We start from the raw sequence: 144,179 nt of genomic DNA, 5'->3' as shown, positions 1-144,179 counted from the left end.
CAATGAACACTAAAAGAGGAGAAACAAATGAAATGTATCTACAATTGTCCCACCTCACTGTGCAGAGAAGTTTCCAGGATGTGGAAGAGGAAGAAAAAATTAGCTGGAGCTAGCATCATCCCTGAGTTGAAGAGACAGAGCTGAGTCTGAGGAGATCAAAATGGCTAGAGTTGGCATAGGAGAGTACTGGAAAGAACAGGGCTTAATGAGAGCCCTTGAGATCTGCAGATAGTCCACCATAAGTCTTTAGTTGAGTGCTGAGCAACATTTGTATACCAGGAAATGACCTGAGGCCTGCTGAGGTCAGGGTGGTGGGGATACCCAATGAGATTAGAAGGAACAATAGCCAAAGGTCATATATTGCCAAAAAACAGTTCCTGTTTCCACAAACCAGAAAAGAAAACCTCATAGTTCAGGGCTATTAGCATATATTCAAAAGTTTTACCTTAGTAATGGGGGAAAATTAGCCCTAGACTAAGAGCTGTTCTGGTCCTGCCTAACAAAATCTAAAAGCAAGACCCAAAAGGATCGTACTGTTAGATTAGTAAGCTTAGTGATATTATAATAGAAAGTATTCAAAATGAAAAACAGAAAAGAGACTGAAGAAAAAGATGAAAAGAGCATCAGTGAGATCTAGGACAAACAACTTCAAGTGGCCTGTTATATAGGTAACTGGAGTTCCTGAAGTAGGAAGAGGAAATCATAATCGTAATAGAAATAATGGTCAGAAATTTAATGAAAACTATAAATTCGCCGTGCTAAGAAATTCAACAAAATCCCAATATAAGAAACATGAAGAAAACTAAAGTGCATCATAATGAGATTACATTAATAAAGAGATTCCAATGATAAAGAGAAAATCTTAAAAGCATGTAGGGAGGTCATTATATGGCCTATTATTAAGGTTATAATATGCAAAAAAAAAAGATAATTTACCAGATAATTATAGCATCCTCCTAGTGAAAAGAATGCAAGTTAGAAGGGACTAGAGCACATACTCCAAGTACTGAAATAGAATTCTATACCCAGCAAAAATATCTTTTTTAAAAATGTGAAATAATTGGGGTGCCTGGGTGGCTCAGTCAGCTAAGCATCTGACTTGTAATTTTGTCTCAGGTCATGATCTCATGGGTAGTGGAACTGAGCCCCTAGCTGGGCTTCTTGCTCAAAGCGGAGTATGTTTGGGATTCTTTGCCTCTCCCTTTCCCCCTCCCCCTGCTCTCGCACTCTCTCTCTCTAAAATAAATAAAATCTTTTTTAAAAAAATATGAAATAATTGTTTTTTCAGAGATATAAAAGCTGAAAGAAGACATTACCAGCAGACCATAACTATAAGAAATATCAAATAAAGTAACTCAGGCAGATAGAAAATTTTATCAGCTAGAAATCTGGATATACATATGGAGATAAAGAGCGCCAGAAAGTATAACTATGCAAATGAAAGTCAGATGTTTTTCCTTATTTTTTAAATCTCTTGGAATGATAATTGACTTTAAAGAAAAAATGTTGTGGGCCTTATAATGTATGTAAAAATAGAATGTAAATAATATAGCAGAGAGGTCAAGAGGAAGAAATAAAAGTATACCATAGTAAGGTTCTAATATTGTATTTGAAATGGTATATCACATGAGCATATATTGTGATAAGTTAAAGATGTTTACTATAAACCACAAAGCAAACACTAAAAAATACAACAGAGTTACAGCAATCCAAAAACAGAGATGAAATGGAATCATCAAAAATACTTAATCCAAACAAAGGGCATGCTATGGTCTGAATGTAGCCCTCCAAAATTCGTATGTCAAAATCCTAATATCCAAGATGATGGTTTTGGAAGTTGGGGCCTTTGAGACGTGATTAGATCATGAGGGCAGAGCCTTCATGAATGGGACTGATGCCCTTAGAAAAGAGACTTTTGAGATATCCCTATCTACTTCTATCAGGTCAGGACAGGACAAGAAGTCTGCAACTGAGAAGAGTGTTTTCACCCAATCATGCAGGTACCCTATTTCAGACTTCTAGTCTCTGGAACCATTGGAAGTAAATTTCTATTGTTTTTAACCTACCCAGTCTGTGGCATTTTATTATGGCAGACTAAGGGCACAAAAGAAGAAAAAGAGAACAAAGAACAGATGAGGCAAATAGCAAACACAAAGCAAAGGGAAGATTTAAATTCACCTTTATCAATAGTCACATTAAATATAAATAGCCTAAACACTATAATTAAAAGGATTTTAAAAGAACTTGCTTCCTACCATAAACCTACTTTAAATATAAGAAACTAACAGGTTAAAAGGAAAAGAATGGTATGGTAGGCTAAATAATGGTCCCCTGAAAGATATCCACATCCTAATCCCTAGAACCTCTGAACACGTTACCTTACATGGCAAAAGGATGTCATTAAGGATCTTGAGATGAGGAAATTATTCAAATGGACCTATTGGAACCATGAGAGTCCTTATAAGAGAGAGGCAGAAGGGTCAGAACCAGAGAAAGCCATGTGACAATAGAAACAGATAATTAAGAGGATGTAATGACACTATGCTGTTGGCTATAAAGATGGAGGAAGAAGCCAAGAGCCAAGGCATTTAGAAACTAGAAAAGGAAAGGAAACAATTGCTTTTCTAGAGCTTCCAGAAGGAACCAACCCTGATGACACCTTGACTTTAGCCCAAGGAGACCAATTTTGGACTTTTGACCTCCAGAACTATAAAATAACAAATTTTTGTTGTTTAAGGTCACTAAGTTTGTAGTCATTTGTTATAGCAGCAATAGGAAACTAATATAGATGGGGAAAGATATATCATATTAACACTAATCAAAATAAAGCTAGTGTGACTATTTTAATACCACACAGATTTTAGAATAAAGAATTTTGCCAGGGATAAAGAAGCTCATTACGTAATGATAAAGGAGTCCGTCAATTCTTCTGGAGGACATAACAATTCCAAAAATGTATATATCTAATAACAGAGCTTCAAAAATGCATGAAACAAAAATTTGACGGAACTTTAGAACAAATTTCTCAAATCTATAATTATAATTGCAGATTTCAATCTCTATCTCTCAATAATTCTACTAGGAAAAGTAGACAGAAAATCAGTTAAGATACAGACATCTTGAACAACACTATCAGCTTGACCTGATATTTCTAGAATATTCCACACAACAGAATACATATTCTTTTCAATTGCACACAGAACATAAACCACATTCTGAGCAATACAACAAATCTGTGTCAATTTAAGAGGATTCATGTCATACAAAGTATTCCTCTGACCACAATGGAATTAAATTTGAAACCAATAACAGCAAGATACCTGGAAAATCCCCAAATATTTGGAAACTAAGTAATATACATTTTTGACAGTTTTATTTAGGTATAATTGACACAAGATTATATATATTTAAGGTGTATGAGTAATAAACTTCTATATAATTTATGGGTCAAAAAAGAAATCAAAGAGAAATTAGGAAGTATTTTAAAATGAAAAAAAGAAAAACAGTATAGAAACATGTGTGATGCAGCTACAGCAGTCCTTAGAGATAAATATACAGTAGTAACTACCTATATTAGAAAGAAAAAAGTTCTCAAATCAATGACTTCAGCTTCCACTTTACGAACTTTAAAAAAGAAAAGCAAATTAAACAAGGAATTAAAAGTAAAGCAGAAGGAGGAGCGCCTGGGTGGCTCAGTTGGTTGGGCGACTGCCTTCGGCTCAGGTCATGATCCTGGAGTCCCAGGATCGAGTCCTGCATTGGGGTCCCTGCTCAGGAGGGAGTCTGCTTCTCCCTCTGACCCTTCCCCCTTTCATGTGCTCTCTCTCTCTTTCTCATTCTTTCTCTCTCAAATAAGTAAATAAAATCTTTTTTTAAAAAAGTGAAGTGGAAGGAAGGAATAAATATCAGAGCAAAAATCAATGAACAGAAACCAGAAAAACAGTAGAGAAATCAAAGAAACCGAAAGCTGTTTGTTTGAGAATATCAATAAAATTGAAGAACCTCTAAACAGAATTATCAGGGGGAAAAACCAGAGAAAACAAAAATTAATAGTATTAGAAATGACAGAGGTGACTATACCTTAAATTCTACAAATATTAAAAGAATTATAAGGAACTAGTATGATCAACTTTATGCCAATAAATTTAAGAATTTTTAAATTGACCAATTCTTTGAAAGTTACAAACTAACAAAGTTCACTCAACATAGCTCTTTTTCATGGCACCTCAGAGGTGGTCAGCTGCTTCAGGGTGAAGCTAAACTTCTCTTTCCTAGCTACTGGCTGCCAGAAACTCGTTGAAGGGAACAATAAATGCAAATTTATGAGAAGCATATGACCACAGAAGTTGCTGCTGATGCTCTGGGTGAAGAATGGAAGGGTTGTGTGGTCCCAGTCAGTAGTGGGAATGACAAAGAAGGATTCCCCGTGAAGCAGGGTGTCTTGACCTATGGCTGTGTCTGCCTGCTACACGGCATTCCTGTTACAGACCAAGGAAGACTGAAGAAAGAAAGCACAAATCTGTTCCAGGTTGCGCTGTGGATGTCAATCTTAGTGTTCTCAACTTGGTTACTGTAAAAAAAAAAAAAAAAGGGAGGTGGGAAGAATATTCCTGGACTCACTGATATTACCATGCCCTGTCGCCTGGGACCCAAAAGAGCTAGCAGAATCCGCAAACTTTTTGATCTCTCTAAAGAAGATAATGCCCGCCAGTGTGTGGTTCTCACCCCTGAACAAAGACAGTAAGAAACCTAGAACCAAAGTGCACAAGATTCAACATCTTGTTACTCACCGATCATGTGACACAAACGTCAGCATATTGCTCCGGAGAAATAACATATTAAGAAAAATAAGAGGCTGCAAAATATGCTAAACTTTTGGCAAAGAGAATGAAAAAAGCCAAAGAAAGACACCAGGAACAGACTGCCAAGAGATGGAGGCTGTCCACTCTGGGAGCTTCTACCTCTAAGTCTGAGGTCCAGTCAAAAATGAAATTTTTCTAAGAGTAACCAGTACATAAGATCAGACATAAAAAAAAAATTCGGTCAACATAGATAAATCTCAAAATCATTAGAGTAAAAGGAGCCAGACAAAAAAGAGTATACATGTGTGATTCCATTTATATAAACTTCTAGAAGATGAAGACAAATCTAGTATGAAAGAAAGCAGATCTGTGGTTGCCTAGTGTGTGGGAACGGTGTGAGTGGGGGCCAGGAAGAGAGGAGAGGGGTAGGTTACAAAGGGCAAGAGGAAACTCTTGGAGGTGATGAATATGCCCATTATCTTGATTATGCTGATGAGTTCACGGGTATATACGTATGTCTAGACTTATCAAATTGTATACTTTAAGTGTGTACAGTTTATTTTGTATCAATCAGTAAACCACTTTTATCAATCAAATGGAGGTATTTTTTTTTCAATTTGAAAGATCATCCTATAAATCTCTATTCACTCCACCTGCTTTTGAAGGTTGAATTTGAAGGACCATCCAGCTAAATTAAAAGGGACCCACTTGAGACACGGAGGTGTGTGCCTATCCTATGCACATTTATGTGCAGCACACAGAATTCTGTTCTGAAGACAGAACAAGAAGAGAAGCTGGAACGCAGGAAGAGGGAGGGTATGGGCAGCAAGCCTTGCTGGAACTACCAACTGAGCTACCAACACACACACACACACACACACACACACACACACACACACACACACACACACACAAACTGCTTCACTTGCCCACCCTCTCCGCAGGCAATACACAGGGTACAAAGCAAGTAAAATCAATTTTCCTTACTTCTGGCCTGACATAAGTATTCACTGGCCTGAAGCAAGAGAGCCTGTTCCAGCTAGCTTGCTAGTTACACCATCCTGGCAAGCCGCATGCTCAGGGAGCTCTCTTCCAAGGTACTGTGTCCTGGTCAAGCCCTCAAGGGCATTGCTTAGGACCTCACTATAGGCAGGCCAAAGATTTGCATTTTTTTGAGCTGGGGAACTCCACTGAGGGGGATCAGTTCTGGTGCCTGGAATACACAGTGAAGTTTTGTTTGATCTATTAAAGCAATTGAGATGTTGTAACTCATTTGCAACTGATTTGATTGTACTCCAAAAGTATTTCCCTCCAGCCTAGACTTGGCTTTGTGTCCTGGAAATCAGGAAAACCGTATGTGGGTAAAAAGTGAAGAGGTCTAAATGGGCAATGAGCAAAGAACTCAAGGTCTCTCTGCATATGAATATTTTAATTACTTTCGAAGCCCCGCCTCCCTCCACCCACTGGTCACCAGCGGTGTTTCCTTCCCCTGGGGGGGGGAACGGAGCTGCTGGGAATGCTGTGGGGCTCCCAGAAATGCCAACACAGTTGCCCTTGGCAATCCTTTATTGTGCAGTGCCCTTTCTCAGGAAGATGAATAAAAGCTGTACATACCGACTGTCAGTCACACACTCAGCTACCACCGGTCTCATTAGGCAGAAACTGAAAGGACCCTGAGGAAAAATAATGCGACAGAATCCGGAGTTCAGGAAAGAAGGGAGCAAGGGAAAGAAACTTCCTGCAAAAGGGAAGTCATTTCCAGGCAAACAATCTGCCGCCCAGTTCGGTACATGTCCCTCCCTCCGGAGAGAAAGGGCTATTTTAAATTCCATTCCTTTGTCAACCTGCTCATCAGTACAACCCCTCAAGTGGGTGCTACAGGCACAAAGACGTCCGATGGGTAGAGGTCTCCCAGGGTGTTTTTTTTTTTTAATCTAGCTCTGCCTTTCAGGAGAGAAAAACATCATTTTCCTTCTACCCTTCTGAGTTCTCAGCTGAGACGCCTGTGATGAAAGAGAGATTAACAGGAGAAAAACGGATTATTAGCATCTACTCCTTCTGTAGTCACCCGAGATACGCAAGGAAAATGAGTAAATCCCAGAGGTGGCTTTAGAATTCAGGATTAAATACCACCTTAATAGGGAAAGAGGAGGGAGGGATGCAGGCCTCTTAGGAGAGAGTAAATGATTTGGGGGAAAGATGAATGGGCCCTTAGAAGAATAGAAGGGAAGATAGGACAGTTTGTGACAAACTCTGGGGGTGGCATTGACTTATGCAACTCACTTTACCTCCCTAGGACTCTATTTTTCCATCTGTAAAATGAGATTACACTCTAGTTTTCCAGCTTTAGGGTTGTATTAAAAAGGAAAGCACAGGCCCAAAATGGTGTCACTTAGACCCCAAGTCAGTAAACCAAGACTTCATACCTAACCTAACTCCAGTTTCAACCTCCTAGGAAAGGATTAACCAATCAGCATGGAATTTCCAGGTGACTATTAGAAAATTTACTGATAGACCCCTTTGACTCCCCTTATGAGGGCAACCTTGCCAAAGAAATGCATTCCTTGTTAATACACTTGTTTCTTCTCTTCGCTATGTCCTCTCTCTGCCTCTAAAGACCTTTCTTTTGCTTAGTTCAATGGAGCTCCCTCTACTTGCTAGATGGGATCCTGCCTAATTCATGAATCATTTAATAAAGCCAACTAGAGCCTCAGATTTACTTGGTTGAATTTTGGTTTTTAACAGATTTGGTGGCAGCAATGGGATCCAAAGTGAACTTTTGCCAGCACTCAGGGACAATAAGAAACAAACATAATGCCTTGCAAACGCTTTTGAGTTCACTTTTGCACCATCTCTGCGGGCTGTCGGTGACTCTCTCTTGGTTTGAGCTCTGCTCTTTTTGCATTCAAGCTACCAACCTGATTGGCTTCCCAGTCCAAGGTTAATGGGTCAATGTAGACTGACAGGAGGCTCTCACAGAGCACCTGTCCCTAGCCCTTGGTTCAGTCCACAGTCCCACACTGGAATCCCTCCCCCAGTTCCCAGCTGTATTCCGCATTTCCTGGCATTTGCTGCTTTCATCCCTTCCCCATTTCCAATCCACAGTCTCTGTTTCTGGAGTCTGCTGACTTCGTCTATGCTGGGAATTGCTGGGGGTGCACACGGCTTTCTCTTGGCCAGTCCACAATGACATCTTTTGGTTACTGCTGGTGTGTGAAGGTACACGTTTGTCTGACTTGTTTTGTGTAAATAAAGGCTTAGCTAATGGCATCCTTAAATTCTCAAGAAACCTTCCGGAACACCTGCTTATCTCATGTCTAAAAACTGATGCAGGGAGCGGTGACTATCTATAAAAATGGCAAAATTTTCCTAAAAACAAGCTAAAATTACAATAACCATTATGGGAAATATTCCAATTAGATAAAATCATTCATTTGAGAATTACACTTGAAAGAAAGGGTTCCCAAATTAAACTGAAAGGGATACCTATTTTAATTGGCAAGCAAGTGCCTCCAAAAGGTTTCAAGATTCCAAAATAGTTTCATTGAAAGATTGATTGCAAAAGACTAATGAAAAATTAAAGACGTGAGAGGAACGTAAAAGACTAAGAGTGACATAACACCTACTGCTCCCCTCTTTCCTCCTCTGAGTACTTATTCTAATCTAAATTATTTATCCACTCTGAAAAGACTACACAACTGTAAACAAAATTCCTCCAAGTCAATGGCCTTACAGACAACCCCATATCTACCTTCATAGGAGGGGACCCCAGATGGGCACCCCCGCTTTTCAAATGCTAATAGTTCAGATAATATATGTCTTCCTTGTAACTCCTTTGTGAAAGAGTTAATGATTTCTTTGGAGTCTTCCAGGACAATAGATAACATCTAAGGAATGACCAGGCAGAGGCATCTTGTACCCTTTCCCAAGACCCCTGACTCCAGACACCTTGACACCAAGACCCCTGACTCCAGGGCGTAAGTGACGTATGAAGGACACCTGAGCACTTGTTCTTTTTTGACCAGTTCCTGGATGCCTGAGAGGATACATACACCAGACCACCATCCTCAATAAACCCCCAGACCCCAAGCAAAAACAAGACTCTCTCTCCTTCCCTTTGTGAGTCTCCCAGATGCTCCATCTGCTATGCTCTATCACTTACACTATTCAGTAAACTCTGCTCTCACTTCCTCTCTGCCTGAGTTTGATTTCTATCCCTCTCGAAACCAAGGACACTTTTGACTGGTCCTGCAGAACCCCTTCTGGGTCCTCAGACCCAGCCAGCCTGCATCACTTTCTCTCCCACAGATAGCCATGCTTTCTTGTCTCATTTTGCATAACTGGGCTTGGCTTTCTGCCTGCCAGGGACAACCCTGGTTGTTGGTTCTCTCTTTTGGCTGTCTTTGGGGGTGACTCTGGATTTGGGGAAGGTAATATCCTCTGCACCCTCTTTGGGGACCTGTCTTAAACCCAAAGGGGTGGAGGGGGGGTTATTCAATACGGCCAAAAATATTTAAAATTAAAACTATGTCCCCAGAGGGAAAGAAACAAATCGAGGATGATGCAGTAGGACAGGTAGATCAACCTTTGATGTCATTTAAGTTACAACCCAATTCTTTGAGGAAATGAGAGCAACTATCCGATGATCTTACAAATCTTTTGTCAAACAAAAATCAGTTCTAGAGGCAATTCAAAATTCATCTATTTCTTGCCAATCCCCAAACTTCCCTAGTTCCTCTCAAAAGGTTAGTAAATTATTGGCCTTAGGAAACCTCTCATTGTTCCTTGAAGCTAAACATCTTATCATGTCTTTGAAATGTAAACACAGCCCACAATCACCTAAGACCAAAAGAAAAAAGCGAAAGAGGCCTTCTTCAAATACAAACTGCTAAAGGGGCACTTGTTCCCAAACTTGAGCACAGTTCCCTTAAGAATCTTCTCCACAAATATTAGTAACTGTAAGATCTTTGCATCTGTGTGTTTGTATATATGTTATAAATGTGAGTTATTGCTCTACCTCTGGAGGATATTGCTAAAATTAATTTGTGAAAGAGCTCTCTATTTAGTGGGTTTAAAGACAAGCATTTGTAAGGACTGGGCAATTTAAAGTACTTGACCCCTGAAACAAATAGTACATTATATGTTAATTAAAAAAATACTTGAAAAGGGGCGCCTGGGTGGCTCAGTCAGTTGAGCATCTGCCTTAGGCTCAGGTCATGACCTCAGGGTCCTGGGATCAAGAACTAGGTTGGGCTCCCTGCTCAGTAGGGAGTCAGCTTCTTCCTCTGCCCTTACCCCCCACTTGCAGGAGCGTGCCTTGTTCTCTCTCTCTCTCTCTCTCTCTCGCAAGTAAATAAAATCTTTAAAAAAATAAAATCCTCAAAAAGATAGAAACTCACCCAAATTTTTTTCAAGTTCATGTGATCTGGGAAAATATTCAATATAAAAGCTAGTTTAAGGTTTATGGTTTAATTAAAACAGACATGTCTTTAGGGTTATCAGCATTAAATATAAAACTTGTATTCTACCTGAATTTCCTAGCCAAGTAAGTTCATGTGATCTCTTATAAGATTGACCACCGAAAAAATAATAGCTTGCAATAAGTTGTCCAATGTTTAATGAAGTTTTGTAGGTAATCTAAACATAATTACTGAAAACAAGTGAATTAAATAAAAGTAAGCAAGATAAGTTTATAAATGAACTTTTCAGCAATGTCTACTTAAGTAACTTTCCCAAATATTTTTGGGTAACCTAAGACCTTAAAGTTTTACTGAATGAGGTTAAATGATAGGTTAAATTCTTTAAATATCTAGATGATTTCCAAATAAGATAAAAATACTAAAACATTAATTAGTGAACATAGGTTTATCTACTTTTGGCTTCTTATTACAAAGAAACTAAAAGATATTTCAATGTGCTAGTGCTACACCGGAAAACTGAAAAAAGCATATGCTTCTAAAAATTTTGAAATATATTCGTAAATTTGCAAATCTAAAGAATACCCGTGTAAAGTTCACAATGGCTTACTGAAAAGCGTTCACTGGAAATTAAGGGTCTGAGAGTTACAACTTCTAATTAATATAATTAGGACTACTGGAAATAATAAGGGAAATAATTTTATATGCCAGGAAAGTAGGATGTATGTTTTGGTAAGGAAAAGCATGGAAAAAGAAAACATTTTTGTTGAGGAAAAAGAAAGTAACTTTGTCTTAAAGTAAGACTGGTTATTTAAAAAGAGAAAACTTAAGGGCGCCTGGTTGGCTCAGTTGGTTAAGCGACTGCCTTCGGCTCAGGTCATGATCCTGGAGTCCCGGGATCGAGTCCCATGTTGGGCTCACCGCTCAGCGGGGAGTCTGCTTCTCCCTCTGACCCTCCCCCCTCTCATGTGCTCTCTCTCTCTCATTCTCGCTCTCTCAAATAAATAAATAAAAATTAAAAAAAAAAAAGAAAACTTAAGGGGCGCTTGGCTGGCTCAGTCGGTGGAGCATGGGACTCATGATCTCTGGGTTGTAAGTGTGAGCCCCACATGTGGCATAGAAATTACTTATAAATAAAAATTTTTTTAATAAATAAAATAAAATAAAAAAGGAAAACTTAAGACAAAATCTAACTTTAAAAAGAAAGTTATAGGTTTGTGGAAAAGAAGTCCTTGAAAAGAACTTTTAATACGTGATCCACCTGACTTCTGCACAAGGTAGCAACAACAGATTCGATAAAGATTGTGACTCATGCAGATGAAGTCCCTTCTGCTTCTGCAAAACATGGCCCCACGTTGCCAGACTATTGCTATCCTCATGTCCTTATAACATGGCAACCGTCTGCTCTTAAGTCAGGAAAATTAAGGTGGTAAACTGGCTGTAAGTTAAATGAAGAGTCAGGGCTATGAGAAAACCGGGACAGCCGCTTTGTTCTTCCCAGTTCCCTGACAAACCCCATTTTTTGGTTTTTGCATTCCTTACCCACCACAGTGCAGTTCAGATGACTCAAATTATAAGTAGACATTAGTGGGGAAAATTCTATAAAATTGCTAAAACCGTCTACCAGCAATGTCTAATTTGTCAGGTCCATCATCCTGGAAAAACTGTTTTGGTCTCCAGAGGCCTCAGACCTTCTCCCTCTGGACCCTTTGAACACCTACAGCTGAACTGCATTCATATAGCTGCCACTTTGGATGTGTGACTCGATATGTTCTTGTTACCGTGTGTATATTTTCTGGATGGGTTGAAGGCTTTCCTTTTGCTCTCACAGTGGGGAAAAAAGAAAAAAGGAAAAAAAGAAAAGAAAACTGTTAGAAAAAATGTGTTTCCCAGGGACACCTGAGATGCTCAACTGACTGAGCCACCCAGGTCATGATCTCAGGGTCCTGGGATCAAGCCCCGAGTCAGGCTCCATGAGTCAGGGGTCTGCTTGAGGATTCTTTCTCCCTCTGTCCCTCCCCCTGCTCACACTCTTTCTCTCTTTCTCTCTCAGATAAATAATCTTTTTTTTTTAAATGCATTTCCCACTTGGGATATATCTTCTGTAATCTCCAGTGACCAAGGCACCCACTTCACTGAGCAAATCATATAAGTCTTAATGAAATCTTGCGAACTTCTTGATCCCTCGTTGTCTCATGCTGGTGTGGGCCACCTATTCCCAGTCTGTAATGCCTTCTGCTCAAGCCTGTAATCAGAAGGTGAAACAAGTCTTCCTGGGTTCCAATTCAAAGGATTCTGTGGATCAACAGTTTAGAGCCTGGTGATTAGGTATTTCAGAAACATCATCAGGGGCGCCTGGGTGGCTCAGTCGTTAAGCGTCTGCCTTCGGCTCAGGTCATGATCTCAGGGTCCTGGGATCGAGCCCCGCATCGGGCTCCTTGCTCTGCAGGGAAGTCTGCTTCTCCCTCTCCCACTCCCCCTGCTTGTGTTCACTCTCTCACTCTGTCTCTCTCTGTTAAATAAATAAATAAAATCTTTAAAAAAAAAAAAAAAAAGAAACGTCATCAGAGAAAACCAGCTCTCAAGCCCCATTGAAAAGGAACTTACCAAGTGCTGCTGACCACCGACACTGCTACAGAGCTAGAAGGTATCAAGCCCTGGCTTCACATCACCATAGCTAAAGAAGGCTCCACGTAGCACCTGGTCGTATACAGAGACCTCTGAATCAAACTGATGAGGAAGAGAAGTAGCTGAAATTGGGGCAGACTATTTCTGCTCAAGACGAGAGATCAAGATTTCATAGTTGAACTGAACATGAAACCCTTTCTCTTTCTTCTCCTTTTCTTTACTCTGGCATTGGCCTAGAAAGATAATGCCTCATCTTCATCTCCCAAGCCATTGCTAAGGGTGTGTGTGGCGGGAGGGGGGCGGGGAGAGTAACCTCTGGAATTTAAAACATTTTATTTCAGGCCAGGGGAAAAAAAAAATCTAACTGTGCCCCTAACTTTTCACAGGCAAAATAACACATCTCATTGGTTGACTCCTCTGAATTCACATCATCGAGTTAAAAAGGATGTTCCGGGAAGCCTTCATGATTCAGGATTTACTCCTTTTGGCAGGTCCCTAACTTCCCTGACTAGGGGTAAATGTAAATAAGGCTGTGATCAAGAACCTCTCCTTAATTCTTAAAGTTATTACAGAATCTGCTGCTAAAGGAATAGTTGCCCAACAGAAATAGCCTCTCTGGTCAAAGTTGTTCTTGATAACAAATAGCTCTTTATTATCTTTGAGCTGAGCAAGGAGTGGTCTGTGCTGTGGGCAAAACCACCTGCTGTACCTAGATTAACACCTGTCGGGAAATTAAAACTCAATTCCATAAAAGTGCAAAACAAGTCATTTGGCTTAAAAAGGTGACTCTTTCCACAGGATCTTTCTTTGACTTATGTGATTTTATTTGGTTTGGGTGTTGGGAACCACGGTCTCAAACTGTACTCCAAACATGGAGAGTTCTCTTCCTTACAGTAATTATAAATAATCCCCCTGGCAAAAGCTTTAAATGCATGTTCCCAGCTGCTAACCACCAAGCAAATGATCACCCTACAACTGGAACATCAGAAAAGGAGCACAGAGGATGACCAACTTAAAGAATGTGAACCTAAAGTCGTAACCTATGAATATTACAGAGGTAAGGCAAAAACCTCATGACTTGTGAATGCCATGCAAAGGATCAACGAAGACTTCCAGAACCACAGAGTGGTAGCTGAGAGTGGTGCTAAAGTCTTAAATTTTGATCACATCTCTGAGTTAAGCTAAGAGTCAGATCAAAAGGAAGGAACTGTTCTAAAAAAAAAAAAAAAAAAAGAGGGAATTGTTAAAAAGAAAACCGCACACCCAAAATGATGTCACTTAGCTTAAAGCCCACAAGTCAGTAAACCAAGACTTAATACCTAACTCATCTCCAGTTTCAATCCCCTAGGAATGTAACCTTTAACCAGTCAGCATGGAATTTTCCGGTCAATACTAGACAATGTACTGATAGACCCCTTCGGTTCCCCGTAGGAGGGCAACCTTGCGTAAACACTGCATTCCTTGCTAAGAAATTTCTTTCTTTTTGTTATGCCCCCTCTCTGCCTTTAAAAACCTCTCTTTCATTTAGCTCCCCTCTACTGGCTAGATGGGATGTTGCCCTGGTGCGTGAATCACTTAATAAAACCAATTAGATTGTCAGATTTACTTGGTTGAATTTGATTTTTTTAACAGATTTATAAGCAGAGTTAATAAAATCCACTTTTGGTTGCTCTCTGGAGCCCTGAGCTCATAGGCAGCCAGTCATTATGCCCCAGAAAGTAGAAGTTGTGCACAAAGGACAGCCATTCTACTTTGATTTGTTTTGCTGCATTTTACTTTTTGTGTGGCATACCTGGCACATACTGATAAATAAAACAATTGGTCAGAGCTACAAGGAGCCAAAATTGTAAGGGCAGAAATTATTTCACAAGAAAAACGTTTCCCTGGACCTGTGCCTGAAAACCTCCTTTCTGCATGCAGTGATCAGGCCACCTTTGAGTTTTTAGACTCTTAGTAGAAAGACACAAAATTCCTATTTTGAATGTTTCATGTAGAACTTAGTACTTGGCTCTACACTGATTATCTTAAAGTTCATAGTTGTTGTTTCAGTTTATTTGGTCTGAATTCCTTGTAATAACATTCAACCAAATATCCTACAGCAAAATGTCATTTGTCCATCATCATGGAGTTCTTTCTATTGGTCAATGTTTTTCATTCCACACCATGGAACCAACTCCAGCTTCTCTGAGCTGGAGATAAATGTCTTTCTTTCAGGATATCAGTGTGGGAGGGGTTTTTCACCTGTGACCTTGTAATCAGGGACATAATCCAAATTACAGTACCTGCTGCTGCTACCTGGGTAAACTGAGTCAGTGGAGCATCAGCTGACCTTTCCCCTCTTTTCTATGTTTTCCCAGTTTTATTGAGATGTAACTGACATATAACATTATCTCTAAGTTTAAGGTGTGTAATGTAATGATTCGATACATGTGTATGCAGTAAAATGATTATCACAATAAGCTTAGTTAAGATCTATCACCTCACATAGTTCCAATTTTTTTCTCTTGTGAGGAGAACTTTTAAGATATACTCTCTTAGCCACACACTCAAATAAACAATACAGCATTATTAACTACAGTCAGCATGTCAGCAACCTTACATCCCCAGAATTAATTAATCTTACAACGGGAAGTTTGTACCTTTTGACCACCTTTGCCCCATTCACCTACCCCCAACTCCCCACCTCTGAAAACCATCAATCTGTTCTCTGTATCTCTGAGTCCGGTTTTTTGCAGATTACACATGTAAGTGAATCTAGTATTTGTCTTTGTCTGTCTGGCTTATTTTGCTCAGCATAACACCCTCAGGGTCCATCCATGTTGTCACAAATGGCAGAATATCCTGGGATTTTTTTTATGGCTGAATAATATTTCATTGTATACATATACCACATTTTCTTTAGTCATCTTTCAGTAGACACTTAGGTTGTTTCCATGTCTTCGCTATTGTAAATAATGCTGCAATGAACATGGGGGTGCAGATATCTTTTCAGAATAGTGATTTTGTTTCCTTCAGATATATACCCAGAAGTAGGATTGCTGGATCACATTGTAGTTCTATTTTTAATTTTTTTTAGGAACCACCATACCATTTTCCATAGTGGCTATACCAACTTACATTCCCACCAACATATATGCTTGATGATGAAGCCTATTCTTCTGAATAGATTACACTGAGATGTGAAGCAAGAAGAGAGATTGAAAGTAGTGACAGGCAGGGGGCAGAAAGGAGGCATGTGTTGCAGATGGCTCTGATGTGAGAATCCCACCCTTGGCCCACCTCTGATTTCACCTGTATCTGCAGATAGCTCTGAAGGGCTCAGACTCGCCTTGCACTGGTGGTACCCCTCTCATGCCTACTACATCGTCCTCCTGCATTTGAGTCCTTCTGCATTCTGCCCAGGGCCTTCGTGGGACAGTCTGGTGCAGTCTGTGGGAGCAGCACTTTCATTCACTTTTCAGCCAATTTAGCACAAGGTACAGTGTGGTGGGTGAATGCTCCAGCTTCTCCATCTTCAGGTAGCGAGTCTGGAGGAGCAATGGTATTGATCAGGTTACTGCTATAGGTAACTGAGGCTTAATATTTTGGGACCTCCTGAGAAATCCTGTTGAATGCACCTCAGAATTGTCCCACTGAAGGAAAAGAAGACTAGGGCACTGAGGGTATCCACTGCCTCCTCACGGCAGCAGGTGAACTCTGGTGGGTCGAAGGGTTATAGGAAATGCTATTAGCAGCATCTGCCATAGTCACTCTTTGTAGTTCCCAGATCTGCTCATGCCCCCCCACCCCGATTCTACTCTCTTAATGATGCTTAAGGGTAAAAGCTAGAGTCCCTGCTGCTGCAGCTAAGACAGTTAATGGGGAAACCTGAAGTCCCTTTGGCCTCAGCTAGACCCAAAGCAACTTATTTTATTTTCTCCTTCTCCTTGCATCCATTCTAGTTGGATCTCACACTTAGTCAGAACTTTTGCCATCCTAGGTTGCTTTTCCTTGAGACAAATGCAGATCTTTGAGATGTTTGAATCCCTGGTATCCTTGACCTTGTCCAATCCTTAGTTGCTGAAACTGCCCTTCCTTCAGGCACAGAATGTTCAGAGGCTCCTTGATAGATCTACTGATTTCAGGTCATGCCCACTGTTACAACAAAAACATTAGAGTCTCATGATTGTCAGTATTGACTACCACCACCAGTATACTCTTTTTTTAGCCTTATATAGTCTATTGACATGAGAGCAACAGTCATGACTTTAGATTCAGTGGAACCCTAATTGTGTCCCCTGGTAGAAGTGTTACCTCCTTGGAGACCAGGACCTTCAACTCTGTAGACCCTAAAGTTGTAGGAATAGGAAATAAAAATTCCCTAATTGGGACAGTGATGGTGAGAGTGAGGGCAGTTGGTTCAACTTCCACCCCTCGGTTCCAACCTTGTATTTTCGCTACCGAAGACAAAGCTCCACGTGATAGTCTACTAGGGACAAAGCACCACGTAACATACCTTGACCCTTAAAAGTGTTATTCTCCAAGCTGGAGCCTTGTCTGTGTCTTTTAAGAGGACATTCCAACTTTTTATCATGCTGGCAGCTTCTAGGAGATGTAATATATGGTAGGACAAATGGCTTCCATGGTCATTGCCCACTGTCACACTTTCTTATGGTAAAGTAAATGTCTGGGTCCCTTGATCCAAGGCAACATTAGGCAGGATCTTACATCAGTAATCCAGAAATTCTATTTTCAATTAGGTGTTGGCCAAGACATTGTGGACAGAGATGGCAAACTTACCAATCTCAAGTAGAAAGAATTACTTTCCCCCTATGGTAGAAGGGGTCCGATGGAATCAACTTGCCACCAACGAGCTGGTCAGCATCCTTGAATGGTAGTATCAGATCAAGTGCTCAAAAATATTTCCTATGCTAACATGTTGAACATTGAGCAATGGCAATTACTAGATCAGCCCAAGTGAGAGAGAGTGCAACAACAGTTGGATCCATACAGAGTATCTATGCATGACACCACTGCCACACTCTTCATGGGCCCACTGTGTAAGCAGCATGGTGGCTGAGGACAGACTGGCTGATCTCTAATGGCTGAGTTATCGTGTCCACTTGTTTAGTGTATTTTCTGTGGTGGATACTCTCTGATGACCATTTATCCACTGACTCCTATCCCCTATCAGTTAAAAGTTTCCCCCAGAAGCAAAATTCCACCCACACTTCTGAAGTGTGCTTGTATACAATCAAGCAAACTCCCATATTATCAAAGAAGGCCTTCGGCAGTAAAGAGAAATGCAGGTGCTTGAGAAGGGAAGCTGTCAGCGTGCCAGGAACTGTCTGCAGCTGCAGGTATACTCAGGTGAGAGAAGGTGATATGGGGTGGGGCATTAAAAGCATCTGCTATAAAGAGAATATGTGTCAAGTCTCATGCTATAATACAGAAAATAGAGGTTTGGACAAAAGCTTCCCAGGCATAAGCAAGACTAAAAGAAATTAAATAGAAGCTGTATAGAGATACAACAAAAAGAAGATAAAGGAATATACATGCAAAAGACAAGTGAATTCCTAAAAGTGGAATAGAACTCAAGAAACAGAAGCAGATTCTCTTAGAGTGTGTACTATAGAAGAATTTAACAAGAATATCACTTCAGTAAAATAAGAGTACAAAGACAAGATGATATAACAACATGGCATGGAAAAGGGGATGCAGAATGATAAAAGCATATTAAAAATACCCCAAAACCCTCCCCATTTATATCAGATAAGTAACCAAGGTCCAGCAAAGGATGAAATAGATATGCCTGAATTTTACATTAATGGTATGAAGGAACGTCTTAAGAGAAAAAGAGTGAATATGTAAGAAAAACAAAAGAAATGAAATGAATGAAGACAATTTGCTAGACTGAGAGGACAAAGACAATTCATCCTAAATATATTTGTGTCCTTGAAGAAAAAAAACAATAGTGGGGAAAATGTATTCAGAGATGTATAATCATATAAAATTCCCCTCGAATGAAGAAAGATCAGAATCCATCAACTTGAAAGGGCACACTAAGGTAAAATTAATACATGACATCATGACATAGTTTGGTTCAACTACTAAACTTCAGGAATAAAAGTATCTCTGTGTGTACCACATTTCATAACAAACTATGTAAATTAAAAAATAAATAAAGGAAGACTTCTGGACGGGAAAAATATGTCATAAATAAGGGCAAAAATTCAGGATGACCCAAGACTTGTACCTAGAAAATTTAATTCCAGAAGACACTGGATTAATGTGTACCAAGTTCTGGAGAGTAAGTCCACAGATACAGTCAGACAAGCATAAACAAAGATAGAAATTTTCAACCATGTAAAATCTTAGCCTTCTTTAAAATGCTGAACTCTAGGAACCAAACTGAGGGTTGCTGGATGGGTGGTGGGTGGCGGGATGAGGTAACTGGGTGATGGGCATTAAGGAGGGCACTTGATGTAATGAGCACTGGGCGTTATATGCAACTGATGAATCACTAAATTCTACCCCTGAAACTAATAATACACTATATGTTAACTAAACTGAATTTAAATAATTTTTTTTAAAAAAACATATCTTCCAAAAACCTACATAATGATGAAATCTAGCCCAGTAAGCAAGGGATCAAAACAGTTCAGAGTTCAGGAATCTGAAATGGTAAAAATCAATGTAAAAAGGATTAGTGATGTGCTCCAAATCTATTTAAAAGTGCTCTAAGCAACCAGATAAATGCGTTTTTTGTTGTTTCAGATAAAAATATAAATATTGATTGAACAATTAAACAAAAGTCATTAAGGATATACCAGAGCTTAAAACACTACAAACCAACGTGACCTAATATTTATAGAACACTATACTCCACAATTTCAGAATATGTACTCTTTTCAGACCATGTGGAATGTTTATAAAGAAACACCATTTACTATGCTATACAATAAATCTCAATAAAATGAAAAGTACTAAGATCATACAGAGTAATATCTGCGACCATAAGGGAAATAATTAGAAGTCAATAAAGAAAGATATATGAAAAACACCCAAATGTTTGGAATTAACAGTACATTTCTAAACCCATGGATAAAAGAATAAATCACAAAAGAAACTAGAAAATATTTTTAACTGAATGAAAATGAAAAAATACCACAAAATTTGTTGAAGATAAAACAGTCTTACAAGATAATTTAAACAATATTAATTGTTTAAATACTTTTTTAAGAAACCTCTAAAGTCGATGAGCAAAGCTTTAACTTTAAGCCAAGAAAAAGAACAAATTCAATCCAAAGCATAAGGAAAGAAATATTAAAGTTAAAAGCAGAAATTAGTGATGCTGCCAATAGAAAAATAACAGGGAGAAATCGATAAAAACAAAGTCTGTTTCTTTATTTTTCGTTTGTTTGCTTGTTTGTTTGGGAGAGAGAAGCAGGTGGAAGGGCACAGAAAGAATCCTAAGCAGGGTCCACGCTCAGGGCAGAGTCCAAGGCAGGACTCAATCTCAAGACCCTGAGATTGTGACCTGAGCTGAAATCAAGAGTCAGACACCACTGACTGAGCCACCCAGGCAGCCCTAAAGTCTGTCTCTTTGAAAGAGTAAAATGGATAAATCTCTAGTTAGAGACATTACAACCATTAAAAAGCTAATAAGGAAATATTACAAACAATTTGGATCCCATAAATTTGACAAAACAGATGAAATGAAAAATTCATTGAAATACCCAAATTACTAAAACTTAGGACAAAGGATAGGAATATAAATAAGTGTAGCCACTTTGAAAAATAGTATGGAGTTTCCTCAAAACATTAAAAATAGAACTACCATATGGTCCAGCAATTCCACTTCTGGGTATTTATCTGAAGGAAATAAAAACATCAGCTGGAAAAGATGTCTTCACCCCCATGTTTATTGCATCATTTATAACAGCCAAGACATGGAAGCAACCTAAGTGTCCGACAGTGGATAAATAGATAAATAAAACATATAGGCATCATGGAACATTATTCAGCCATAAAAAAGAAGGGAATCTTTTCATTTGTGACAACATGGGTGTATCCTGAGGGTGTTACGCTAAGTGAAATAAGTCATAAGAGAAAAACAAATACTATATGATCTTTATACGTGGAAACAAAACAAAACAAAACAACACTACTCAGACACAGAGAATTGACAGGTGGTTGCCAGAGGCAGAGGGTAGAGGAGTAGACAAAATAGCTGAAGGTGGTCAAAAGCTACAAATTTCCAGTTACAAAATAAATAAGTCCTGAGGATATAATGTACAGCATGATGTCTACAGTTAATAGTATTATATTGTATATTTGAAATTGGCTATGTTGTACCATATATTTGAAAGAGTCAATCTTAACAGTTCTCATCACAAGAGAAAAAAACTCATAACTAGACTTATTGTGATCATTCCTCAATATACACAAATATCAAATCATCATGTTGTACACTTGAAACTAATAAAACATTATACCTCAAATATATCTCAATACTAAGTAAGTAAATACAAAGATAGATATCATACAAGGTATCTCCTCTGACCACAGAGGATGAATTTAGAAGTAAATGAATAACAGAAGGAAAACTGGCAAATTCACAAATTTCTGGAAATTAAAGAGCACTCTCGGGAGCCTGGGTGGCTCAGTTGTTAAGCGTCTGCCTTTGAATCAGGTCATGATCTCAGGGTCCCGGGAGGGAGCCCTGCATCGGGCTTCCTGCTAGGGAGGAAGCCTGCTTCTCCCTCTCCCACTCCCCCTGCTTGTGTTCCTTCTCTCACTCTCTCTCTGTCAAATAAATAAATAAAATCTTTAAAAATAAGTAAATAAATAAAAATAAAGAGCACTCTTTTAAACAACCAGTGGATCAAAGAAGACATCACAAAGGAACTGTAATTCTTTGCATCTCTGTACCCTGAGCATAGCTTCTTTTCATTGTTTTCTTCTCTCGACTTTTTCTTTTTTGTTTCTGATTGAAAGGAATTTCCAATATAGCTGCGCACAAAGACTCTATGAGTTAAAAGATTCTCCTCCTCACAAGGCTGGCCAACCTATGGCCATTGAGGAACAACCTGTCCTATATTTTGTGAAGTAGAAACAGAATAGGATACAATTATTACCCTTGTCAAAGAAAAGTGGTAGATTTTCTAAAGGATTTGAAGAAATAAAATCAGCATTCCAAAACATGCTAATACCTAAGGGGCCCAGCACCATTTGGAAATAAACTAGCTGACATAAGCAAGCTTCCCAGACAACTGAACATTGCCACTGCCAGTAAAATTATTACATTTTAGTGTAATATAGAGATGATCTCAGTGCTTGTGACATTTGTAGGGTGAGAGGCCCCTTCAATCACTAGCCTCACACTCCTCCCCGTTGCTAAAATTTGGCCTGTCTTTTATAGTCTGTTTCCTCTTTTTCTGTTAGAGTCACCTCTCTCTAGCAGTAGCTTACCTCCCTACTCCAATCTACTTCTATTCTACTAGAGCATAGAAATCAGATGACCATACTTGTTGACTTGTGTCCCAAAGAAAAGCCTAGTGAAATTCTGGGACATGTTCCTCAGTTGTCCCCTGCTATTGCTTTGGCGGGGGCGGCGGGGGGGGTCTGATGCTTCTTAAAATCTTTTCTTCCTTGGTACGGCTGCATAGGCAAAACATATCTTTTCATTCACTCATTCAACAAACAATTATCATGTGCCTCAGTGCTCCATTTACTATTCCAGCTACTGGACATACAGTAGCATATAGAGCAGACACCAGTCCTTGCATACATAAAGTTTAAAATCTAGTCAGGCAAAGGGATATTGTGAAGAGAGCTTCAAAAAGCATTGTGAGAGCCTGAAAGAGGAGAATTCATCTACACACATAACTCAGAATTCAAATTTCAAAAAGAAAAAAACCCCTGCATTTCAAAAGGACCACTTTGCAGCCAGGAAACCATAATAGTCCTATTAGAGGCATGAGTCAGAGGCTCTTGAGGGAATGAGTTATTTCTGGCAGCAGCGGCCTGTTCTGGAAGCAGGTCTGGTCCCATACATAGCCTCATTCTCTGGGGCCCTAACAAGAGACCTGCCCCCAACCCCTTCACACCCTTCCCGTCTATCACCTCAGCTGCTATTCAAACAATCTGCACAAGCCATTGAGTTACTGGGGAAGGATGTGAGTAGAGGAGGGCTTGGGATTGGCATCCACAGCTGGCAGGAGAAAGATGCCCTGGCCATGGCTTCTTCTCCAGGGAGTTGTGGGATTCAGCCTGGGAACCTTGCTTTCGAGAATAAATAACATGGGGGGATGTGGAGCCCTCTCAGAACAAGGGTCAAATTTGAAGAGACAGCTAAGAAAGAGAAAGGTGACTATTTCCAGGAGATGAGCATTATGGTCGCTGGTAGATACATCAAGTTCGCAATTTAGTTTAGGAAAATCTGAACAAGTATTTTCTATTCTTCTTTCTCTACAGTTCCAGATTTTGTGCCAGCAAAGTGAAAAGCCCTCCTCTCCCCACCCTGCACTTCCCCAAACCTCCCAGTTTGTGTTTGCTTGTGAAAAGAATATAAGCAGTTGGCTGGCTGTCTTTAATGACTCTTGACAATAAGCAGGGCAATGGGCTAAATTATTTAAGAGTGAAAAAAGAAATTTGGAAAAACATTTAACAAGCTAACTGGTGGTTTCTGATGTGTTCCAAAACGAGAGGTATTTAAAAAGAAAGGCCTCTCTGCTTCCCATTCAAGCAGGAACTTGAGATATCAAGTCCAAACCAGGGCCCCTGGAGCAGTAAGATGAGGTCACAGCTGACAACATGAGTGGATTTTATCCAAGAAAACTCTTTGAAGGTATCCCTTCTGGTGACTGAACAGATTGTCCTCTGAGGTTGAAGCAAACACAGATAAAAAACACTTGGGAAAAGCCATTGCACATGGCACAGGGATGATAAAATGCCTGCTGGTTTCAGCTACTGACTGCAGGCTTCGTGCCATTTCTCCTCAACTCATTCCTATGCTTACCAGAAACTTCCATTGTGAAGAAGAGTCTGATGGGTATCAAATGGGTCTGCTTATCATGAAAATGATATGAAGGCTCCTTCTACTTCATAAGAACCCAGGTGTTGAAAATGTACATATAATCAGAGACTCCCAGCTCTCCATCCATCCAAATAATCTCCCTAAAAGGTCTCGTTCACTACCCAATGCTCAGAAGCCTCCCCCACCCACACATCAGATATAAATACTTTATAAATAGCCTTGCTGACATGAGCCTTGTCTGGACATAGTGCGCTGTTCACTGGAGGCCAGCTTCACACGTTCCTTCAACAGGTATCTTACTGACCTCCACAGACTATCTACTCTGCTGGGTGGAACTGCTCATCCTACTTACCCCTCAGGGTGAACTTGATGCTGTCTTTTTCAGGCAGCTCTCTCTCCCACAGTTGATAAACATTTGATTTCTACCCCATTTTTCATAGATCTCTTTACTGCAGGGAGTCCCAAATGACACCAAGTTTGTGGTGTCCGATCTAACAACCTGTAGAAAACTATTTGCTTGAAACCTTCCCTTTTCTCCAAGGTAAAGAGAAAGGGGGGGGGGGTATTCTCTACCAAACTTTTCATTCACGGCCAGTCTTCTCACACCTCCTAGGATCTGTGGGCCTAAGAGAGCATTAAACAGTCTAGATCACAGGTGTCAGCAACCTAGCAAATTGCTGATTCTACCACCGAGAGCGGTGGTCTGTGAGTTCCTCCCTCACCTATTTTCCCTGGCCCTGCCTTTGAGAAGTTTCCACAAAATGGTGATAATATGTCCACCTTTCCTTGTGGGTCTCTTCCATGAGGGCTTCTACCTTTGGTAGTCCCCTTGACCCAACATATACCCACCCCCATACACTTTTCTACTTCCCAGCTTTTGCCCTTGTTCTTCTGGTACTTAGAACACCCTTGCCTTCCTTTCCAATCTGGTAGACATCTCCCCAGCCTTCTCATGTTGGCTCAAATGTAACTCCTTTCTTCACTTTCCGTTTACTGAACTTCTGGACAATATGAATTACTCTCTCTTCCCTTATTCCCAAGGTATAGGATTCTTCACTCTATTTTAGAACTTAACAGTTGTATATAGTCAACTATTTATACAGATGTAACTCCCAGCCCCTGGAGGGGAAGAATTGTCTTATTTAATTGTTATATCCCCAGTTCCTAACCTTACACCAATCACATAGATGTTCCATTAACATGTGGGATTAAATGTGAATGCCTAGAGGTTCTTGAAATGGACCCAGGTGCTACATTGTCCCCCATAGGGAGAAGCCCAGCCCAGGGCAATATTCTGCTGTTTCTGATGCTGGTTAGTGACCCCTCCAGCTCTGCCATATCAGCAAACTATTTCTTCTTATCGCAGCTCTGACACTCGTTTCTGGTTATGTTTCCTCTGCAGACCTACAGCCGGCCCACTTCTTCAGCTTTATTTTTGTGAACTCTCTCTGCACAAGCCAAGTGCTTGCCTGCCACCTCTGAGTCTCAGTTTCCTTATCTGATAAACCTGCTTGTAGCACTGCTGCATGGAGGAAAAAAAATGTATATGTAAAAAGTGTTTTGACCTCAAATATAAATAATAATGCAAACAAAAGAAACTCTTAAGTGCATATTTTACAGTAAAATGTATTTCTAATCAAAAATAGTCATGGTACAAAAATAAATCACAGAATATGAATTCAAAGGAGACTGAAATATATCTATGAGTGACTAAATAGATCAAGAAAATTGTAACAATACAACTATGATGGAAAAAATACACTGGACTGAAAAGTTACTGAATGTTACCAATTGTCAGAAGACAAAACAACAGTTCTTCTCCTTTATTCCATGTTTAGACACCTATTCTTACCTCTCCCATAGATACCTCAAAACTAGTGTGCTCAAGACCGAACTCAGAATCTCTTTTCCAAACACCCCCCAAACTAACTTGTTTCTATTTTTATATTCCTCCTCTTGGCCAGCACCACTACTCTCCATCAGTCTCTCAAGCCTGGGAGACTCATCCTAACTCCTTTCCAGCCCTATTTCATCTGCCCACCCTTCATCTAAGCCAATCCAAGTCCTATGGAATCTGTCCTAAAATAGTTTGTGTTCTTTCTCTCCTCCTATACAAATTCATTGCCCCTACTTTCGGGCCCTTACAATTTGTTGCCTGCTCTGCTTCAGTCGTGGCCCATTAGATCTTCTGTCTATAATTCATCCTCTATAATGCTACTAGAGAGAGCTTTCAAAGATATTAACCTTATGTGCCACTAAAAATATTCTATGGCTCCTCATAATTCAGATTAAAGATGGAATTCCTTAACACGTCAAATTTTTTTATGATTTAGCCCCTATTTATCTTTCAGATTATACTTCTGTGCTCTAATTTTACATATCTTCTAATGGAGAACACTTTCTCAGACCTTCTCAAGGTGAGCGTCCTCCTATATGCACCGGAACAGTGTGTGCTCACTTTAATTAGAGCACCTGTCCCCCATTAGGTACCTTCCCTGCCAGACTGTACATTCTTTGCTTGTCACCTAAAATTTTTACATGAAGGTATTAAAGTGGAAATCTCATTGCCTCCTCATCCAGGCAGGCAGCCCATGAGTGGAATGTGAAAAAGTAGAAGAGAACAGGAATGGGAAGGGAGGAATGAGGAAGAGGTTAGTCCTAACTTTGGAGGGAGAAGAGAGCCTTGGCCTCTGTTGTTGGATAAAAAAAGTAAAATACCATACCCAGCATAAGCTTGGCCACGTGACCCCAGGAAGGATCAAGGAATTTAACCCTTCATATGAGTCATCTTAAAACAAAACAGACAGCAAGTCTCCCCATCAGGACCTTTGGGAAAGGCAACTGACCAGACAAGCTTTTGCCTGATGGATATGGACTAATCCCACAACATGCATGTTTTACTGTGAATTATGTCTTGACCACATGCCAACAGGTGATTGCATTTAAAGAACTACAGCATTTTTTTGAGAGTTCTTAAAAGGTTCTCATCACTGAAATCTCCAAGGGCAGATAAACATTTCAAAATCAACACACTGGCCCGAACAGAGTAAGAACAGATCACAAAAACAATAATGCTTGGTAAACTAAACCAGTTAAATTTAGGTCTCCATGTTCCTTTCTCCACACAAACATCCTCATCATTGGTCTCAACATGTAATGAAACCCAAGTTTATACCATAAAAAATAGGACATAATAAAATTCTACTTCTTTAGGAAAGAGATTTATACAAATAAAATTAGGATTTTTATCCACTTAGTCAATGCATTCTCAACCAAACTTTCTGCCCTAAAAGCACCAATATTTACAAAGATCATAATACAAACTATAGTTCTGGCGTTACTGTTGACTCTGCTGCTTGTAGTTTTAGATGTATCTCTTTTTGTGACTGATATGTCCTTCTTTACCAAAATGGGGCATAAAAGAGGGTTGTCTTTTTTAATATTCAAATTAAATAACTGTGCATCCCACTCCTGTATTGTGAAAAAGTGTGCCTACCTCTTCACGGTGTCTCACCTCCCATGCCAAGGGAAAAAAATCCAAGGAGTCATTACTGTCTTCATGATGGAAGAAAACTGAAAACCATGAGGAGTCCATCCACTGATGGGTGCCAGGATCTGCAGCAGTTGCTGCTGACGGAGTGTCTGTGGAAAGCAGGCGGTTTGATAGTGAGATGCGATACTTGGTTATTGCTGCAACAGTGGTGACTTATAATATCTGTGTTGGCCACCAATCCTCTGAAGAAAGAGACTTTGACATCAATGAACAGCTATGCCATGAGTCTGGCAGGAATTCTGCCAAGGTGGACACTACAAAAGAGTAGAAAGATGGGTTAAGGTCAGCAGTACTCACTATACAATAAGGGTACACTTACTAGTTACCTGGCTTATTCTAAATAGTCATACACTGCTGTTTTGCAGAGGTTTGTCCACAGTGCCAAGGAGAACGTCATGTCTCTCAGCACTCCTCATCATGCATTTTGCAGACTTGTGCCAATCTGGGATATGTTTGTGGCTGAACCACCATGAGACACGTACACATTGGAGGATGCATTTAGACACCCTGATAGCAATCTGATGCAGCCATAATACTCAAGTACGTAATGGTAGATGCAGCTCATTAAACAGCAAATGGAGCAGTTCAGGGGCTGTTGATTTGGGTGAACTGCATGAGCTACATTCTGGTGATGAAATAGGCTCAGGTTGACACGTGAGATATTTTAAGGTTAAGTTTGCCAAGTGTAACCCAAATATTTATATGAGTCTTTTAAAATCTTTTAAAATTTTTATTTTCATAACTTATTGTTCTATTTCAATTGTTAATTATATATATTTTTCCTTTATTAGGTAAATTAGGGAATAATATTTGTATTACTGCTTCCATAACTGATATTGGCAAAGTAGTTTGTGTTTTCTGCAGATAATTCAGAAAAAAGTTATTTAAAAACAACCATTTGAAGGCTCTGGAGAGCAATCAAAAGCAGTAGAAACTGGATTGGAGTCAATCTTTGAAAGACAACTGAATTCAATAAAATCTGTGTTTATATAGGTTTTTGCCTGAGAGTACTCCCCAGTCCACACAAGCCTAAAGCAACCACAGCATAAGCAAAAAGTCCCAGTCTTACTGGTTTGAGGAATCAGAATATGGTATTTGAAGAAAGGGTTAATGAATTAAATAAGGGGGTTATTAGAAATTATCCAATATAAAAAGAGCAAAAAAAGATTGAAAGAAGATAAACAAAACTTCAGGGACCTAGAAGACAATGTCAACAAGACTAATGTAATTAAAGCTCCCCAGAAGAAAAGAATGAATAAGGAAGAAAAACTATTTGAAGAAATAATAGCCAAAGGTTTCCTAAATTTTTGTGAAAAACAGCATACAGACCCAAAAAGATCAGCAAACCCCTAACGATAAATACAAACACACTTAGGCATATCCTAATCAAACAAGTGAAAACCAAAGATAAAAAGAAAATCTTGAAAGCATTTAGAGAAAAGAAACATATTGCTAAAAGAAGAACAATGGTATGGATGATGGTAGACTACTCATCAGAAACAAAGGAGGTAATAACATCAGTCTTACACAGATTCAATAAAAAAAACTATGTAATCATCTGGCCACTGCAATAAGGCCAGTAAAAGGGGGCAAAAAGATTAGAAAAGAAGAAATGAAACAATCCCCAATCACAGACATCATAAATGTTAAGTTGGAAGCTGTTAGGAAGCTACAAAACTGTAAAACTAATAAGTGATTTTATCAAAATCACAAGATAAAAAGTCAATATTTAAAAATCTATTGTGTAGGATTTCTTTTTTTATTGAAATGACTTTTTATTATGTACTATTACTAGCAACAAACAATTGAAAAATAAAATTTAAGAAAATTCAATTTACAATTGCATCAAAAACTATAAAATACTTAGGAATACCTTTAGCAAAAATGTGCAAAACCTCTATACCCAAAAGCATAAAATACACTGAGATAAAAATTAAAGACCTAAATAAATGGAGAGAGATGCCATGTTCATGGATTGGAAAACTCAATATTGTTAAAATGTCAATTCTCCACAAATTGATCTATAGATTCACAGCAATCCCAGTTACAATTCCTGCAGGTATTTTTATAGATATTGACAAGATAATTCTAAATGTATATGGAAAATGAAAAAAAAAACTAGTGTGACCAAAATAATCTTAAAAAAAAAGCACAAAGTTGGAAGACTTATACTACCTCATTTTAAGACTTACTACAAAGCTACAATAATCAAGACAATAGCATAAAGATAAATAAATATCAATAGGACAAAAGAGTCCCGAACTATACTTACACAATTAATTTACTTTCAACATGGACACCAAAGCAATGCAATGAGAACAAAAGGAAAGCCTTTTCAATACATGTACTAAAACATATATATGAAGGATATATCAATACATATATATGAAGAAGTGACCCTTAACTCCTATCTTATCATTCACGAAAATTAATTTGATATAGATCATAGACCTAACAATGAAAACTAAACCTGTAAATCTTCTAGGAAGATCTAGGAGAGTATCTTCATGACCTTGCATATGAGGTTCTACAGCAGGTAAAAACTAAATTAAGGCGGTTTTTAAAATTTGGAAAGAAAAAAAAAATACCTTTGACTATGTGTATTGCAGGAGGGACTTATGTGCTGTGAAGGGGCAAGAAGAAACTCACTGGAGTGATAGAAATACTCTTTATCTTGGTAAGGATTGTGTTACACATGTATATCCATTTGAAAATCCCACCACATTGTACACTTGAGATTCAATACTTCAATATATGTAATATTTACTAATAAAATTATAAATGTATATTAAATTCTAGCTAATAAGTTGGCTTTTCACAGCACTATTGTTGAACAATTCTGCAGCTATTTTCTGTATATCCTAGGCATGAACAAATGTAATTATATATTACAGATATATAGTAATTATATATTTTATCTATAGATATAGATATATAGTAATTATATATTATAGATACAGAGAGGGAGAAGACTAGCATGTGTCCTGCGGTGTTGGATTGAATTGGAAGTATCAGCATAAATTATGGCTCTATACCCATACAGACAGAGAGAGGAATTCATATATGTACATGCTTGTATATATGTGTGTGGATGTATACGTGTGCGTGTATGTGTGTATCAGCACTACCACCGAGAGGGCTTATGAGCAATGACTCAAATGTAACAAGAAGCATACCTAGTTGTCAGATCTTGGTTTATAAATACCACTCTTTACTAAAAGGCCAGGGATACTTGGAGAAAAGGCTGATTCCAGTCTTGAAGCAGTAAGAGTACAGGATGATCCTGTAATACCTCATGCTGAAAATTAAGGAAACGCTTAAAGAGATCATACCAAAAGAATAAGGAGCCAGCTAGCTTGGAGGAGCCCCATTGGTCAAATCTAGGACCATTGATAAAATCAACTGATGTTATTTAAATACAGTGAGTAAAAATTTGATTTGTATGACTTCCAATTAATTCTTACAAAATATATCTATGCCTTCAGGGGAGAGATCTGGTGGACAGCGAATTATCCAAATGATCTAAGTCAGTATCACTAATATTGGGATAAATTGACACCATGTGCCTTCAGGTGTGATGCACTGAGAAGGACTTACCATGTTATCCCTGCCAAAAAATGCATGGCCTGAAATTAATCATACCCAAACTGAGGGACATTCTACAAAAGAGCTAGCTTGTTCTCTGAAAAAATGTCAAGGTTAAGTAAGACAAAGAAAACCTGAGGAACTATTTCAGACTGAAGGATACCAAAGAGACCTGACCACTTCTGCTCTATGTGATAACTGGATTGGATCCTGGACAGGAAGAAAATAGGGACAGAGGACATTCTTGAGACAAGAGATGGACTTTGGATATGAATTATAGCTTATAGTGTTATATATATGTTACGCTTCCTGAATTCAATAACCTTACTTTCAGAAAAACCACATGAAATGATTTTGTAGAAAAGGGGCATGGTGTCTTCAGCTTACACTCAAATGTTTCAGAAAAGAAAAGATTTCATATACATACACACATTGATATGGGAACAAGAAAGAGAAAAGGGAAATGTTAAAGTCAGTGGCGCAAAATGGAAATGTGAAGGAATACCAGAGCTCCTTGTAATATTCTTGCAACTTTTCTCTAAGTTCAAAATTGCATCCAAATAAAAACCTAAGACAAATAATTAAAATTATGTAACTATTTTGAAATATTAAGTGGCCAACAAACTAGTGTTCTTTCATTAGAGAACTTGTAAATTATTTTATTAAAAATTATTTTCAAAAATAAAATGCTTTCGGGGCACCTGGGTGGCTCAGTCATTTGAGTGGTCGGCTCTTGGTTTCGGCTCAGGTCATGATCTCAGCATCCTGGGTTGGAGCCCCAGGTCAGGCTCCCTGCTCAGAAGGGTTGAGGATTCTCTCTCCCTCTCCCTCTGCCTCTGCCTCTGCCCCTCTCCCCTTTTTGCGTGTGCGCATGCGTTCTCTCTTTCAAATAAATGAATATATCTTTTAAGAAAATAAATGAAATTCTTTCTTAAAAAGTTAAAATTAATGTATCTGAGTATATTAGGACAAACTTTAAGTCTTTATGTTAATTATCTGAACATTAAAAATAATAAAAGTGAAATAATTATCCTTAGTAGTACACATTCATATTTTTAATCAATTTTTAGCTTTATCTGCCTGTAAGACCCTGTCACTGGTATTTTTGTGAAGAATTTTTTCAAATATGCAACGATTATTTTTAATTTTCTCATAAATTTGCCTTCAGTATTATTCATAGTTGAATTTTATGATTAATAAATTTGAAATTTGTGACAGCTTCCACTGACCCCTGTCTTCTGACCATATTTTTATCCAAGACACTCCTCTCTACAGGTGCTGTTCACTCTCCAGGCAGCTCTGAGCAAAGTCTGCTAAACAGAGCCTATTCTCAGATTTTAATTTTTAAATTAAGATCTGTTCATATTTCAACCCACATTTTTTAGAGGTCCCCTTTTTTTTTTTACCCCAGAGTACCTTCTTCAACAAACATTTTTTATTAGATAAAATTCATTTTAAAAGGTGTTTTCTAATGATTTTTCTAAACAGTTCATCAAACTGAGACTGTATAAAATCACAGGTCTTCTCAATTTCAGTCCAATTCAATATACACTTACCAAATCAAAATTCAAATCTTTTCTATTCACACATTGAGCTATTCCACCATTGGAGTTCTCATTAGTTAAGGTGTTTTCTTCCTCCCTTGTTTTTGTACGGATAAATATCAATATCACCCTGTTTGCAAGCTTTGATTTTAATAATTTCAGTTTGCTATAAACTTGAAAAGCTAAAGATCTTGGTTGTTCCCTTATTGAATAATTTGATTAAATATTTCCAACTGATTTTGGATAAAATGCAATCAAAATTTAGAGAAATTCTTCCCCATGGTGGACACTTAAGTTGATTTTCCAAGTAATTCTTCAAAAACTCAAACATTTATAAGACTCAATTGATGATGCATGACTAAGAGAAAATACATACTGTTAAGCTGAAGTTTCTGTTTTTTAATGTCAGTTTCACTGCACATACAAAATTTTAATTTAGTCCCTCTGTGTACATATAAAAATATTTGTAAAATTTAACAACTGTCAATTCCTACTTCAACTGGTAAAATATTGAAATTTGTTTGAATACAATTAGGAGTTGTGTATGCACCAAAATCAATTCCCATTATATTTCTGCTCCACAGATGTCATAATGAGAACACAGTTTTTATCATGGTGCTATGCTCTACCAAAACATATATTCATAATATCACCACAGCAACAAATAATTTCATCTTCAATGTTAAATTTTTTACTAAATTTATCACAGTATTCACCATTATATCAGATGTTTTGCCTTCAACAGATAAACTTCTGAAAGCTTTACTTTGATTTCACGAGTTGTCAGATGGAAAAAGAATTGAGTCATTAACTGGAATTAACTTGTCTGATTTCCTATTTGAAGTATCTGATGACCCTGACAAAAAACTGGCGTTATTTAACTGTTCATAAAATTATTCTATTGCTAATAGAATAGAGCCAACACTTTAACATTGCTTTGTAAATACAGAAGAAATCCTGAAATTGAAAATGATTGAAATGATTGAAATTAATTTAGAAGAACAGATATTTGATCTAAACGAAAAGTCACACTTCAAAGAGTGATATGTAAACATACCTTTCCGCAACTGCACATGTTAAATTATTTTCTCTGGACACAATCCTCTTAAAACAACTTCTAACTCTGAGGTAGGTGCTATTGTTTCTTCAGCAGATGTGTGTCTCTGCTTTTCATGTGTTTAATGATATCACTGAACCCCTGATGTCAACAAACATTTTGTGCAAGTTTTATATTCATCATCAACAAACTTGAGAAATGAACATTCGGGACCTTATTTTTCATTAAATATACTCTTTCAGCCTCTTGGGTTTTGTTTGTTTTGTTGTTGCTTTTGTTTTTTAGCTTGTTGCTGCTGAAAGTACTTATTGCAAAATTTTTAAATAGAGTTACCAAGTAACAAATGTCAAAACCATGATAGCAAGAGAGTTTACACTATTTTCTGTATATCTGTCTGTCTCAGGACTGTTCAGCCTTTATTATATCCAGCACATATCTTGCATATACCTAACTTGTAATATCCTGCATTTCCCACTGATGGACAATCTCATGGCACATACCTGGCCATGGCACATACCTGAGCACACCTGGCTGGTAGACACTGACCAGCAGAGGCAGCCTCTTGTCAAAGAGTAAAATGAGGGGCGCCTGGGTGGCTCAGATGGTTAAGCATCTGCCTTCGGCTCAGGTCATGATCCTGGGGTCCTGGGATTGAGCCCCACATCAGGCTCCCTGCTAGGTGGGGAGCCTGCTTCTCCCTCTGCCTCTGCCTCTCTCTCTCATGAATAAATAAATAAACATTAAAAAAAAAAGAGTAAAAAGAGTTAGCTCATGTGTGAAAGCATTTCCTTTTAACAGCTACCCCTTTGCATGCTATTCTTGAAAAGGAGGGGTTAATTACTGGATAGAGTTGGGAAAAGAGATATGAGTTTTCATCAGTTCTCTTTCAGATTAACCACATGTTAAAACAAAACTCTGTTCACTGCACTTGCATCTTACGTGTGATCATGGCAGAAGCTAAAAGCAAGAGGTGAGGGCGGGGGGTGGGGAAGGAAGCACAAGGTGGAGAGCTACTCCATTAGTTTTCTATGCTGCATAACAAATTTTCCTCATCCATAAAACAAAAATAATAATAGATCTACTCATGAAGTTGTTGTAAGATATAAAAGAGTTAATACATATAAATATGCCTGGGTCAAGGAGACTGTTTTATCAGAATTAAGCGTTATAATTATTACTGCTCTGTAGGAAAACAAAACAAAACAAAACACCACCACTATGATTCCTTCAGTAATTCCTCGTTGTTGAAATTGTTAGAAACGAACGTATTTTCCAGATCCTTCACTGATGTGAATGCTCTCTTAGTGTTCTATTTGCCAGTTCCTGTCCCTGTATGGTTGTGTTTCTGCAGATAATACGTCTATTGCTGCACCCACAGCAATTGGCTTTTATGGGCAGCCATGTTATATATTTCTTGGTTCATATTAAACTTAAATCTAAAAATAAAAAGAAAGAAAACCCAAGCGTATTTCACACAAACTGTTATTAAGCCATAGTTTCTCCATTTCAGACTCAAACAGCTGGTTTTATGAAGTACATTTAGAATTTCCCATCTATCCCCATTTTATCTAGTCCTTTTTTTTTAAGATTTTATTTATTTATTTGACAGAGAGAGACACAGCGAGAGAGGGAACACAAGCAGGCAGAATGGGAGAGGGAGAAGCAGGCTTCCCACCGAGCAGGGAGCCCGCTGCGATGCGGGGCTCCATCCCAGGACCCTGGGATCATGACCTGAGCCAAAGGCAGACGCTTAAAGACTGAGCCACCCAGGTGCCCCCATTTTATCTAGTCTTGTTGGTTTCAGTCCATAGCTCTATGTCTTTTGAGATCTTTCTGATCATCTAAATTATTAGGTTTGGATTCTTTGTCATTAAGAATATAGGTTTGGATTCAAATAGTTCTAGGTTTAAATACCAGCTCTACCTTTCATTAACTATGTGGACTTGGGCAATTTCAAACTAAGTCTCCACTTTCTCATCTGTCAAATGGGAATAACAATAAATATTTGGTATCGCAGGATCTTGAGACGACTAAATGACATAATAGCTGGTATATCCCTTAATATTATAGAAATAAAATATTTCTGTAATATGAGTTATTATAACATTAACATTAAATATGTTTATCATTTGTTATAATAATAAAATATTCTTATGGAAAATGATTTACCAGGTTAAGAATGATCTCTGTGATATCCCAATTGAGACCTCCTTCCATGAAGGCATATGACTATTTAATAGCTGCAAACTGACCTATTAACAACCAATTTTAAATCCCTACCAATAAAAAATGAGATTACTTTGTTAAGACAGTAAGTACAAATTTTGGCTGGTTTTTTATGCTCACCATCTTTATTTTTTTGGTGCATTATTTTTTGTGCCTTATTACCATTTTATTCTTCAATTCTTTGTGTATGTCCAAATCAGTGTCTCCACCCCAGAAAATAAGTTACCAGGCAGAAAACATGTCTTCAATTGAGCACCATAAAGAAGCATAGAGGAGAGCATCATGGACACATGGGGATTCAGGAAGTATTTGATATGATGATTTTTCTGACAGCAGCAAACATTTATTGAATACCTTCTAAGCACCGGATAATTAATAATGATAGCCAATACTTCACGTTCTTAACCATGTGCCAGGCAGGTCCTCAGTGCCCCACATGTAGAAGCCCATCTAATCCCATCCATAGTTAATATTACTATTATCTCATTTTACAAATGAGGAAACTGAGTCCCAGGAAGGTTAAGTTCTTGCCCAAGTGGTAGAACTGGATCACAAAACCAGAGAGTACGGCACCACAGTCCATGTTTTTAACCGCTAGCTATGCTGTAACTCAGCTTGCACGAGATACTACATGACTCATGCAGGCATCTCCATGACCCTGGAGGGAACCTACTGGGAGAAAAATCTGCTGCCACAGAGAGTGAGCATAGGAAACACATTCTAAGATAACACAACCCAAATGCAGCAAATGAACCAAATGCTCTTCTGTTCAAAAAAGCTGCCTATTTCAACTCCACACACAGAGTGGGCATTCCACACATGGGGAGGTAACGGTCAGTGCACAGCTTTGTTTGTGATGCCCTCTCCTGTCCTGGTGCCTTGGGAAGGTGCCCTAGGGTATCCTGCATTTTCCTTCTCTCTGAGCTCACTTTCTCTCTCTTCTGTGTTGCTTTCAAAGCACCCTATACCAAAATAAATCTCCCCCCCTCTCTATTTCCCTCCCTCCCTGTCTGGGTGGACTTGGAGGGGGGGTGGCAGGATGGAGGGGTGGTGGGGAGGGTCACATTGGACCTTGCACATCATGCCTGAATTCTGAACAAAGCACAGCTCTTCTCAGGGCATTTCTCCCTCACTGCACAGCCCCAAACACTCAACCCAGCTGTCTGTTCACTATTGTCCCGGCAACCCCTGCTTGGTTTATCTTTCCCTTGCCCTACTTTTTTTTTTTTTTTAACCCTTTCATCACAGCTTTTCCCTTTGGAATACAAGGAGGGACAGAGGTGGAGGAGTGATAACCACTATTCATCACATTCTCCATGGTGCTAGATGACCAGCACTTCATGAGCAGCCACCCACCCCCAGATGCCACCCTGCCTAAGTGCCCCTTCCCTACTGGCATTTGGGCCAAGTCAGACTGAGATGTAGTCAGCTGGCCCTGTCCCCCCTTGCTTTTGCTCCATTTTTCTCTCCTGTGAGAGCTTTCGCCACTACCACGCAGCATCAGGCCCTGTTCCAACAACTGCACCCGGACGGTGCCCTTCTGCCAATGAGCACAACTCCCTGGTGAATGCCAAAATCATCCCTAAAAAGTCTACTGGATAAGTCTGTTCCTTAAGTTTCCAGTTCATATCCTTTTTACAGAACCACAGTAATACTCTGGCATGTGCCAAATGCCCCTGTACTCATTACTTCATCTATACTCCTTCAGGGAAAAATACTATTCACACCGTTAGGATGTGTAAACAAAGACTCTAAAAGATTAGTAACCAGAGGCAGGAAGAAAGGACCATCTTCTTCAGTGTCTGATATACACCCCAGATCTACATCCATTATCTCCAGGTAAGTTTTCCTGGCTCTGTTTACTGATGCTCACCACTATCAGGCAACTTGTCCTAGACCCTGGAGCTACCTGGCCACTCCAACTCCAACGCCAGCATTCTTTCCACCAAACCAGAAAGAACAGTTACCCCAGATCTCTCAGGAATAAAATCACTCCATCCATAGCTGATTTTTATTACCTGTACACTTACTTTCCATACTGATTATTTCCATGGCTGCCTTTTCTCATCACTATTTAGGAGGTAAAGACAATGCCTTGCTCATCTCTACAGTCAACTTTCTTTCTCTCATCTTGGAGTTTCTCAACAATATTTGCCTTATGGAGATGTTTTAAGACAGATAATGGTCTCATATCAGGAAAGCTTTCATTAAAACTCAGAATCAGGCTCATACATAAAGGGGATTGGAGATAGCTTGCCTGTTTTCCTAGGTGATCCACTCCTCATCTGACCCACCCAATCAGCACTATTAAAAACATAACACATATCTCCTCCTTTGTCCTTCCATGGGATTCAGTAATAGCCTCTATTATAGCAATTATCACAGTGTGTCAATATAATTTTTTCCTTGTCCTATTTCCCTACTAGGGTGGGAGTTCCTCAAGGACTGGAGACCATGTATTTCACCTCTGTGATGGATGCATGGTAGGAACTGGTTAAATCCTTCCTGAATAAATGAATGAAGATTGCACGAACTAAATTCTCCACCTGAAATAGGAAGTGGGGTAAGTTGATATTGGATATGAGGTCGTCAGAGTCTAGATCTGTAGGATGCTAGCATTTAAAGGAACTTTAGAAGTGAAGCCCAACTCCTCCATTTTACCCAAGAAGCAGCCCAGGAAAATTGAGTGATGCCCAAAGTCACATACTTGGCCAGTGAGCTGGATATAGACTTCAGGTCTCCCCAGTTCAGTGAGTCCCAACCCTCTGAGAATTTGAAACAAAAAGGAGGAAAGACAGAAATATTCCAAAGGACCTTCCTTTCTCCTTCAGCCCAGGCTCCTCTGGAAGCCATCCCCAGGTTGCTGTCCTTTCTCTGAGGCTTTATGTGAGGAGAGTGAGCTGAAATGGATGAAGGAAACTCTACCTCCACTGATGTTCTGTTTCCTTTTCCCCCAACTATTCCTCCCACTTCCAGGGATTTACCTTCACACAAATGGTAGACAGTTGTATATTCAAGGGCCTTTCATCACAAAATTATTGAAATAGCAAAAACTTGACCCAAAATAAATGTCATGATGCCGTTATACAATGACATAATACACTCATTGAAAAGTCATACTTTGATAATATAATGAATTCCTGCATGACATGAAAAAGTATTAGCTAACAGTTAATGAGTGCTTACATAAATCAAGAACTAGCTAAGAGTTTGACATATACTCTCTAATTTAGTCCTGATATCAATCTCTGAAGGAGGTACAACTGTTATCTCCATTTTACAAATGAGGATCTGAGGCTCACAGAAGTTAAGTAACTCATCCAAGCCCACACAACAAGTAAAAGCAGAGCTAGAAATTTTAGAAAAATGATTAGAATGATAGGTTTTAAAGATTGGATGTACAACTTCATGCATTATATTATTCCAACCAACTACTTTATTAAAAGGAAACACCATCTAAGGCAGTTTTCTGAGGATGCTCAGTATTTTTCAGGTGTTCTACAATGAATAAATATTTCTCTTATTTGTCTTCATTTATTTTAAGACACAGTAAAAGAGGGTTTTTTTGGTATTGCTCTCAGGGAAACGGCAATACATAATCGGAATTTGGAGGGGGGAGAGAAAGAAGGGGGATCCCTTAAAAAAAGCAAGGGGGAAAGTCAGAGAGTTTGAGCCCCCAAGGGACTTTCCCCCTTGCTGCCTACACCCTGCTCCCACCTCCCCCAAGCTCTAGCTCAGGTCCTCCCTTTATCAATGAGAGTCTTCCCAACTCAGGAAGGACCTAGAGGAGGGAGATAGCTGCTGCTTGCCTCATATTACCAACCACCAAAACACCTCCCTTAGCCAGTTCATAATTTCCCCAGAAGCACTCTGAATGAGAAATGCTGAAGTCTCCTCTTCTATGCTGCATTTTTTTAAAGATTTTATTATTTATTTGACAGAGAGAGAGACACAGTGAGAGAGGGAACACAAGCAGGGGGAGGGGGAGAGGGAGAAGCAGGCTTCCCGCTGAGCAGGGAGCCCGATGTGGGGCTCGATCCCAGGACCCTGGGACCACGATCTGAGCCGAAGGCAGATGCTTAACGGCTGAGCCACCCAGGCACCCTATGCTGCATTTTTAATTGGAGAGTAAGAAACCAGCACCCACCTCAGATCTCTTAACTCCAAGAACTCGTTCAACCCCTGTACTCAGAATTTCACATATTGCACAAGGGGTATTATGGAAGAGGCCAGGAAGGTCAGAGGTAGGCACAAGAGTCCCTTGCCTATTTTCTTCTCTGGGAAATATGTGTGAAACAACTATTTTGAGACAGTGGGAAACCAGCATCAGAGAACTGTAACCCCCGAGAGAAGGGAAACAAATGATTCTGATGATGACTTCTATGATATTTTTCTCTGAAGGCATTTACCAGATTCCAGGTCATGGAAGTGGAAAACAAGCAGAGCACAGTGTTCTTACTGAGTGAAAGAGATCTTTTCTGTGAAGTTTACGTTAAGATGAGGTGGCTGAAGTTTGCAGGACATTGAAGACAGAGATATAGCTTTAGAACTCTGCACAGGGGTCTCTTTGAGTATTTGACTGAATACTTTTTGCATGCACAGGGTAATACCAACCTTGTGCATGCTTAGGGCAATACTACATGAGACCAGTCAAAGAAAAATAGAAACTTCACTGAATAACAAGATTTTTTTTTTTTCACTGAAGACCCCATAAAAGGCAGGCCATAGAGTTAGGGCCAGACTAATCCTAAAGGCACTCTATATTTGCCTTAACAAAAGCTTAAAAACAAGCCTCAAAATGATGAAGTTGATCCACAGTAAATTAATTACATGACAGAAAAAATCTATCCACTCTTCCATTTAAAGAAGATAAAGACATCCAGACACCTAAATGCTCTGTCCAGCATCCCAACAAAAACCACTAAATATTCAGAGAAACAAGGAAATATGACCCATAATTAGGAGAAAAATTAATCATAGAAATATACCCCAAAAATGCCAGAAATTATGGAATTAGTGGATGATGGATTTAAAACAACTTTAAAATATCACAAATATGCTCAAGGATCTAAAGAAAAGCAAAAACATAATGATTAGAGAAACAGAATGTATAAGAAAAGAACCAAATGGAACTTCTAGAAATGAAAAATGCAATATCCAAAATGAAAAATTTACTGAATGAGATTAACAGCTGATGAACACTACAGAAGAAAAGGCCAGTAGGGGCCCCTGAGTGGCTCAGTCATCAAGTGTCTGCCTTCGGCTCAGGTCATGATCCCAGAGTCCTGGGATCGAGCCCCGCATCGGGCTCCCTGCTCAGCGGGAAGCCTGCTTCTCCCCACCCCCCCACTTGTGTTCCCTCTCTCGCTGTGTCTCTCTCTGTCAAATAAATAAAATAAAATAAAATAAATATTTAAAAGTGCTTCAGGCTGAAGGACAATAATATCAGATGGAAATTCAAACCTACACAAAATAATGAATAGTGCCATAAGTTGTAAATATACAGATAAATATAAAAGACATTTATTTTCACTTGCTAAAGTCTTTAAATGGTAATTAACCTTTAAGCACACAAATAAAAAAAGTACTGTGAGGATTATACCATAGAGAGAAGTAAAATCTACCACAATAATAGACCAAAGAAAGGTATGGGGGAAAGGACATATATTACCATAAACTTTTAAAAGTTTACAGGAAGTAGCATAAAATCAACTTCTTACCTAACCCTCTTACCCTTACACTTTCTTATTCCATCAAATCCTAATGACCCTAATCTTTGTCCTCATCATAACTTCCAATCCCTATTCTTTATCTGTACTAGCATTATTTCCTTGCTTTCCCACTCAGCAGGACCCTGGGGCCACACCATAGAGTCACAGGTGCTACAGTGTCAGGGGTAGAACATTATCCATTGCAAAACCCTCACCTCTTCCTTTTTTTCTAGTTGAATTACTTGTATTTTTTTATTTAAATTCAATTTAGTTAACATATAGTGTATTATTAGTTTCAGGGGTAGAATTCAGTGATCCATCAGTTGCATATAACACCCAGTGCTCATTACATCACATGCCCTCCTTAATGCCCATCACCCAGTTACCCCATACCCCCACCCATCTCCCCTCTAGCAACCCTCAGTTTGTTTCTTAGAGCTAAGTGTCTCTTATGGTTTCCCTCCTCCTCTGTTTTTATCTTATTTTTTCCTTCCTTTCCCCTATGATCATCTCTTTTGTTTCTTAAGCTCAACATATGAGTGAAATCATACAGTATTTGTCCTTCTCTGATTGATCTATTTTACTTAGCATAGTACCCTCTAGTTCCATCCACATTGCTGCAAATGGCAAGATTTCATTCTTTCTGATGGCTGAGTAATATTCCATTTTGTGTGTGTGTGTGTGTGTGTGTGTGTGTGTGTGTGTGTGTGCGCGCGCGTGCGCACATGTGTATAAAAAACACATCTTCCTTATCCATCCGTCAGTGGACATCTGGGCTCTTTCCACAGTTTGGCTATTATGGACATTGCTGCTATAAACATTGGGGTGCAGGTGCCCCTTCGAATCACTTTTTTTTTCCGAATCACTATTTTTGTATCCTTTGGATAAATCAGTAGTGCAATTGCTGAGGTATAGAGCAAAACCCTTACAGATAAGGAGAATTCAAACCTCCAGCTTATTTTCCTGCAATAGTGCTCTTACCATGATCCTCTATTTCCATGACCGATGCTGTTTGCTGTGCCGATCCTCATACTATGTGAACACCTGCATTCAATTTCTCTAGCTTCATCTTTTTTTACTCATTGCTGCAGCTAATTGCTTAAGAAATTCATTAAGAACATCAAGGGCCTCTAGTGCCATTTTCTACACCCAACTTCAGCTTGGCTTTCAACAACACTCACTCCTTTGTCCATCTGTAGTTCTTTAGTAGAATTTATAACTTCAATCACAGATGCTTACCTTTTAGTTTTCCTATGTCTTCATTTGTCCTCTTTCTTCCTGTGGTAGACATTTGTAAAGTTTTTTTTTTTTTTCCTAATATTGGAACCATCTATACACCTTCCTATGTTTGGGGAATTTCCCATTGTGGTAACAGACTTCTAAAGTAGCCTCCAAGATTCCCAGCCCCGGTGTACACATACCTCCCAGTTATTCAGACACTAATACTGCAAACTCCTAGTTACTCGAATACTGATTTCAGGTGTAATTAAGTCCTCAAATCAGTTGACCTTAAAATAGGGAGATCATCCAGGTGAGTCTGACCTAATTACACTAGCTCTTTAAATCTGGGTCTAGAGATCAGAGACAGAATGTCAGAGAGATTTGAAGCATAAAAGAGGGATTCAATGAGAGAGAAAATCTCCATTGCGGCTGGAAGACGGATGGGGAGGGGGGTTGTGTCACAACAAGGAATGCAGGCAGTCTCTTATCCCCAAGAGTGACCCCTAGCTGACAGCAAGGAACAGAGGCCTCAGTATTACAACCACAAGGAACTAGATTTTTCTACAACCTCATGAGTTTGGAGGAGTGCCCTAAGTTTTAGAGGAGAATGAAGTCTGACCAACACCTTGATTTGAGTTTTAGAAGACCCTAAGCAGAGAACCCAAGGCTTCTCGCTTACAGAAATATGAGCTAATAAATGAGTGTTGTTTTGGGTGCCTGGGTGGCTCAGTTGGTTAAGCGACTGCCTTCAGCTCGGGTCGTGATCCTGGAGTCCCGGGATCGAGTCCCACATCGGGCTCCCTGCTCAGCAGGGAGTCTGCTTCTCCCTCTGACCCTCTTCCCTCTGGTGCTCTCTATCTCTCATTCTCTCAAATAACTAAATAAAATCTTTTTTAAAAAAATGAGTGTTGTTTTAAGCTACCAAACTTGTGGTAATTTGTTATGCATCAGAAAAAAAAACTACGCCAGTAGGTGCAGGCATTTGGTTCAGGTGTTGCCTGTTAAAAACAAGACAACAGGCCCAAAGCGGAATAATTGTGCTAAGCCCCAGGTCACCAAACTAAGACTTCACTTTATTATAGTTTGGGCTCTCCCAGAAATGCAATCGAACTCAGTCAGTCAAGAATCACCTGATGAGCACTAGTTAGGTAATCTGCCTGCCAGAATCCTGCCGCTCCCTAAAGGAAAGTAATTTTGCAATAACCAACCCGCTTTTTTTGCTTCATATAACTCCCTTATTCCTGCTCCCTTCTGTCTATAAGAGCCTCTCGTTTTGTGCTGCTCCTCCAAACTCTTCTCTCTCCTGGACCTCATGCTGCCCAATTTAAATCAATTTTTGCTCAAACTCTTAAAAAGTTTAATATGCCTCGGTTTATCTTTCAACAGTTTTAGTATCAGAAGAGGGAACCGAGGAGACCCCAAGGGTCCCCAGGAGCAACAGAGCAACCAAACATAGGTACCTGTGGAGTCCCTTGAGCTGGCTGCTTCCCTGCATCTGGAGGTGGGCTGGCTGGGAAACTGGCCAGTGTCAGACTGGGTCCGACTTAGAAACTGGTCCAGGTGGAGCTGGGTCCAACTAGGAACCGGACTGGGTTTGGGGTGAGACTGGGTCTGACTTAGAAACCAGACTGGAGAAGCTTATACTATGCCCCGTGACACCAAACTGAGCGTTCTAGTTTGTGCTCTCTGAAAAGTGGAATCTTAACTCAGTCAATCAGGAATCACCTGATCGGCACCAGTTGGGTAATCCACCTGAGAGAACCCGGTCGCTCCCTAAAGGAAAGAAACTTTGCAATAACCAATCTGCTTTCTGGCTTCACAGAATTTCTTTGTTCCTGCTCCCTTTTGCCCCTAAAAGTCTTTCGTTTTGTACAGCTCCTTGGAGCTCCTTTCTGTCTGCTAGATTGGATGCTGCCCATTTGAGCAGATTTTTTCTCAAATAAACTTAAAATTTTTAATATGCCTCAGTTTATCTTTTAACCTTTCAGAGCCACTTGTGCCATACTCAGGAGCCAACGGCCCCCTAAGTATAATGCTCTCACTCCCCCAGTGGTGTTGGTGATTGCTGATGAAAATCGAGTCTCCCACATAGACATGGTGGCCATACGGCTGGCCCGCTAATAATAAACAGTAAGAGCCAACATTCCCTAGTCTTTGTCGTGAATAATCTGTGGCACTGAAACCCTTTGATTTTTCTCTTCATTCACTTGTTCAACAAACTTTCATTGACCACACCACATACTACTTTTTCCTAAGCATTGTCAATATAGTGGTTTAGAAAACTGGCAGGGTCCGGGCCCTGGCCTCACAGACTGTGGGAGCTTAAAACAAGTCCACAGATTTTTCACATTCTCCCCATCAATTCCTGGAATATGAGTGGCCTTAGTAACTCACTTCGAATTAACTGAATGCAGTAGAAATGCCCCTCAGTGACACAGTGATAAATGCAATACAACTCCTCCATGGCTTCCTCTGGGACGCATGTTCTTGGACCCCAGTCACCGTGCTGTGAGGAAACCCAGGCCACACAGAGAGGTCACATATAGATGTTCTGGCCGACAGTCCCAGCTGAGGTCTCAGCTGATAGCCACTATCAACTACCAGACCCTGGGGGTTTTGAGATGATTCCAACTCCCATCCTTGTCTGCCTATAACCGAATAAGAGACTCAGTGATAATCACCCAGCTGAGTCTAGTCAACCCTCAGAACCATGAAAGATAATAATAAATGACCTTTCTGCTAGTTTCATGCCACAAAGTTTGAGATGATTTGTTTTGCAGCTATAGTTGAGTTTACAGACTAGTGAAGGAATGAGCAGACATTAAACAATTATCAAAAAAATAAATAATTATTAGAGTACCATGAAACTCTCTTTCAGTTGCTCACAAAATCTTACCCTACCCTAGCTCTTCTCTCCCCCTCTTCCTGGCTTCCCTGTCCTTCTTAATGGCATCACTGTCCTGATGAAAACCAAAGCTGAAAATCTGGGGGCCACCCTGACCCATTTTCTTCACACCCATACTCAGTCAGTTCTCATAGCCTGTTGATTCTATTTCCAAAAGTGCCTCCCAGCTGGCTCTGTCTCCACAATCTCGCCACCACCAGAGCCCAGGGCAGGCCCTCAAAATCTTATCCCTGGTTTACTAAAATGACTTCTCGGGCCCTTCATGAGCCGCTGCTAACCTATGCTCTGGCTTGGCTTCCCACACAGTTCTGTTATTGCCTGCTACACTCCAGATAATCTAGACTTCTCAATATACTCTAAACAAATCCACTCTTTGATGTCTCTGAGCTCTCTTTCCCTCCACTGGAATTTTTTTTTTTTCCTAACCGATGTGTCCAAGGGTCTACCTCCTATGATCTTCCCAGGCTCCTACAGCAACGATTGTCACTAGCCCTATGGCCAGCTAACAAAGACAGCGGTGGCTAGGATTGTTTGCGGCCCACCATCTCACACACCCGCAGTGAAGAATTGTAGCTGAACACAAGGCTAGCTAGACACTGCAGTTCCCACCCTTCTAATGCAGCTTGACACAATCACATGACTAAGTTCTGGCAAATGCAATGTAACAAGCAACAGCATGTGCCACGTCTGGGTGGTACCTTTAAAAGGAATAAGCATGCTCTCCCCTGGCCCCCTCCTTTTCTTGCAGGCAGGGATGTGGTAAGAGCTGGAGCCACCATCCTGGCTCAGAGATGAAGCCACATGTTGAAAATGACAGAGATACCCCTACAGCCCCAGACCGCCTGACTCTAGACAGAGAAATAAACCTCTGTTTGGCTCTGCTGCTAAATTTGGGGTGGGGTTTTTTTGTCTATAGTAGCTTAGTCTATGCCCTAATAGGATAGCTAATCTTTATATTGAAAGTTTATTATGGGGCAGACCCTGTGCATTATATCATTTAATCCTCACAATGATATTATATGGAAAAATAGTATTAGAGATAAGGAAACTGAAGCTCAGAAAGGGTGTGCCAGTTGCCCAAGGCCACATGGTGAGGAGACAATGGAGTTAGAACTCAAGCCTTACGCAGTTGACTTCAGAAACTATACTTTTAATCACTACTTATCCCTTGGCTCTGATCCACAGGGGCTTAAGGGCACAGACAGACCTTACTGAGGTTTGCCAAGTGTCCCCATAAACACTTAGCAACATGCTTTGCGTGTAGTAGATAACTCAACAAATGTTTGCTGGATGAATGATTGATTGGTTTTAGGAAAACAGGCTTTTTGAAAGTTCCTAAGTACAATAATAGGATTCAGTTAACTGTTCCTGATTACCTGGCAGCCCAGCATCCCTATTTCATACAGAACACTCTCCCGGGTGCTTAACACCAGTTTCCTCCCTGAAGAATACCATATACTGCGGCACTTTTGGTCCATGTCATTACCCATCCTACATAGTCAGGGGAGAGCCTATATGAGTATAGCAGGCAGCTGGGGGAAGCATTCAGCTTGTTGCAGTCATCTGTATTTATTTACACAGCTGTACTCCCCCTCATTCAAGCAGAAGACTCTGGCCCAGAAATCAGAGATGGAAATAAAATTAGGGGGCTTTTTGAAGACTGCTGTGCAGTATCCTGCATCCTAGGCTCTCAGCAGGGATGTGGGGTCCAGGGACTTTCAAAGTCTTCCTTTGTGCTGGGTTAAGGGTACTCGTACAAAGTGAATAGTGCTGGGAGCTTCAGGCTGTGGGAGAGGTTATTATAAAGTACCGACATCCTGCTGTGAGGCCTGAATGTGTTGCCTTCTTCGAGGCTGTTATCTGGAGCCCTTCGGTAGAAAAGGAATAGAACAGAACGCCTGAACTGGCCTACGGTTGCTTCCAGCCCTCCCCTGGGAAGGCTTTGAGCAATAAACACAAGTCAAGAGGAAACTAAAGAATAATTTTTTAAAGGATCTTCAAACAACCAGTCTTTATTTTTTCAAGTGGGGGGGTACTAAAAAACGAAATTAGAGCCAACTTTCTTTCTAATTAAGTTCCATGGACTGCCCAAAATACAACACAGATGCTGTGATGAACATGAACTAGCTCTTAAGTGGAGTGTGTTTGAACTTGGTAGCACAAAGATAGAGAATAATTTTTAAAACTAAAAGGAAAGAAAGAAAGACACGGAAAGAAAACCACACACACACACAAAAGACCATAAAAGCCTGTTGTAATCATGACTTGCATTAGTTCTTTAGGAGGTTATGCAATAAAGCTGAATTCCTTTCCATCAGCACATTCAAAAATAAATTCACTCTTCTCTTTTGATTCCAGTAATGACATACAGTTAAGATTATTCTTTCTCTTCCTGTGGGCACCTGCCATATTAACAGCAATATAAAAGCGTTATTTTGTTTCAGAGCATATGTTTGGGAATAAAGCCCCCTGCCCTGGAATTCCAGAGAGTCATGTGTCACAGGGTGGAGCGCAAGAGTTGGAGGGCTAAGGGGGATCTACACCTAGAGGAACGTGTGGGTTAGGAGGAGCTCGGGGATCCTTGAAGAGATACGTTCCTCCAAAAGACAGGTCCGTTTTAGTGCAGCCAGATCTCATGGGGTAGTAGAACAGGCGTAGGGTAGATAATTAGCCCTGGATCATTCTAGCTTCAAGTTTAGCAAATCAGAAAAGGTGCTGGGTCTTCCTCTCCCAGTTTCAGATCCATAGCAATAATCCCGTAGACACCGTCAAGGTCTAGAAAACACCCCATGCAGAGGGAACTAGGCACGCAGGTTGGCATCCCCTTTGGGGTTACTTAATCGGAGGTGAGAGAGTCAGAGCCAAACCGGGTGCCAAGAAAGGTAGATGATACTGTCCTAGAATAAGTCCCGCTGGGGAAAGTTGAGCTCGGTGTAAAATGGCAGCTGGAAGCCGTTGAAGTTTGAATTGAGGATTTGTCTGTGAGATGATATTAAAGATCATTTGAAATCATTTTAATTGAATTAAAAAAGATCAAGGGAGAAATTTATCTTTATCATTTCTCTCATGTTTATGTTGGGGTGAAAGAATATTTCAAAATAAATAATGTAGGGGGTTTGTCAAAGGCAAGAAAGGCTTTGCCTATGGAATGAACCAAGCTAGAAGATGAAGATGTCTGCATCACTTCTTAACATCTCTGTGTATTATGTCTCTCATCTTAAAATGGGGGATAATAATTTACTCCTATCAGCATCAAATTATTAGAAGGGAAACTTCAGTTTCCTTTCCCATGGCAGGGGGGCGCGAAGGGTAAATTTTAAGGCGTCTTTCCAACCTTTTACTCACTCCTCCTTCTTGTCTTCTGACAAATTTGGGAGGAATAAAATCGACCTTCTTGATTCATTCCTTCTTTTTTTTTTTGGAAGTGAGCAGACTACAAGGAGCATTGGTTCCAAAGTCTTGCCTGGACAGCTCCTACCTCAAAAGGTTACCTCTGGCTCAGGGTATCTGCCTAGCTCTGAGGTTCAGCTCACAAGCCTATTTATAAGTATACTTAGCTATCCGGCTCAGCCTTGGTCTCTAATAAAGGTTGTATTTTTATTTCCCATCTGCCTCTTTACCTTTTTTCTCAATTTGTTCAAAACATAGACAGAGAAGAGAAAGGCTATATTTTGAGCTCCTGGGAAATCCCAATAAAAGAATTAGCTATTGGAATATGTAAGCTGATTTTAATGTATACATGGAAATAAGCAAGAATACCTGAGACAATTGTGAAAAACAAGAGTAGTAAAAAAAGAAAAGGGTTTTATATTATAAAGCTACAGTAATTAAAACTGTGGTATTGGCACATTGAATATGCAGACAGATCAATGGATCAGAGCAGAAAAGCAGGAAATATATGTGGAAATTTAGTAGTTATAAAGATGGCATTTTAAATCAATGGAGAAAAGAAAGATTATTTAATAAGTTGTGTTGGGGCAGCCATATGGAAAAAAAATTAAGCCGGATCCTTTATAGAAGATGATTTCAGGTAGATTAAATAAATTCAAAGAACGAAATAATAAAAATTCAAGAAGAAATCATTGCAGTTTTTTATAATCCTGCAGTGGGGAAAAATTTTCTAAGTACCATAAAAACCTCCCATAAGCCACAAAAGGAAAGATTGATCATTTCAATTTTATAAAAATCAGAATTTATGTATAGCAAAATCCATAATAACCATAATCAAAAGATAAATGACAAACTGGTCAAAATATTAGAAATTTAAATCACAGAAGAAAAGCCAAAATTTCCTAATACATGCATTCTATAAATCGGCAAGAAAAGACTAACAGCTTATTAGGTAAAAAGGAAAAAAAATATGAAATGATTCTTAAATATATGAAAAAACACCCAGTATCATTAATCAGAAGAAACATATAATAACTCTACAATGACTTGTCATTTTTTTGCCTATTAAATTGGCAAAAATAAAACTCCACATAGAACAGTACATGGAGAACCAGCACCATCAAAACAACATTGGTAGAAGTTATGAACTGATAATCCTCTACCAAGAGTACTTTGATCATATCAATTACAAATGTACATACACTTTTACCCAGAAATTCCTCTTCTAGAATTGTATTCTTTCAATATATTGCACATGTGTAAAATGACATATACAAGGTATTCACTGCAGCACTGTTTATAGGAGCAAAAGATTGAAAACCATCTAAATATTCATTATCAGGAAACTGATTATATAAATTATGATAGATCTCATTAGAATATAACCTCTATGAGGGGAAGAATTTGTTTTGTTCAGTAATATATCAGAGTTTAGAAAAGTGCTTCACATATAGTATGTTTTCAATAAATATTTGTTGAGTATATATATATATATATATATACACACACACACACAATAGAATTCTTTTTGTTTTTTAAAGATTTTATTTATTTATTCATGAGAGACAGAGGAGGAGAGAGAGAGAGGGAGGGAGAGAGAGAGAAGCAGAGGGAGAAGCAGGCTCCCAAGGAGCAGGGAGCCCGATGCGGGACTCGATCCCAGGACCCTGGGATCATGACCTGAGCCGAAGGCAGACGCTTAACCATCTGAGCCACCCAGGCGCCCCACAATAGAATTCTAAGAAGTAAAAGAGAATGAAGAATTTTTTTAAATATAGGTATGGAATGATGTCCAAAATATATTAGGGAAAAATAGGAAGGGGAGAAACAATGCGTATTATATACTATTTTGTGTGTGTATAGTATATGTATTTGCTTTTATGAGCACAAATATTTCTATTTTTGGGTAGTTGATCTTTTCCTCATTTACCATATTTTCAGCAACTTTTCTGAGGTATAATTGCTATATATATATATGTGTGTATATATATATATATACACACACACACATATATATATATATAATTGCTCAGTCAGTAAAGCAGGCATCTCTTGATCTCAGGGAGGTGAGTTCAAGCCCCATGTTGGGGGTAGGGTTTACCCAAAAAATTTATTTAATTTAATTAAAAAAATAAATATATGTATAAATAAACATCTCTATAAGGATATAAAGGAAACTAAAGACACTGATTGCCTCTAGAGAAGGAAATGAACAATCAAGGCTGGGATTGGGTATGAGTAATGAAACATTTTGTAAAAAAACATTTTATGTCTTTACATTTTCAACCATGTGAATATGTTGACTATTCAAAAGATAAATAAGTAAAATTGAAGATATTAAGAAATAAGAATAGTTCACTATCTTGGTTGTGGTAATGATTTCATGGGTGTATACATATGCCAAAATGTATCCAATTGTATCTTTTTAATATGTAGAGTTTATTGTGTATCAATTGTAATTCAGCAAAGCTTCTAAAAAATGGTACATGAGGAAAAGATTGACTATTCAATAAATGGTTTTGGAATATTCGTTATCATTTTAGGAGAACAAATTAAAGTTATTGACCTTAAAGGTAAAACAGCCAGTTATTTTACCACCAAAATGGATTTATTTGGGAAGAACAGAGAAATTGCAATCCAAGACATATAAGCCAGGGCAAACCATAGGCAAATCCGAGGTAAAAGGAGAAGAAAGTTACTTTATGAGAAAAAGCGAAGGTTGGGAGGTGCCGTTTTAAATGGAAGTCCATTAGAGAAAAGCCAAAGTCTAGGGTGGTGACAGTTTCTCATTGGCTGAGCTTGTTGCTGGGTGAAGAGAAATTTTTTTTCCTCCTGCTGGAGTTGGAAAGAACGGAGGCCTCTTCCTGTTGGGGTCTGCAACTGACAACAAGTGGTAGGGCATGAGAGCTCGCTCTCTGGGCCTCCCAACTCTGTTTTCAGTGAGGTTTCCTTTATTCTGTTTCACACATCATACCAGACATAAAAACAAATTCCAATTGGATTAAAATGCTAGATAAAAAACAAAACAAAAACCATATAAAAAATGTTGGAAGAAAACATTGGAGAATATAGAACAGTACTTTTATAACTTTGGAGTGGGGAAGATCTTTCCAAGAAATACTCATAACCTGGAAGCCGTAGAGAAAAAAGTAACAATAGTAGACTGTACTACCTAAAATTTCAAACCTCAGAGGAGAAAAGATACTGTGAACAAAGATAATGTCATTGACCAAATTCCCAAGGCATCCAGTAAAAGATGATTACACTATCTCTCAGTCATGTGACGCCAAGAAGTGAGACGTATATGGAAAGAATGCCAAGACACAGATTCAGAGACACCAGAGGTTCTCCACCTCTCTGCACCATTGTTCCCATTGGCGGTCTAATAAAGTCCCTCCTCAAAATAAAATAAAAATTGTAAGTACATAAGTAAACTGCAAAAGATTACAAAGGGAACCAATTATATTGAAATACAATTATATGTATTTGTGCTTCTTTACCAACAAGAAAAAAGACATAATGTCTGGTCTAATAACCATGCAATTTTGAAATCGTGAGGAGCATAGATAACATTTTAAGATACCTGAAATCATTGTAGGGCAATGTGATAATATCTGTGTTTCCTATTGGTATCAAAGTCAGGGTACAACTGATATGAATGTGATTTGTTGCCTCCGTTCATAATTGCAGAAACTGCTGAATTTCAACTCAAAGTTAATGAAAATAAAGATGTGATTTTTTCTTTCCCCACCCAAGTTCACAGATCCCTGGGTTCTATCCCCAGAAGACACTTTGGAAGGCTCTTCAAACCCTAGGTTCAGAATTCCAGCGAAAGACCTTGACATAACTGTAAAAGATAAAGAAATGCAGAGTGCAATCAACGCTCTCGCTCCCCTGTGGTAGCTTAAAGACTCCAGCCTGACTTGAATGTTAGATAAAGAAACTCAGCCCCTGGGAGTTGAGTTATGTGACCACCCTACCCTCTCCCCTCTAAACTCATGAGGGAGAGACTCTAAAGAGCACCTCAGCATGGCAGTCAAGGGTTGAGAAGCCACGCCATGATGTCTGCAGTTTCAATATCATACCCTGCCAAAATTTCTGGTCAGTGTGCGACACTGATTAGCTTGAAATGTATAGCTGCAAACATAATTCCAAAATAGTCCTTTGGGAAAGCAACCTTGAAATTATTTGGATGACAAATTTTTTGGACTCTATACTTGTGTTAAGTTGGTTTTTTGTTGTTGTTTTAGAGAGGGAGGGGGAGGGGCAGCAGGAGAGGGAGACAGAATCCCAAGCAGACTCCATGCCCAGCACAGAGGCTGGTTGCGGGGCTCTATCTCACCACTCTGAGATCTTGACCTGAGCTGAAATCAAGATTCACACACTTAACCGACTGAGCCACCCAGGAGCCCTGATATACCTGTGTTAAGTTTTTGTTTTTTTTAAAAGATTTTTATTTGTCAGAGAGAGAACACAAGCAGGGAGAGAGGCAGGCAGAGCAGGCAGAGGGAGAAGCAGGGAGCCCTATATGGGACTCAATCCCACCCTAGGATCATGACCTGAGCCCAGGGCAGATGCTTAAACAACTGAGCCAGTCAGGCACCCCTGCTTGTGTTAAGTTTTAAAAGAATTTGTGACTATATGATATTATAAGTATTTGTAATGTTTAAGGTAGTTTAGTATATTAGACAACACTTCTGTTTTTTCCTCCCTTACCTCACTGTCTCTCATCCAATTCCTCCATATGTTTTCCATTTCTAGACACTGGAGAGCCCACAGGGCCAGTCCTTGATTATCTTTTCTCTAGCTACATTCACACTCCTGGAGATGACATCTGTTGAAATGTACAATAGCTTTAAGCCCTATCTAGATGTTGATTATACCAAATTTAATCTCAAACCAGACCTTTCCCCTGAATTCCTTCTTTTATATCTAACAGACTATTCAACATCTCCATTTGATTATCTCAAGTTTTGATTTCTTGCCCTGACCACACCCCACAGAAATCTATTCTGGATCTTCCCCAAATCAGTCAATTACGACTAGAGTCTTCCAGTTTCTCAGGCCAAAAATCTTGGTGTCATCCTTTTTGAAGCATTAAATGCTTATAAAAATTTGGCTAACAATATGAGGCAGAATAATAGAGATTCCATTAGATATAATTCTAGCCTTTGTAATAGTGTTTGGTGTACTAGCGCGTATAATGTTAAACAAAATAACCTCAACTATTCAATTCTTAGTTATTCCATTCCATTTCAGTTATGAATCTTCTCTGTCTTCATGCACTCTCACGCACTCTCTTGGCACATTTATACAGAACTGAAGCTCTTAATTCCATGTGTGTGACAAGTTCCAAATGTGGAGTTCCATCTTTCTCTCTCTCTTTCTCTCTCAGATGCCATTGCCACCTGGACAGCTCCATTTGGAGATCTGAGAGGATCCAAAATAGGACTCTTCATTCACTTACACCTACCCTGAACCTTAGGCTATCCACCCCATTTCAGTTAAACTCTAATTACCTGCTTACTCAAGCCTAAAACCTTAGTTCCATCCTTCACTACTCTCTTTCTTTCATACCCTTTGTCCAATTTGTCATTAAACCCTGACAGTTCTTCTTTCAAGATACATCCCCAAATGGGACCACATCTCACCACCTCTCTGGTCAGTGACCTTAATCTAAGCCACCATCATCCCTCATTGGGCTCTTCCGAGAGCTTTCTAACTAGTCTCCATACTGCTAACCACTCTTCATATAGCAGCCAGAGTCAGCCTTTTTTTTTTTTTTAAAGATTTTATTTATTTATTTGACAGAGAGATAGCACAAGTAGGCAGAGTGGCAGGCAGAGGGAGAGGGAGAAGCAGGCTCTCTGCTGAGCAGGGAGCCGGACATGGGGCTCGATCCCAGGACCCTGGGATCATGACCTGAGCCGAAGGCAGCCGCTTAACCGACTGAGCCACCCAGGCGCCCCCAGAGTCAGCCTTTTTAAAGGCATTCCACTCCTCTGCATGGAGCTAAGCCCTACAATGGCTTTCTATCCCACTCAGCGTGAGGTCCAAAGCCCTTTCCAGAAGCAATGAGCAATTATTTGTACAGGGTCTGTCTCCTCCCAACCAGAACGTAAGCTCCATGAGAGCCAAAACTCTTCTCCTTTTTTCACAACTTTATAGTGCTGGGCACCGAGTAGGGACTCAATTAATGTTTGTTGCATGAAGAGTGAACAAGCATCTGAATGGGAGTGAAGGCTGAGAATGTGAGGCAGTGTAGAAAGGCAACACTAAGAACTTTATACATTTTACTCTTTTGTGAAGAGAAGATATTTTGAGGACCCAAGTCTTTAAACATTTTAAAGAGAAAAAAAATTTATTTAAATGTGTCAACAAGAGCAAGCTCAATACAAGACTGAAGGGGCACTAGAATAAGAGAAAAAATCTGCAGGGCCCATGCTAGTGGAGCTGAGGAATCTGAAAATGTTACATCAACCTCAAGAGAAAGATCAGGAAGGAGGCTTCTTCCAGTCTACATGGCCTTTGTAATGAGAAACAAAATCGCAGCTTTGGCCATAGCCTGTCTCTATCCTTTTGAAGATTATCTGTGCCCTTGTCCACTCTCTCATTTGTTCTTTTCCTTTTTCTCACCCTAATCACACAAATCACATCAGGCAGTCAATGTGCATTTTAAAATGTCTAGACAGGGGCGCCTGGGTGGCTCAGTCCTTAAGCATCTGCCTTCGGCTCAGGTCCTGATCCCAGGGTCCTGGGATCGAGCCCCAAGTCAGGCTCCCTGCTCAGCAGGAGGCCTGCTTCTCCTTCTCCCACTCCCCTTACTTGGGTTCCCTTTCTCACTGTCTCTCTCTCCGTCAAATAAATAAATAAAATCTTTAAAAAATAAAAATAACAATAAAATCTCTAGACAGCTCTCAGCAGCTCAAGACAAGCCTGTAGGAAGGCGCTTCTTCCATAAAGCCCAATATCTCAAAGACTGCAATCTCATCAAGAAGACCCAAGAAAACAGTTCTAAAAGGCCAGCAAGGAAGCAATGAATTCTCTATGATAAGAAGTTGGGAAAACCAGATATTTCTGGTGGATAAAAGGAATGTCAGAGGGTAGCTCCAGGATTGACAATAAATGCCTTCTGGAACAGGACCAGTCCCAGAAAGAGTAAGATTTGCTAGTGCTGGGCTAATGGTGATGAGTCCGAAGTAAAAAGTGCAATGGGTAGTTAACCTGGGGTAAATTTACCCTCAACATGCCTCCTTTCTCTAATCCCATCCCCATACATTTTAACCACAAGGCTGGAATTAGATTGGGACCACATTTTAATCACTAAACTACTCCAGAACAACCGGCTTCACCTGGTGGCTCCAATGTCCAGAAGAATTTGAACATAGAACCAACAGCAAAAATTCTGAGTCCTGTCGGATTTAGTGGAGGCAAGACGCAAGTATAAGCAGCCCTAGAGGAAGGGAAAACGCCAGCCACTATGTCAAGGGCATGAGGAGTGAATTCTATCTTATATATTACAACTGAAAAACATAGCAGACATCTAAAAAGGGGCTCCGACAAATTACCTGATAAAATTATTCACTCTCTTCTACATCTGGTGAAAGCTTCATTTTTCTAATCTTTTCTGTCTGCTTCGTAAATGTTAGCAATGTTTATTCCTGGGTGAATCTATTGCCACCAAGACACATCTTCCTCTAATGGAATAGAGAACCAAGATTTTGACCAGAGTGTGGATTGGGGTGAGATTGGGGAAGGAGAAGGCATTCTGTTTCTGCTGATGGAAATCCCGGAATATGGAAGAGTGTTGGCCACCAGGGGGTCACTCCCATGGTGTCTTTGTTACATACGGATATATTCCTTTTGGCTCGTGAAGGTTGGGTAGTTCTTGGAAGGTCTTAGGGGCTGATTTTGTTGGTGGTAATGGTATTGCTTGTTATACCAGATTCTAGAAAAAAAAGCCTTTAGCATTCTACAAAATGCATTAGTGTAAAACTCTCTTTGATTTTGAAAGTCACACCTAAAGACTTTTTTTCAACGTAGGAAATGCTCCAACTGCATTGTCAAGAACTCTAGGTATGCAAGTTATTTCTTCTTTCATCCCACCTTTCTGCCTGTCCAAAACATGGAATACTCTATCTCTTTGGTCTTTTCTATGTCCTTTAGCCATGTATGAGGAACCCATCTGGAGTCCTTGCTGGTCCCCTCACACCACTCTGTGTCTTTGTTCCTGCCCGTTCCTCCACCTGGAATGACTCCCCCAAGCTATTCCTAACTGTGGGAGAAACTTTCTCATCTTCAGAGTTCCTTCTGAAATGCTGTCTCTTCCATGAAACTCTTTTTCCCTACAACTGGAATTAATCCCCCTCCTGTCTAAAGAAATTCATTTTAAATCTCTCATCAGGTTTTACTTTGTCATATATTTCATTGACCATTTGCTTTCTCCTACTGTATTGTAATTTCCTTGAGGACTGCGACCATTTTGGCCCTCTCTGTGTGTCCCACCTTCCCTGCAGTGCCTTTAAACATGGTGGGAATTTGTAGAATTCTGAGGGCAGTATTTTCATTGGGAATGTTAGTTCTGGCAAAGAAGAATTGTGTGGCCTTCAAGTGCCCGAGCTTTGAATGTGAGTGGCCTGGGGTGGAAACCCAGTACAACCACTTAACCAGCTTATGACCTTGGCTGGTTGCTAATTCTCTCTGAACCTCAATTCCTTCATTGGTAAAGTGGGAATAATAGAACTTAGCGACAATAGGGTTGTTGTGACAAGTAAATGAGGCAAATGTAAAGCACTCGGCACAGTGCCTGGCACGTAGAAAAGACTCAACTAATGGTAGCTAGTTTTATTAGTAGTAGTACTACCACTAGCAGAGACCAAATAGTCTCACCTTACATTAATCTATTTAAATAAATTGGGAGATAATGGGCTAGAGAAGAGATTTTGCCATCTCTGCCAATTCCAAGGACTCCTCTATAAAGAACAAGAACTCCTCTATAAAGAATGACCATTTTATAACAGTGCTGCCCAATATAAATAGAATGTGAGTCACATATGTAACTTAAAATTTTCTACTAGTCACATTAAAAGAAACAAAAAGAACAGATAAATTGATTTTAATGTTTAATATGTTTTATTTAACACAATACCTAAAATATTATCATTACAGTGTGTAATCAATAGAATTATTAATGAGATACTTTACTATTTTTTGGATCAAGTTTTCAAAACTCAGTGTATAGTTTACCCTACAGCACATCGCAGTTTGCACTAGCTGCATTCAAGTGCTCAATAACTATATGTCACTGGTGGCTTCCATATTGGAAAACACAGATTTATAATATTGGATTTTAAGACATTGGCCTCATGAATGAATCAAATCACACAAAGCTTTCACTGAATGTAATTGGGATTATAGGACAACATGTTTCTCTGAAAATGACTGGAACTGAGAGTGAACACTGGGTTCTGGTCTTGACTCTGATTTTCACTTGGTTGATTTGGGACAAACCATTTGTTTTGCTGTGCTTCATTTCTCACATCTGTCCCAGGGCTTGGCTAGGTCATAAGGCTGTAAAAAATATGACCAGCCCCTCAGTCCAGTCTGTCTCATCACCACTCAACCCCCTAGACCTAAGCCTGAGACCTGAAACACATAAGCCCACACATCTTACCTATTGTGGAATTTACTAGAATGAGTCAGCCTCTATAAGATTTATTAATTGAGGCATCACTAAAACTTGGGTTCTTAGAGTTTACTTTATGTCTTTTGTCTTTTCCTCGGAGGTTATTCCAGTTATGAGAGCGTTATTCTTAGAATTTGAGTACTTTGAGTTACCTGATTCAGTCGTTTCCATGTCTGACCCTGGGAACCCACTCGGGGCCCAGATGCTGGCACTGGAGGGGAGGAAAGGAGGAGGGGAAGGGGAAGCCAGAGGAAGGGCAAACCTAGTGGCTTATCCTTGATGTGCCACATTGCTGTTGGTTTCATCACTGAGATTTTATTTGAACAAAGGGTTAAAAAATTTTTTGAAACACTGTGCTTATCTCACCTTTCATTTGGAGGGGAGGGCCACAATTTTTGCTAAGGTTTACACACCCCGACCCCAGTTTTAGTGTATTTTTCTCCAATGCCATATTATCTCCCTTCATTTCACCTGTTGATATTAAGAATTTTTTTTTTTTTTAAGAACTGACTGAACTTAATGCGGTTCTAATAGAAACACCTTTTCACAACTGAGATCAGCTGACAGGAATGAACTGGTCACCCTGAGTTCATTTCATTTCAGCAGGTGTGATCTTGTGTGAGGAAGGAGCTGGGTGAGGAGGGAGGCTTGCCTTTGCCTCTTCTGTGACCCATAGGTGAACTGCCTCACCAGGTGACAACAGTTCCCCTGCCTGGCCAAGGAAAATGGCATCCGTGAGCATTCCAGTGGCTTTCTTCCCTGGTCATTCTATTCAGAATCAATCCATAGACACAGCATTAGCAGAAGATAGACTTTGACCCAGGCGCACAGCACTAATCTTGAATGTATGTTTTAAAGCATAAAATAAATTTATTTTGACCTTACCCCAGATTGCTATAACAGCATCCAATGACCAAAAATGATTTCAGCAGCTAAGGTTGATTAGTGTTCAAGGCCCAGACAGTTTCCACCATTCACCCTGTTTTCTCAACTCAAAGCTGCATTTTCTCTTGCTTAAAAAATTTGCATATTTTCTCAGTGCCTGTTTCTGACTCACAATAAACAATGCTCAGACTGCCTGCCAAAAAAATGTCCAAATGTGAAATAGTTGCTATAATAGTCGTTTTTGTGATGGCAACTTTGAGCTCTGTGCTTTTAAATTATAATTACTTTTTTTCCTTACAAAAGATGTGTATCTCTCTTGATTGCTGTAATTATGATTCTATACCAGCAAACAGTTATAAAAGATTCATGTCATCGCTGTGCTTCATAAAACCTGTGCCCTTCAATGAGCTTCCTTTGGTGACTGTTTATGTGTTTGTGTTTAATTTGTGGCACAGAAATCTAATAAGAAGCCATTAATCATTGAGAGCATATAAAAATTTGTGTCTTTAACTAAATAGGCAGAAGTGGATAAGGCAAGCCCATTTTTAGCATGACACGATCTAGAATAATAGAATGTTAATAGGGAAAGCAACTTGAGAAAAATAATGTAGTCCAACCTCATCCTACAGATGACATTCAAAATTAGGAGGGGAGAAACATGTGGTTTAGTGACTGAAAACGCATGGGAGCAAGAATGGGGGACCCAAGTTCTAAACCTGGCCCTGGCCCTAAGGAACAATGGCAGAGACCAACCTGACTTCATCATTCATCCTTGTTTTCAAGGACGATGGATGGAATCCATGGATTGATGAGGTACCTCAGGGCCTACCTGAGGAAGAGAAAAGGGGGACACTGAAATAGACCATGACACCCACCTCCCACTCATTCTATTAGAGCAGCCCCACTTGGATCTATTTTACATTGTAATGACTGAAAAAGAAATTCATTGGCTTTTTTCCCTACTTTTTAAAGTTTGATGTTAATTGATAGTCCTTTCTCCAAGTTTTAGGATTAGAGATGGATCGATGTAATCTCTTATATGTGTGGCTGTGTTGTCATTTATTCATGCAGCACCTCTTCACTGAGGACCTTCTGTACTGGTTACTGAGTATGCAGTGGTTGTATATACGGGCTCTCGAAGAGCCCACAGTCCAGAAAGGGAAAGTTGCAGAACAGAGTGGTAATCACTCTAGAGAGTTAAGCCCAGGGAGCCCTGGGAACACATAGGAGGCAACCGACCTATCAAGGATTGGAGGATGAGGAGGAGGGTGGGGAGGAGGATGAGGAGAAGTTTAGGATTGACTTTCCAGAAGAAATAACAGATGGTAGGCCTTCCTTTTAATGTACTTTACTTTCTTTTCTATTTATCTTTAATAAAATCTACAAGGAACTTCTTTTGGAAAAAGATGAGAAACTAAAGTTCTTTCTTTTTTCTTTTTTAAAATATTTTATTTTTTTTTAAGTTGGTTCCACACCCAACATGGGGCTCAAACTCACAACTCCAAGATCAAGAGTTGCATGCTTTACCAACTGAGTGAGCTAGGCGCCCCAAGAAACTAAATTTTCAGAATTGTGAACTCTTGTCCCTCGCTGACTGTAATCCTGGGCATACTGCTTAATCCCTATGAAACTCCATATCAACATCTCGATATACAGGACTAGTAATAATAGAATGTACCTTAAAGCATTGTCACAAAGATTAAATTAGATAACATGTATAAGAGTCCTTATAAAACTATGAAGCACTATATAAATGTTCACTATTATTATTGCTAGCACTCAGCCAAAGGCTTTAATTCCATTTAACTTACATGGTCCTTCAGAGGTTTGGCAACTGGGAGCAACTGGGAAAAAAGTCATTTCACAATATGTCACAATTAATAGCAACAGCAATTGTGAAATCTTCATTAAAAAGTGGATCATCTTAGTTTTAGGATGAAGAAAATGTGTTCAATTTTTAAACCACCATTATATCCAGTTCTTAGCTAACTTGTGATCAAATGGGTGGTGTAATTTCTCACCATGAGTGAGTCTATTTAGAGGGCTCCTCTTGTTCTTCTTCCCCCTTATGTTGGGATTCTCTAGGCCTCTGCCCTTGCTCAAACCACTTCAAAGGTCCAAACATTAGAGTATGTTCAAGGAAACGAAAACTAAAGTGGGCAGACCAGTGACGTGGGAAGTACACACCTCACCTAAGGCAGGAGGTCTCACTCAATGACCGCCTATCCCTGGAAGGGCCTCAATTTTGTGAGATTGTATTTTTCAACTGAAACTATTCCTTTTAATGTGGGTGTGAACTCTCCCAATTGGTAAATGCTTCCCCTCCCTTCTACTTCCTGACTCAAGTCTTCTTCACTTAAAGGATTTGCAACACCCCCAAATTTAAAATCACTCCTGTGCTTAAATCCTGTGCCTCTGTCTTGCCTGGGAGTAGAGTTCCAGTTCTTTAATTTAGTGTTTTGGATCCTCTGTACATACAGTGTGAAGCCAGCTCTCCTTCGGGGAGCTTTCAGCCTTGTAGAGAGACCTGGTAAACAGGCCCCAACACAGAGTCCCCGTAACTCCCTGTGGGGTTCTCCCCTTGCCCACTGCCTAATAATTACAGATGTGTGTTTGTGGGCTCCTTGAGGAAAGGGACTGGCATTTGGAGCACAATACTTGCTCAAGGTTTGTTGAATGAATGAATGAATGAATGAATGAATATGATAAAGGTTAATCATAATCCACCCCTAGAGGTGGGTTTTTCAGGCTTCATCTGGGTTTAAAATAAACCCAGTCAGCTAAAAAACCCAACTAACCAGAATCCACCACAGATTTTTTTGTTTTGCTTTTTACATTCAAGCCTAAGAAAGAAAAAATTCAAGACAAAATGAAAGACCATCTACCACAAGTTCTACTTCTACTGTAACTACAACTCTAACATTTCCATTCAGGTTAAATCAGTTCCCGTTCATGTCCTCACATTGTATAATTTCTAAATTATTGAGTTGACACTCCGTATGATGATCCTAAAATGTAAGCTATTTTTAAAGATTCTTTTTTTTTAAGATTTTATTTATTTATTCGAGAGATAGAGAATGAGAGATAGAGAACACGAGAGGGAAGAGGGTCAGAGGGAGAAGCAGACTCCCTGCTGAGCAAGGAGCCCGATGTGGGACTCCATCCCGGGACTCCAGGATCATGACCTGAGCCGAAGGCAGTCGCTTAACCAACTGAGCCACCCAGGCGCCCTAAAATGTAAGCTATTTGAATAAAGAATGACAAAATCTCTCATGAAACATGAAATTAAAAATAAAAGTAGAAAACATTTGGTAAATGTTAAAATATTTTCTAATCCATTTTCTTCTTCTAATTCCAGAATGCCCTCCTCTTGAATGCTGAAATTTAATTGTTCTGTACTCTGTTAACAGCACTTACTCGTTAATCATGATCCTTCGTACTTCAGACTAATGAATGGAAACAGTCCATTTATGAATACATTAGATTTGGTGATTGTTACAGTGACTTTTTTTCTCAAAAAATAAAAGAGAATGTACGTACGGCATACTTTCTAATAGTATGTTCACAGAGGATTCTTGGAAGATTTTTCAAAAGTAGCAGTGTTTGCCCCATGTGATTTTTTTTTCCACTCTGGAATACCAAAATTAATGTGATTCCCTGGCTCTGTGGTGTCTCCTACCTAGAGTAGCTTTAAATGAAATCGGCCTATAGAGGCTTGTTCATAATTTCTTGATCTTTCACTTATTTCGTATTTCTATGAAGGAAAAAATATTTTAACGCTTACGGGTCTTACTTATGAAGTAAGGGAAAAGGTAGAGATGTGTGTTGAGTAAACCTAGGTTGCCCCAAGGGCATTATTGTTATAGCTTTCCCAAAGAGAAAGTGGTGCTTAAAAGAAGTAATTCCCAATCTTTACCTCCAGACTAAAACCTTGTAATGCGGATGAACTCTGAACTGAGACTCTTTGCATCTCATTTTCTCATTAGGTTTTATTACAGCCAACAAAACTTTCAGTGGTGTACCTTCTCAAGGGTACACCAGACTCCCATAATGTCTGCGCAAACTAAAATAATGACATGGTTTTTAACCAAGCCTTAGGGATTAGAAAAAAGGAAAAAAGAAAGGGCGGTAGGGCCTTCTCATCTTGATGCTATCCAAAGTGTGGTTTTTCTAGGCCTTTTTCTTGCCTATGTAAAAACAGAATTTAAAAACATAAATGCCACTTGGCTTGAAACTCCATTTAAAATCACTTAAAGATTTCTTTCTTTAGCGCTCTTAAAATCCAAGTCACTTCCACAAGAAATATGGACAAATTAGTCTTAAACCCATGGCTCAGATAGGACTTAGGGCAGTAAATAAATGCTCTCAAATGTACTCATGGTGTTAAGAAATGATATCTGCTCCATGCACCTAGGCCAGAGGCACCAACATAAAAAGAAAGAATTTTCTTTTAACACAGAAGGTTGAAAAGCATTTTGTTTCATACTTTTACATTACGCCATCCACTAATAAAGGCTATTTAATGTTTACTACATATCAAGCATAGGACTGGTTCTTGCCCTCAAAGAACTTATAATTCAGTTGAGAAGCCAAAGCTTAACATGATTTTAAAAAGACAGGATTAGCAGAAGACAGCGTGTAATTAAGTGTTAACCAATGTGGCCCAGATGCTAATTGACCGAGGAGATCACAGGAAGAGAAAAGATTCCTGAGGGCTGGGACTGTCAAGAGTATATATTTTCAATGAACTCTTAAAATTACACCAAATTTAAAAGTTGTTATGATTCATTAAACAAATGCTGCTCGTTTGTCATTTTAAATCATTTACATGATTCGCCATTGCTTTCCAACCAGTTGGGAAGGGCACACACAAAACGGTTAAGAAGGCAGGAGACAGGAGACAAGTCTTTAGACTCTCCCTGGGTTTGCTAATGAGGGAAAAAACACACCTTCCTGTCTGATGACAGACCCAAGAACTAAGCAGATTTTGCATGGAGAATACAAGATTTAACGGACAGGAACACAGAACTCTGGCTATAATTTTTGGTATGGGTTTTCGTTTCAAACTTTGTTCTTCATGCTAAACAAGTTCTAAGTTTCGGAGCTGAGTCAGGCTTAAAAATTTTTTTTTCCTTTTTAAAAATCTATTTCCACAATCTATTTTCCTTTCGAAGAAAAGTGGGCTAAAAGTGCAATGAGAATTTTCTAATTCCTAAAAACAATGGTGCGGGGACTGTGGGGGGTGGGAGATATTTAGCATCCTTTAAAATGGAAACATCTACCTGTACAGCAACTTATGTTTTGAAATCACAAACCTTCAAGTGTGCATTTACACTCTTGGGTCTTAAAATGCTTTCTACTTTATAGCTCAGCAAAGATCCTGGTCTCTGTGTGTTTCTTACCTTTTTAGTCTTTGTAATGCAGGCACTTTGAGCTAAATTAGATTTGTTATAAGAGGTTAAACTGCTAACACAGAGGCATGCCTCATCTTGTGTTTTGAGTAACTTTAGGCAAGTTTGCAGAATTGTAGTAAGCATTTCTTTTTCTCCATACTTGTTGCATTCTGGGTCTTCCCAAGAAATGTCAGTTATTTCCCCCAATTCTAAAAAGAGGGACTCTTTATAACAGTTGTACAACCAGGCAAAAGAGCACACTCTCGTGTTTCCTTCAGGGGAGGAAACCTGCAATAGTGTGAGATAATTAAATTTAGTCTTAGCAAAGTCTTCTTTGAAACGTTCTAATCAAGACTTCCAGCTTTCTGAGTATGTGTGTGAGCTTTATTTTGCAATTCTTCCTGGTCCCGGTTTTGCATTCCTAATGAAAGTGAACTGACAAAGCGTGAAAGTGGTCTAAGGAGCAAAACAAAGCCAGCAAGCATGCTTCTGGTGAGCCAAGATTAATCAATATTCCAGAAACCTCGGGTTTGCCCCCTCTTTCCCTGTGGTGTTTTCATTTTTCCCCACTCCCCCTTTCCCGGGCGCAGACTCCTCCCCTTTTCTTAAGTTGCCCTGATAGTAACTTGCAGTTTCAGAGAGCGCGTGCATGCCTTGCTCACGGGCGTTTGTTAGTCTGCGGTACCTGCGGCGGAATTCACCTTGTCATTGCCTGCGGTTCCGGCCACCCGTTACAAAATCGGAAAAGGTAAGTCTGATGTCCTGTATTCCTGCTGGGCTTCACTCCTCCTTGCCCTTCTCCACCAGTGTATTTTGTTTCGCCCCCGGAGGAGTAGCTAGAGTAAAAAGCTAGCCATTTTGGTAGATAAAGTCCACGTTAGTAATTTCATGTAACCAGCGCGTGGTGTGTATTTATGCCGTGTCCGCTCTTCATTTGGAGTTGAGTCATTTGGGCTGGATTGGGGGTAGATTGTGGTTCCAGAGATAGAAAAGAATCAAGGTTGAGCTGGTCTGTTTTAAAAAGTGACTGGAAAGGGAACCAGAGATTAGTGAAAAGAAAAAAAAAAATCTGGTCTCTCGTGTCACCCCTCCTTCCCTTCTCCCTAAACTTGTAATCTGCTGTGAAGTCTTAAGCAAGCTGTGGGTCGTATTGTCACTGACCCCAACCTGCAATTTTATTTAAAGGTCAAAACTGTTCAGACGAGTCTTTTTTTCCCCACTTGGATTTGCCAAAAGCTTCGGAGGAGTCTTTTGCTTCCCAGGGACCTCCCCCACAGCCGCCCGCGCTGGCTGCTTGCGTTGTCATATACACACGTCCACAGGCACCACGGATTTCTACTTGGATTGATCACGGGAAAGATTATGGATCACAAATCTTATAAAACAGGAGGAATCCTTTGATTTCTTCAAAACAACTGATTTCCACCCAGGAGAGATTGACTTAGATATATTTGAATAACCTAGGAGCACTTTAAAGAAACTAGAAACCACACACTGTAATGTTTGGAATGAAAATTGGATTCATCTCCTCTGTTCTAGAAATCCCAAATTTTGAAATACCCAGAAGTCACTGTTGGTTTCTTCAGAAAACTCCGATATGATTGCCACAAGGACAGATACTACTTTCTACTTGTAATAAAAATGGAAATGAATTACGATTTCAGATAACGTATAGATGGGCTTGGATATCTTTGCTTATCTCAGGAGAAGAAAATTAAAAAGTGACCCTGTAAAATAGTCAAATATATTTCCGAAGTCCTGTGCATATATTCTTTTCATGACCATATTTGTTAACTGATATTATCATGTTTTTTCCTTAATGAAGAAAATCGTTACTTTATTATATATAACAGAAAGCTCTGATGGTGAAATATCAATATCTTAATTCATTTTATCGACCTGGTTATGCCTTCACCATGTACACGACATAAGCCATCAAGTAATTATTGAGCGCTTCCTGTGCATTCAATTCAATTAGACATTTATTGAGGGTGAACATTGTGCAAAAAGCACTTGGCTAGGTTGGGGGGAGACGAGGGGGTGGGGGCTGCTCAGTCACACTCAGGGCTCTGATGAACCCTTTTATAGTCTCCTTGGAATGCGAAGGGCAAATTTTTTAAAATAGAACACACAATTCTGCAGGTATATTCTTTATTTATTACTCGTATAGTCTGAATTTAGGCACATCTCTCACACGTGGTCCAGTAAAATATGCACATCCCCGCCTTGAAAGCTGGCATCGCGGCTCGCTAGCCCTTGATTCCTGCTGAGATTATGCAGTGTGCCAACAGCTTGCCCTGCTGTGGGGCAGCTCTCATTTCTCACCCCTGCAGGCTGTAACTCTCGTCTCTTTTCTCCTCATTCTAGTTGTGTTCTCCAACACCAAAGAGGTCTTGGCTTTCCGGGGGTGATTCCGAGACACCGAAGTGCAAAGAAGAGACTCTCCCTCTCCTAGAGAAGTAAAATATGACTAAAAGCAATGAAGAAGAGCCCAGGATGGGGGGCAGGATGGAGAGGTTCCAGCGAGGAGTTCGTAAGCGCACACTCTTGGCCAAGAGGAAAGTGCAGAACCTCACAAAGGAGGATGTTAAAAGTTACCTATTTCGGAATGCTTTTGTGCTGCTCACTGTCACTGCAGTCATTGTGGGTAAGTCATTTGATAACAACCAAAAAAAAAGGATCTTGTTTCTCTGGGGCATCTGGCTGCCTGAGCATATTATCAGATAGACTGATTGTAGGTATTCAAAATAATTGTCCAGGCTTTCATCTGAACTGGAAGATTTTTTTCTCCCATTAAATGACAGTCTGTTGGCATGTTTGGAGCAATATATGGTAAACACATGGGAATCTGAAAGAAGCATCATTAGGCATTATGCAAATCAATTGATTGTGTGGAGAAGAGAAACAAATCAAATGTTTTTCCATCTCCTGTAAGGATGAAAGAGTGATAATTTAATCACTAGGCCTGAGCAGTTAAATAACAATAAAAACAAGCATGCCTGCTAGATTTGGCCAAAATGTAATCATTATAGGATGTCACTTTCACTTAAAACTAATTTATACAATTAGTACACCCAAAATGAGGTACAGGTTCCTAATAGTAATTATCTTCTAACTGACCTGAAGCTGAGTATCATGCCTGGAGGGAGAGGCTGAATCTTTTATGTGTTTGCACTCCCCTATCCAGTGACTAGAAAGAGTAAATTGAGAAAAATGTTGACACGGATCTTTTTCATTCATTTCTGGCCATAAATAGCTGTCCCTTTTCTGAAACTTTTCAGCCTCTTACAAATGTAGCATTGTTAACAGCAATCTGTACTAATAAAACATTGTTTTTGTTTGATTTATTGATATCTAAAATTACTGCTTATTACTTACGGGTGTCATTGATCCTACTTTAAAATAGAGCTGAAGGAACTACTTACTTGGAATCTTCGACTGAACCAGTATAGATATCCTTAGGCTGGTAAACATATAAGCCAAGGCCATGTTGTAAAAACTGCCTAACTCAAATTTCTACTATGTGGCCCAAAAGGGGGAGGGGGCATTTGTGTACAGATTTAATACCTTGGAGTTTGCCAAGATCTCCATCAAATATAAGGAGGTAATGACACTAAAAACAAATAAAGTTTTGTAGCTTGGAAATATAATTAGAACTTGATCCAAAAAAATAGGATTCTTAAATTGTAGACAAATAGGAATACAGCAGGAGAATAGTTTGTCACAAGAATTTAGATATATTCCATTTCAACATCTTTTGCTCCTGTTAGTAATTGTTGGTGATTAATGACTGTTCAACTAATTTTAGAGATGTTCAAAGAAAAAAGGTCCTGATAGACTCAGGGAAGCAATGGCTTTCTTTAGTAGGTTCCCAGGTTTGTTGTGGTTTTGTGTTTTTAAAAGATTTTATTTATTTATTTGAGAGAGAGAGAGCACAAGCAGGGGGAGGAGCAGAGGGAGAAGCAGGCTCCCCACTGAGCAGGGAGCCCAGACTCAAGGCCCTATCCCAAGATCCTGGGATCGTGACCTAAGCCAAAGGCAGATGCTTAACTGACTGAGCCACCCAGGCACCCCAGATTCCCAGATTTAAATACATTCCTGGGAGAAGTATTTCAGTGCTGTGTCATTGTCTTGGAAGTTCATGTAAAATGCCTGAATGACAGTCATCAAGCCAAACAGTAGCTGCCAAATAATAATAGTGAACATTTATATAGTACTATTCCAACTACTTTCTAGGTGTTTTGCCTCTATTAGCTTACTTAATCCTCAAACAAGCCTATGAGTGAGTGGGTAGGTATGATTGGTATGATCTTTATTTTATAGATGGGAATATTGAGCATGAAGAGATCAAGCACCTTGCCCAGAGTCATGCAGATAGTAAATGCTAGAGCTGAAAGTCAGACTCAGGCTATCCAGGCCAGAGGCCATTCTCTTAACCACTTTGCCATCCCGCCTTCCTGCTCTGTGAACTAGTTGGTGTCTTGTGAGAAATGCCAGGAAGAGAAATGCTGCTCTGACTTGGTAGAGGCCAATTAGCAAACAATGCTAGATGCATTCACATCGCATTGTCATTTTACTATATGACTTACCCAGTTAAATCAGCAGAAAACTTACAATTCTCCTACAAATGATTAAGCCACAAACCTCTCATTTATTTAACAAATACTCATTTATTCAGCAATCTTACACCCTTAATAATAGAGCTCAGTGATACTGGAGTATGTTTGGAAAAGATGCAGAAACACTTAATCAAAATGGTGTTCTAAACACAAGAAGAGTTCGACTTCTAGAACAGAAATGTTTCAGTTAAAGAAGAGAGGAATGGAAAGTAATAAAACCTACACATGGGAGGCAGACTGATGGAGAAGCAAGTTCCTAAGCGATTACAAAGACAAATCTCCACTAGAAGGAAGATAATGCCAGGATTTAATAGTCCATTTTCTCTATGAGTTCTGGGATCATTTCCTAGCCCCGTGAGGACTTTCCTAACATTTGTGAGAACTGCAATGAGTTGGCTGAGCTGGGGTAGATAACTTGGCAGGATGTCCTCATGGTTGGCTTTACTGATGGAAACTGAAGAGGTAGAAGTTACAAGAAGAAGGCACTAACAAAGAAACACATAAAAAGAGCTCATTGACAGTCAGACCACTGAGTCTCCACTGAAGACTTGGAAAGGCAAATAGACTACTTAGTAGCAAACAGACTAAGGAAAGAAGGAAGAATCCTTCAGTTATCTCTTGGTGTGTCTTCCAGTGAGGGCCCAGTGGAAACAAAGGCACCATTTAGCTTGTCACTGGGTACCATGTCTACATCAGCCCTAAAAGAATAATAAGAACATGTCTGGGCTTCAGCTCTCTAATCCGTTTGCTGCAGCATAGGAAAAAACTGGGAAGATGCTAGTAAGGAAGAAGAAAAGTTATTTTCTCCAAAGAGGAGGTGAGAAGAACCAAATTCTTAGGTTTTAATCACTTTTAATAAAAAAAAGACCTAATGTCTAATGTCCTTTGTAAGCCATGTCAAAGTCTGAATGTGCCATGCTCTGACAAAGCGACGTAATGGGTGCAAATTAGCAACCTACGAGCATGCATTGCCAAGTGTTAAGTCCCTTTAAGAGGGTTCATTATTAAAGCATGAGATAAAGTGTCTCCCAGGGCTGTTGCAGACATCTGTCTGACAAAAACCACATTGAGGAGAGTGGTTACTATCTTTCTCCCTCCAGGAGGCACTTTCTCATTTCAAACTGTGGTAAGTGGGATGAGAGTGACCTCAGACACCTTGCTGAAAGAAAGGGAGAGTCCTTTGTTGTGTTCAAGTCACAGAATGCCCATCTTTCCGTGTCCAGGGAACGAATAGCACAATAAAAATGAAATCTCAGGCTAAAAATTTTTTGAAGAAATGGGTCATAAGATCAGCTGCAAGGGGAAGGAAACTAAATAGCATTGCGTAGACTTGGAGGGTGGTTTTACTTGAGGGAATTCCTGAACACAGCAACCAGCACCTTTCTCTGCTGTTTGTCTACACACACACACACACACACACACACACACACACACACACACATACCTTTTATGTTTGGGTTGTCCTTTATATGGGTTTGAGAATAATTGGTGACTTTTCAGAAAAGAAAACGTACTGGCTAAATGTGTATAAAGCATTTCCCATCATTCCCTAATACTTTTCAGCAATGAATGTAAATTGTACTATAATTCAATGCAATTCAGCAGTATTTCTGAAGGATATATAAGAAACTGGTCATTGTGGCTGCCTCTGGGATGGGAGCTGGGTGTCTAATAATAGAAGAGAAGGAATATTACTTTCCTTTAAATAAGTTTTTGTATGGTTTGAATGCACATTCACATATTATCCACTATTATCTATTGTTTGCTAAATAAATGTGTGGTTTTGTTTAAAGATTCAGTGCTATTCAGCAATTTAACAAATACTGAATGTTGGGTATCTGGCCTGTGCTATGCAATGGGGAGTCTCTGCCCTCAGGTCATTTAGTAGGGGAGATGGATAAAATGAGATGACAAAGGAATAGACAAGGTTCAGAGGCAGTAACAGGGAGTTTTTAAATTATCTCTAAACATTTTTTAAGTGAGATCGTATTATCCATACTGTTCTATATAATATATGATTTTTGTGTTGATACTTTAGAGGTTCTACTTTCTTATTAACACCCGTGGGGGTTGGGGGGCACCTGGGTGGCTCAGTCGGTTAAGCGTCTGCCTTCTGCTTGGGTCCTGGTCCCGGGGTCCTGGGGTCGAGCCCTGCACTGGGTTCCTTGCTCAGCAGAGAGCCTGCTTCTCCATCTCCCTCTGTCCCCCAACTCATGAGCTCTCTCTCACCCTCTCTCTAGTTCAAATAAATTAATAAAATCTAAAAAAAAAAAAACAATGTGGGTCCTAGATGTATCACGTGGGGAAAAAAAGAGTGTGGCTTTTGATGAAGGATAGACATGGATTTATATGCCAACTGTATGATTTAATAGCTGTATGATCCTAGAGGATGCATTTAACTGCTCTGAGCCTCGGTCCCCTCATCTCCCATTACACGTATTATATACATTGCAAACACTTACACTGTGTGCCAAACACTGTTGTAAATGTTGTTAACACATTAGTTTTATTTAATTCTCAAAACAAGCCAGGGAGGGAGGTATCCTTATTGTCATTTCACAGATAAGGAAACAGCTCAGAGACTTCTCCCACAGCTGATGCATATTCACCGGAATTCAGATCCACCAATCTGGCCCTATGTTTACACTCATCCACTCTTCTGAGTGCTGGTCCCTGCCCTCGGGACATGTCCCTTCTTGTTTTATGACATCGATTAGCTAAGGGTGTGCACTGACCCAAAGACAGGAGTGACGGAAAGGAGGGGTGAAATTGAGACCTCAGTACCCGAGGCACTCCTGCGTCCCGACCATTGCTTGCCTGTGAGCATTAGCAGAAGAGCTGGACTGCAGGCCTTTGCTCCGGTTTCTGACTTGGGTGACTGCAGGTGCTGGTGCTACCAGTAAGGGTAGAATACAGGAAGAAGATTGGGGCAAGAATGGGAGGGGGGACTTCGGTTTTTTGGACGTGTTGATTTTGAGATGCAAATGCCACAACAGAGATACAGTGCAAGAAGCTCGCTATACAGGGAGATTCTGAAGGTATTTTGATGTTGAGACTGAACCAGGACAGGTTCTGTCTTTGAGGGTTAAATGAATAATGATCATTGAAGTGGGTTGTCCTCCTGCATAAGCTACTGTGTAAGTGAGATCTTCTCAGAACACTGTTAACTCCTGGGCCCTTCTCTATGAATAAAGTGAGTATCTCTCAGAGAGGCCGTAGTGGTATTCTGTGCCTTGCACACATACACACTCTCTAGCTGAGTCAGTTAGTTCAGTCAAACATGTTTAGTGATGTGGTTAACCATCAGCTGCCACACTGAAGTGACTGGTAATGGGACCAAAGGGGCCGACGGCTGGAGTTAGCGGTGCGGGCACCATGTGGCCCCCGTGCAGGTAGCCTCTCTGCTTACCAGGAGACAGGCATCTCCACCCAGTTGAACAGCAGGAATCCAAAGAATGGTGAAAGATTTCCGGGCTGGGATTTATGGTTTCGTCAACACTTCCTGGAAATGAGAAGAGAGAGAGGGAGCTTCAGGAAGCTACGAGGAAAGGGGGCTTCTGGAGTAGGTCCTCCCCCGGTGCTATAGAGCTCAGCTCCTCCCAGAGGCTCCTGGGGACAGAGGGCTGGGAGGGAAGGGGCTAGGCCTTATGAGCTCAGAAGCCATGGATTCACCATGCCCTGCTCGGGAGAAGGGACACAAAGGTAGGGTGTAGGGACTAGTGATTTTCGTCTGCTTTGTCTTCTCCCCCAGGGAGCAGAAATACAGAAAAATTGTCAGGGACAGCAATAATAACTACCTGACATGTGCTCACAGCCCACTTGGATCCTGGCCCTCAATTTCATTCTTGAAAAAGCATTCCAGGGAGCTGCCTCCTATCGTGGGGATGTAGTCCAGGACCGTATAGGGGAGTGGATCAGGGCTATGGAGTCTGGAGTCTGACACTTGTAGGTTTCTGTCCCATTTCTGGAACTGAGCCTCTGTTCCTTCATGTATAAAATAGAATAATTGTAACACCTCTCTGCCAAGATTTATATCCCAGCTCCGCTACATACAACCATGTAAACTTTAATAATTTCCTTAAGGGCTGGGCAGGTAGAATATCCACAGAAACTGTACACCCCTCATCTTCCACTTGCGTCTTTGCTGGGGCACCAAGTGCAAATACACACTGATTTGATGACGCTATCTGCTAGAGACCTGAGAGCCAGGGGTGCGAGGAAAGGGAGAAGATGACCACCCGGTTGAGGTCTAGGAGAAGTGGCTTCTACTTCCTCGGCTAGAGAAGAGAGCCAAGAAGACTTGTAGGAAGAGATTAGGTGGTTGTAAAGCGCTTTGAGAGGCAGAGATGAAAGGCTTAGAGTAAGGGATACTGTCATTATCTGTCCCTCCCCCACCTGGCCTCCTGAGCCCAAGCAGAAAGGAATCCCTGGGCCCAGCCCTTACCACAAGACAGACTGCTCAGTGGAGGGTGTGCCTGACAGTAGATGTCTCGGGCAAGGAGAGCTGCTGAGAAAATGTTTTCAATAAATGTTTTAACCTACTCAACCGTGCATTTTTGTTCTTACCACTTGGGACCAATCTGCTAGTTCACCACCTCCCTGGTTTCTCCCTTTGCTCCAGCGTTTTGGGATCTACTGCCCATTACCTGCCATCCCTATCAGAGTTGGGTTGGGCTAGTTGAGGGGTTCTGGAAACCTGGGAGGAGTGTTGCTGGTTCCTAAGAGAGTTGGTATGGGGTAAGAGGGCTTGATGTCATTCGAAGATTATCTCTGGATTTTACTTTGCTGTTTTCTTCCTGTTTGTTCAGGTAATGAGAAAACTGAGCAGGCACTTCAAATTTGTTTCTCTTTTAAGTAGGTTATCAAATAAGCAGGTGTGTTCGGAACCATTACCTGCAGTAATAATACCTTCCATTGTTGCGGTGCTCCAGTTTACAAAGCGTTTGCCCAGTGCACTCTCTAGCAATGCGAGTCCAGGGCCCAGTCAGTCCTCCTTCCGAGCAGTATCTGCACATGTCCGGAACACAGCTGAGAAAGCACTAAGAGTCTAAAGGTCCTGGTTACGGACCCAGCTCTGCTATCAACTCACTCACTTTACGATTCAGGACAAATCTCTGGGCCTCAGATTTCCTCGTCAGCAAATCATGTTTTGACTAATGTCTGCTTCCCACTTCAAAATTCCATCATTTAACGTCTGCTCTGCCTTCCTCTAAAGCAGAATGTATGGAGTAAAACACGCCATGTTTTCTTTCCACTCCTTGACGCTGTACAATTGCAGGGACCTCTATTCCATACCGTTGATCTCCCGACCGGTTCTAGCCAGTCTCTCCCATCCACAAGCAGCCCCCTTCTCTCCCACTAGATTCTTGAGGGCCATCATGTTCCTGCACTCTGGGTGGGATAACCAGGTTGGAGCCCACAGGTGAGGCAGGCCTCTGCTGAAGGCTCCTCTGCCCTGCAGTCTTCTGCCCATCCTTCATAAATCAGAGGAGAAAGGTGGCGAGTCTCTGTTTTTGCTGTAGAACCAAGAAGGCAGGGAAGAGCCTACATTTTCTGGAAAAGGCAACTGGAATTTAAGCCCTGTCTTGTCCAAGTTGTGCATTCCAGGTGTTGGAGCGCTTGATATTTATGGAACACTGGGGTGCTATCATTCATCAACTATTTGGTCTGGTAGCTGGGTGAGCTGTATCATTGCTGTGAGGTGAGGAAACACACAGAGCACTTGAGGCCTTGAAGTGTAGCCATGTGTGTGCCGATATAAAAAGGAAGAGTTTTAGGTCAAGCTTCAGGGTTATCAAAGTTGCCCAGCGCTTGCTCCCTAACCCAAGAATATTTCCATCACTGTGCCCAGTCAAGAGAGGTCCTCGGGTGGTTTTGAAACCAAAAAGAGAAGAATAAAAGCCCCCACACTAGATAAAGGAAGATATTCCCTGGATGAATTAAGACAAGAGGGGGAAAGGCATTCTTTTTTTCACGCTGTGTATTGTCTCAAAGATTCAAAGGTAAATATAGGAGCAGTGAGTTAAAACGCACTCTTAAGTTTTGAATTTCAAGACCGAGTCTCTGTCTCCAGAAAGGGCACCTCCATTCTTCTTGTACCCAAAGAGACTCTCCAGTTCTCCAACAATGATTCCAGGTCACAGCCCGCTTCTGCTTCCCAGAGAGAAAACAATAGGCTATTAGCGAGAGACTTTCTATTCAGAATCTTGTAAGATGAAGCTCATCTGTCCCTAATGAGAGATGGACAATTGCTGCCCTTCTCATCCTTTTAGACACATTGCATCCCTGGAAATTTCATCTTTAAAGCAAGTAAGGCAAAACCCCAGGGATCCGTGTGCTTGCTGCTGCCTTCAACTTGTTGTTGAATGTGAATGATGAATAGAGAAGGAAATTCTGAGTCTTTTAACAGACTGCCAATGACCAGAGCTCTCTTCTTTTTTTATTTGTTTACTTTTGTCCTCTTGGATTTGCTTTTTTAAGGCAAATGAAATAGCCATATAAAAAAGCTGAGATTCCAGGGACGCCGCAGTGGCTCAGTCAGGTAAGGATCTGCTTTGGACTCAGGTCAGGATCCCAGGGTCCCGGGATCAAGTCCCGCATCGGGTTCCCTGCTCGGCAGGGTCTGCTTCTCCCTCTGCCTGCCATTCCCCCTGCTTGTGCTCGCTCTCTCCTTCACTCTCTCTCTTGCTGACAAATAAATAAGGAAAATCTTAAAAAAAAAAAAAAAGCTGAAATTCCATAGACTTCTATTTGCTTTTTTAAGGCAAATGAAATAGTCATATAAAGAAGCTGAGATTCCATAGACTTCCCAGGGCCTTGTCAGTTCTGCCGTTGCATTGCTTTGCTCAGTATGATGGATGATCAAAGAGTGTATTACCTTTGCCTAGTGGTTCACAGGGTGACTTTGCAGCTTTGGTGCACTCGTTACTCCAAGGGCTAATGTGGAAGCAGACGCGATCCTATAATGACTGAGTTCAAAGTTTTTTCAGATTCACTTCCTTGTCTCCAGAAAAAAGAGAACTGTTAGGTCAGAAAGTGCTCCACTTACTAGAAATCTGAGCACAAATAGTGACTTTCCTCTCCATGGCCCAAATTAAGTAAACCCATTGTTAAAACAAATTAAAGCAAGATTGAGGAGACACTAACCCAGACCCAAAGTGACTTTTTAGAAAGATCCAAGCATCTAGCAGAAATAACGTAGATTGGAATTCAGTCAGATTTTTTTTTTTAAGTTTCGTTTTTATTTATTTAACTAATCTCTACACGCAACATGGGGCTCAAACTCATGACCCAGAGATCAAGAGTCACATGCTTCTCGGACTGAGCCAGCCAGGCATGCTGAATTCAGTCAGATTAAAAAAAAGAAAAAAAAAGTGAGCCAATTTTTTTGCTTATTTATTTTGTTATTTTATTTATGAAATACATTTACATTGCCCAAAATAAAAAAGTACAAAAAGATATAAATACTTTGTTATCAGTTTCTTGTGTGCCTTTAGAATTATTTTATGAGTATAAAAATAAGTACGTATCTATCCCTTTTTTGCCTTTTGTATACAAATGCTGGCATAATATATATAGCCTGCTTTACATCTTACTTTTTTAACTGTACAATATACCTTGGATATCGTGCCTTATTCGCGCATAAAAAGCCTCCTCCTTCTCTCTTGGGGGTGCATTAGATGGGTGTACCATCACCTATTTAAGCAATTCCCAATGAATGGGCACTTACATGATTTCCAACTTTTAGATATATTTGTTAAATGGTACAATGAATAATCCTGTACAAAAGTTATTTCCCCCAGGTAAAGTGTATCTGTGGGAAACATCCCCAGAATTGACACTGCACTTACAGTTTCTACTCAGTCATAACACTATTTTATTTTTTACCAGAAAGGAATGCACCAGGTGCTAATGATTTTAGTATAGAATATTTTTTAAATGACCATGGATTGGACATTTGAAAGACCTATAGGATTATTTGCAAATTTAATTGCCACTTCACATAGCCTATGTTAGTGCAGTTTTAGGCAGAAAGCACAGGCTTTTCAGAACTCCTAGGGTTCTTTTTTTTTAAGATTTTATTTATTTATTTGACAGGGACACAGTGAGAGAGGGAACACAAGCAGGAGGAGTGGGAGAGGGAGAAGCAGGCTTCCCGCTGAGCAAGGAGCCCGATGCAGGACTCGATGCGGGGCTCAATCCCAGGACCCTGGGATCATAACCTGAGCCTAAGGCAGACACTTAACGACTGAACCACCCAGGCGCCCCTCCTAGGGTCCTTCTGATAGATTTGTCTTCTCTGAGTTGCTTGCCATGTGGATTTGTCTGCATCAGTCACCCAGGGCTGGTTTCCCCTGGGCACCACTGGTAGAACAAGGCTGGAGCAGGTATTTCCCACCTCCAGCAACAGGAAATACCAAAGGACAAAAGAATGAGCCAAGCCAGGGCCCAAATCTCTGTAGGATGTGGGAACAGAGGAGTGGGGGAGGGTTGAAAGGTTGCCTCCCACAAAGTAGCTTCTCTCCAGGAAATGCCTGGAAGTTTGGGGTGAAACCAAAGACAGGGAGCAGCAGACCCTGAGCAGGTAAAGTCACCATTACACCCTTGCCCTTCTTGTAAAAATAAACCAATGGAACTTTATGCCCCCCGGTTCATCAGGCTTGCTTGAGACGGACTTATGACTTCTCCAGCTTGGGCTACACGCTAGCCCAGTTCTAAAATAGAAACTTCTATTTGATCTCTCAAATAATTATTTATTGTCTACCTGTCATAATAACTATAATGGCCAAGTTGACAAAGCATTTTTTGACGTGTTAAAAAATGCTTTCCTACACCTTATCAAGGACTTTAGAATTCATGAGAAGAAACAAGATACATTCATAATATAGCAGCTAAGATTTATAATGCTTTCAGTTTACATGGTTCTTTTAAACTCAGAAACTTTCACCGAGAATATTAAAGTTCAAGAAGATTTTAGATACTGCCTGTTCTGATTTATCCCTCCCATGTTGCGGACCACAAAAAAAAAAAAAAGGGTCCAAAGAGATGACATGATTTGAAAACTAAACTGTGGAAATGGGCAGACCTCAGTTTGCAACCCCATTCTGCCAACATCAGTCACTGGCCCTGTCTCCTAGAACAAGAGGCTTCCTCTTTCAAGGGTTCAGTCTCCTCCTCTATAAGAGGGCAATATTAAATCCTGCATGTTTGATATGAAGATTCAATCTTTTAAGTCAAGTACCCACCAGCATCATTTACTGGCAACGTCAGACCCAGACCTCATCTCTGAAATCTCAGTCCATGATCTTTCTAGAGCCTCACACTGGCTCTCCTTCATATTCAAAAAAAATCAAGCTTTGTGGAAGAAACAGGAATCAGGAGCTATCACTCCTGGTTTGTGAATCTAAAAACCTAAGCTGTATGAGAAATCGAGGTTCAGTTGAGACCCAGTTTCACAGATCACGAGAGAGAAATTACGGTTTGGAGGAAGGGGTGTTCCTGAGGGTTACCCACTGGGCTCACAGAACACAGTGGGAAACGGGATTTACTGTGAAGCACAGAGCAAAGCGATTCCTCCAAATTCCTCCATTCGGTAAAAGTGTGCAGCACGGTGGAGAGGGGGGGTGGCCAGGACCTGCCGGGTGTGGATCATCTGAAAGAGAACTAAGCCATGCTGCTTGTTCATTCATTCAGCAGTACACTGAGCACCTACTATGTGTCAGGCACTGTTTCAAGGGCTTATCAGAACAAAAACAAATACCTCAGGAAAGAAAAATCTGGATCTCTTGGAGCATGTATTTGAGGAGGCAGAGACAACAATAAACAGCAAGCACACGAAATTAGAAAATTATATTGCGTTTTGGAAAGTGATAAGAACTCCTGAAACAAAGCCAGCCAAGGGAGAAGGAAGTTCAGGGTAGGTTGCAATAAGAAGCTGACATTGGAATGAAGTCTGGAAGTAAACATGGGAACCCCTGCGAAGAGTGTCCCAGGCAGGAAGCAGAGCCAGCACCAGGCCCATAAAGCGGGATCATGTCTGATGGTGGAGCAAAAACCAGGAGGCAAATGTTGAAACAGGGTGGGTGGAGGGGTGGGGGGTGAGTTCTGAATACGGTGAAGCTGGGGAAGCAGGCCAGGGGCAGCCATCACAAGGCTTTGGGCTTTTACCCCACGTGATGTAGGGAGCCATGAGGGGACAGAGAGGAACAACGCTCTCTGGCTTGGGTTTTGGAAATACCTCTGGGTAGTATGTCAGGGGGAGGCTGTAGGACAGCAAAGCAGAAGCAGGGAGACCAGTTGGAAGGCTATGCGATAGGCCCAGGCAAGAAGGAGGGTGATGTGTGAGTCTTGGAGCATTCTTCCTTTATAAATTAGGAAGAAAAAAAAAATGAGGCCTAAGAAAGATCACATTAAGAGTTAAAGGCAGGGCTAGGACTACAATCGCAACGTCATTCATTCACCAAACATCTATAGAGCATCTTCTCTATGCATGTGTTTACACCACAGGAGAAGCCCTTGATAAAGAGGCCAAAAGACGTTTACACGTTGGACAGCCCCTAACCGCCCAGGGCAGCTCACTTGTGTGTGGGTGGGACCCGTGACTTGCTTCCAACCAATAGAACGTGGCAAAAGTGGTGGATTCATTCCTGTGCTTTTGTTGCCTCATACATTGATCATTGTAGCCTTGAGACAAAGTAGTGCTGGTCTTTTGTTGTTGTTATTGTTGCTACATAAATGAAAAGATCCTACCTGGGAAATAGTAGTATTTTGTCACATAAAACCAGTGTGTGCTATCAACAGAAATTTTGAAATCATTATTTTCCTCGTGCCATCTTGCATATGAGTGAACAGCATCGGTACCCTTTCTGGCTAAAGATCTGCAGGCCAAGCTTATTCTGGGTAGGAGTTTGAATGTCCACTGACTGGTTTGCAGGGTCAATGTTAGAAGAGCTCATTGGCTCATCCTGGGTGGACATTTGGTAGTTTTCATAGGGTGGCCTCAAAATGAAAAATCTTCAAGATCGGTGCCACTATTACTTTTAGATTCCCTTTGGGCATTTGAGCTCTTTGGGAGCAACCTGTCTTTTTCCTGGAGAATTTTGTATGGTGAGCAGTAATTCTAGAAAGCTTTGGTCTGCCAATCTGTTCGTGACAGTTTGGAGATAGGGTGGGGGAACTTGAGTAAAATTTTACTGTTTCAAACTCCAATGTTTATCAAAAGTTAAAAGTTGCATCAGTCCAAATTTTACTTCCAATTATGCCTCATTTTTCTACTCTTACATATTTTCTGGCTTCTTAATATTTTCATTAATTTTATCAGATTAAATATGGGCCAAATTCTTAAAAGATGTCTTTGGCTTTTAACTTGCTATTCGTGCCTGGCTTTCAAAAGGAAGCCTGTGGTGATGTGTTCTTTCTGAGGCTCTAGTATGCACATTGCCTCTTAGTTTAGAAAAGCGAAGTGATATTTAATCTTCCAAAGAAGTGTTTGTGGTATAGACCCTCTAGGGGAAACAGTGAACCCCTGAAGGACTCACTTCTTGAGCTCTTTGTATTAGGAGAACATCTTTAAACAAAAATGCATCTTTGTTTATCAAATTCAGCCAGCACAGTTCATTTTGATCACCTCCAACGTTCCAGTTAAGATATTTCCTAGATTCCAAAAATCCGGTAAAATACCAAAACAGGAATGATAGAAGACTGTTGACTGAGAATGAGCAATCCGAATTGAACTGTGACATCCGTGTATTATATAATGTCGCCAAACTACAAAGTGTACTTCAGCTGTAACAAATCCCATGGGGAGGTTATTTTGATTTTTATCGTTGTTTTTGCAGAGTAATCAATAATAAAGGATCTGTTCTCTTGCATTAAAGATCTGGTGGCCATCAAGGTTTTTATTAGCTCTGGGAACCTCAGTCAATGCAATTCAAGGACGTACAGAGGCCGTGAGGGAGCAGCTTTAGCACACTGAAGAAGGCCAGCCCCCCGCCCTGTTGCCTCTAACTGGTCGGAAGGGCAGAGAGTAGAGGCCTCTGAGAAATCTGTGCGTCAGGATGTGAGGATGTTTCAGGGAAGACTCGTTTCATCGCTGGGCTGCATAATCAGAAACCTGAACTGCTTACCCCAAAAAAGCAGTCTTCGCATTCAGAGCCCTTGCTCCTCTTGATTTGACAGCCGGCTGACCTTACCACCCTGGCCTCACCTCTAATGCTGCCTGGCAGAGCAAAAGCCAAAAAAAAAAAAAAAAAAAGTCTTTTGTTTATTCATTCAACAAATGAAGTGAAAAAAGCTGGATGTTGACTTCATTAAGTAACACCAACAAAATCTTTGCCCACCTCAGGCTCTATGTTAGTTAAACTAATTCGAAATGGAACAAAAAGGTAGGTGAAATAAACTTGCGTCCTAAACTTAGGCTCTTTAAATTAGTACCATGACTGTTGAGAGGCCAGGAGTACAGCAGAGTAGGTGAGGGTCCAGGCTCTGGAGCTGGAGAGCCTGGGTGTGAAGCCCACCTCAGCCATTCCCCTGGCATTGGGGAAGAAGCTTGACCCCTCTCTGCATTGACCGTGGCCCCAACCTGTACTGGCTGTGAGGTTTTGGCAATTCACCTACCCTCTCGATGACTCCAGTTCTTCATCTGTGAGGTGTAGGTAATACTGTTCCTGGCCTCTGTGGTTCTGCAATGTGCTCGTGAGGGCTCAGCATCTTGCATGTACTCGATGACTGCAAGCTATTGTCATTAAACATGGGAGCCTGAAACATGTTTTCACTTCATGTCCTTTCCAGCTTTGTTACTGATGGTTTCCAAGGATTACGATGTATGAAGTGGGGTGAAGAGGCAAGCTATTTTAATTAATAAGTTTTATGTAAGTTGAGTTAAATCATTCCACCAAAAGGGATTTGGTGGATTCATTTTAAACAGTGATCTAGTACTATGATAACCATATTGGGACCTACTATGGGTTTCAGCATGGACTGGGTGCCTCTGAGACATCGCTAGCAGATCCAAGATTATTACTCAAGTGCTTCCAGAGTTCAGGAAGTAGGAATGCTAAAGACCCAGGAGCCAGGTTGATTTGAGAACTGTCCTCAGGCCCTGGCTACAAGGATAGGTCTGTGTTTGAGAGGCATTAGAGTGTAGTAGAAAGAGCTCTGGGTTTTCTTTAAAATTCCTGAGTCAAGCCCTTACTAATTCACTAGCAAGTTAACTAGCTTCTGAGCATCAATCAGTGTATTCATTTTTTTAAATAGACGTGATAGTATCTACCTCATAAAGTTGTGATGAGGATCAGGCCACCATTGAGCCCATTAAGGGCTCAATAAATATTCCCCTTCCCAACGTAATCTCCTCTTTCCTAGGAGTAGAAATGGCTCACTTGGTAAACTCAGAGAGAGTAAACAGATCAAAGCTTAGTCAGGGGCAAAACTGATTCAAAGAGTATTTGCAATGTGCTATCCCTCTAAACAACTCTTCTCTTCAAAGCTTTTGACCTGAAACTATCCCTTATGAAGAAATAAATGGTGACTCCTATCTGCTGTCCCAACTATAAAGAAGAGCTTTAAGAAAACGGAGGTTCCATATTGGAGAATGTAAAGAAACTGAGACATTCTAGAGTAGCTGATGCCAGGACTATGCTTCCAAGCAAGAAGCTTGTTGACTGGAAAAACAGAAGAAAAATATCACCTCTTGAGACTCTGCCCCCTGGCTGTTTTTCTGCTGCTCTGGTAGACATCTACCTGGTGGACTGGAGTTAAGAGACATCATTCATCACTGCCCAGGACTCACTCACTGAGCTGGCCTACTTCCCCTCCTAGCACCTAAATGAAAATTGGTGGCACTGGATAAATGTGGGATTTGATGGGGGGAGAGGAGAGAAAGTACATAGAGCTCCCAGAGAGAGAGAGAGAGTCTGGCTACGGCTGCTATGGCTGTAGAGAGAAGAATACAATCAGTGTTGGCGAAGGTTAGACTTTGGGAAACGGGATCTAATGCACCTAGTATTTAGAAAGATTAATCCCCTTCCTTCATCAATATTGGCTTGTCTCTTCCTCCTAGGACCTGTATCATTCTAAATGATAACTTAAATAATTTAAATTTCTTAACCAACTTAAATAATTTAACTAACAAATACCTTCTGGACTAGCCAGGATCCTACCCATCCTTGGAAACAGTGTTATATTTGAGTAAATACATTTCTAATGAAACAGCCAACTTAGAAATGAACTTGTAAAACCAAGCCTGGTCTTAAATTGTTATTTGGTTATTAGATATCTAAAATTCCTAATATCTTGATATGGTCAAATCCCAGGTGACCAAAATGAGTTTCTTGTGTCTATTGTGCACATTTTATGTTATAATTGAATGACAAGTGTTTAAATGCATTTAAATAAAGATCAGAAAACAATCAATTCCAGTAAAATTATGTTTAATTGGAAGTAAAGTAAGGTTTATGAATACTTACTTATTTACTTACTTATAAGATGAAGCAGTTATTTCAGTGTGACTTGGTCTTTATTTAAGTAGGCAGGAAAAAACTAGATGTTATCAGTGCCTTTTAGAATTCCTATGTGCTGTTGATGATGCGGTGTGCAATAATGCACACTGAAAGTTAGAATTAAATGCCTTACCCCAAATGAAGTTCCAGGAAGATTAAAGCTTCAATATTTTAAAACAAAGCAAGCAAACAATCAAAGAAGGAAAAATGAATTAAAGATTTATCTAACTTGGGAAGAAGGAGGGAGATTAAAGTATATAACTCTTGAAGAAATCTCCTAATAAAAAAGGTGTGCAGACTTTATTTTATAAAAATGCAAAATACCTGTGTATTTTAGAGTAATAATATATGGCCAGCAATTAGAAAAACAGAGCAAATATTTTACACATAGGCAAAGGGTAGTTATCTTTATTATGCAAAGAATTTATAACCAAATACACACATATACACATATAAACTCTTCAACTATTAGGATTTAGTAAATGCTTAGAGAATACACAATTAGGAGAAATGGTTGACCTCATTAGATGTTAAGTAAATTGAAAGGAAATAAGAAACATGTACTATTTACTCATCACATTCACAAATTTTGTTTAACAATTTTTTATGATAATTCTCTCAGCTCCTAGCAATAGAGATAATACTACAGCCTTCTCATTCACTAACAAAGCATTGAACTGAGGGGCCACCCCACTGGGAAAACAATTTGATAACATCAATCAAGGTCATCATAGTTTTCAATGCACAGGTTTCCTTTCTCTAAACTGCACTAAAAAAATATTCCTAGTTCTAAAACAGCTTTCATACATCCATCATGGTGTTCTTCATAAAAGTGGAAAAATGCTAACCAACCTAACTGCTCAACAACAAAGGAAGTATTAAGTAAATTTGGTACAATCATTGGATCTGATATCATGAGGCTAAAAGGGATGCTTATGGTGACTGTATCTGAAAAGTATATTCTGTGTGATTTCCATATATTTAGCTCTGTATGAGAACATTCTGAAAAGAAACTCACAGAAGCCCTGACAGTGGTTGTTAAGCTCTGCTGGAGAGGTAGGTAGTCTGGGAGGTGGTCAGAAATGTGAGCTCCGAGTCCAAATGCCTGGGTTTAAATCCCAGCTCCGTCACTTGAGTCGCTTTTTGACTTTGGTATTGAATAGCTATTGGAATCTGGCAAGTTCGAAGTTCACTGTGATTAGATTTCTCCATCAGTGCTTTGACGATAAAATAATACCTACCTCCGGAGGGTTTTTGTGAGGATTAAGTATACATACCAACACAAGTAAAACACTGACAATGCTTGGCGTATGGCAGGAGCTCAGTGAGCATTAGCTATTTGCTGTTTAAGTGGTAGAACCAATAGAGGCAGGCTTTTGCCTCTCTTTTCTGTGTTTTCCAAATCCCCTTTTCTCTCTTGAACATATTATTGTTGCATTGGGAAAACGCGATAAATATTTTCCCAAAGGCCCTGAAAACTGGATCAGCCAGATTTTCTAGCCACATAGACTCAGACTCCTCCTTGGAACATCACAGTATATAATCAAAGAATGGATACTTCATGGTTGCTGAGACCCAAGAAATGAAATTGGAGTTGCTGTGACAGCTGAAATGAACTTTGTGCCTCATTTCCTAAGAGAAGAAGCCCATTTCATAAGAAGTTAGGATGATTCAGTTTCCTTAAAGAACTGCTTGCTTCCTTTGGAAAAACTTATGTCTACCCAGTATTCTCTCCCCCTTCCCCAACCTCTAGCTTCTAGGTAACTCAATATTTCTCTGTAGCTCACATGTTTTAGTAACAGCAGGACAGAAATTTAGAAAATATTTACAATACTGGAATAAGTACATTTTCTTGGGCAATGAAAGTAAATTAGGGAAGGGGGAGGGAGTAAATTTATTCAATGTGTTTGTTGATTTCTGAACACTTCAAAAGCTATCGTGCATAATTTAATTTACAGATAAACTTATTTTTTAAATATATTTTAAAGTTCCAGGAGCAGAAGGAAAATTAAGGGGAAAATTGCCTTCTCTTTCTCTTACTCCCCCCTAAGTTTTCAGGGAAAAATTTTGGAAAAAAGTCTCTGCTCATTTTGGAGTCTTCTTTTGCCAGCAACTAACAAGTCTGTACAATACAGTTGCCAAGGTAATACCAAGACCATGTAGACAGAAAGCATGGTGTGCAGACAGGGAGATGATGAAAATGGATTAACAATGTGAACAAGAGGAATTTTTTTAATTGGAAAAAAATAAAATTACACTACCCTTTATAAGTGGTTATGCTAGCAGTCCTAACATCTGTTGTTACAAAGGAAATTCATTATGGGTTTTTTTTTTCCTATATTGCCTTGTTCATGGATATATATGATTTGTCTCCTAGTTATGCCCCTATCTTTGTAACTCTGTACTGAGCCATGTCAAAATGGGTTCTACTGCATTCAAGTTAGACAAAGAAATTTTTCATTTGCTGAAGCCAATAACATTTTTTCTCTAAGTTCTGCTGAAAGCCCTGGACTCAGCCAGACCCTTCCAGACTACAACCAAAGAGACAGGAATACCCCTTGCTCCTAAGGCTGTACAAATATTTGCTGCTTAAATAAATGTACTCTTGTCTGACAGCAGTGACCATCAGCTAAATAGTTCCTCATTTCTCTAGGACTATGTCTTCAGTTTTAAAAAAGACTCAGTTTTTCTCCGTTTCCTCCCCCCTTCAGGTACAATCCTTGGATTTACCCTCCGACCCTACAAAATGAGCTACCGGGAAGTCAAGTACTTCTCCTTTCCTGGGGAACTTCTGATGAGGATGTTACAGATGCTGGTGTTACCGCTTATCATCTCCAGTCTTGTCACAGGTACCCTATGCAGTATGGTTTTCTTCCTTTTTTTTTTTTTTAAAGTGTGCTTATTGCAAAAGATCGCTTAGAAAAGCAAACACGTTAGGTTTCTGCTGGATGCATGCTCTGTTCTAGAAAAAAAAAAAAGTCCCTTCAAAATGATGGAAAGGAGGCTTTAGTAATGCATGAATGATTGTAACTCTCGTATTTTACCAATCACAAGAGGAAACGGATTTGAACAACCACGTAATCTGGTCTGCCTCACTACAAAAGAGGCACCTTGCTAAACACTACACAACCAGCCTTCTCTGACCACAGCGATATAGTTGACAACAGCGTACAACAGGTCTGTTTTCTCACCCTCTTATCCCACCCAGATAACATCTGGTTGGACAGCCTATTAGCTATTGATGCAAGAATGCTTGTTCTCAGAGCCACCAGGACTTGAGCGGGAGCCTTCTTGGAAGCCTCATCAAGAGGTAATACCCACAACACACGCACCAACTCTGCTGCTACCAACACTTTATCTTTTCCTGGTGAACCCGCATGATTTCATTTCCTTCTCCAGTTGTCCCCCACCCCTGTTACCTTTTACGCTGGTGGGAGAATGGGGAGGGGGCGGGAGATTTCCCCATCTGGATATTTTGTCCGTTGACACTTGGATTTTCAATGAGTGGAAGCTCTTCAGGGTAGGAGCTATTTTCTGTGACAGTAAGCTAGCTATTGACTCCTGCATGGGAAATGCTTCAGGAGTCATTTGTACATGTACTGGTGAATACCAACAGAGCCAAGAAGTTGCAAAAAAAAGTTACTATCCATTCCTTCCTGCCCACTCTTCTCTTTCCCCACAGCACATCTCTGACATGAAGAAAGAATGTCCATAGACACTGTCCCAGCAGGATGGTTTCTGGGTTTGTAGCTAAAGCCCAGAACTCAGGTACTCCTGAACCTGTTCTCTTTTCCACCCTTGGCTCACTGTCCCTCCTTGGGCACATCACTCCCCCTCTATGTGAGCTGGCTCTGAGCATCTTTTCCCCTCCCAGTGAGTTCTCAAGGATATTTATAATCTCTTTTCAAGATCTCTGTGTAGTAAGAACTTCATAGCACAACTCAAAAGTCATGGGGCAAGATTCTGACTACTACATGCCTGGGAGGGCTAGCCTTCCTTGGACAGGAACTATGTCAGCTTTTCTCCCAATGCCTCGCGGATCTCTACTGGCTTCCATTGTTCAGGTCTTTAAACAAGTGATTGCCTGTACACAAGTCTCCCATTGGAGGAGAAAGTGCCCATAAAATAATCATGTAGGCAGGATGATGGGGGTGCTTGTCACCGAAGTGACCTGGCCCATTGCTGACCAGGGGTAACCATAGCAGCCCCAGCTCTTATCAGAGAAGCTAGATTAATGCTGATGTGAGCTTACATTCTCATTTTCTTATCCACGTATTAACATTTTTCTGGGAAGCAAGTTCTTGCAGTAGCACTAAGAGGACGGAATACACTCACATGTGTCATTTTATCTAGTGGAGCAGGGCATCCCTCTTGCTCAGTCCTACTGGCTGGCGTCTGACGAGTCACTGCGGTCTTCCTGGACACAAACTTGAGGGGTTCTGGATTCCTCTATACTGTCTCTTCAAGGGTGAGACCAGGGTTTAGAGGCTTCTGCTTTCTGGTAATTGTGCTAAAAACCCACTGTGTCACTCTTTCTAAGAGGAAGCCCTCATTTGGTACAATTAGGGAAAATATTACTTCCCCTTAGTAGCAGTCTTACTTGACAGTTAGCTCAAAGTGGATTTTCCTGATGTTTTCTAACCCTTAGTACACCAACTTTATTGAAGGAATGCAAATTTCATTGAATGATTTTGCAAGAAAAAAAACACTATGTTGCAGTCAGTCCCTTTGCATGGTTGAAAAGAAATTTGTGGGTAAGCGGTGGAAAAACTAGCAACATTTATAATATTGAAAGGAATTATAAGCTGCAAGCAACCAATACCAAATGCACTTTTAAAATGTAACCCAATTGCAAGTTGGGGATGCTGCCACTTGGGACCATGAAAGAGTCTCAGCCCTTTTCCAGGACTGTTTTAAGATAAGGGACATAATTTAGTTTGCCAAAGATCTTTTTAAAGTGTTAACCTCAAAGCAGTAATTTCCAAGCTACATAGTATTTTGGATACTTATGTGCAATTACGATGAGTGATTGATTCAATAAGACTTTCCTTCAGGGTTTTAAATACAGTGATTCTAAACCAAAAGGGGGGCAAGAGGGTATGACCCAATGGGAATGAGGAACAGAGTGGGGGGACTTCTGCAGATTGCATGCATCCCTGGAGGACCCCTGTGTGTGTTGGGAGATGCTAGATAATGTGGAGAAAGTGTCAGAGAATGTGTTGCCTAGGAAGGGAACAAAGTCAGAGCCATTATTTTAGAATGGAAAAGCAAACTCAAATGCCTCCCACGGCCAAGCAGGTGAGATTATATATGAAGCTGCCCTTTCAGGCTACTTTTTGTTTTCTTACTCTGGTAGAGGCATGGATACAGAAAAATAGTTTTCTTAGACAGGAGAAGTAACAGGGACAAGCGTGATGATAAGCGGAAAGTGATCTAGCTACAGAATAGTGTAGACAAGGGACAAAATTTTTGCCATCTGTCAAATCTGCTGATTTTTCAAGAGAGTCCAGAAATTAAAAAATTTTTAAGAACCTCCAGATTTTTCAATGTTGTTACAATTAACAGAACAAAACACTGCAACCCAAACAAAGCTCATCTGCAGGCCCAAACCAACTCTTGGGCTACCAATATAGGAACTCAGGTTTGAACGTCGGTGCTACTCCTTGTAAGAGATGCACTGCTACCCGGGTGCACCCATAGATCACTGGGTTTCCCTTATGACCTTCTTCAACTATTGACAGCTCCTTGCCAAAGCTCCACTCGACATGATATTACTAAACACCACATTTATTCCCACCTGAACGAATAGCCATTAGAAAACTTCTCTCCATCTTCTGGGCATAACCTCATTGTGTCAGAGCTGTGCCGATCTTTCCTGCACCTGACGGGAACACCAGAATCAGAACTCAGGGCTCATGCTCCCCTAGATATATTTCCCAGTGGGAAAATATCTGACAGGCTCACTGCCTTTAAGTCGAAACTCGCAGAGTTTCTTCAGACAGAAATTGAAATGCTCGAAGCCCTTATTGCATTTATTGGATTAAGTATTTTGTTTTAGGAGATTCTGTACATTTAATTATATTAAAGTCCTATTTAAACTCAGAAATCTAAGTTAGGTTTTTGTACTTGAAACATCCACGTTTGTGAATTGGGGCTCTAAAGCTCCAATAAGCCGTGTCCTCCTCTTCCCAAATTTGAAATTCCAATCTTTCCGAATACCCTTGGTGTGTGTTAGCATTCCAGAGCTGCCAGAGAGAAGCTGGGAGCAAGCCTAATGGCTGGATTTGTACTCAAGTACCTGTGTTTCTGAACAAGAAGAGTAAGTCTGTGCCAACACACCACACAATAAAATAGAGCTTTGGTGCCAATTTCTATTGATTTGGTCAGCATAGGCAGCCAAGCTAGATATCTCATGCCAGAAATATGAGTTGGTTTGGCTGGTTTAGCCTGATTAAATTTACTGGATAATAATTAAACTCCATTTCAGGTTGTGCTTTGTAGACACAACTATCACCTCCTCCTTCATCTTTTCAGAAAACTAGTACTTTCTTCTTTTCTCATCTAAATATGTATTCCTCCTCAATTACTGAACTCACACTGTGTCTCCAGCTTTCTGGAAGCGGGGAGCATCACTTGACCAATGATCTCTGTGGCGTTGGGTATAGTGTAAGTAAAAGGGGAGTAGTAGGGGAAGGCCAACAGCAATAGAGTGGGGGCAGTGTCTGGGGCCCATGGCAGGGCACTCTGGAGTTGAGGCTATGAGATGGATGAATTGTATCTTTTAACATTCATTCATTCATTAACAGCTATTTTTTTGAGCTCTTACTATGTCAGACACTGAGCTAGGCACAAGAGAGACATGAACACAAAGATATGGTTCCCCAAGAGGATGTATATTGGGTCGAGAGGGAGAGCTTCCCTGCATCTCTGAAATCACACAATATTTTAAGCAAATCCTAATTCCAACTATGAGGGAATAAGGCTGGCCCTCTATTAGGTATAACCTCTTGTTAGGTGACCACAGGCTGAACTCCTCTGAGCGACTGGTTTGTTGCAGCTGATACAACAGCTGGCCCAAACCCAGCCAGTATGAGCAGAGGGTTGGGTCCAGGTCAGTGTCCCTACCCCGTCATGTGACATCTGAAGCACTGGGTTAAATTCTGGGAGGGGGGTACAAGGGAGGGCAACCAGGGCAACAAGAAAGACATTTGATTGATTTTAGGAACATGATCTAAAGTCAGACCCAAATCTGACTTTCTGAGTCATGGCATCTCCATCCCAAAGGTATATGGCTACCACCCCTATTCTCATTTCCTTAAAATGTTCTTGAAATCAATATACTTTTCCTCCAATGCTTTAGATCATTACAGAAAGTTCCTGTTAGTTGTCTTGTGGAGATAATAAATTACAATGTAATAAAATTCTGGATTGCTACTATTGCCTGCCAAAGGTTTTGAGAGCCTGAGACCTGGGCTCTCACTGTTTATAAAAAGATGCCTGGTGGGGGTGGGGCGGGGGGGGTCCAGGGTGGTGTTAAATGCATTTTAGTACCACAGTAAGACTTACCTTTCCTGTAATACAAGGACTGAAAGAATTGAAAAGAATGACTTTCTCCTTATGTGATTTAATGTTAATTAAGGAGGGGTTTCTGTCCCACCAGAATAAATAAATACCACTGTATTTACTCCACTTTGGAAACACTACTCTGGTCCAACCAGCCTTGGAGTATCTCCTCCAAGTCACTGTCTAGCTTCTGCCTAAACATTCCCAAGGACAAAAGATCTTTGGAAGCCATTTGTCCTTGGGAAACTAACAATTCCGTTTATATCCAAAATCAAACAAACAAGTATTTTTAAATCCAGAAAAACAGAACATTACCTGCCTCCCTGTAGTTCCTCCCCCATGTGACAAGCTCTGAGACATGCCACGTATTCCGTAGGCAGCTTCCTCCCCAATCTATTGACCAGTGTAGTCGGTGGAACATAGCACTTAACCATCGTTAAGGCCAACAAGCTTCCGTCACCAACAAGGGCTCTTTTGCCTGAGAAAATAAAAGAACAATAAGTGTTGTACCTCAAAGTATATCTCTCTGGCTTCAGAAAAAAATGGCAGTTACAATAAGAATAATCTAAAGGTTTGTCATTTCTTTTAACATGAGAGGGCAAAAAAAAAAAAAAAAAAAGAACGAGACAATTCCTAATCAATTACCTGGACATGTGAAGGGCTTATTAAGGGCTTGCAAAAATGAAAGCTAAAATCACTTAAGAAAAATTTCATATTTTAAACTATTGATTATCACAGGCCTGGGCTATAGCTAAGGCCTATTTGAAATACTCCAGGCATTTATATATGAGAAAAGGGACTGTAGACTTCTCCCCTTCTCCCCATGCATACATTTTATAGAAGAAAAAAGTGTCTATCGTAGGTGGGGAGGAGAGTCTTTGGGCCTCCCTTTCATTCTCTGTAAAACTAAGGTGATAACAGTACCTGTGTTGTGAGGATTTATGCCTGGCACAGAGCAGGTGCTCCGTTAGCGGTAACTTTTGGCCATCATAGTAACATCAGTAAGAGCTGTCCTGGTAGTCTGCTTTGTGTAAATTCAAGTTCTAGAGCAAGAGAACCCAGTTTCCATTCAGAGGCATGGCACGAAGCCTCCAGACTGTCTCCTGCCTGTGATCCTCGCCATAATCACTTTCCCATTAAAGGTCAATTTAGGAAACCGTGAAGTTAATCAAGTAACAACACGGGAGCCGGAGAGAATGCCTTCCTCACCACTGGAGCGGATTGGTTTCTGCCCTCCAGCATGGGATGTGATCCCCTTATCCCAGCTGCACAGTTCTAAATATTTTCATGGGTTATACAACTCCGCAGTCTTTCCTGGGAAACTCGGGCCCGGTGTGTGGTACCCCAGAATCCACAGGGCCCCGGGTTCCACACGCTGTGAGCAGAGCCTTGCCCTGCAAACCAAAACTTGAGACAAACCGAGTCTCTGTCTCAAGACGCGCACGGTCTTCGTGGTGGCCTGGAAACAAGTCAGCCGGAAAGAAGCCCCAGTGCAGCTCGTTTGAGGCCAATAGGCTGGTCCTGCTTTATTTTCTTTCTAGAGCTGCTCAGAAACATGGAAAGGGAGGCAAGGAATGTCCATCGAGAGAAGGAGGGCATAGGATATAATGGGAAGACCCGTCTGTGGGGTAGAGATCGCCTGGCTTTTTGTTTTTCTTCTCTTTTTTTGCAGCATATTGAAAGGAAATCTGGGTAATTATTTTTTACATTTTATTTAAAAAGATTTTAGTGGATTTGGGGTTTTGTTGGAATGTAGACAAAATCACGTAAGCCTAGCTATCTCAGAAAAAGTCTATGTCTCTGTTACAGACAACTTCATTCAGTAAACATTTGTGGAGACTTTTCCCATGCCAGCCACTTTTCTAGGACCTGAGGATACCACAACGAGGAAGACAAGGCCCCTGAGCTTAAGGAGTTCGAGTCTGGCTGGGAGAGAGGCCTGGGACTGCCGTGTGACAGGGTAGTGGTGACCTAGGCAGGGAGAGCCCGGTGGGAAACAAAGGACACGGGAGCAATGCAACCATCCCTCTTCCGGACTGTCCAGGGTTCAGGACACTAGTGCTCCCTAGCAGGACACAACTCTGTCAGCGGAAGAGAAGGAGCATCTGTTGTGGTTGTTCCTCATTGTTTTCCTCACACCTGACTCTTTCCCCATGAAATGTAGTAAGAGCCAGGGGTGGGGCCCTGCGAGTTTCCCAACAAAAATCACCTCCCCTCCCCCGCCCCAGGAATGTGGCCTCAAGGATGTGAAGTCTGAGAGAAGAGTCTCCTGATAGGGTTTTGACCACAGAAACTGTCCCTTTCAGGAGGGAGACTTGGAGACTTGAGGCTCTCCTAGCTGGAAGGCACACAGAGGTGATAGGGGGCAGCCTGGCACCCACAGTGGGAACCCCCCGCTCCACACCCCTGGAAGGTAGCTGTCAGCTGTCACCTGAACGTTCCACTCTCAGATGGTCCAAACTGTTGAGAAGTCTGTCTCCTGTAAGGTTCTCACAGTGGTCCTAATTGTGCTATATGGAGCAGAGGAGGATGACAGTTTTTCCAACAGTCCAAAGGACACCTAAACCCAAGCTAAGTGTCCCAGGTCTTCCGAGCCCTTCACCACCCTGGCTGCCCTCCCTTGTAGCCCACTCCCAGAATTGAACCCAGTGCTCCAGATGTCACACGACAGGGTAGGGACCCTGACCTGGACCCAGCCCTCTGCTCACACTGGCTGGGTTTGGGCAAGCTTTTGTATCAGCTGCAACAAACCAGTAGCTCAGAGGAGTTCAGCCTGTGGTCACCTAAGAACTGAGCGTTTGTGGAAACATGTTTGTGGTGTCAAATGTAACAGCTCTTGAGTTGAAAGATCAGAGGCCACAGGCTCAAGGCTCTCTGTCAGATGCAACCTTCCAGAAGGCTTGGGCCTGCATGAGTTGGGAACTCTTATCTGTAAATTGCAGAAGCTTCAAGTTAGTCTGTGGTTTCTATCAGTTCTGGTTTGTAGGAAATTTTTGAAAGCTTCCTTAAAAAAATTAAAAAGAAAGAAATTTTAAAAGCTTCCTGTAAAATTAAATCACTCTCTAAGAAAAATAAACTTTCCCCCTTATATTACCAATTTGGTAATTTCCTTCAAACCACTCTGGAACTATAGGTCTGGGGTGGGAGGTGTTGGGAATAGATGTTTTTCTTCTGTTGATGTCATAATGGCTTCCGGGAGAGTAAGTTACCTGATGAATTCTGACTGGAGATTTATGCTCAAAGACTGGAAGTGGTGGGTGGGGGCTGGGGGCAGTGGGTGCTTCTACAGTGAGACAGCATCTTATGCACCGCTCACTTCTGGAGGTCACAGTCTGAGAGTCTGTACTGTCCCATTCAGGTGAATTGCACTACATGGGACCTAGTGCCCAGGCATCACCCGCCCTCCCCCAACCCCCAAATTCTTCAATTAATTGGTCTGAAATGGGGCTTGGGAATTGATGTTTCCCTATAGCTCTCCAGAGGATTTTATTATGCACCAGGGTTAAGGACCACCACTTCGCAGTTTTTCTAGAATCGTTCTTTGGGGGTATGACCACTTATGTCAGGTCCTTAGGAGTTCAGATACACTGTCTTCCAGGAAGCATTCTCTGGCTTTTCCCTCGCCCCTACTAATACATGCTCCCAAAGGCATAGCATGATTTATTCCATATGATTTTAGTTAAAATCATTTAAGTAAAATGAATGCTTACCATTTGTATGAGCAAAACCATATAGAAATATATAGAGCAAACCATGAAAGTACTCCCAAGCACACAGAGACAACCAGTCTATTGATTCTGATTTGAATGGACTTCTTCTAGGAGAACCACTTCCCCTGAAAATGTTTGGGAACCTGTGTCCATTATAAAACACTTGTCTGGGGACACCTGGGTGGCTTAGTCGGTTAAGCTTCCAACGCTTTTTTTTTTTAATTTTTTATTGTTATGTTAATCACCATACATTACATCATTAGTTCTTGATGTAGTGTTCCATGATTCATTGTTTGTGCATAACACCCAGTGCTCCACGCAGAACGTGCCCTCTTTAATACCCATCACCAGGCTAACCCATCCCCCCACCCTCCTCCCCTCTAGAACCCTCAGTTTGTTTTCAGAGTCCATCGTCTCTCATGGTTCGTCTCCCCCTCCGACTTACTCCCCTTCATTCTTCCCCTCCTGCTATCTTCTTCTTTTTCTTTTTTCTTAACATATGTTGCATTATTTGTTTCAGAAGTACAGATCTGTGATTCAACAGTCTTGCACTATCCACAGCACTCACCATAGCACATAACGCTACCCAATGTCTATCACCCAGCCACCCATCCCTCCCACCCCCCACCACTCCAGCAACCCTCAGTTTGTTTCCTGAGATTAAGAATTCCTCATATCAGTGAGGTCATATGATACATGTCTTTCTCTGATTGACTTATTTCACTCAGCATAACACCCTCCAGTTCCAACCACGTCGTTGCAAATGGCAAGATCTCATTCCTTTTGATGGCTGCATGATATTCCATTGTGTATATATACTACCTCTTCTTTATCCATTCATCTGTCGACGGACATCTTGGCTCTTTCCACAGTTTGGCTGTTGTGGACATTGCTGCTATAAACATTGGGGTGCACGCACCCCTTCGGATCCCTACATTTGTATCTTCATGGTAAATACCCAGTAGTGCAATTGCTGGATCGTATGGTAGCTCTATTTTCAACTGTTTGAGGAACCTCCATACTGTTTTCCAGAGTGGTTGCACCATAAGCTTCCAACTCTTGATTTCAGCTCAGGTCATGATCCCAGGGCCGTGAAATTGAGCCCCGTGTGGGGCTCCACGGTGGGTGTGGAGTCTGCTTGTCCCTCTCCCTCTGCTCCTCTCTTTGTCTCTCTCTCTCTCAAATAAACAAATAAAAATTTTAAATAAACAAACAAATAAATAAAAGTCTGTATCCCAGAAAGCCAAGAAAAAAGATGCTGGAGTGTCTACCAACAGAAAGACAAATATGCATGCACATACACATACATGTACACAGAGAGAGAGTTTCTAGAGCCAGACAAGGCTTTCTGTGACAGCGTCATGGATTGTATGTCTCCAGGCGTGCTAAGTACCCCGTCATCCCTCTGTTTCATGTTTAGAGAGCGTGTCATGATAAGCAGAAAGAAGGTTTTGGGGTAGTAGTACTTTCTGCTGGAGGACTGATCTGCTGGAATAATCCAGCCAGTTTTGAATCTGGGTAGAATCTAGGTTTTTAGGTTTTAAACTTCTTTTTAGTTTCCTCATGAAGACAATGTTTACCTCATCATGTCAGATCCCCAGGCTGCAAGCCAGTACACAACCCATGATCACACTTGCTTTATGAACCCATCAATATCTACAATACCAGTGTAACACTGTCTTTAAACGTCCATTTCCTGAACTTCCTCATGTGGGGAAAGAGGTTTTGCCATCTGTATATTTATTTATTTATTTTCAACAATTGCTTGAGTTTCCAACCAAGTTTTCTTCAGAGGAAAGAAAATTCCCCTAAATTACTAAGGGAGTTTCCTTTCATGGGGTGTTGGAGGAAAGGTGGCTAGTGTCTGAGTTTCTGGAGACAAGCAAAAAAGTCAGCAGGAGCTGTTGGCTAATGTTTCAGAAAATATTCCATAAGATCAAGCTGACTATAGGTCTCCTAGATCCAGCCTGCTAAGACAACATCCATATTGCTGGAACTTATCAGTACTTTCCAGCAAAAATATCTGTATGTATACACACACAGTCTTGTTTCATCTGTAGTATCCCTGGGCTGCCTCCCCGACCTCTGCTCTGTCCCACTACTGGATTATTTTGAAGCAAATGCCAGATATTTCATTACATTTCTAAAAGCAAAGGAAACATAAGATAGGTATAATATTTTAAGATGATTTTAGCACATTTTATATTTCTTTAATGTCCTGTGCCACCCGCCAACACATACACACATACTCCAAGAGCTGTCAATCACTTGAAGAAAGTTTTGTCAACCAAGCAATTTACTTTCTTTCCATTTATGGTACAAACTCCACTTCCAGTGCTTTACATCGATTACTAAACTCCTCTGCAACCAGAGCAAGATATGTCTTTAGTAGGGGATGATGCAGTAGATGTTTATACTATGAAATTTGGGGGCACAATCTTCATTAGAGCATAATATGAGTGTGTGTATGTGCACACATAGCTTTGTATGTTTGTTCTTTTTTCCAAGGTCCTTCTAACTCAAAAAAGTCTGTCAGTGCCTCAACTGTTGGTAACTCTTTTCATTTAAAACTTTTCCAAAATTTGTTTCTATATTAGATTATTTCTAGGTAAGCTATAATACGAATGCAATGTTTTCAAGGATGTTTGTGCTAGGAGGTGAAGTTTCATTATTTTAAAGCTATCTACCAAAAAGTATGTCACAAAAGTTTCCCCAAATTATAATATAGAGATACATACAAGAAAAAAAAATCCTTAATATCAGCACACTTAACCTACACACTAAGTATTTAAGAAAAGTTGGAAACATTAGTGCTTCTATACTGGAATCTTGCCATTTTTTTTATTTTAGAATTGAGTTTGGGAGTCTTATCTTGGGACGTATGCTTAATGACATATCTGCAAGCGTTCCTTTTTGGCAAGGATCCCAAACACAGTTTCAGAGCCAGGCAGTGTAGTAGTTCTTAATCATATCTAGAAATAACAAAATGAAAATTCATAACACTTTTATGGGTACCTTAAAAAATGTTTACATATTAAATTCTGTATGATATAGGAGCACATTTACTATAAGACAATATGGCTCTCATGCAGTATAAGGGCAAAACTATAAACATATTTCCATGTATAAGCTATTAACCTAAGCATGATTGGCAATTTTAAGTTTAGGTATAGTATTTCATAGTTTTCAAGCCCTTTTATCTACCAGCATTCAGAACACTAGAAGTTAAGAAAGTCTTAAGAAAAATTTATGGTGGGGGCACCTGGGTGCCTTAGTTAAGCATCCAGCTCTTGATTTCCGCTCAGACCATGATCTCAGGGTCATGAGTTCAAGCCCCACGGGGGGCTCCATGCCGAGCATGGAGCTTGCTTAAGATTTTCTCTCCTTCTCCCTCTCCCCTTTCCCCGACCCTGCGTGCACTCTCTCTTTCTAAAAAAAAGGGGGGGGGAAGAAAAGAAAGAAAAAATTTTATGGTGGAAAAATTTTAAACTGAGAGAATTCAATCTATCGACTTTATTCATCGCTTTTTCCTCTGAATTAAGCACCCAGTATCATTTGCTTTTAGCAGAAAATATTTGGGTTTAGCTTAACACAACACAGATGTTCAATGGGAACATGGCTTGAAGTCTCTATATAACTTCCTATTAAATAAATACCTGAACAGTAACTTAACAACTACCAAATGAGGTCAGGTGCCTGAAAAGTGCTGCATACATCACATAAGCATGCTTTCCTTATGTGAAAGAGTGTTACATAACAACATGTATCAGACTTTCAACTGCTAGAGACTCTTGCTGCAAAACTTTGCCATCCACCACTAACCTCCCCTTGCTCCTTAGAATGATGGAAGCTAGGGGTGCCTGGCTGGCTCAGTTGGAGAGTGTGAGACTCTTGATCTTGGGGTCACGAATTTGAGCCCCATGTTGGATGCAGTATGATAGATGATAGATGATAGATAGATAGATAGATAGATAGATAGATAGATAGATAGATAGGCAAAATGATATAAGCCTTTTTACCATGGGGGGGTTCTTTTATTTCTATGAAGCCTCTAAAATTATTCATTGGTATTGATAGATTTAGGCTTATCTTATTTCAAGATAGCACTTTTTTTTAAGATTTTATTTTTAAGTAATTTGTACACACAATGTGGGGCTCAAACTCACAGTCCCAAGATCAACAGTTGCATGCTTTACTGACTGAGCCAGCTAGCCGCACCATAAATATGGTTTGTTTTGATTTACTGGTTTGTTTTTGGTTTTGTTTTTAAGTAAACTCTATACCCAATGTGAGGCTTGAACGCATGATTCCAAGATCAAGAGTCACAGGTTCTACCAACTGAGCCAGCCAGGTACCCCCTTCAAGAAGGCACTTATTTTTTAATAGTTTTATTGAGATATAATTCACATGCATGCAATTTACCCAAATTATGTGCATAATTCAATGGCTTTTAGTGCATTCAGAGTTGGGCATCCATCGCCACAATCCATTTTAGAACATTTCATCACCCCAGAAAGAAACCCCACACTCCTTAGCCATCATTCCCTAAATACCCCATTTCCCTGGCCCCAGAAAACACCAATCTATTTTCTTTCTCTAGAGATCTGTCTCTTCAAGATATTTCATATGCCTGGAATTTTACAATATATGGTCCTTTGTGATGGGCTTCTCTCATTTGGCATGCTTTCAAGGTTCATCCATGTTGTCACACGTCTTAGTATTTCATTCCCTTTTATGGCCACATAATATTCCATTGTATGGATGTACCACATTGTATTTCTCCATTTATTAGTTGGTGGACATTTGGGCTGTTCACCTCTTTTTTGGCTATAATGAATAATTTTGCTATGAACATTTATCGGCATATGTTTTTATTTCTCATGGGTATATGCCTTGAAGCAGAATTGCTGAATCATATGGTAACTCTGCTTAATCTTTTGAAGAACTACCAGACTATTTCCCAAAGTAGTTGCACTATTTTACATCCCTGCCAGCAGTATATGAGGCTTCAAATTACTCTACATTCTTGTCAGCCTTGCTATTTTTTTTTTGCTTTTGCTTTTACCTGTAAAAATCTATGTTTTAGTTAAAACTTTTGAAGTCATAAGATATGTAGTCTGGGCATTATAACTGTGCATTTTCATTCCAAAAACAGTAAAATTCAAATGTTAAATCGTTAGCTATATTAAAATATTATTGAAATCCTTTAGAATATATGTAGACTAATCAATTATAACTTTTTGCTACATTAAAATATAATGTGTTAATTTCTTGAGTTATAGTGAATAAAAATAAAGCTAATTTTAGAAATAAGCCACGTGACACAACAATGTGAATATACTTAACATTACTGAATTGTACATTTTAAAAGAGTTAAGATAATAAATTTTATGTCAAATTATTTTTAACACAATTAAATTTTTTTAATAAGGGAGCTGTAACATTTTAATGTCAATTCTTTTGGAAGGCACACTCTAAGTGGTTGTTTGCTCAACATTCTAAACTACCGCAGTTACAGTTTTTACACAAAGCTTTCAATGGACATCATACACTGCTTGAGTCATAAAGCTTTCTCCCTATGCCTGGATTTCACTTTTTGAAATGTGTAGTATAGATACCTGGGTTAGCCAGAATGTAAGTTCTTGAGGGCCACGATCAGATAATCTCTCTAACTTGACATATTCCTCAGCTGCCCCTGTGGTTGCCTTGAGGAGGTGGTTGGGGGTGAGGTTGGGGAAGACACAGACTAAAGCAAAAGAACCTCTGGATGACATGGTCAAGCCCCCCAACTCAAGGAATGTGGATGCCAAGACTGCAGTGCTGATACTGGAGTGGGAAGTAGATTTTATGAGCTGCCTCAGTGGCCTGGTACATCTCAATTTATGGAATGGCCCCGTGCCCCAGTGGTGAAAATTCTGTTCAGATCTTTTACAATACTATTGGATTACATATTTCTTATCATTCTTTTTATAATGAGCTATAATTCCAGGGTCAATTATGTTCAATTCAGAAAGTAAATGTTTGCATTCCTTAGGTGTCTGCATTTGGGTGATTACAAGAGCCCCTCAAGTTATGTTTTTAAGACATTCCCTTTTTTAAAGCACTAGTAAGACCTCAAATCCAAATCCTAACTCTGCATCTTTGAAGAGTAACTTCTACAGCCCTTTGGCCATCAGTGAGAGCCAAAGTGATGTTTGCCAACTGACCATTCTCAGTTAGAGGATTGTTTCATTCAGCTTCCATCTCATTTCTTGAATTCCCAGCAGCAAGTTTTACTTTTACTTGATGAGCTAATTTGTCATGATCCTGATTATTGCTAATTTTTATGCCCCAATAGGACTATAGCCCAAGCAACTTCTTGGGTTGATGTTGACATCCTTTTATGGAGGTAGACATCATGTACGGACTAATTATAAGTCATTCGTTTTTGTCCATTAAAGAAAGCTCCCCAAAACTCTTTGGTATAAGCTAAATTTAAGCCACTGAACACTTCTTTTTTAAAAAAAAAAAAGGTATATTATTAAGGGAAAACTAAAGCTAGTTGGTCTTTTGAAGCCACTATCCATGAGGGCAGTGTTGGCGCTGCTGCCAGACACAGGATGGATTTTTGTTCTAACCAAGGGAACTCTGGAATTTTAAAGAACACGAATAGAGTATTACATGAACTATCCTTGATAGCAAGGGCTGGATTTTTTTCACTAGCAATTGATTTCCTCTGTTTATTTTGCTGTTTCAGATTATCTTTTCTGTGTTGAAATCCACACAAGGAGCATAAGATTAAAACCCTCAAAAAAATAAACAAAACATCCCAAGCTTTTTGGAAATCTAAATGTTAGACATGGTCCAGTAATGTCTGCTCCCTGTGGTTGGACAAAAACACACTCTGGTATGTGTGTCGGCTTTATTTTTCAGCCCTGTGATTTGCTTTTAGTGGCTCAGGGCCAGAGTGTCCTCTCCAAATGCAAGCTGCATGAAGGCAGACAGTGTGTCTCCACTCTGATTAAGCTTTGTGGCCAAGCTCCTCAGTAGGTGCCCCCAGCGTCGTGCTGTGCTGCAGTTTGCCCACGTTGACAATGACAATTTAACCATCCTATTGGGACAGGGAATTGGATGTTAGAAGGAAAACAATTTGTGGCATCATATTTGTGGTCTCTTTAAGGAGAAAATTCTGTTGAGTGGTTCCTAAGTCTTTGAAAACTTTGTATTTCAATATTTCTTATTACGAGAAATCGAAATTACATTACTCACAAATAATGCTCAGAGAGGAATTTTTGAGGAAGGAAAGAAAGATTCTTTGAAACTTTGCAGGTACAAGTAATTCCTGCCTTGGTGGAGTACAAACAGTGTCTGTGGGGGAAGCAGAGATCCCATGTTCATTGTGCTTTTGGGATCTAAGAGTTAGGAATAGAAATGGTCCCATGGTATGTTTCTCATTGAAATCATCTCTGTCCACAGCCCAAAATGTATCTATTCTAATATATCCCACATGACACCATGTTATAGAATACATATTTGTGAGAGTTGTAATAGAATTAGACTCTGCCTACGTCAGACTCACATGAGAGATGCAAAGAAAGCTTTATGATTCGGCACAGCTAAGCTTTAATTTTCATTCGTCTTCTTCAATTACCCTATTGGAAATGTGTAGTTCTTCCCTGGTCATTTCAAGTAAAAATCTAAGTTGATCATTTCCTCTTAAAATACTTTATGAGTCCTGTGAGTACTCAACAAACACTCACTGTTAACCAATTTCTATTTTTAGCCACATGCCAGTCATAATGCAACTTTTTAAGAGGACTTGAATGAAATAATTTAATTATTTTTAATTACAAAAGGCAAAATTAGCTGCCATGAATTTCTCTGGAGCAGAGCATACTCGATCCTTCCAAATAAATGTTTTCATTCTGGACATTCAATCAACATACACTCAAATTCAAAGTATCTTTGTTAAGTAAACATTTTCTTTGGCATTCAAAATTTCCAACTTTGCTCAGAAAAGGTGAGAGAGAGGAACAGAGATCAAATATATTAGAGCAAATTTAATTAACTTTACTTTGGTACATTATTCCTGCCAATCTACCCATTGGTCTACTCAACACGAAAGAGTACATATAAAAGTTAAGATTAAATCAACGATTCTTTCATTGAAAGATATTTTTGTCAGCACCAGAAAAAGGCAGAGATTGTGGTCAAATTTTGACTGAAAGACTATTTTCTTAACAAACATCCAGACTCCAATCATCCATTTTATTTTATTTTTACAACTAAAATCAGTTTTTGAGAAGAGGCAGCAGTGACAACCATTACTATGTTTTAAAAGAGAGGAGTTTCTTTTTTATCACAATTATCACAGTAATTTCATGGCTTTTTTGTTTCTTGTTTTTAATTTATCCCAACCCTTACGCAGAGGAGGCTAAACTGGGCTCTGAGAGCTATGAGTTAGTAGTGAGCATTTAGAGTCCTGTTATCTGAATCACTATTATTTTCTATAGAATTAGGATTAATGTAAACTATTCTGCATTTCTGTGTGATCACTTAGAATTTTCTTTTAATCAGGCATTAATCAACTTCAACCACTCTGAGCAACAAATTTAAGTTTCAAAATTTTAACTTAGAAACTTTCCAAGGAATTTGAGGTTTGTGTCAATAAGATATTTTTAGTGATGACTAATATAATTTGGAACACAGTTCTTAAATTAATTTGAGCCTGCAAAATCTACCATTTTTGTCCCCATAATTAATCAGATCTTTGAACACCCTCCAAATGTACTCTGTACCATATTTCATACTGTCTCCCCCTCTGTGCAGTCTGAAAGTTGGGCTTTTAGAAGCTTTGGTTACCCTTGGAAGGTATTTATAGTTTCTACGGGCTTTGTTCACAATCACGGTGTTCTTATAGGATAAACCCCTTGTCCTCGTGACACGGAGCTACTGATACCAGTTTCCCATATGTACAGATAGTTGAAATCCACATTCAAAAAGTGCAGCCTCATTGGGAAAGGTACTTGAAAAGAACTTCTTGAAGCATGAGCAGGCCCAGCGTGTTACTGGTCTTTACAGATGGCAATTCTCTCTCTTAATCCTTTCAACCTCATACATTGCCAAAAGACTCAACGTCAGAAGTGCAGGATTTGATCTCTCAAGACTCCAACTGCATAAATGACCTGTGGCTCAAAGGTTACTAAGATTTCAGTAGAAGAAAAAAATATGAAAACAAAAACCATTCAAAAGAAACACCGCAAATATATACTTTTCTGCTACGTATAATGAACAGCCCTAATTGTACAGTTCAGTTATTATAGTCTTTATGCATGTTTAATTATAAAAGTCACCAAGTCAATCCTAACTGAATGAGTTTATCTGATTAGCTCATGGGTATAGGATGCTCTGTATTTTGTTATCTCTATCATGAAGAAATGGGCAATTGGCTTAAATTCCTATTTGGGAGATTCTCAAAGAAAAAAAATCCTATCTTTTTTGTTGGTTCACAATATCAAGATTGAAAAGTGACATAAAGAGCAGGGCTCTCACCTTAATGTAGCTCGTTATTTGTTAAAAAGAAAGATATTCCTATCTCTTTCAAGAACTTCATTCCAACAGATTTGTTCTAAAACAATTTCTGACTGTTGAAAGATCAAGGTATAGTTCACCTTGAGAAAATACCCTAAAGGAAAGTCCAGATCAAAGGTTCTCAAAACTTTTTCAGTCCCAACATACCTGAGGGATTAAAAATCACTCTTCTTAATAATTAATAGTAGCTAATATAATCTCTCTGGTTTTTGTGGGTTTTTGGTTTTTGTTTTTTTGGTGTGGGGAGAGCAGAAGGAGCTATGTAAACCTTTGTAGTTTAAAAGGACCTTAAAGATTTTTCTGATACCCTGAGACTCATTCCCCCCTCCCCGATCCCAACCCTTGAGAAAGATGTGCCTTCCCAATTGAGAATAACTGTGCATTTTCCAAAACTAATGAATTATAAAATGCTCCACCGTGGATTGCTTTAGTGCATTTAAAATTTTACTCAAACTTTTAGGATCATTGATTTCGCTTTCAGTTTCTTCAGGAATAAACTGCTAGGCAAACGTGAAAGTCGAGTCTGGGAATATCAGTCTACCTTTCTGTTTTTGTCTGGGGCAATGCAACTCTTAGTGTAGAGGCAGGTGGGGAAATAAGATTAAATGTGAGGTGAATTTATTCACTCTTTCTACCTTGACCACTAGCTCTGGGATGAGAGTGAAAGCTTTCTCTCCTTGATACAGGTTCAGGACTTTCTGTAGTGTGAGGGAAAGTCTGGTTTCCGTTGAAGTCATTTATGTCTAAAAAGAGAATTCTTTTCCCTAAACATAGCCATAATGCCCATTATCATTAGTTTAAAAATTAACAGTAATCTCTTAATAATATCAACCAGTGGGTTTTCAAATACCGCCCCCCTTCTTTTCTCCCTCTCTTTTTACAATGTGTTGGTTTGAACCAAGCTACATCTTAGGTTGGATTTGTTTTGTATTTTTAAATCTCTTAACCTATAGGTTCTCTCTCTCTCTCTCTCTCTCTGTCCCATCCTTTTCTTTTGCAAATTTTTGTTGAAGAGATCAGATTGTTTGTCATGTAAAATTAACTTTCCACAATCTGAGATAATCTCTCTCTAGTGTTGTGTGACATCTTTCTCTGTCCCTCAGACCATGGTTTCAGGTCCAGAGATTCACAGATACCAGCTCTAAAAGTCTGGAGCAGAAAGAGGCCTTGAAGGGATCTTAGTGACCATAGCTTTTAGGAGCTGATAAAACTCAGTTGGCCAGAGAATATCAAGTTAGGCAGGGCTACCCTTTGAGGATGGGATTATTTCATTCCTCTCAAAATGGACAAGAGTTACAGAATGAGTTAACAGGTATATGCATAACTAGAACTGTATGCAAAATAAGCACAAAGGCCCAGTAAAGACTTCATAATTCTAAACCCTCCTCCTGGCTTTGAAAGGGCTCACTGGTCCCTTCCAAGTTACTACGATTTTTTTTTTCCTTGTGAGAGAGAAAGAGCAACCATGGTGGGGCCGGGGGGAGGAAGAGGGAGAGAGAGAATCCCAAACAGGCTCCATGCCCAGCACAGAGCCCAACGTGGGGCTTTATCCCCCAACCCCGGAATCATGACCTAAGCGGAAATCAAGAGTTAGATGTTCAACCGACTGAGCCACCCAAGCATCCCAAGTTACTAAGATTTTAAAGAGCTGATTCATTATTATGAAGATAGTGAGTTCATATAGAATAAATTTATTCCTGGTAAAAGAATATAAATATGGAGGGGGGAATTCAGCAATTTTCAATTTAGAAAGAAAGAGCAGGAAAACTATTAAAAAGGGTTGTTGTTGTTGTTGTTGTTGTTGTATCAAAATGAAATGTAGAAACCAGAAGCTAAGCCAGAAGCTTAGTCTCCTCCTCCGGCTCCTCCCCCACCCCCAGGCTTGTCAATTCTACTCCCTCAACTCTGACTTCTGACCAAGACCTCCGTCCCCTACCCTAGTCCAACAGAGTCTCAATCCTAATTTGTAACAATTCCCCTGCTTAGTCCCCCTGCCTATTTTTTTACATGAAGACTGTATAGTCTAACTAAAACTCAACTCTGAACTTACCCCTTACATTGCTTTTGGGATGAAGGTCAAACTTGTGAGTGTGTCCTGTATGGCTCCTGCTTATCCATTTCTGTCTCATTTTCCACGGCCTGTGCCTGCATTGACTCTTCTCCAGCCTCTTCACCCCCGCCCCCATTACCCTCAGTTCCTCCCTGGGATGTCACTTTCTCCAGGAAACCTTTCCTACCCTTGAAGTATAACCAGGTGGCCCCATTGTCATTCCCCACTTCCTCCACCCAACTATAACTTTGATGAAAGCAAGGAACCATTTTGTTTGGTTCTCCAACCCCAGAGGCTGGCAACAATCATTTTCTGAGATCCCAGAGTGTTTTCAATTACTTTAGAAAGTCTCAGGAAAGCCTCCATTTTCATGTAAAACAGGGTTACACAGTACATAACGTTTTTTGGAGATGTGCACATAATAGGGGAAGAAGGGTTAAAATTCCAAGGTGACCTCGCTGTTCCTAAAACTTACTACACGGCTTCCTTGAGCAGTGTCTGAACAGTAAAGCCAACATTTGGACTCTTGACAGAGAAATATTGCACCCTACTGCCAATTTATGCGGTTGGCTTTTTTCTTGCTTGCTTGCTTTTGAAACAGGCAGAGTGCTTTGCCATGCTATTCCTGGAAAGATTCACTGATTCAGTCTTTCAGTTCACATTTAGTGGAGTGCCTGCTAAAGGCATGACATGCAAGCAATTCTGCCCCAGGACATGAGAGTGTGTGCCGGTTAAAACAGGGAGCATTACATGAGAGGTTTCTGGTTGCCAGCTAGTTCTCTTCCCTGATAGGCATTTCCGGATGTAAGGAAAGATTTATTTTGGCACCTCTAACTCCAACTGGTATGCACACGCATGCTCACACACATACACACACGCAAGCACTCACACACACACACACACACACCACACACACTGCATATTCTCTCCCTCAGTCCTTAAGATCATCTATCTTGAAAGTTGGGAAATTAAGTTTCACTACAACAGAATAGCTGGCTTTTGGTAACTTTCAAGGGGAGAAAGGGCATCATCTTTCCCTCCCCTGGAACTGAGTACAACGGCTTAAAAATAGAACGATGTGTGTTTGGTGTTTTCTTTTCATCCTCTGCATCAATAACAGGTGTACAGTTACAAATAACAAAGAGCTGGATTCACGTCTCTGCCCGCCTCTGGAGAATTCCCAGAGTTACCCAGGGAGCAAAACTGGGCCTAAAATGTTCAGTAAAAAGAAAGTAACCCAATATAGCTACGTATTACTAACACAGCTGTGTCACGTGGCTTGATTATTCTCCTTCCAAAGTGACTCTGTGAGGAAGCGCACGGTGGAAGAAAATGTCACCAAAAACAATTCTTAGGAACCCACCAACAAAATACTTAAACCCGCTAAAGGCTGAATTAGAGAAACTGACCCAGCTGCTGTAAATTGCAGGCTTGGAAATGGATAGGACGAGCATCCTGAAAATTGCAATGCGTCCACTGCAGAGCATACAGGTTCAGCTTCAGAAACCAAATGTGACCAGTCAGACTGGTGTGCTAGTTTGCTCTTTAGTGCATTTTCTAAGAGGTACTTCTTAAATTGTTTTATGACCTCTTGGAAGCCTTGACCTCACATGGGTTTGGGACGATTGCATCGTCCATTTTGCGGCGTGTCCATGGTCAGTGGTATTACTTAATGAATAAGGTCACACGTAAATTTATGGCATGAATGTGGCATCCCCTGCAAGCACACTTCTTGGCAGCTGCTTCCAATTCTTTCACGTTCCCTCCCTGAGGAAATGGTTCCTAATAGATTTAAACAGATGCTAGGTGTTTGGCAGTGTTGTGAGGGGTCCTAGCTTTCAAAATTCGGGTTATTTCATGTCTCATAATTAGAATTTCAACAGCCTGTATGCCTTCGATGTGTTCCAGTGTTCACATAAATACCTAACCTCTGACTCCACATTTACCCCCTCACCAGTTCTCCTAACCCGTTTATGGGTTCTGACAACATCACTACTAAATCCTTGGCTCTCAAGGTCCAGTCTGGTAAACGTGCACAGGCAGATCTGATTTGGCACTGAAACTGCTTCTTCTCTCTAAATGTACTTTCCAAGCTGTCCCTGACAGCAAAGATAAGTGTTACCAGAACCCTGGCTAATAAGTTATTACCTCTCCCTAAATCCCCTTCTCCAGGGCCCTTCTCTTCTTCTGCCACACACCGGTCCCTTCTTTCAGCAGCCCCCACCCCATCTGAGGCACCCCTGCCCCGCCTGCCCTGTGAGCGCTGAGAGCAAGCACGAGGTTGTGTTTCCATCTGTAGTTCTAAGCCTGGCATACAATAAGGGTTCAATAAATTTATCTCAAGCGAGCCAAGAGAAAGGAATATGTTAATATTTTCTTGTCAGTCCGCTTTAAGGTCAGCCTCCACCTCTGAGGGGGTTCGGGTGCCCCTGTAGGGGCCGCTAGGGAGCATACAGAAAATTGTGCATACAGAAAATCCACAGTGGGTCGGAGGAGCCGGTGGAAAGGTCCTCAGGCTTCAGAACACTCAGTGGTGGATGAAGGGGGTGTCTGGCTGTCTTGGTTACTGATTCCCCCGTGGGCGGTTTATCCCGTGTGCCTCGCATCTTTGCAGAGTTTATCTCACTACTTGAAATATTTTACATTTCTACTCATTGGAGAGTTACTCCGCAAGTATTCAGGAGGCATGCACCTGTGCGGCGGCCTCCGTGAGCCCATCGATACACCTCTGCGGGGGAGGGGGCACACACTGCCCCGTGTCCTTCATTCCCGTGGTCATGCGCTCTCGCCGCGTCCACACGAAGCAGTCCTCACAGCATCTGCCGTCTGTTTTCACGCTTCATTCCCTTCCTGGTCCTGCCGGCGTCTGTGCTCTGCGTGGGTGCACAGCCCATCTTGTCTGGTTGAGGTTGACAACTCGCTCAGGACCGAGCTCCCTTCCTTGGGCTGTGCTAGGTGCCGAGGAAGGAGGTCACCGAGCCATCCCACTGGCCTCCGGAGCCTGGATCACCTCCTCCACAAAGACGTGATGTTTACACTGAAAAGTTAAAGAGGAGGCTCACTCTGGCTCTGTTTATTTGTGCTGATCTCTATTTGGTTCTTAGGACTAGTTTCTGTACACGGCGCTGGTACTGATGAGCCGCGGGGGGGGGAGCCGCCTTGGCACTCAGGGCTCAATTATGGAGTGGAAATAGTAGTGGTGATAGTAAGCGAAATATTGGCTGTCTATGCCACATGGGGGATCCCGACGACAGCTCGGTTGAGATGGTGGCTGTAAGCATGCTGCACGTGAATTGTAGGCACTAGGCTAATGTGAGCGAATACTGCCGCTCAGATTCTGCATCCATACTATGAACGTCAACTTGGAAGGCCCTTTTGGCTTCCTTGCTGGTGAGTGTCAGGTTCAAGGCCCTTCCTTGCTTGTGCATGGAGGGTCTGCCCAGACAGGATCATTTCCTTAGTGGTGGCCCAGGCCATCTGAGGCATCCTCATTGAGCCCATGTCGCCTTCGGCACTGAGTGGTAGCCAGTTTCAGAACTCCTGTCGCATGTAACCTCACCTCCTTTCAGCGAACTTGGCTGCTTCCTACATCATGCCCACTGCCGCTTATCTGCGTTTCTGAATGAGAAAACTGTTTTGTGGGTGAGCCTGAGTAAGCAACTGAAGTCACTATATTTTCTACGTTAGAATAAAAAACCCACTTGCCAAAAAACCCACTTTCCCAACCTTCCAAGATTGGGAAAATGTGGCTTGTTGTAAACTTAGTTTCGTGTTGGTGTGCTATAGCAAAGCTTTGAACTGTGTCGCATTAAGAGAAGGCCTGGTGAAGCTTTCGTTCCGCTTTAGCCTCACCACTAACCAGTGGTATCATTGTGTACATCACATGGACAAATCTTGGTTTCTTGGCCTCACTCTCCAAACCTGGAGGTCCTCAGCCATGACTTAGACCCAGTTTTAGGCATTTAATTTTGGCTTTTTGATAATAGACTTGGTTTCCAAGGTGGTTCGCAGATTCCCTGTGGGATTATGTTCTCTACAATCAAGTTTCCATAGCATTAAGATGTGTGCAAATTAGAGGCAATGCTCCATGGTTTACTGAGCTTGGGACAGAGCCTGGCACATGGTAACTTTTCAATAATTAGCCACATAATGTGTAGCTTATATCTGAAGCTGAAAATGTATGCGATCATTGACATCGTCATTCAAATCATGTTTACTCTCACCTTGAAGTCATAAAATGATCATCTGGATTGCAGATTTATTTATTCTTTGATTGGTCAGTGACATTTTTTTATTTTACCTGCCATAATAATGGCTAACAATTATTGAGTATAAAAGACATGCCAGGCATTGAACACACATACTTGTTATCCCTTCTACAAAATCGTAATATTACTGTCTCCATTTTACAGACAAGGAAACGTCCCCAAGTTTTCCCTGCTAGCAAGGAGCTGAATCTGTGTTCAAACTCACATCCGTTTGTCACTCAAACCCCCTCTCTGTAGTGCCACACAGCCCCTAATATTGTGTGGCTTCTAGATTGTACTGGATCAATTTATAATACTAAAGTGCATCTATTGCCTTAATTTTACAGCTTATGGTAAAGTCTTCTTTCCACATGAACTAAATATTTTCCACAATTTTCCCATTCTTTGCACTTAACTTTTTACGTCAGGTGTGATTGAACATTTGATTATTTGGTGAGACTATGACTTGTCTGCTCCATTAGGGATAGGAGCTACTGTTTGTACATCTGCATCCCAGCACTGGTTGCAGCAATGAGCTTGTGTTGTAGTAGATGTTACTTCAATAACTCATTGATTTGTGGGTTGACTACACTTGCTTAGTCTTACCTGCTGAATTTGCAGACTATGTCAGTCATCATTCATTCAACAAATACCTATTGAGTCCCTACTGTGTTAGCCACTGAGAGTATAACAATAAATATGGGCCTTCGTGTATATTTATAATGGAAGGGCTATAACCTGGAAAATCACAAGCTGACGTGTTACCATGGAAGGAGTAAAAGCAAAGATGAATTAAAGGCATATAATCAAATAAGGAACTTCTCGATGATCAGGAGAGCACATCCAGAATTTTTTTCCAGTGAACTATCCAATAAACTTTCCTGAAGCTTAAAATAATTATTATGTTATTTCTTTCTCATATGAATAACTTATGTTTGCACTAATTCTTGATGTGTTTATATCTTTACTCAAATGATACTACATTCCCATTTTGCAGAAAAAGATATTTATCAGTATATACCTTTCTAGATTGATACCACTGATTCTTTTAGGAAAAGAGAGTTGTTTCCTAAAGTTACAAAGTTGGGCTTACTTTATTCCCACAAAACAGCTTGTTCCAGGCACTATGAGGAATCTTTATATTGTGAAAATACTCCCTTCCTATAACATTTAGCTGTGGAATTCCTGTTACTGTTTGTTTGGGTCATTCTCAAAAGTTTTGAGTCTCCTGTGATACTTTTGAAAGTAAAATAAGACTTAATAAAATAGCAAAGTCGATTTTAAAATGGCTGAACATTCACACCTGAAGAGTGTTTAAGGCCCCGTATCAAGCTGGAAGGACACCTAGTGAAGAGCACTGTTGTACTTCTTACAAAAGCTCTGTCCTGTTCATATTTTTATCAAAAACTTAAAGACCTAGTAGGCATCTACATTGGGTTTTCAGATGACATAAACCCCAAAAGAATGGCTGCTACCACATGTGCCTAAGATCATAATTCAAAATGACTTCAGTTGGCTGCAGTGCTGGGTGGAAACCAACACAATAAATTTGAGCGCTGGGGGGGGGGGGGCGGTAAATGTATATTTCTGCTTTTAGATTCGAAAGGCACTTGCGCAATTACAGGATGGGGAAAGACTGAGCTTGGCACCAGTTCATGTGACTAAAAGCTTAATATGACCCAACAATAGGATGTGGTGGCTAAAAAAGAATGAATCTAGTCAGTTATAATTATTAATAGTTCACCGTCCTCTGCACTGGTACACACTACACCGGGAGTGATTTGTTAATTCCGAGCACATTCAAGAGTGACTTTGACAAAGCAAAGTAGCTACTGAGAGGGTGTCGAATCCAATCTAAGACATGTTTATTGGGCTCCTGTTTGGGGCAGGCAATATGCTAACCGATGTGGGGAATAAAGATTTGAAGAGACATTGCCAGTCTATAGCCTCAAGGAGTTGAAAATGTAAATGGAGAGCTGGACAGGTACGCGCATGACTGTAGAACAAAGCAGACTAGGAAGCCAAGAAGCACAAGGAAAGGGCTATGGGGATTCAGGGGCTGGACCAAGGGTAGGATTTCCACAGGAAATGAGGACGAGGGCAGAGGAAGCCTTAAAGCAAAGATGTAGAGACAGGAAAACTCAAGGCTGGGCTAGGGAATGATGAATATACTAAGTTGCCTGGAAGAATGGGGTAGGTCTTAGCAGGCAATAAAAGTGGGCAAAGAAGGTTTGGACCAGAGTATGAGGGCACTGACTGGTAGGCCATGGGAGGTATTACAGGTTGGCAAATGTCTGGAAGTCATGATACATAAGGATCAGTTGGAGAAATGTTGAGTCTTTAGTCTGGAGAAAAGAAGACCAAGGTCCCTCTGATAAATGTGAACCAGACTCACTTTGTGCTCTTCCAGAAGGAAAGTTTTATCTCAGGAGAAAAGGGTTATAAGGAACCAGATTTTGCTTCTTTCTGAGCTTCTTTCTGTTTTAAAATTGAAAGCTACCCAACAGTGAAGAGCTGGCTGAGGAGATGGTGAGCACCATTGTGGTTAGGCTCAGAGAAAGTTTAATAACAGATACTCTGAAGGAAATGGGGGTGGGGGTGGAGGAATCTGCAGCTTCGCCAAGAGACGTGGGAGTTCTAGGAATTACCCAAGACCTTTGCAGTGCAGAATTACCAATGGTTGAGTGTTCTTTCTTTCTTCTTTGATTCAACTTCTGAATAAAGCCGGCATGTTAGAACTCCGCAGTTCAATAAGATGTCAGACTGATTTTAGTGCTTTGACGGTAGCCACTCATCATCAGTGTTTTACTTTTCAATATTTGCACCATCGTTTTTGGCTGGGATGTATAGCATCCTTTCAAATATGAATTTGACAGACTTTTGTCAGAAGCCCCTATTAGGTGAATCAAATACAAGTCAACAATTGATTTAAGTCCAGTGCAAAGGAGACTTTATTTTACAAAGAATCACCAGACCGATGTAGGGATTAAACAGGGGTTCTGGGGGCAGAAGGACTTGAGTTCACATGCCAGCAATGCCACTTACTAACTGTGTGATCCCGAGCAAGTGATTTAACCTCCCTGTTTCCTAATCTGTAAATGGGGATTGACCATTGTTATCCCAGCCTGGGAGGATTTAATGAGATGAAGTCCTTAGCGTGTGCCTAGCGAGGTAGAGTTTACGGACTGAGTTCTCACATTTTACAGTCGTGTTCCAAGGACCCCTTCAGAGTTAAAAATATTTTTATAAAACAAAAACAAACACATCATCATCATTGTGGCTAACTTATATGTACCAGATATTACACTAAAGCATCACACGTTAAACTCATTTAATCCTTGGAACGACCCTATGAAGTAAACCATTATTATCCCTCATTTACTGAGACACTGAGAGGTTATATATTTTGACCTGTCACAGGCTAATGAGTGAGGGAGCCAGGATTCAAACCAAGTAAACTCTAGAGTTTTTTACAACTATTTCCTTCCAATACAGACCAACAAATTTCCTGCTTTTCCTCCCAATTCCATTCCAAATCATGCTGCTGGATAATTTTATGCATTTTATTTGTTCAGGGCTGTTTCACAAAAATATATTTTGCAATCTTACTTATTATACTAAATACATGAGGGCCCCATCCATCATGTCTTTGGCCGGAGCGTTGAGAAGTTCCTTCATAAAAGTTGAATGAACACATGAATCAGTGAAACTATTTTAATTGTAGAAGCTATGACTATAGCCACTGTTAAACAAGTTACCCTTAATATAACTTCACTACCTTACTGCCTCTTTCCATGATTTGTGATGGGGCTGTGGTGGCTGTTTGTGTGTGTGTGTGTGTGTGTGTTTTAAGATTTTATTTATTTATTTGACAGAGAGAGGGAGAAAGAGATCACAAGTAGGCAGACAGGCAGGCAGAGGGAGCTCGATCCCAGGACGCTGGGATCCTGACCTGAGCCGAAGGCAGATGCTTAACCAACTGAACCACCCAGGCGCCCCTGGCTATTTAAAATCATTCATTTGAGGGGCGCCTGGGTGGCTCAGTCGGTTAAGCGTCTGCCTTTGGTTCAGGTCATGATCCCAGAGTCCCAGGATCAAGCCCTGCATTGGGCTCCCTGCTCAGTGGGGAGTCTGCTTCTCCCTCTCCCATTCTCCCTGCTTGTGCTCTCTCTCTCTGTCAAACAAATAAATCTTTTTTAAAGAAAGGTCATTCATTTGAATTCAGTTTTGCACCCTACTTTCATTTACCTTATTTATAAATCTTTTATCTCCTATCCCTTTTTTAAAAACAATGTCCCCAGTTCACTCCCCTCTCTCTCGTTTTTTGATGGGTTTTTTGGTGGTGGATTTTTGGGGTTGTTGTGGGGTGTTTTTTTTTGGTTTGGGGGGGTTTTGCCATCTATTGTTACCAGATTTTACTCAAGACCCATCCAGTAGTTGTTTTTTCCCCAAGCACTGGCGATTGCATCGTTATCCACCCCATCCCCATTTTCCAAGTTAAAGAATAATTTTTACAATCCAACCTACGCAACGTCAGTCTCAATTCAACCAAACACCATTTCACTTTCTGTCTCTGCCACTTTCCTGGATCCCTGAAGTCTGTTCAGGATAAGTGGAGTTGGAGAGAAAGGGCTGCCCGTAGTTTTCTTTGGAGAACTTATAGGAATTTCTAATACCCCTTGAAAAAAAGCATCAAAATATGAAACTGAGAAGCACATAGAAACTACATATATAGGTGTTACAAGACTGAGGTAGAATAAGCAGACACAACTCCCTGTTCAGGGGAAGGGAAAAGCTGCAACAGTCTCGCACCATTCCTGGTGGACTATATCAGGAATAACTCCGTTCCATTGTCGCCCTTGGCCCAGGGGCCAAAAATGCAGCTTTTCCTGTTTCAGGGAGAAAATGTTCTCTAACTACACTTCAGGCAGAGGTAAGGGAAGCCAACCACGTCTAGAGTTTGCGACAGTCTTTTTCACTCAGTGAAGTGATACTGCTTTATTGTTCGGGTCAGGTAGCTGGGAGCATAATCTCCCACTCCCTGGGTGCGACTATTCCTTTATAGATTAGATAAGAACAACTGATGAAGTTTTAAATGCTGAGAAAATTAATCAGAACTGAAAAGGGGTGTGTTGGCCACAGCCCAAGAAATATGCTGACTGAGATAAAAGCACCCACTGAACTTTTTCTCCATTCCACGCTTTCCCTCTTCTCTCTCCTTCTATCATCCTCTCAACCCCAGCTCTGTCCCCCAAAGACTTCAATGGCATGCTCTCTTCACTGGCCAGAACGTGGAGTAAAATTAAAAAAAAAAAATTGTTCTTGTATATTGTATATAAGATCCCATGTCCTGGATTTAATTTAGAGAATAGCTGAAGGGAACGCATTTTATCCTCAATCATTTCTTTTTTTATATAAGAAATGTATCTTTTTAAAGTATGTTAATTTCAGTTTCAAGCCACAAACTTAACCTCAGTCCATTTCCAAGTTCTCAGATTGGCTTATGGTTCCAGAATCTTTTGATGGCAAGGAATGGGGTGGATGCTGGGTTGCAACCGCGGGGATGGCTCCTTTGGCCCCAGGAATCTTTGCTGCTTCCCAGCCTCATTTCAGGGCGTGGAGACACACTCCTGTCTCAACTGTTCTCCTGGGAATCGGGGCCAGGTCGAATTGGTTTTTAATGTCCATGTGTTGCTTTCAATGTCTATGAGGCTTTCAATTCCTTTTCTCCTGTGAGGGACAGGCCTTCCGTGGGAAGAAAGGGAACCCCTTGAGTCTGACATGTTCTGCAGTCAGCTTGAGATGCCTTTTGATTAACTTTGGACAAGTCTGGCCCAGTTGTGGAATTCAGTCCTGCTCAGCATTCTGTCAGCTGGAAAACAGGCTGTCTTGACCATCATCTTCCTAAGAAAGTCACGTGGGACCCAGAACGTAGAGGTCTTTTCCACAGCAAGTAATTCAACCCAAAGTAAAGAGAGCTGCTTTGGAAACTGCAAACTACTCATCCAGTGGTTGGTTGTAAGTCATGATTCTTTGGGGAAAAGGGCAGAGGGGGCTGGAGCTCCGGCCCTCAAAGAACTTCCTCTCTTTAAACTGAAGCAATTTGCTGCTCTCCACACAGTCTTTCTACTGTGAGTGAAGTCACCTACTTTCCCCGGTCACATCGGTGGTCCTGGTGGGGGCTGGTTGACAGCCGACTGTGTGTTGGCACATCTTATCTTTGCCCATGATAGAGGTCTCTTTTCAAAGCCGAGCTTCACAGGTAAAACCAAGAGTTGGTCTGATCAGCCCCTCGTCTCCATGGCCCAACCCACGCTTTTTCTTTTAGCTGCTATTTTCTGCGGTCCTGGGTTTCTAGATCTTGGCGAGAGGACAGTCATTCCTTTGTGCTCGGCTATTACAATGAGGTAGCCAAAGAAAGGGTCTTGGTCTGAGGCTGTCAGCTGTTACTAATCACTACTCCCCAGCTCATCATGGGTCCCGCTCGCCTCTCCCTCTTGCTCTGCTTAGCACACATAAAGAAGATGAATTACTCCCTGGTTCCTCTTCAGAAAAGCATATTGTGTAGCACATTCCAATACTGTGAGCGAAGGATGGACTGATGTGAAGGGTAAATGGGTATCTAAATCACCTCTTGGTGGGTCTTGCGCCGGCAGCTGTGTGCCTGAGAAGTGAATCTCAGAGCTGGCTCTTCCGAGGTTTTCTTGAGACCTTGGCTGAGAGAGAGAGGAAGTCCCCGTGGTGGGTTCCCTGGCAGATCGCATCACTGGAGTGACTGCAGGGCTGTGGTAGGCTGTAATGAGAGTCTGTTGGATGGTTAAGACTAGTGTAGAAAAAAGCAAACTTGACCACTCAGAGGACCTCACCAGCTGGTAACCCAGGAGAAACATTCTCCACCCCAAAGGTCAAGGAGGCCACTGGATGCTCTTTGATATTGGAGGTAGCAGCAGTTAAAGTCAGGCCTCAGTTTCCCCTCACTGCTTCCCCATATGAGGGTTCATTTTCAGAGGACAGCAATAACCAGAGAAAAGGGATTGTGTGTTTGGTCCTACCAGACTGAGGATAAAGGGTGATTTATGGGACTTTTTATGCCACTAATAATATGTCTGCTCCCCTGGGATTTTTCTATTTAACAGTCTTTCAAAATAGAATGTTTCTTTTTTGCCTTTCCACACTTCGTTTTACTAGTGAACAGTGGAACTCGAAGAAAGATTTTTGTTGACAGTTTTAAGGGTCAAATTAAAAAATCAATTTGCCTGACAAATTATATGCTATCACAAGCAATAAATTCGTAAAGAAGATTCCTTGTCATTCTTATGCAATATAACCTCATAAAACTAAGTGATATTATAGGCGAATGAAATATCAAGTTTTGTGACATTATAAACAGCTATATGGGAACGAAATTTAAGCCAGGGCGAAAACCCCTGTGAAGATACTTGTGATTTAACTGACTGTGAATTCCACAAAATTTTTCTCATCTGCTTATGGAGATGGTTTAACTCTTGTTCACTAAGAATCACTGATTAAAGTAAATGCCTCTTTGCTCAAAATTGCATGAAGCGAATCTATTCTCAAACTTCTCCCCTCGTTACAACGTCTACAGAATTTCTGTTCAACTCAACTGACCAGATATTAGACTTCAGCCCCCTTATTTCCTTGGTCTCTACTAGCTAGGTGAAATAAATCCTTGGGTGCTGTGGACAGTCCAAAGTCATAGGAAGCAAGGATGACAGGAAGGAGAGACCATAGCTCATGGTTCCTTTGTAAAGCCTCTACTATTAACTGGGTATCTACCAGTGTTTGCAAACTACTTTTTTTTACTAGAACCTACAGATAAAATACAAGTGTATTCATATCTAGGTGCCCCTCCAAAAAAAGGGAAAAAAACACAAATGTATTTTACATGGTGACCCAGCCACACACAATACATACACACAGCTGAAAAAAGTTTCACAAACTCTTACCTTTACCACAGGTGCTACCCTTTAGTATTTTCTGTTCTGTTCTCTTTCATTAATGAAAAACAATACTAGTCATAACCCACTGAATTGATTTCATGACCCGCATCATAAGCACGTGTTAGACCCCTCTCCCGCTCTTCCATTCCCTTCGGTGTGTTTTTCACTTATTCACTCAAAGTTCTGTTAACGTGTGGACGGATAGGACTTCAGCAGTTACTTATATAGGCTCATCTGCGAGACTGCCTCACGGCAGTAAAAGAGGGAAAATAATATAGGAGTGGGAGAGAGAGAAGGAAGCGAAAGAGGGAGGGTGCTCCTGGTGGTGAGTAGTAGAGGTGTGCCAGCCTTCTGCCTTCCTGACCGTCCCCGGACACCTTGCTGTGAGTGACACTTCCTCCCCACCCCACCCCTCACGCCCAGCTCTGGAAATGAAACTCCAGGTGATGCTGAGTCGCTCTTTCCCCACCAGGGCTGTCTCTCATTCTCCAAGATAGAATGAACCGATTTTGGATTAATTGGGGGAAGAGCAACTAAAACTGACGAATCCGAATTTCAGAGTATTTTAAACAGAAGCAACTTTAGTACTTGTAATTCACAGTAACCTAACCTAAATGTTAAAAAAAAAAAAAAAGTGTGTGGCCTCTCCCCAGCATAACAACAACAGCGGTGATAAGAATGACTATTCAACAAATATTTCTTGGGTGCCTTCTTGTACAGGCACCGTTCTATAGCCACTGAGGCTACATTAGTGAATAAAACGTATGGCTCTGCTCTCTTGGCACTAAAATTTTAGTAAAGAGAGACATACAGTGATAGTAAGTAGCATTTATCAAGAACCTGCTTTGTCTGGATTCTTCATGTAAGTTTTCCCTAAGCTTGCAGTATAAATATTATTAGCTTCTTATCTAGACGAAATGGAGGCTTAGAGAAGGCAAATAATACTTAGTGAATAGCTTGTTTATTACTTTTCTGCTTACTTAATAATAACAGCTAACATTTGTTGAATCCTTACTCTGTGCCAAGCTCTATGCTAAGTGCTTTCGGAACAGAAGTCCCTTTAATGCCAGTGAAAAGCCAGTGAGAGGGCTGTCAGTATTCCCATACTGCAGATGAGCAAACAGAGGCTTACAGAGGTCATAAGCTACCAGAGCCAGAAGTGGAATCCAGGTATTCTTACCTCAGAGCCTAAACTCTTAATCGCTGAGCAAAAAAAAAAAAAAAGAATACATTTCCAAAAATGCCTGAGGTTGGCCTTAAGTAGTTTAACTATTGTCTTTGAGATCAAGTTCTGAGGCTGTATCCTGCTTATTAATTGTGATTCAAAATTGTGATACAATCATTAGCAAACCTAACTTTGAAAGATTCTTCTGTTCTACAACCCACAGAATCATAGAACTTTACTTGTTTTACGATCAAGTCTATAAAGGGGCCAGAAGAAAATATTTTAGTGAAGAAAAACGTAATATAGTTTTAGACAGATTTAAAATGATTTATTTTATGCTTGCTCCTTCCACTGCTCCCCGCGCCCCCCCCTCCTCGCTCCCTTCCCTCCCTCTCCTCTGAGCTTTTTGACCCTCTGCTCACGGTCCTTTCTGAGGGTTCCAGTGTGCCCTTTCCTCCAGCAGTGGGCAGTTGCTTTAGGATACAAGAGTTCATTTTTCAATCTGTAAATAGGAAGTATATTGTATTTTTAGAATTTAACTTTCCTTAAAAAAATCAGCACCTTACAGTGAAATGACATGCTGGAGCTCATCCTTGACTTCCTTGTTGTAAGTTTGCCCATCTTGAAATTCTAGGAGGATGGAGAACAGGCGGCTTTCATTACATGAGCATTTGAGAAGCCCATTGTGGAGAAGGAGTGCCTCTAAAATAAAACAAAAACCGAAACAGACAATATTTTTGAATCAGCAGTTGCTGATTTTCTGTTCTTTCTGGGCCTGGTCCAGTCCCTGGAAGAACAATGAAACACCATGAGAATGAGTAGAAAGACAATTCATCACAGAAGGATTCGTCCTTAAATTTCAGTTTTCAAAACCAGAGACAAGAATTATTGGGGGAAGTGGAGTAAAACACACGAATGGATAAGACATGGATTTTTAGCAGATGGGAGAATAAAATCCATGCAAATAAGAGAGAACCTGACATTATTTATATGTTATCCTTTTATACTTCTCTGAATGTGTATTTCATTTATCCAAGAAGTCATACCAAATATTGTACCAAAAGAAATCTAATTTACAATACAGACTTAGAGAGTTCCACTTACATATTTATGAGACCCTCCCTCCCTACTCCATCCCTGCAAAAACCCACAAATGTTGTACGTATTTGTTAATGCCAAACTGAGTACCAAAAGACTGTTTTTATAAAGAAGTAAATGCATATTTACCTATATGCATTAAGAAACCCTCTTCTCTTCCTTCCTCTCTCTTCAAAGTGACTGCTGCCTAAAATACCCAGGTTTCTGAAGCAAAGTCTTTATCTTTTACATTCTAAAAAATGTCTGTTTAACCCCTTTTAGATGCTTAACTCATCGGTGAACATGAAATGATCGATGGATTGCTTCCTTGATGACTGGTTTTGATGGGTTGGTTTTTAGAAAGGAAAATAAGATTCATGTACCCACAGCCAGCAAGTATCCATGATCCTCCATGCTCCATTAGAACATGATCTTGGCTGTTTTTCTAGAAATGATGAGAAATTTGTGCTAATTGGTTAGTTCTCTAGTTAGTCCTTCTGGTGACCAGTGTAATGCACTTCCTCTGAAGGTAGGGAATGCTGAGTAATGTGCTAGAGTTTTTTTCAGTTATCTACCGCCATGGAATTTTCCTCCAGCCTGTCCATTAAAAGAGAGGTATAGGGGAAAGGGTGATCCCTTGGGAGTGCAGGTTCGAATTCTGCCACTGCCATTTGCTAGCTGTGCAACACTGGACAAGTTACTTAACTTCTCTGCTCTTGTGTATCTTCACCTTTAAAATGATATCAGTGACATCTACAACCTCCGGTTGTCATGAAATTAGATGAGTATGTGCCATTGATTGGGGGTGGGATTTTGTGAGCGAATTAGGGAACTAGCTCAAAATATATAAAACATATAAACATAACAAACATGTCATTATAATTGGAAGACCAGCCCCAGTACTTGTAGCAATTGTGCAATATAGTATTTCTTGGGTTTCAAGAGGGTCTCAATTCTGATGGCAGATTGTTTTCCTAATAAAGATGTCAAGATGTCTTGAATGGGTCTGGTTTAGCTAGACCCAGATCAAATGAAGAAAAAGAGACCAGCCTAGATCATTATCTTTACTACTTGCTCTGGAATGTGTTTCTCCAATGTATGTTTAGACAAACACATAGTTGTTGTAACACACTCCCATCAGTACCTACACACCCAAGTGACCGCCTGTCTCCCCTGCCCCGGTGCCCTTTTCTTCCATTTTAAAGTGACAAGGCTCAATTAAAATCTTCCCTTCCCAAATATTTAGGGCCCTTCCTGCCAAAGTTCCCTTTTCCACAAAGTGATTTAGTACTTTACCCTTGCCCCCAGACACTCTGACATTTGTGTGTAGTCTGGTGTAGAGCTTTGTCTCGGATTTTGCGAGGCTAGGGCACAGAGATGGTCACTGGGTTTGAGTAACGGAGAGCAAGAGAGGAAGGGAAGTTAAGGAGAGGAAGAGAGACATTGCTCACCTTAGGTTTTGTCTTCCGGAGTTCGTCCTCCGTTTTCCTGGTTCCACCATTATCAGGACCATTCTCTTTCAGGCCCTGTGTCTGGCAGATTGTCCACATCCATTCTGTTCTTGCCCTCACGACAGTGTGTGACCTTGTTCGTGGTGCTCCCTTTAGTTTTACGAGCCTGTGTCAGAGAAGAGGGGAGGGGTCAGAGTTGGCAGGTGGGGAGGAGGGCTTGGAGGGCCAGGGACAGAGGTAGGCAAGCAGCCCATGTGGGGACACCAGGGCCCCCTCTCGGGAACGGACCGACATGGAGAATTGGTTCATGACGATCCTCCACCCTACCCCACACACACCCCTCCTTCCTTGGCTGAAATAATAGCAGCTGTTGCTTTATTCTCTTGCAAAGGAGAAGGGTCAATATGTAGAGGTTGGTGAGGCCTCTCATTTGACTATCAATTCTCCTTCTGGGCTCACTGCTAAAAACAATGCCTTGGTGGTTGTCTTCAGCTATTTCAGAATTTAAAGGTGTGGAGAACATACTTTCATATTGGTTTTCATTTTTTAAATTAAAAAAAATCCTATAAATAAGAATCTTTGTTTCTTCGAGTTGATAGCCTTGTAGCTGTGGACTCTGGGATAACTCCCCCCATCCCTACCCCCGCGGTGGGAGGGAGGGAGATTTAGGCCTCCTCCTTTGTTTGCCACTTTGGTTTCCAGTGCTCTGCCTTGACCACTTAGCGCTCTCTCTGAATAGCTATAGGTCGGGAGTAGTGGGCAGGAGCGTCAGAGAAGACTTGGCGTGAGAACGGAACAGCACCACAGAATAGAAGGCGAGAGGGAAAAAAAGCATCTCGGAGGAAGAAAATACTGCTGCCTCGTAACCCCTAGCAGAGATATCCGGCCTATTGTGCCCACACCACTCGCCGCCGAAGAATTTCAGGCTTCAGTGGTGACAAGCTCAGGCAATAATGGGAAAAAGAGTGGGCCCCTTCTGAGAGAAATTATTGCAAGTGCAGGAAGCCAAGATATTTGAGATGTGATTCAGACCTGGGGATGAAAATGGGGGGATGGGACATTTGAGAACAGATTAGCCCGTTTTTAAGGTTGGCAAAGTGTTGAAGTGGCACCATCCCAGTAAATGGATACTTAGCCCTGGGTTTCAAGAAATCCAGGGCAAGGGTAAGAGAAGCTAAGTTCATGCATTAAAGCCAAAGTTGGCCTCCTTTGTGGGAGCTGCAGTTCATCTCCTCAGGGGCAGAAAGTATATGAAAATTAGTGACATAAGAGCAAAGTTCAAGTACCCACTCCATTTTACTTGGTGTGGACTAAGACCTTAGTCCCTTAAGTGGTTTTTAATCTGTGTTATGGGTTGTTGTTAAAAATAAGAACATATCAGGTACTAAGTAAGTGCTTATTATGAAAATTATGAATGAGATGATTCAAATATAAATGAAATTATAAATTGAAAGCCCTGGCTTCAATTCTCATGGGAATTACCATTATATCACATCTTGGGGGCAAACCCAGCCCAATCATGGATACTATTTTTTTTTAAATATTTTACCTTACTCTAAATATGTTGATATGAACAGAGTCACTACCTAAAAGATTAAATCACTATTAGAATCTGATACTGATCATTGGAGTACAGTATAACCTTTTAATACATTTATAAAAATGCAATTTTTAAATAGTAAAGAAAATAGTCCCTTAGTTATGATTGGATTATACTATCCTTGGATTTTAGTGTTTCCATGAGATTAGGGAAGGGAAAGAAAGAAGAAAAGTGAAGAAATAGCTAATGAAACAGAAGAGCCCATATTATTATAATCTAATCTTTTTTTAATTAACATATAATGTATTATTTGTTTCAGGGCTACAGGTCTGTGTATAATCTAATCTTCTGAGGGGTTTGTGTCATTTCCAATTTTTTACCACCCCAAGAGACATTAAGATATGTTCCGTTTGCTAGAGCAGGAAGGGAAATCTTGAAAGTCACACCTCCTTTTTTACCTAGGATAACACCTCGCCTGAGGTAGACTTTGAAGATGTCCTGAAAACGAGAGGGCGAAGATGTTTAACATGAGATGAGGTACTCCATGCCCAGGGGAGAAGGTGGAAACATGAGAAGAACCCCACCAGAAAAGAGAATTTTTTTTTAATTTTGTTGAGATGAGATGAAATGAAACCACAGAGAAACTATTTGAGAACTTTGGTTTTATAACCCAATGGCTAATTTAAATGCAAATCGATGATAAGTTGTTAGGTGATCAGAATAATGGCTTACATTTTGCGTAAAAACATCAAAGAAAAGACTCCCAAGTACACATATAAAATAATAAGTCTTTTAAAATAATTTAATGCCAGTTTATCCGTGTAAGTCACCACAGTGACTTGAGATATGCTCAGGTTATCCTGCCAGAAATTTTTTTTGAGCATCTCTTCATCTACAGATACACACACACACACTACTCACTATTTACACTCATAGCTTCCCCAACCAGTAATAACCTAGGAAAGAATTTGATTGCCCTTTTAAATCATTAGAGAGCCACGTGAAATCAACTCTTGAGTCAGGAAACAGGTGATCAGATGTTTGCTGCCATGGCTGATGACTGGCCGTTCTTTGGCTTTTTTCCTTCACCTTTTATGATGCCCTGATGAAATCTGATGCCAAGTTCTCATAACTTATGTAAAAATCCCATTGCTGGGTGGAATGAGGGTAAGGGGGTGTAGAAGGAATTACTGTCCCCGTTACCTTCCTCTGGAGACTTCTTTGGACTGACTTCCTGAAAATCTCCTTCTGTTTGCCTTCACCAGGAATGGCGGCCCTAGATAGTAAGGCGTCAGGGAAGATGGGAATGCGAGCGGTAGTCTATTACATGACTACAACCATCATTGCTGTGGTGATTGGCATAATCATTGTCATCATCATCCATCCCGGGAAGGGCACAAAGGAAAACATGCACAGAGAAGGCAAAATTGTTCAAGTGACTGCTGCAGACGCCTTCCTGGACTTGATCAGGTATGTCCTTGCAAGCCCACCCCTTTGGATATATTTTGACACCGAGCCTCGCTTTTTGGGCAGCTAGTCAGACTGCAGAATAGTTGTCTAACTGAACCAGCCTTGCGGGGCTTGAAATGAAGGTCACATTTTTACTTCTTTCTAACAGAAGTTACACGTTTTGTTTTCTAATCTAATGGGAAAGAGGTGAGAAGGGCAGAGAGGGGATGTTGATTTTGAGCGCCTTGCTTTTAGGATTCAGAATCTGATCACTCAGTTCTCTCCGCTGTGCAGCTTACCTTGGAATATTAATAAGTCTTACCCTACTGTCTTGCTGTTTAAGGCTAGTTTTTATTCAACTATAGCCTGTTGATTGGACTCTTCTAATGCAGAACTTGTCATCTGTATCATCATCCGTTAGGCACAACAGTTTCTGTCCAGAAAGGACCTTAAGGATCATCTGATCATACCCATTCTAAGGTCTTCCTTTTATACTAGTCATGAAGAAAGGATTTGGCAGACCAGCAATAAAGGATTAAAGGATGGCTTCTTTAGCATTGTTTTGTGTACAAACCAGACACCGATTGCAAATGAGTCTTATCTAATACTTGAAACAGACTTGATGGTAGAGTCATCTCACACAGAACTGTGAAGTAAACCAGAGGTTGATCCTGGCACCTTCCTGCTCGCCCTCTCTACACACCTGCCCTTGCGTCAGTCAGATCCTGGCAGGAAGCATATTGCATATTCAAAAGAATCAGCGAAAGGGGTTTGGAAAGGTACAGGCAGGGTTAAGGGAACCTACAAGGGATGGTGAAGCACCACCAGCAATAGGAAGCTGTAAGGCTTTTCACCATTTTTTCCATGAACTTTACCATCAGGTAGGTTAGGTTAGGAGTATTTTATTATATTCTCTTTCTGTATAATTTCTACTCCTTGTTTGAAGAATTGGGATCTTGTCATCCCAAGTCTGGTTGATCCATCAGAGTGCTGTATGTTTCTGCCTCTCCTTGCCCCAGTGGTAGGTGTGTGAGTAGCCCATCCCCACTAGTCATTTGGTTCGAGTATTTTTCCTGACATCTCCTGAACTCACATTTCTATCAAGATTTATATAAACAGACCCAGAGAGCATAGATAGGAAGGAAAAGGAAACAGGATTGTCTAGGCAGTGAGAAGAAAAGGGACAAGAGTTGATGACCTTAAAACATGACTTTGATAGCCCACAACTGTTGGAATCTCAGGCTCTGCAACATCCTGGGCCATGTCCCCTTGGCCCAAAGTCTTCAACCTTGGAGCCCTAATGATAGTTTATTCCAATCTCTTCTTCAACAGATAAATCAGCAGAGACCTAAATGGGTGTAGTGACTTGGCCAAGTTCACACAGCTGGTTAGAGACTCTGCAGCTAGATTGTGGCCCCCTCCACCATGAACTCAAAACACTGCTCTGAGAAAGTGACAAACCTTGCCACATGGACCACAATTTTAAATTTTGTGAACCATATTTCCATTGGTCACCAAAGAGCCTCAAAAGCTCCAGCAATTCAGAGTCAATACCCCATCCCCCAGCTGGCCTTTGGGAGGACTTTATGGAGAACAAAATTCCACAGTCTGACCATGACATTTGATTCAGAACATTTGGTCCCTGGACACATGGCACAATATCAAAAGGGCCACTATTAAATAACACCTCAATTAACCAGAATGTTTATAACCAAAGGTGTTTCCATTCTCACTGTGGTTCTTCCTGGGAGCAGGATTTGACGAGATAATGACCAAATTTAAAAATCCCATTGTCTGACAAAAGGACAGATGAGTTGAATTTGCGACTTCCCTGAAAAAGAACGTGGGCCCCACATAGGAATAACCGTATGTCCCACTTCAAGTCATAAAATCCACCAAAACCTTTCTTTTTATCCATTTGCTGCTTAGTTCAATACAATCTTTACCTTGGACACAATGAAAAAGTATTTACGAAGCAAACTTATTATTTGAGAAATTTTTCAAATGACCATTATTTTCTTTGCAGGAATATGTTCCCTCCAAATCTGGTGGAAGCCTGCTTTAAACAGGTAAACACTCTATAGCCACTAAATCACTTTTGAAATTCCTCTTTGGCCTACCACACAGAGTGGGACCCTCTTGTTTATTTTTTTTTTTCCATTTCTCTGCAATAAGAAACACTCTTTTGCCAACCAGATGGAAAGCACTAGGGTTTTCTGAGGAATTTGAAGGGGGTGGGGAGGTCTTACCTTGTTTTGAAGGTAATTAGTTGCCAGATACTCTAAGTCTTGCATACAAAAAAACTCACTGAGTCTCTGTTAATTATTAAGAAGGCCAATCAGGACACTCCCTCCCTCTCTATGCCCCCCGCATTCCACACACAAAAGCCCACCAAGCAAACCAACTCCAGTATAAGACACATTTTCAACTTGCTTTAAAGATTAGGGATATTATTCAAGTTTCTGGGTTTAATTTAAAAAATCAGTAGGTTGTTTTTTAAAAGTCTATTAAGGGCCTTATGGATTCTAAAGGAGGAACCATATCAGAAATGGCATCATCATTTCTCGAATGCCTGCTGTGTGCCAAGCACTAATGTTACATTTGGTCCTCACATGAATGGGATGGGTGTCATTGTCTTCATTTCATTGATGAGGCAACTCATCGATGATAATTCAGAAGGAGTATTTAATAGGCACAAGATCTCACAAGTAATAAATGGTAGATCCAGAATTCAGAACCATTGTGTGACTCCAAATTCTATCCTTTTTCTGCTCCTACATTCTGCTTCCTGGAAAGGGATGAAACACCCGCCTGGAGGCTATAGTGAGGTCGAATTCCTCTTAGCCCATATACGTGCAATGCTTGGCTCTCTGTGTTAATAATACAACTTTACTGTTAGGGGGTAAAGTTCATTCTAACTTCACCTGAATAAAAAAGCTTTGTTGCCCAAAGTATTAAAAGGAAAACAGTTAGACATTCTGGGTTAAATAATAGTTCCTGGACATTTCTCCAGATGGTGTCATTTCGCCCTAGTTGTAATTCCCTAACCCTTCTGCTTAGGATCTCTAAAGCAAACAAAATAAAACTCCAACCCCATGGAGGACTAACTTTTATACATTCAAGTCACCCTATGGTTCCCCCACCTTTTTTTTTTAATTTTTATTGACTATTTTTATTTTTTTTGTTTTGTTTTTTTATTTTTTATTATGTTATGTTAATCACCATACATTACATCATTAGTTTTTGATGTAGTGTTCCATGATTCATTGTTTGCGTACAACACCCAGTGCTCCACGCAGAACGTGCCCTCTTTGATACCCATCACCAGGCTAACCCATCCCCCCACCCCCCTCCCCTCTAGAACCCTCAGTTTGTTTCTCAGAGTCCGTAGTCTCTCATGGTTCGTCTCTCCCTCCGATTTCCCCCCCTTCACTCTTCCCCTCCTGCTATCATCTTCTTTTTTTTTTTTTTAACATATAATGTATTATTTGTTTCAGAGGTACAGGTCTGTGATTCATCAGTCTTACACAATTCACAGCGCTCACCATAGCACATACCCTTGACATAGTACATGTTATAGACTATTTTTAATAGGTAATGTGTGCACACACTGCAAAATTAAAACAGAATCCTCTCTTTAAAAAAAAAAAAAGTCTAAGAAGCCAAAATCAAACTTTCTTTATTCAAAACCTGCAATAACCATAAATAATAAACCCCTTTCAATCCAACCAGCCAACCCCAGTACCATGGGGCTGACTATTCTAGTCAGTCAGTTGGCACTGGGCAACATCAAAAATGCTGATTTCTAGCAGCACCAGGGAAAGTGCTGACTCGAGCAGATTTATTGTATTTGGTTTTGGATTGCATTTACAGGATTTTGAAAGGGAAGCAAATGTATCCTCCCAGATCTATTTGTCTTAGACCAGAATGCAAATGAGGTTGCAATTTCTGTAGGCTACAAACTGTGTCTAAGGGGAAAGAGTTAGAGCCATAGGAAAGACTAATCAGGATGGGAACTCTACCCTAGACAATCCATAAAATGCCTAAGCATCCAAATGAAATAGAGATTTGAGAGCTGACTGGAACAGGAGACCAAAACGGGCCAGTTTCTTTGTTACTTAGAATTACCAGCAGTATCAGTGATTGTTCAGGGATGTGTCCATAATATTGACAGCTCGCCACGTCCTTGTTTGAGGGCCTCCATGGGGTTGGAATTTTATTTTGTTTGCTTTAGAGATCCCACTGGACAAAGAAGTCTCCCATTCACTCTTGGTAGAGAAATGGCCCAGCACTTCATGTACAGCTGCGCGTTCTTCCCCTAGACTGTAGATCCAGTCAACATCCGTACATCATTACTCTCTGATCCTTTACTACTATCAACATAAAGGCTAGGAATTCTACTGTCATTAAAATCTTAGATGGATGGGCTTAATTGTTTTATATGGTCGCAGTTATATACTCTGTGTCTTCTGTCTGCGACATCTATGCAGAAGCTGTTGGGAAAAGACTAACTTGAGTAAGAAGAGAAATTCCTTTATAGACTTGAGAACTGGGTTGTTGTCCTCAACTATTAATCAAGCATCTATTGATATTACCAGAAACACCTTGATATTGTCAGAAATGCCATTGTTCTGGATTTTAATTTTTTTTAAATTTCACCTAATTTTTTAATACTAGTATACTAGAATTAGTATATGTATAAACAATAAATATGCGTGTGTGTGTGTGTGTGTATAAATAACTAAATCTAGTTAACATACAGTGTTATATTAATTTCAGGTATACCATAGAGTGATTCAACAGTTCTATACATTATTCAGTGCTCATCATGATAAGTGTACTCTTTAATTCCCATCACCTATTGGCCCCAACTCTTATCCCCCCCACCCCCTCCTCTGATAACCATCTGTTTGTTCTCTATAGCTAAGAGTCGGTTTCTTGGTTTGTCTCTGTCTCTTTTTTTTCCTTTGTTTTGTTTCTTAAATTCCACAAATGAGTGAAATCATATGGTATCTGTCTTTCTCTGACTTATTTTGCTTAGCATTATACTCTCCAGATCCATCCATGTTATTGCAAATGGCAAGATTTCATTGTTTTTATGGCTGAATAATATTCCATTGTGTGGACTCTTCTTTATCCATTCATCTGTTGGTGGACACTTGGGTTGCTTCCATAATTTGGCTATTGTAGATAATGCTGTTATAAACTTAGGGGTGCAAAGGGGGGTTTTAAATTTTTAATATTCACTGAAATCTCCAGCTAAGTCTAGTCCCCAAAGGGCTTTGTCACTGAGCACCATTAACCAAACTTAGTGTAGTACTTTAAAATTTACAAGGTATTCTCATATATTATGCTTAATTTAATCATTACAACAACCCTGTGAGGTAGAACCACTGTGGTTATTTCTGTTTCCCAGATGTAAGACCAAAATGGTGTTTGGTGATTTGTCCATGATCCCATAGCATGATCCTATAGATAGTAAAGGGACTATGTGAACATTTGGATTTACAGTTTTTTAAAAGCCCATTTTAGCCATTTTATTAGGATTTCAGAAGAAAGCAAAAGCACATGTGTATGTTTAGTTCAGATTCTTCTTAGTTCAGACTCTTCAACTAGATACCCCTTTCCTGTTAGGATTTGTCTTGTATTTGAGTGTGTGTCTGTCTGTGCTGAGGAAGTAGTAGAGGTTTGTCACACATTAGATAGATGCTAGATACCTTCTATAACACTATTCTCTGAATGCAAGGTAATGTATATCATTAGAGAAAATTTGGACAACAGGCAAGTAAAAAGAAGAAAACAAAAATCACCTCTAATCCCTGTTGTGCCTTTTCTTTTTTAAGTTTAAAACCAACTATGAGAAGAGAAGCTTTAAAGTGCCCATCCAGTCCAATGAAACACTCGTGGGCGCCATAATAAACAATGTGTCAGAGGCCATGGAGACTCTTACAAGGATCACAGAGGAGTTGGTCCCCGTTCCAGGGTCTGTGAATGGGGTCAATGCCCTGGGACTAGTTGTCTTCTCCATGTGCTTTGGATTTGTGATTGGCAACATGAAAGAGCAGGGGCAAGCCCTGAGAGAGTTCTTTGATTCTCTTAACGAAGCCATCATGAGATTGGTAGCGGTGATAATGTGGTACGTATTTCCATTTGCTATTTATGCTATATACAGATGCTTATTGCCATCAACATGGGTTCTGTACTGAGGAAGATGCCACCAGGCAGGATAGCCAATGGCAACAACCTCACTCGGGTAAGCACAAGAAAATCAGTGATTTTCAGGGCCTGTAGTAGCCTTGGATTCCATCTGCAAGCTGTTCTTAATAAGTTTGCTTCCTTGTTCTTACAAGGTGTCTACTTCTTTACTCCAGGGCTGGTGGGATACCATTCCTCATTCCTTCATTTTATATCGATTTAGTTATAAGTGTCTACTCTATACCAGGCATACAATGCCATGCACTCTGGACATAGCAATGAAGAAAACAGACAAGGATGTCCTGGAACTTACAGTCTTTTAAGGGATATAGAAAAATAAACAAATCAACCAAATGCTTTAGTAACAAGTGCTGTGAAAAAAAAATAAAGCAGCAGATTTTATTTTACGTTATGTGATAAAAAGTGACTGGGGAGGAAGCACAAAATTTGCCTTGGATTTTGGCCTCTGAGGAGGTGACTTTTTTGCTAAGATCTGAATGACTATGAGAAACTAACCACACAAAGGGTCAAGAGAAGAGCATTCGCAGTAGAGGGCAAAGCAGACCTAGAGGCCCCCTTGACCGTCAGAAAAAGTGAGATCTCCTCTCCTCCGTTTTTAGCCCTCAGAAAGAAATGTAAAATCATGGCAGTCCTGCTGCCTGCCTGAGGGACTCATGGGAAGTGTTACAGAATGCCAATCCACAAGTCGTAACAAAACTTCCTTCAAATAAAGTTGAGAGGAGAGCACAAAGGAAAAGACTAAATCCACAGAGGAACATTGACCTTGGAAAGTAAATTCTCACCAGCTGGGAGAGAACCCTTTGATTGGTTTAGGCCTCATGTGGGGGTTGCTTTCCCTTTATCCTTTATTTCTAATCCAGACTCCTTCTTGGCACTGGAAGGAGGAAGGCATCCACTCCTAAGAAAAGCACTCACCAACACGATTAAAAATATCCTTTGTCTTTATGGCCACCAAAGCCCAGAGAAATCCATTTTTCAGGAGTTTGTACGAGGTGGATATGAACTTGGGCACGAAGGCTGATCAGAATGTGGTCTCCACAGGAGCCCTCGGTTGAAATCCTGGGGCCCCTCCTTTGAAATCCTGGCAGAGCAGAAAGTGGACATTTATCTTCATATTATTAAAATGCCTCCACCTTTCACGTCTTTTATGAAAGAAACCCATTCAAGGCTGCTGAATGAACCTCACGTGTAGCTTTTCAAGCTGCACATTCGCCTGCACACTCAACGTTGAGTTATTACTTTTCTGAAAACAGGTAGTCTTATAATTTCCTGGACTGTGTTTTGAAAGGACTCTTAAAAAGAAGCATTGTGTTTTCAACTTGAAATAAGACCTCCACAGTTCCCAGCAGACCCTTCTCCTTAAGGGTGATTGGCCCCTCTATTTTTGGTAATGTGAGTTTGGTTGTGCATTATTATGCACGTCAGACAGAGGGAGTTGAAAGCGGGGCAGAGGGACCTTTATGCAACAAAGGTTGTCATACCTACTAGTTATTTTGTGTCTCAGTTGTTCCTTCTTGCCAGTCTGCCAGGGGAAGATCACAAATGTCAGTAGCAGCCTGTGGGTGATAATTACTTAATTAGAACACCCATAACCTGATCGTGGTAGTACGTACATGCACATTATTAATTTTAGTAGCTTTGAATTTATTATACCGTTGCCTTTGATCTATGGCAAATGGTACTAGTTTTCCATTTGCACCATATCATAAAATTTATTCTTTTTTTTTCTTAAGTGAGTGAGAGAGAGTGAGAGAGAAGGAGCAGGGGAGAAGGGCAGAGGGAGAGAAAGAAGTGGGTTCCCCCTTGAGCAGGGAGCCCAACTCAGGGCTCGATCACAGGACCCCGAGATCATGACCTGAACCGAAGGCAAACGCTTAACCAGTTGAGCCACCAAGCTCCTCCCATAAAATTTATTCTTAGAGTAAATTTATTTAAGAGTTGATTTGAAAACTGATGCTAAGTAATATTGTAAGTGGTGTGTAATGTGGGAAAAAAATAATAAAAACAGACTTTGATTAAGAAGGATGACTACAAATCTAAAACACTGAAATGGCATTGTGTGCATCTTGCTTTAACTTGAAAATCAGCTCTGATGTGGGAAATGCTCCTAAAAGTCTGGATATTGGTTCAGTGGATTCTGGCTGTTCGGGGTACTTAGAAGGAGAACAAAAGGCAGGGGGAGTTGGGTGGCATCTGAGGACCACAAAAGTGACCCAAGGTGCAGTGAAAGGAGAGTGAGCTAGAAAAAGAGGTGAGTTTAAAAACCTCTGTACCGGTCTTTTTTCATAGGCTCAGGAGAAAAAAAAAATGTGACCTAGAGAAATTCTGAGTGAGAGGAAAGCTTTATTATGTGCTATTTATATTTTTAAAAGAAAGAAGAAAAGAACTTCACAGTTTCTGCAAGTTCTAATAGTATCCTAGGTACAGAAAGTTTGGCAGTCAACTCTCTGTCATGTTTTCTTGCCACTTGGTTGTTTCTGTGGAATAGCTCTTTGGGAATCAGACTTCCAACCGTGCGTGTGTTGCTTCTACACAGGTACGCCCCTCTGGGCATCCTCTTCCTGATTGCGGGGAAAATTGTTGAGATGGAAGACATGGGAGTGATTGGGGGGCAGCTTGCCATGTACACGGTGACAGTCATCGTTGGCCTGCTCATTCATGCCGTCATTGTCTTGCCCCTCCTCTACTTCTTGGTAACGCGGAAAAACCCTTGGGTTTTTATCGGAGGGTTGCTGCAAGCACTCATCACAGCTCTCGGAACCTCCTCCAGGTAGGGATGTACATATGTGTGGCTTACCCCTATCAGAAAATGTATCTCAAACTTAACTTTGATCCAGAATCCTGTAGTGGTGGTGAGGGACTGGGGGGGCGGGGATGGTTCTGGGTTTCAAACTTCAGGGCATATGAATTGGCATTTTCACGCAGGTGCTCATCAGACCTAGTTGGGATTCAGGGAATGGTTGGCCGTATACCCTTTGGGGAGACAAATGGAAATCAGCTATTCCTTTCCTGCCCACTGTCATCTCTCTCTTCCAGCTGACCTGTGCCTGAGGGAAAGATGGCAGAGTCACTCAGCACAGGTGTGGGGAGAGGGGAATAATCACAAACAATGCCTCACAGAAGAACCCAGGAGCAGGAGAGCTGCCAAATAACCCAGGGAGGCAACCCACGCTCTCCTAACCCTGTTCCCCTATTTATACAAGTGCTGACTTAGTTCCCTTTAAATTAGGACATGGGAGAGGAAGGATCTCTGTCCAAAATACCAAACACGTAGTCATGGTCTAAAAGATCTGGACAGTCAGCTGACACGCCCTTTTTTAACCATTTTCAGTTCTGCTACCCTACCCATCACCTTCAAATGCTTGGAAGAGAACAATGGCGTGGACAAACGTGTCACCAGATTTGTGCTCCCAGTGGGGGCCACTATTAACATGGATGGGACCGCCCTCTACGAGGCTTTGGCTGCCATTTTCATCGCTCAAGTTAACAACTTTGAGCTGAACTTTGGACAGATCATTACAATCAGGTATGAAGAAAGTTCTACACATTTTCTTAAGAATGACTTTAAATGAGACGGTGATCGGGGATTGGATGAAGAAACTGTTTGGAAAGGGGATCAAACCTAAACAGGAGGTTGGGGATTTGTGGCAGTAGATTTATTTTTGATATTTAGATATTTTTATTTATTTTTTAAAATTACAGATATATACATTTATTAATAATGAAATTCTAATAATATAGAAATGTAGAAGTTAAAAAAATGTGCTTCCCTGCCACCATCACCCCCCATCTTTCTGTAGGTCACCACTGTTAATGTTTGGGGTATAAAGAACTTTTCCTACACCTAGACACACACACTCTCATTGTATAATTAATGGAATCATGCCATACGTACTGCTTGTTGCTGGATTGACTTATCAATATACCATCGATAAAACACCTAGCTCTTTCCTTTTAGAATCTACAGAATACATAGTATGGATATTTCTTTCTAAAAAATGTTAGATTATACTTCAGTTTTAAAAGGAATTAAGACATGTCAGCTTTTATTGCCAGTATTAAAAAATTAAAATATAGGGTGCCTGGGCAGCTCAGTCGGTTAAGCGTATGCCTTCACCTCAGGTCATGATCCCAGGGTCCTAGGTCCGAGCCCCACATGGGGCTCCCCGCTCAGCGGAGAGCCTGCTTCTCCCTCTCCCTCTGCTGCTCCCCCTGCTTGTGCTCTCTCTCTGTCAAATAAATAAATAAAATCTTTCAAAAAAATTGAAATACACTTGAAAAACTGGATTAACATTTTCTCTTAGGTTAATTTTGAGGCAGTATAAAATAGATAAGAGACCCCATTGACAAACAAGGTGAGAATTTTATTTCTGTGGACTACTTTTATAACTATTATATTTGAGGTGTCTAGTGAAAGGTAATTTTCCTTTCCATACTTTCCCCTAATTTTTTAGGTTCCTTCTCCAGAGGCAGCCACTGTTGCTTGCTAATTTCTTTTATATTCTTCTGGAGATAGCCCGCGTATATGCATATGCGATTATAATCCCCTGTTTTTGCTTACTGAAAGTCAGTTATGCACAATAGACCAATAAGTAAGTGTAAGGGAGACTTTAAGCCTCAAAAGCCAGTTCGGACCTTGTTCTTCTGTGTGTGTGTGTGTGTGTGTGTGTGTGTGTGTGTGTGTGTGTGTGTGTTTATTAGCAATTTATTTCGGATATCAAAATAAGTCAGGTTTTTTCACAACTCTTTATTATAAAAATTATCTTACAAACGGAAAAGTTGAAATAATATTACAACAAACATCTACCTAGATCCAATAATTGATAACATTTACCATTTTTGCTTCTTTCTCTGCCTTCATGACATTTTACGTGTATATAGTCCAACATGCATCTCCTGAGAATAAGAATCATTTTTTACAAAACCACAATAGTAAGATTCTTTAAAATACTTCCAGAATATCCAATCTATATCCAAATTTCCCCAGTTGCCCCAAAATTGCCTTTTATAATTCTTTCCCCTAGACCAAGATAAAATCCAGATTTATGGCTTGCATTTGGTTTTCATGTCACTTTAGTCTAGTTTTAATCTCTGTCAGTCCCCCCACTTTGTGTGTGTGTGTGTATGTGTACCTATATGTGTATCTAGAAATAAGTTATGTTATATATACTATACATATATATACACTCTGTATATATGTTTTGAGTTATTCGAAAATAATAATAGCTGTAGGATGCGTTACGATATTAAAAAATGAGGCTGATCTCGGCCAGACATGACTGGTCTGAGGGTTCTGGGAGCCCTGAGCACGGTCTAACTACACTGGGGCTGGGAGATCAATATCTCAGGTGACCATAACCTATTCTTGGGCATACCTTGGTGTACTGGGTTGAAAAGCCCTGAGTTATAAAAAAGGCTCAGTTGCATGTGACAGAGCAAAATATTATAATAACAATAAGAGTGACTTTCTTTCTCAAAGCTCTCAAGGCTGGTAGGTGTTTTATACAGTGTAAGGGACCCAGGCTTTGATTCCAATATCCCTGGGGTATTACCCTCATCCAAAAGGCCCAGATGGCTTATCAGCACCTTCAAATCTTAAGCCACTGGGGAGCGGAAGAGGGCACAGTCTGCAAGGCACTTGATCACCTTCATCCATATCTCATTGACCAGAACTTAGTCTAAGCTCCAAGGGAGGCTGGGAAATGTAGTCTTCATTCTGGGCAGCCATGGACCAGCTAAACATTCTAGGACCTAATAGAAGAGGAACAATATAAGGGAACCATAATAGTCTCTTCTACAGACTTACTTTTATTAATTCTACTTTATACCTAGGTAATATTTTACTCTTTATAAAACATTTTCACATCCTCACATCAGACTATATCAAATAGGTATTTAACAGAGTCCTAGACAAGGTTGTGTGCCTTACAAACCGGGTCTACACTACCTCCATAAAAAATATTTATAGTGGTACAGAACTTTGTTCATAAATCATTTTGCTTTAGAATTAATAAATTTAATTTTTTTCCTGACCACATTAATCATACAAGTTCAGTATCTTTACAATCCTCGACTTGCATAGAGGAATTATAGGAAACAAATTGTTATTGTAGCAATACAATATTTTAGACCTTATAAAATATTTTCAGGTATGTGAAAAAGTCTATTAGCCCCAGTGTCTTCATTTAAACAATGGCTATAATAATAGGACCGACTTCCTAAGGGTTGTTGTGAGCATCAGAGGAGATAAGGCAGGCTTAGCATATCAGATGGCACCTAATAAGCCCTTGATAAATATTAGTTAATATTAGTGTTAGCTCAGTGGGGTTTTTTTCACAGTCTCCTTTCAATTTCTCTAAAGCGTAGCCTCTTCTGTTCACTTGGCAAGTCAGACACTGGCACCGCCGTGCGTGGCTTGCCGGGCATACTCTCTGTTTGGGGGGACGTGTACAAATGTTTTATGTTTTGGAACTTCTTTTAACAGCATCACAGCCACAGCTGCCAGTATTGGGGCAGCAGGGATTCCTCAGGCGGGCCTGGTCACCATGGTCATCGTGCTGACGTCTGTGGGCCTGCCCACCGACGACATCACGCTCATCATCGCCGTGGACTGGTTCCTGTGAGTCAGCTTGGACTGCCTTCCGGCTTGCTGTCCCAAGCGTCCCCCCCCGCCCCCCGGTATTCCAGGGTACCAGGCAGCTTGGCCCACCTGCCAAAAGGGCTCCACCAAGAGGGGCAGCGTGGCTTGTGATTAAATTGTCTTTGCCACCTAGTCCCTGCCCTTATCTAGAGACCGAGGCCCAGACACCACGCGCACGCACGCCCGTAGCAGTCCGTGGGGCACATCTGGCAACTACACTTCTCACTCCACAAAGCCATTCAGCGATTGGGAAACGGGCTGTCTGCAAAACCAACATAAATCAGCCAGGCATTTTCTGAATTGCGCAACACATCCCCACGGTGGCCAGAGCAGAATGACAGGCCTCACACGCTGGCTCAGGCCCTCCTCCTTGTGCCTCCCATTCCAATAGCGTAAATGCAGCACAGATGTTCCCATCTGAACCCGGCAGGAAGAGGGACAGTCATGCAGTGGGAAGAGCACTAGCATCATTAAGTAGAGTTGACTTTGGGCTCTGGGGAAAGTTCCAAGAAAGACACCCTCCATCCCCTCAGACCCTAATCTCAGGGGCCCATCCCTCTTCCATGGTCTCCTCGCCCTTCTAGCTGACATCTTTTCTCTCATACATTCCCTTTCACTTGCAAAAAACTTTTCCACAGGATGCCCGAAGTGAATGCCTAGAAGGCTACTATAGGTGCTGGAGTCAACTGTATGTTGCCTTCACTGGAAGGATTATGAAGAGTTGAGGGATGTGCTCGAGGCATGATAAGAGGGAGGGGGGTAATCAGTTGAGAGCATGAGTCCCACAGTCACTTGGATGTGTGTTTGCGTCCCAGCCCTGTGTGACTTTGGGCAGGTTCCCCAGCCATCCGAGTTTCCTGCTCTGTAACATGGAAATGATAATGTCATCCACCTCCCCGTGGTGCTTGAGGATTATGTGCAGCGATGCCTGGCATTCAGCCCACTGTTGGGCCACAGTCAGCACTCACCTACCATGAGGACTGTTATAGTATTAAAGCTGTGGTTCTCAAAGCTTTTAGTCTCAGGACCCCTTTACACTTAAAAATTATCAAGGACCCAAAAAGCTTTTATCTATGTGGGTTAGAGCTATCAATAGTTATATTAGGAAAACAGAAAATTTTTAAAAAGTGTTAAATTCACTTAGCGTTTACAATAATAAACTCATTACATCTTAACATAGATGACATTTTTTTGTGAAAAAAATATCATTTGCCAAACCAAAAATTTAGGGACAAGAGGGATACCATTTTACATTTTTGGAAATCTCCTTAGTGTCTGGCTTAATTCAAGACAGCTGGCTAACTACTTCTGCATTCAATCTGTTGTGGTATCTCTTGTGTTGTGTTGTAGTCTTTGCAAAACCCCACCTAGGCATTCATCAGAAAAGGAGAATGAAAAAGGCCAAAACCATCTTTGCATTATTATGAAAATAGTTTTGACCTCAGGGGCCCTCGGGGGTCTCTGGATCACACTTTGAGAATGACTGGTATAAAGGAAAGTGAATTGTAGGAGAGGCAAAGAGAAATTTTAAATAGAAGGAGAAGGGGAGGGGTCATGCCCCACGGTTGGTACTCTAACATGACACACATACATACATAGTAACTGAACACTGGTCATCTATGTGTCCTTATAACTTTTAGTAACTACTGTGATAAACATTATGTGTCTGCTATGTAATGTTGCAGTTGGTGGAGACACCAAGCCGAATTTTAAAAGATGCCTCTAAAGATTTAGCAGCCGGTTCAAAGTATGAGCTGAAATCACGTGATGTTCACAGAAGCCCCGTTTTTCTGCCCCCCCACCCCCACCCCAGGGACCGCCTCCGCACCACCACCAACGTGCTGGGAGACTCCCTTGGAGCCGGCATTGTGGAGTACTTGTCACGACACGAACTGAAGAACCGAGACATGGAAATGGGTAATTCCGTGATCGAAGAGAATGAAATGAAGAAACCGTATCAGCTGATTGCCCAGGAAAGTGAGACTGAAAAACCCATTGACAGTGAAACCAAGATGTAGACTAACACACACAAAAAAATGTTTTCTTGAGCAGCAGGTGATTTGCAAACCATTGTAAAATGTTTCCATCTGTTACAACTCATTCTCTCCAGGAAGCCCCTTACCTCCCTTTTCCTGCGGGCTCTGATGGGATTGGGAACCATTCATCCAAAAGCAAGGGAGGATTTTGCAAGTCAGATCAGATCTTACAAGTTTCTGTGGCACACAAAACTGTAAATGTGATTTTTTATAAGCTGAAGAGTCAAACAAATAGTGGGCTAAAACATGCTTTTAAATCAACTTTCAAAAGTTAAAAATCCTTCGGAATACAATTCAGTTTTAGTATCAAATCAACTTGATAAACTACAATCGGTTATCAATGGGAGAGTAGAAGGGGTTTTTTTTCCCCCTTTCTCTTCTGATTTGCATCCTGATTTTATTAATAGCAGGGCAGCATGAATACACAGCCAGAGCAGCTGTGAGGAGTCTCATAAAGTGAAATTTCCATGTGGCTGTGGGCAAGTCACATCTCATCTCCAGGCCTCAGTGTTCTCATCTATAAAATGAGTGAGTTCCCTGGACGCCTTTACGGTCTGTTCTGGCCCAAACATCCTGTGACGTCATGGAAGAGACTGCCCTCTCTTCCCCCTTGGAACATCCCATAGCGAGTATCATCCCATGGAGCATGGGACTTTCAGAAAGGACACTTAACTGGGAATGAAACTTTCTAAGTAGGGGAGGGCTGGCTGTACGGTTTACCAGGTGTTGTGTCCAAAATGTCAGTTATGCAAGTCACCAGGCTGGAGGCCATTCCAGGAGTGGAATAATCCATGAAACTCTGCTCAGTTCTTCCCAACAGGGGAAATATTCCCTTCTTTCCTACTCTTCCCAAACGGAAGGGGCTGCTCTGGGAAGGGTGTCTCCCACCACTCCTCAACTGACTGTAGACTTTTAGGAAGTAAAATGTAAGACTAGCAACTAGCAAAGGTGCCCAAGGTCTTACTATGGAACACTAAAGAGCCAGGTAGGAAAGAATGGAGCATGGTTGACATTATAGACAGGATTTTAAAACACCAAGATTATAGATCATCTTTAAGGAAGAATTTAAAATGGAGAGGTTCATTTTTTTTTTTTAACCTGAAGTGCTTTTTCTCTTCAGTTCAGAATCATCCCCCAAGGAAGTCTGCCTATCAACATAGAAGGTCACTTCTCATATATTTTTAGAAGAAGTCAAATGAATGAGCTCTCTCTCTAATAGAGGGTCCGTGAGCTGGGTGGGTGGTCTCTGATTTGAAAAGGTTTTTGACTATAATCAAAAGTTCTCAGAATGAGTGAAACAAGATATCTCTTTGTGTTGGAATTCCACTTACCAAATCATTCAAACCCTTCAGCGGGAGTGGGGTTTGGTTTTATTTTGTGTCCCTGAGAGAAATGGTAGAAGATGAATCAGTATAAAGACACTGCCAGTGTGGTTCTAAGAAAAAAAACCAGAAGGGGCATCAGTTGGAGGCGAGACAGCTCCCAGGTTTAGAGGAGATTCATTTTTTACCTCCTGAGGAGTATTCATTCAAAGACCTGGAGTAGAGCTATCAGACAATATCAGCTGTGTTTGAGTTTCCAACCTAAAATGGTAAAGAGTGGACTTAATTATGCTAACAGACTGAAAATCTAGACATCCACCCTCCGATATACAATTAGAGATATTTTTTTCTATAGATCGTGAGCATTGTATGTGTACAAAAGTTAACGTTAGGCTGTGGTGGAGTAACCATTTAATGCCGAGGCTCTATTTGGGAAATACACTACAAAAGTTAATATCCATGGCTGGCTTCTCGTGACACCAGTAGAGCAAAAAATTAATGATGTCAAATTAATTCTGTTACACAGTGTGATCTTTTTTTATACTAACCATTTCTTATGGAAAACAAGTCCTCTAGGATGATCCTCTTGCCAGCCCATCACAGGCTCTGCATCTGCATGCGCCCAGTGGGGACTGAGAAACATTACTTTGTAGATGTATTTTCAATAAAGAAAAAAATTAGTTTTACATTATAATTGTGTATGTTGTTGTTATTCTTCTCCCTGAAGGAAAATCCATGTTCCATCCCTGGAAGTATTGTAGTGAGCTCAGGGCAATGCTGGGAAAGGATACCATGCAGATTTTTCTAGACGATACTCGGTAACATCATGGAAGGACCAGCTGGGGGAACCGGTCACCAGAAAACAAATGAGGATACGTGCTCTCACCCTGCCCAACTCCTAGAACTGGGGCCGGAAAGGAGAGTTGGTGAAGGAAGCACTTTGCTGTGTCGGCCTGCACTTAACTTGTCCACATAAATTTCTCAGATAAATTGGATCATTTCCATGTGAGGATTAGAAAAGGGTAACACCACCATTGGCTCTTCCAAAAAAGTAATTTCCTGTCTGGCCTTCAAACTAGGTAGATTTATCTATGTGATTTGTGCTGCCATTTGTGAAAAGAGCCAAATAAGATCTCAAGGGATGTTTCAGAAGCAGCCCCTGTGCTCGGGAACTCCTTCTATTCATAAAGAACAACTTTTGGACTACTGCTTTTCCCCTCAGGCTTTTAATAAAGAATTGGCAGAGGATAATATGGAATGCCCAGGTTGAAGTTGTGTCTGGAGACTCTTTAATCTGACTCTCTCTCTACCTGTAGGTAACAGAGGAGAGGTTCTTAAGTAGGGTCTGTAAACCCTTAGGTCATCCTTGTGAAGACTTGAATGAGTTTGCATAGCCCTTGAAATTGTGGGGAAGGTTTTGTGTGTTTGCTTTTTTTCTGGGGTTGACATTTTAATTTCCATCTGTTTCTGTGAAGGATTTTTTTTTTTTTTTACTGAGAAAAAATATAAAATTTTATTGCAAGACTGTGAGAGACCTCAATGAACGGACAGATATGCAACATTCTTGGATAGAAAGATTTAATATCATGATGAAGTTAATGCTCACCAAACTGATCTTTAGATTCACTTATATACTTTTCAGATTCCCAAAATATTGTTCAGAGAAACACGCAAAAGGAAAACAGCTAGGAAGAGGAAAGCTAACACAAAAGTCAGGGTAGTCTGAAGGATCTTTTGGCCAAAAAATTTACAAATCACTGATCAGTACATCCTTTTTTCCAAGGCGTCTGTGATCCACTTGGGGAAGTGGAAGGAGACTGCTCACAGTCTGAGGGAAACAAACCAGCTCTGGCCACCTTGAGGGGACCCCTATCTGTACACCTGTAGGACATTCTGGACACAAAAGCATCCAGGGAAGTGCTTCCTCCCGCAATCACCAGCCTTTTTCTCACTTCTGCCGCTTAAGCTGGATTTTGCTCCCCACCCCCAACCCCTCCACAGTGCAAGCCTGAGAAGCTGGTCATCAGCCTATGGGAGGTCTGC

General features: G+C 40.6%; 1 protein-coding gene across 1 annotated transcript; it reads left to right on the top strand.

The window, feature by feature from the left end:
* Nucleotides 1–65,679: 65,679 nt before the first annotated feature.
* SLC1A3 (solute carrier family 1 member 3) lies at nucleotides 65,680–142,783 on the top strand. The gene is made up of 10 exons (XM_028098100.2): nucleotides 65,680–65,770; nucleotides 67,390–67,669; nucleotides 86,851–86,988; nucleotides 125,739–125,943; nucleotides 127,949–127,991; nucleotides 131,766–132,058; nucleotides 134,675–134,908; nucleotides 135,470–135,664; nucleotides 138,623–138,757; nucleotides 140,592–142,783. The coding sequence occupies exons 2-10, from the start codon at nucleotides 67,489–67,491 to the stop codon at nucleotides 140,794–140,796; spliced, it is 1,629 nt and encodes a 542-aa protein (XP_027953901.1). The 5' UTR covers nucleotides 65,680–65,770; nucleotides 67,390–67,488; the 3' UTR covers nucleotides 140,797–142,783.
* Nucleotides 142,784–144,179: the final 1,396 nt, after the last annotated feature.

Source organism: Eumetopias jubatus, unplaced genomic scaffold (assembly GCF_037043125.1).
Source record: "Eumetopias jubatus isolate StellerSeaLion01/CBP00866 unplaced genomic scaffold, mEumJub1_p1.0 scaffold_5, whole genome shotgun sequence".
NCBI lineage: Eukaryota > Metazoa > Chordata > Mammalia > Carnivora > Otariidae > Eumetopias > Eumetopias jubatus.
The sequence above is the reverse complement of the archived record's forward strand: the minus strand, read 5'-3'. Positions and strand labels throughout refer to the sequence as shown.

Bases quoted from the DNA above. Each gene is read 5' to 3' on its own strand.
- SLC1A3 (XM_028098100.2), top strand. From the start codon at position 67,489: ATGACTAAAAGCAATGAAGAAGAGCCCAGGATGGGGGGCAGGATGGAG. The intron at 86,989-125,738 runs GTACCCTATGCA...TGCCTTCACCAG, and splicing joins CATCTCCAGTCTTGTCACAG to GAATGGCGGCCCTAGATAGT. The intron at 138,758-140,591 runs GTGAGTCAGCTT...CCCCCACCCCAG, and splicing joins ATCGCCGTGGACTGGTTCCT to GGACCGCCTCCGCACCACCA.